This window comes from Oncorhynchus clarkii, chromosome 5, assembly GCF_045791955.1.
Source record: "Oncorhynchus clarkii lewisi isolate Uvic-CL-2024 chromosome 5, UVic_Ocla_1.0, whole genome shotgun sequence".
NCBI classification, from domain to species: domain Eukaryota; kingdom Metazoa; phylum Chordata; class Actinopteri; order Salmoniformes; family Salmonidae; genus Oncorhynchus; species Oncorhynchus clarkii.
Window position 1 is genome coordinate 55,810,770 of NC_092151.1, and position 144,179 is coordinate 55,954,948.

At 42.7% G+C, this 144,179-nt stretch overlaps 7 protein-coding genes across 12 annotated transcripts; 4 read left to right on the plus strand and 3 right to left on the minus strand.

The window, feature by feature from the left end:
• Positions 1 to 4,995: 4,995 nt before the first annotated feature.
• LOC139409030 (immediate early response gene 5 protein-like) lies at positions 4,996 to 6,801 on the minus strand. The gene has a single exon (XM_071153682.1). It carries the CDS (start codon positions 6,470 to 6,472, stop codon positions 5,561 to 5,563), a length of 912 nt encoding a protein of 303 aa, XP_071009783.1. The 5' UTR covers positions 6,473 to 6,801; the 3' UTR covers positions 4,996 to 5,560.
• A 5,422-nt stretch (positions 6,802 to 12,223) lies between these two features.
• LOC139409031 (syntaxin-6-like) lies at positions 12,224 to 19,752 on the plus strand. Its single transcript, XM_071153683.1, has 8 exons — positions 12,224 to 12,426; positions 13,690 to 13,858; positions 14,071 to 14,166; positions 14,437 to 14,499; positions 14,809 to 14,937; positions 15,133 to 15,239; positions 15,520 to 15,614; positions 16,801 to 19,752. Exons 1-8 carry the CDS (start codon positions 12,392 to 12,394, stop codon positions 16,875 to 16,877), a joined length of 771 nt encoding a protein of 256 aa, XP_071009784.1. The 5' UTR covers positions 12,224 to 12,391; the 3' UTR covers positions 16,878 to 19,752.
• A 6,283-nt stretch (positions 19,753 to 26,035) lies between these two features.
• LOC139409032 (KIAA1614 ortholog) lies at positions 26,036 to 54,403 on the minus strand. 4 transcript variants are annotated; one of them, XM_071153687.1, is made up of 10 exons: positions 54,336 to 54,403; positions 43,061 to 44,113; positions 41,808 to 41,877; positions 40,773 to 40,913; positions 36,653 to 38,040; positions 34,272 to 34,422; positions 30,918 to 31,179; positions 30,484 to 30,602; positions 29,055 to 29,230; positions 26,036 to 28,450 (listed from the first exon to the last, which is right to left on the minus strand). In XM_071153687.1, exons 2-10 carry the CDS (start codon positions 44,079 to 44,081, stop codon positions 28,251 to 28,253), a joined length of 3,528 nt encoding a protein of 1,175 aa, XP_071009788.1. In that variant the 5' UTR covers positions 44,082 to 44,113; positions 54,336 to 54,403; the 3' UTR covers positions 26,036 to 28,250. The 4 variants fall into 4 exon arrangements, with proteins under 4 accessions (XP_071009788.1, XP_071009787.1, XP_071009789.1 ...); XM_071153686.1 differs by lacking the exon at positions 54,336 to 54,403 and adding an exon at positions 52,279 to 52,388; XM_071153688.1 differs by lacking the exon at positions 54,336 to 54,403 and adding an exon at positions 52,011 to 52,216 and having other exon boundaries at positions 29,055 to 29,227.
• A 1,627-nt stretch (positions 54,404 to 56,030) lies between these two features.
• LOC139410097 (STIL centriolar assembly protein) lies at positions 56,031 to 68,588 on the plus strand. Its single transcript, XM_071155540.1, has 16 exons — positions 56,031 to 56,182; positions 56,315 to 56,422; positions 56,696 to 56,811; positions 57,008 to 57,195; positions 58,873 to 59,129; positions 59,238 to 59,321; positions 59,544 to 59,630; positions 61,410 to 61,566; positions 62,151 to 62,260; positions 62,530 to 62,650; positions 62,791 to 63,774; positions 63,883 to 64,012; positions 64,842 to 65,079; positions 65,454 to 65,607; positions 65,892 to 66,211; positions 67,315 to 68,588. Exons 1-16 carry the CDS (start codon positions 56,031 to 56,033, stop codon positions 67,997 to 67,999), a joined length of 3,891 nt encoding a protein of 1,296 aa, XP_071011641.1. The 3' UTR covers positions 68,000 to 68,588.
• A 16,706-nt stretch (positions 68,589 to 85,294) lies between these two features.
• Positions 85,295 to 103,393, plus strand: LOC139409033 (roquin-1-like). Of its 3 annotated transcripts, XM_071153689.1 has the most exons (18): positions 85,295 to 85,529; positions 86,405 to 86,846; positions 94,244 to 94,364; positions 95,888 to 96,124; positions 96,286 to 96,461; positions 96,667 to 96,867; positions 96,971 to 97,103; positions 97,418 to 97,536; positions 97,882 to 97,994; positions 98,207 to 98,473; positions 98,544 to 98,728; positions 98,896 to 99,281; positions 99,806 to 99,967; positions 100,096 to 100,242; positions 100,604 to 100,811; positions 100,901 to 101,172; positions 101,498 to 101,589; positions 102,659 to 103,393. In XM_071153689.1, the coding sequence occupies exons 2-18, from the start codon at positions 86,616 to 86,618 to the stop codon at positions 102,822 to 102,824; spliced, it is 3,216 nt and encodes a 1,071-aa protein (XP_071009790.1). In that variant the 5' UTR covers positions 85,295 to 85,529; positions 86,405 to 86,615; the 3' UTR covers positions 102,825 to 103,393. The 3 variants fall into 3 exon arrangements, with proteins under 3 accessions (XP_071009790.1, XP_071009791.1, XP_071009792.1); XM_071153690.1 differs by lacking the exon at positions 85,295 to 85,529 and having other exon boundaries at positions 86,409 to 86,846; positions 100,102 to 100,242; XM_071153691.1 differs by lacking the exons at positions 85,295 to 85,529; positions 101,498 to 101,589 and having other exon boundaries at positions 86,409 to 86,846; positions 102,659 to 102,868.
• Positions 103,394 to 118,123: 14,730 nt separating this feature from the next.
• On the plus strand, positions 118,124 to 123,908 carry LOC139409034 (antithrombin-III-like). Its single transcript, XM_071153692.1, has 8 exons — positions 118,124 to 118,410; positions 119,369 to 119,421; positions 120,040 to 120,409; positions 121,800 to 122,015; positions 122,514 to 122,651; positions 122,795 to 123,013; positions 123,180 to 123,419; positions 123,636 to 123,908. Exons 1-8 carry the CDS (start codon positions 118,342 to 118,344, stop codon positions 123,810 to 123,812), a joined length of 1,482 nt encoding a protein of 493 aa, XP_071009793.1. The 5' UTR covers positions 118,124 to 118,341; the 3' UTR covers positions 123,813 to 123,908.
• A 6,529-nt stretch (positions 123,909 to 130,437) lies between these two features.
• On the minus strand, positions 130,438 to 133,101 carry LOC139410098 (zinc finger and BTB domain containing 37). The gene is made up of 4 exons (XM_071155541.1): positions 132,597 to 133,101; positions 131,467 to 132,508; positions 131,094 to 131,193; positions 130,438 to 130,993 (listed from the first exon to the last, which is right to left on the minus strand). Exons 2-4 carry the CDS (start codon positions 132,477 to 132,479, stop codon positions 130,478 to 130,480), a joined length of 1,629 nt encoding a protein of 542 aa, XP_071011642.1. The 5' UTR covers positions 132,480 to 132,508; positions 132,597 to 133,101; the 3' UTR covers positions 130,438 to 130,477.
• Positions 133,102 to 144,179: the final 11,078 nt, after the last annotated feature.

Genomic DNA, 144,179 nt, shown 5'->3' on the forward strand with positions numbered 1-144,179 from the left:
TTTGGCTGCTGCTCTGGAGATCTTTCAGATGAACTAGAGAGAAGTAGGCCATAGAGGGACAGTGACCTCTAACCTTACATGTCAGGGGTCAAAACACCTTGGTCAAAACCCATCTATCTTCTTATGGCATGGCTTATCTACAGGTAAGTTGCGAACATCAAGGAAACATGAGTAAATGAGGGATACAAAATACATGGAAGCAGGCTCTTACACACAGGTGTGGTTCCTGAATTAATTAAGCAATTGACATCCCATCATTCTTAGGGTTATGTATGAAAAAGCCTAGTTGCCCATTATTTTGATTACCCTGGCTAGAAGAAGAGATCTCTGTGACTTTGAAAGAGGGGTCTCAAAGGAGCAAAGGTGGTTTGAAGTGTGTGTGTTTGTCTCAGCCACTAGATCTCAACCCTAATGAACACTTACGGGAGATTCAGGAGCGGTGCCTGAGACAGTGTTTTCCACCACCATGAACAAAACACCAAATTATGGAACTTTTCGTGGAAGAATGGTGTCACATCCCTCCAATCGAGTTCCAGACACTCGTAGAAGATATGCCAAGGCGCATTGAAGCTGTTCTGCCGGCTTGTGGTGCTCCAACACCCTATTAAGACACTATGTTGGTGTTTCCTTTATGTTGGCAGTTACCTGTATGTTGTAGCCTGTAAATATTTGGTTACTTTGCAGTCAATATCGAAAGGGAAGTTAAAATACTTTGTTTGTTCAGTTACAGTATGTGTATATTTCTAGTACAAAGCCTTTGTAAAAGGAGGTATTACAGTACCATATATTTTCATAAATAATATGTTGGCTATTCTCATTGTAAGAATGTAGAGGGTACACTTTGTGCAGTCCTTTTTCACTGGCCCTCACACCCTAAAAGCTTGGTCACAGAGCCTGCGTGTTGGCATTGGGCCAACTGTGGCTTCAGCTTAGTATCTCAACGAGTACATTTAATCAAACCAATATTTCCCTTAAATTCCTCATGTTTAGCCTATACATTCCATTCTCTCTTTCTTTCTCACACCCACACACAGTGGCTCAGCAGGAAATGGTTTCGCAACTCACTTCTCTCCTCTCTCTCCCTTTCTCTCGCTCTGTCTTTTTTCCAGGAATCTGGAATTCTGGAAGAGGGGCCAACAGTTTCGGAGGGTGATGGGATGGACAGCTGCATGCGTTTAGCTCGGAAGGAGCCAGGCATCTACAGGGCCTTCAGAAAGTATTCACATCCCTTGATTTATTTCTGCATTTTGTTGTGTTACAGCCTGAATTGAACATTTATTAAATGTAGATTTTTGTTGTTGTCACTGACCGACACACAATACCTCATGATGTCAATGTGGAATTATGTTTTTCAACATTTTTACAAATTGATTCAAAATGAAAAGCTGAAACGTCTTGAGTCAATGAGTATTCAACCCTTTTGTTATGGCGAGCCAAAAATAAGTTCAGGAGTACAAATGTGCTTAACAAGTCACATAATAAGTTGCATGGATTCCCTCTGTGTGCAATAATAGTGATAATGTGATTTTTGAATGACTACCTCATTTCTGTACCCCACACATCTGTAAGGTCCCTCAGTCAAGCACTGAATTTCAAACATAGATTCAACCACAAAGACCAGGGAGGTTTTCCATTGCAGCGCAAAGAAAGGTACCTATTTGTAGATAGAAGCAAAAAAACAAAAAGCCATTGAATATCCCTTTGAGCATGGTGAAGTTATTAATCCCTTACTCAGTTGCCAGAGAGGAAGGAAACTGGGCAGTGATTTCACCATGAGGCCAATGGAGACTTTAAAACAGTTACAGAGTTTAATGGCTGTGATAGGAGAAAACTGAGGAGGGATGAACAACATTGTAGTTACTCCACAAATACTAATCTAAATGACAGAGTGAAAAGAAGGAAGCCTGTACAGAATAAAACATATTCCAAAACATGCATCCTGTTGGCAACAAAGCACTAAAGTAATACTGCAACAAATGTGGCAAAGCAATAAAAAAAATTGTCCTGAATATAAAGTGTGGGAGATTAATTCACCTTTCAGCAGGACAATAATGTAAAACACAAGGCCTAATAATACACTGGACTTGCTTCCCAAGAAGTCAGTCCTGAGTGGCCCGAGTCACAGTTTTGACTTAAATCTACTTGAAAATCTATGGCAAGACCTGAAAATGGTTGTTTAGCAATGATCAACAACCAACTCGAGCTTGAAGAATTTAGAAAAGAATAATGGGCAAATGTTGCACTATCTAGGTGTGGCAAGCTCTTAGAGACGTACCCAGAAAGATGAACAGCTGAAATTGCTGCCAAAGGTGCTTCTACAAAGTATTGACTCAGGGGTGTGAATACTTATGTAAATTAGATATTTCTGTATTTCATTTTCAATAAATGTACACACATTTCTAAAAGCATGTTTTCACCAAACAATATATTTTATCAATTTTGATATCAGGCTGTAACACAACCAAATGTGGAATAAGTCAAGGGGTATGAATACTTTCTGAAGGCACTGTACTCTCATGTGTGCAGCCTTCCGTCTGTCCCAATACTGGGAGTGGAGAGAGGATGGGCGCTTAGTAATTGCATCACATGCAGATTAGTCATGCAACATAAAACATGATCAGACAATAAAACCATTCCCACACCTGTAGAGATCCTTTAAACCCAGTCACTCTCCCCGTCCCTCTCTCTGTCTCTCTCATGCATGCAAGCATGCATACACTTGCACTACTTTTCATGAGAATAAGGTGATACGTATAATACCTAACCCTGTCCATAAATTCCTACCATCTTATTAAGCAAATATAACCAAGCCAATGTATGCCTTTAGAAAAAGGACCACACATTATAAAACAAGCTCCCCTCCAGTGTTCTTCAAACCTAGCCATTGGGATCTACAGGGTGTGCAAGGTTTCGTTCCAACCCTGCAATAAGACCTGATTCAACTGATCAAGGGCTTGATGATAAGTTGAGTCCGGTGGGGTACAGTAGCAACTGGCTCTAATCAAATCCTGCACATCCTGTGCATCCCCATGAACCAGGATTCAAGTACACTGCTCTCCTCCTCCATTTTCTCTCTCTCTGTTTGTGTTCTGCTGGTGAGAGCGCTTGTCCTGGGACCGTCGTGACCCACATTCTGTGTGTCAGCCTGCCTAGCCGGGATCCAGACGGCTTTAGCTGCGCCTTCTGCTGCATCTCCAGGGAGCGCCGGCTATTAATACCCAGCTGTGACCGTGTGAAGACATGTGGCCATGCAGGACACAGCAGGCTAAATCCCATTTAAGCCCACGCTGCATTGCCTGCATAGCCGCATTGGACCAATTTGGTGTTGGAAATATGTTCGGATGGTGCAAAGACATCCAATGAATTACATTAGGGTTGTATACACTGAGTATACTTAACATTAGGAACGCCTTCCTAACATTGAGTTGCACTAACAGCCTCAATTTGTAGGTCATGGACTCTACGAGTCAAAAGCGTTCTGTCAAGTTGGCTGGATGTCCTTTGGGAGGTGGACCATTCTTTATACACACGGAATACTGTTGAGTGAAAAACGCAGCACGTTGCAGTTTTTGGCATGAACCGGTGCGCCTGGCACTTACTACCATACCCCGTTCAAAGGCACTTAAATCTTTTGTCTTGCCTATTCGCCCTCTGAATGGCACATGACACAATCCATATCTCAATTGTCTCAAGGCTTAAACATCCTTCTTTTAACCTGTCTACTCCCCTTCGTCTACACTGACAGAAGTGGATTTAACAAGTGACATCAATAAGGGATCATAGCTTTCACCTGGATTCACCTGTTCAGTCTATGTCATGGAAAGAGCATGTGTCCTTAATGTTTTGTATACATAGCATATGTATGTAGTATCAATTGCACGCCTACACCCTGTTTTTTTTATTTAGTACCATTTAGTAATAGTATTGAGATGTTACATGGATGTTGCACATTTTTAGACTGAGTCTGTTTACTTCCCCAAGTGTACAGTACTATAGTGGGTCTATGGAAACCGTTTTCCTGTAGATTGGTTTCTTGACTTGGGCTTCCCTATGAAAAGAAGGAGGTTGTTACCTCACTGACATAGAAGTGCAAATATGTGTTAAGGTTGAACAAGCAATGGCATGGTTTAGATAGTTCAAGTTGGTAAGAGAATGGTTCAGGTGACACTAGAATTACCAAATGTATAATTAGCCCGTAAGTCCATTAGGTTAAAAGCACCAGGTTATTGTAGCACAGCTCGTACCTATTAGCCTACATGTCGAACAGTGCAAACCAGGGTTAGCTTCAACATAGCAGAGGCTAGAGTAGAAACCTGAGGCTGCATGGTGGACATGCCTGTAGGCACAATGAAAATGGTTCAGAGAGTAGGAAAAATAAACTGGTTCGAGGCCTGACAAGTTTCCCGACTATCTGGAATGGTGAATGGGCTATAAATAATTCCTGAAAACAGTTCCTCTTTCCTCATTGAGCAATAAAAAGTTGTGGTGGAAGTTGCAAAATGATTGGACCAGAGAAACATGCTGGTTGTCACTGGCATGGCGTCTTCTGTACACAGCCACACGACGCAAAGCAACAGCTGCTCTATCAAGGTAAAAAAATAAAAAAAAATAAAAAAATGTACTGGTCTTTAGAAACATTAGGCCAAGATTAGCATTTAGCGTTAACACGATAATTGATGTAAGAATAGGCACAATGGAACAAGCCTGAATTGACTGAGGATTATTAGGGGCGACAAGTTGCAACATATTGTATTTGCTTGAAGAAAGAATATCCCTTTAACGGAGAACATAAGGTGTGATGATTAGAATTACTAAGTGTCATACCATACACCTATATTTTAATTTAACATTGCATTTTTGCTGTGAAGTTAGCTACTGTGCAAATGGTGTCCTACTTACCACATCTGCCAACCACCCCTACCAGGTGACACCGTCGCAGCACTTAGTGCATTATGTACAAACCAACCAAATGAAAAAAAGGAGAGCAAAGAAAAGTGAATTGTTAAACAAAATGTTTTAATACGTGAGCATCACGCAATCATAATCCATGGCAGATACCAAAATACATAGATTCAGAATAGGACATGGGAAAACAGTATTTACAGGCACAATATTACAAATGTACAAGTCTTTATAAAACAAAGACGTTAGAAAACAGTGACTGACAGATGGATGTCAGATGACGTCAGCATTGAGCGGTCACATTCAGTCCTGTAACATTACCCTTGTTAAGGATACATTTTAATAAGTGATACTAAGCTTTTGGAATACTGTAGCTGACTTGTGTCGGAGCAGGTTACAGCGTTAACTGTCATAAGCCACTGGTTACATTAGTATTACTCGTCTAAATGCCACCTTGCTCACATCCTTTCAACAGAAATTCCATTTAAATAGCTACAACAGTGGGCCTACTTTCATTGTGATCTTTTGGGGAATTCCAATTTACTACTGTCTTCCACGTTCCACCACGTGGGGTTAGAACTGCAAATGTCGATGAAACCTCCTGTTCTATCCCTATTAAAATCCCCCAAGTAGGATATCAAAATCACAGTTTCAAAGTTTAAAAAGCAACAATTGCAGTACTCCAAGGGTTGAGGTTTTTGAGCATTTGATCACAACAGATTTGCCCAGAGTCACTGTCCTCTGCCTCGGAGTCAGGCTGCTCTCCCTCTTTGTTACTCAGGAGTCCAGAAAAACTGGAACCGAATATTGTTATCAAATTCGATACATTGCTAGTGTCCATTTCTTCAGTTTCCCCTTTATTCTCGTCGTTTGTAGAAGGTAGAGATGTGGAAGTTAGTTTCGTTCTTTTCGTTGGTGAGTCTGTGAGTTCAGAGTCATCGGCAGTCCGTTTCCTGTTAGTGTAAGCCTGGGGAGCTTTGGGCTCGTACGAATGTTTCTCCGCTGATTCACTGTTGTCCGTCTGGCAGTCTGTCGGCGTCTCCGTTTCCTCTTTTGGATCACTCGGAGAGGGAGCACTGATACAGTTGGATGAGATGGCAGTCACAACACTGGCGACCTCACAGGTCTGAGTAGCCTCTGGACTCTCTTCCGGGGTTTTGATGTCGCTACATCCTGAATCCGAAACTCCATTTTCGGCGCTGTCTTGCTCACCACTCGCTTGAGTTTCTACGTGGAGTCCCGCCGGGGATTCGACCACATCTCTGGGCTCCTGCTTGTCCACCGCCACTTCGCTTTGCTCGTCCGATTCAGACAGGCTCTCTGTCGAACCGGGGACCAATTTGCCTTGTTTTGAAGCCATGTACTCCCCCTCACACCACTCTCTTGCTTGCTGGGCGCTCAGGCATATGCCGCCGTAGTAGTCACTCAGGTATACTTGCCGGGCACTCCGTAGAACGAGGGAGACCAGTAGATTTTTGTGTAGTTTGATACCACCACGTTGCACTCGGGAATTATAAATCTTCCCAAGTGAAATACTCATAATCCGATGCGCCTCAACTTTAAACTCCATGATTAAAAACTATTAGCTTGGTAAGCAAAAGCACCCACGGTCTTAATTGTGCTTCAGTCCACGTCGAAACAACTGGTTAGAAAGGTAATCCTAAAATCCCGGGTGTGAATGTAGGCTATCGACTGCACGCGATTCGCTTACAAATCGCACTGAATTCAACAGTGACGTAAATGTATATTTTTTATTTATTTTAGAAACTGGCATTTGATGAATGCAAGATGTGTTTCATCGTTCTCCTGAGCAGAATCAAATTGGTGCATGGGTGAAGAAATTAAAGGCTTTCATTAAATTCTTACACCTTTCGCTTCAATCAACAGCTGAGCATTAAGAGGAATGGGGCTGTATCTATTTTTAACACAGCTTTATACCCTAACGTAACAACCAGGCCAGCCAATGAAAATACGTGTCGTCTTTACAATCACTACGAATACTGCCCCGCCAAATCCATATGGACCAATGGGCGTGCGCTAAAAAGATAAATCAGATTTAAATACAAACCTGAGAGAGTGTTTTAAAGGGATAAACGCATTTTTAAGCAGTTGGAAATAGCCTTGTAAAAATATATATAATAACACACATAATAAAGTATAACACCCAAGACATAGGCTATAGCTTATTATATTGTAGGTTCTAATGTGATTTCACATTATGAATGAGCTTATTTGATAATTTTAGATTTAAAAAAAATACATTTTATCCATTTATTTGTGCTATTTTACATTAGTCCAAAATGTTTCTGATAATCATACTTGTAATATCAGAAATGTTTAGATTTCCCCTTACTGTTATCTTCCGAACCAAAATGTTAGTCTAGTCTTTTCGGTAGAACAACAACACTAATAAATAAATACAGCTCTTTTCTGCTGCCATGCTGTGTCCCCTTTTAGAGTACGGTATATTTTCTATTTGATTGCTGACTTCCTGAGCTGATGTAATGCCTTGACTGTTTTCAGCCAGGTCACATGATGCTTTTGTGCCGTGTCCTGGCAAAGGCAAATTCTAGTGAATGAACAGTTAGGAGGGGGAGGGGTAGTGGTGTTTCGTTTCAGGAGACTGTCATGCTGCATTCATAACCAAGTGGGAAGGTGCTATTACCACATATGACTGAGAATACCACTTGAACGCCCCTACAACTGGTGGGAAATTCGTCTATCATCTCTGAGCTCCAACTTCTCCCACGTGCAAACCCATGGAAAATACCTCAATACCACCTTTTTCGGCAACAACAAAACATTATTTATAACAATAAATATATATATTTTTTAAGACTAATTTGTTTACAAGCGTGATAGGTGTACTTTTAGTTAGGTTGACGCAGCCATTAGCCAATCAACATTTCTCAACAAGTTAAAAGCACATGAATGCATTTTACAACTTCACAACTGGTAATTACCTTCTTCCCACTTGGCTATGAACGCAGCATTAGGTATGCATTAGTTATGTGGGTGGAGGGTGTGTTGAAATGTACTCTAATCTTAATGGAACATACGTGTCTCTTGAGCCTATAACTGTGGTGATTTGTCAAGTCATTGTCTGGACATGTGTGGGTCATAATTTGCATGATTTTTGTGATTTAAAAAAACATGCCTATAACACTTACCCCAATTTTTGGTAACAAGATAAACAGTTTTTGGGTCCATATATCACATATTTAAATACCCTATTATAGGCATATGGTATTATGCTCATAGGGTTCAATTCAATCCAAAAATATATTTATAATATCGTAGAAACACAATCCAATTCTTAACCTGAAGGTAGTCCTTGGATTACACTAAAATCCAATCCATGTATGCGCTAAAAAAGGGATGTGACCTGGCTGACCATCAAACGCTCGCAGGTTGAATAATTATCTAATTGATTGAGGATTGTTTATTTGCATTAATGCTTTTTAATTTATCACAAATATTGAACATAAAGGACCCTGTTAAGACCGTGTAGATCGGCTACTGCAGTGGGCAAATTGACTGATCCATAAATTATAATGAGTAGTGATTAGGATGCAAGGTCAATAACGGCACCGGAGGAGATGGCTGCAATTGTACAGGCTCCTAACCAATAGTGTTATTTTGTGTGTTTTTTCTGCATTATTTGTGATTTATTTTGTACATAATGTTTCTGCCACTGTCTCTTATGACCGAAAAGAGCTTCTGGATATCAGAACAGCGATTACTCACCTCGAACTGGACGAAAACATTTTCTTTAATGAGTTAGTCGCAAAGGATTTACTCCAGATACCCGACAAGGCACAAATCGGCATCATTCGCGTGAAGAGAAGACGCAGGGTACACAGGTCCGGGTTCCTTGTGAGAACTCGTTGGCAAGGTGAGAATAACCCGTCTCTGCCATCCGTCCTATTGGCCAATGTGCAATCATTGGAGAATAAACTGGATGAGTTTCGTTCAAGACCATACTACCAACGGGACATTAAAAATTGTAATATCTTATGTTTCACCGAGTCGTGGCTGAACGACGACATTGATAATATACAGTTGGCCGGTTTTTCCGTGCATTGGCAAGACAGAACAGCTGCCTCCGGTAAGACAAGGGGTGGCGGTCTGTGTCTATTTGTCAATAACAGCTGGTTCGCAAAATCAAAAATGAAGGAAGTCTCAAGATTTTTCTAGCCTGAGGTAGAGTATCTCATGATAAGCTGTAGACCACACTATTTATCATGAGCGCTTTCATCTATATTTTTTGTAGCTGTCTATTTACCACCACAAACTGATGCTGGCACTAAAACGAAACTCTCACTCAACGAGCTGTATAAAGCCATAAGCAAACAAGAAAATGCTCATCCAGAGCCGGTGCTCCTATTGGCCGGAGACTTTAATGCAGGGAAACTGTTTTGCCTCATTTCTACCAGCATGTTACATGTGCAACAAGAGGAAGAAAAACTATAGACCACCTTTACCCCACACACAGAGACACATACAAAGCTCTCCCCCACACTCCATTTGGCAAATCTGACCATAATTCTATCCTCCTTATTCCTGCTTACAACTAAACACTAAAACAGGAAGTACCAGCGGCTCACTCAATACGGAAGTGGTCAGATAATGCAGATGCTAAGCTAGAGGATTGTTTTGCTAGCACAGACTGGAATATGTTCCGGGACTCATCCGATGGCATTGAGGAGTATACCAGATCAGTCACCGGCTTCATCAATAAGTGCATCGATGACGTTGGCCCCAGTGACCGTACGTACAGTTCCAGTCAAAAGTTTGGACACACATTTTTCTTTATTTTTACTATTTTCTACATTGTAGAATAATAGTGAAGACATCCAAACTATGAAATAACACATATGGAATCATGTAGCAACCAAAAAAGCGTTCAACATATCAAAATATATGTTGTATTTAAGCCTTGATGGAAGCTTTGCACACTCATGGCATTCTCTCAACCAGCTTCATGAGGTAGTCACCTGGAATGCATTTCAATTAACAGGTGTGCCTTGTTAAAAGTTCATTTGTGGAATTTCTTTCCTTCTTGAAGCGTTTGAGCCAATCAGTTGTGTTGTGACAAGGTAGAGGTGGTATAAAGAAGATAGCCCTATTTGGTAAAAGACCAAGTCTATTTATGGCAAGAATAATGTCCAGTGTAATGAGTAATTTGATAGCTAGGCTTTAAAGATAAATACTTCTAGCTAACATTAACATTACATATCTAAATATTTCAGTTGCCAGTCCCTTACAAACTAACACTGTGAAGTCAGCTCACAACAAAAGTAACACAGCCCAGGCTAGATTAAAGGTAGACTCAGTTAAATGACATTCCTACGAGCAGCACCGTGTTTTATGGGTACATTTTGACTGACTGACTGATCTACAAATAATATTGAGAAGTGATTTATGCTGCAAGGTGATTCTAGATCAGTCAGTCTCGACTCGCCGATAAAGCCAGCTGCAATGTCGAACGTGCCCACTGAGATGAGCAAGATGCAACACTCTCACACAGTCACACACAGTATCTGCACATATGCATGGGTTCGCTTCACACTGTTATAGCATGGTAGCCAGGGGCACAAAAACAGTGGAGAAGTTGAGCCCTTAAGACATCAGCATGCTTCGGTTTGCTTCGGTTTGGCTGGCGCCTTCCCGAACCCGAAAGAGTGTGCTTGCATACTCTCTTAAGACCTTCACTTGAAAATTAGAAAAAAAAAAAAATTGGTCATTAATTTTGATGTTTTTGCCAAGAAGAACTTTGTCACGCAATTGTACATCTAACTAAGATGTTTGATGCTGTATATCTCAAGTGAAAAAATGTGCATGAAAACTATTCATCTCTCCTTGAATGACAACAAACACTTAATTGAAGGATCCCTACTGTTGACCAATCCCCGACAAAGGGGCATAGACTTCAACTACCAACTTCGGCTTGCCTCTAGAAAATGTTTTGTATGCACAAACAGCCAAAATAACATTGTCTAATATTGCCTATCAAAACTAACAAAAACTTCACAAAATGTTCTCATAATATATGCACAAACTGTTCCAAACTGTTTTCGGATTGGAAGCATGTTTATAGTTGTTGAGGACATTTACTCATGTTGTTGACTTTCTGCATATAAGTCATAATGCTGATTCTACCTTTAAACTATGGAGTAATGACTAGGAATAATTTAAAGGAGAGAGCTACAACTCCCGTACGGGCTCGGGAGAGACGAAGGTTGAAAGTCATGCGTCCTCCGATACACAACCCAACCAAGCCGCACTGCTTCTTAACACAGCACGCATCCAACCCGGAAGCCAGCCGCACCAATGCGCCGGAGGAAACACTGTGCACCTGGCCACCTTGGCTAGCTGCAGTACAGCGCCCTTAACCACTGCGCCACCCGGGAGGCCCTCATATATAAATATTTTGTCATAAAACAAATTTAAAAAGGACAGACGTGACTGAGGCGAGGGAGACGAATTAATTAATAAAGTATTTGGCAATGGAAAACATATACAAAATAAAACACAATTAAATAAAAACAAAATAGAATTAGCATGATTCAGTGTTTTCACATGTAAAGGTGATTGCTTTTGATAAAAACGCTTTATCTGTCTTCCAAAAGAAAATACGAAAACGTATTTTATGGAAAAGCGATGTATGTTTCACTATACTGCACTGTTGACATGACCAAGTGGCGCAGATTTGGGGCGCGTTCGAGTGCATAACTTTCGTCAAATCGCCTTTCAAAGTGTATTGCATTATGGGGATAAAAGTTGTCCGATTTGCGCCTTACATGTCGACTGCATGAACTTTACAACAACCATATGATTAAAGGTCATGAAGTTTAATCTGCAATTTTCTGTAGTTGTTCCTCACCAGCTGCAACCTGCGGCCATCGCCTGCATTGTGGAAAAATGAAGCAATATTGCCACAACTCAAATGTACAAATTAAGGTAATATGAGTCTCTCTCTCGCCAATTGCTAGTACACACATACTGTATATTTACAGTTTGTGGGTGTGTGATATGGGGTTTGGATAAACAAAATATTTCGACATTTCAAACTATGGAAACACTGCCATGTTGCACTGAGTCTTGCTGTTGGAAAACCACATCAGTGTCTGACTTTCGGCTGTAGCTGATGCAAATCCCCCGACTTCACTCCTCCACTTTCGTCTGCAGTTGGTTGGTTGCTTTGCTTTAGCCTTACCACTAAAGCCATAGCTAGGATTGTTCGATTTGAGAATGGCGCTCCTCCCTCGCCGCTTTTGCCCGTCACGGGCCATAAACCGGTGCACCACGGCTCAGGTCAATAGAACTCCCTCACTTGCAGTCAGATTGCCCGCATGTAAACATGGCTTTAACGCCTATGTAAACAGAGCACAGGGCTCCTCGTTTTGGACAGTCAACAAGTCAGGCATGTCTCTCGAAGGTGTATAGGAGTTTTAGACATTAGTAGTGCAGTAAATTATTTAGCAATATGTCTATGGAAGATCCGTTCTTCGTCGTCAAAGGGTAAGTAGCCAAGGCTTCACCAGATAACGTCAGCTTGTTACTAGTATCAAGTTTGCCATCAAGTCTGGCTTTAGCAAGGATGGCTAACGTTAGCTTGGAACAAAGGGGAATTGTAGTAGTTAGCTTTGTCGCTAGCAAGCTTAGCTATCTGTTTAGTCAGTTAGCAAATTACGTTCGTGTTTCACAGCCCAGCTGTCACAATGGCGAGAGGCATGGATAGCAATTTGCATTTTTGTGGCGCTTGTTGTTTATTGTCACGTTTAACTAACGTTTAACTTGCCCGACTCACTGAGGTAACGTTAGCTAGTTAACGTTACAATGTTAGATGATTCATATAAGATCGACAGCTATGGCAAATATTCTAATTTACTTTAAAAAAATATATATATATATATGAGTTGATGTAATGGTGTGGTTATATTAATATGCCTTTGTGACTAACGTTATGTCAACTTCAATGTCTTGCCAGCTACTGCTTAGCTATCCCGCCTTGATCATGAATCTCAGTTCCAATACATTACACATACAGTAGCCAAATTAGCTAACTTACTTAAGTCATTGGACGAAAACGTTTAGTTCTGTAAGTACTGTATTTTGTTAAGAGCCATGACGCGTGGTCTTAACATTAAAACAGATCGATTGCGCTACAGGTTTGGAAGCATAAGGACCTTATCTTTCATATCGGTGATAATAAAATAAAACTGTTAAATTGATACACACCTTCCTAAGGTTAGTGTTCCCACATGGCCATATCGCCACGTGTTTACGGAAAACAGACGGAAGACATATTACTACTTAACCTGTGCTAATTAACTATCTGCGTCTCCTGTGTGTAAACGGAACACCTGTGTGTAAACGGAAGATGGACGCCACTAACGTTGTCACTGAAAAATACTGTCGGCTGCAACTGTGTTAAAACAGTGTATAGTAACTGTATATTTTGCATTTGTTACATTAAAGTAAAGGCCTTTATATTTCTAGAACCTTACCGCAATTCTGAATAGGCCGTCATTGTAAATAACAATTTGTTCTTAAAACTGACTTGCCTAGTTAAATAAAAAATAAAGATGGGTGTATTTGGCTATTTTGTCTGCCCAAGCAAATTTGCTTCTAAACAGACCATGTCAGGTCCTTGGACTATAAGGAATAACGTTAGGTTCCTTTAGTCCAATATTGGGCTACCTCTTAGTATTGCATTTCTATGTGCTTTAGGTAGCTCAATACTGTTTTATTATAGACTTTTTCTATTCAACAAATCTCCAGTGAGGTCCAGAAGGCGGTGAACACTGCTCAAGAGCTGTACCATAGATGGAGTGAGCTGCTGCTGGATCCCAGTGGTGCTTCCAAGGAGGAGGTGGATTGGACCACCAATGAGTTGAGAAACAGTCTGCGGTCCATCGACTGGGACCTGGAAGATCTCGATGAGACCATCAATATCCTTTCAACAAAATAACTCTTAGTTTAACTTGCATAAATACTGGTTTATCAAAACATTGTGATCCGTGCTTCATCTGTGAATAGAATACAGTACTTTAAAGAGTACAGCATGCTGCAAGTGAAGTAGTTTAATCTTCATAGAGAGTAAAACGATTTGATTATCTATCATGTCTTTGTTGAATCGGCTATTCCTTAACAGTAAATGCAAGTATTGTTGAATCGAACCCTAAGAAGTTCAATCTGGACACAGTGGAGCTGTCCAAACGGAAAGGCTTCATCACAAGCACCAGACAAACTGTTAAGGTGAGTCAGGCCTAAGGCACACAGGCCTGAAGGATTCTAGTTTAACTTGCACTAGCCATCACACACACATAGTTTGAAGCAGCAGTAACCCTATCAAAAAGAATAGGGTTCCTGAACCTTCAGTGCTAGGACCCCTAATAATTAGAGATGTTGTATTTTCTTTATAGCCATTATCAGCCAATCTGGATATGATGGCTGGTGCATGCCTTTATTATTACATCCTGTTATTGAACATACTGTGTTTAATCTCAATGCTGTGTTCTATTTCAGGAAATGAAAGACCACATGTCCAGTCCGACAGCCTTAGCCATGTCCGACAAGAAAAACAGACAGGTGTGTAGCTCTATGTAACTATTGGGCTAAGATCTTACTGAAGCTATATATTTTTACTGTTTGTTACTCTGCATGTAATGATGCAGTATAACGGAATGCACTTCTCAAACGTGTAGCACGTTTTAGATCAGCAGGTTGCGTACTGCTTTATCTGATCATTGACACTGCAAACAGCCTCCGTTAGTGTTTGTCAGAGAGTAAGTGCAATTGGTATTGGCAGGATCCTCCTCACCATTTCAGTTGAGTGACCATGTCCACATACTTCAGCAGATCTCCTATGTAGTCATTGCTGCGCCACTTCTCCCTCAGGCTCTGTTAGGGGACAGTGGGTCTCAAGGCCCAATCTGGCAACCGGGACTCGACAAATATACCCGCCTGGACCAGGAGCTACAGACGGCCAACTCCCAGTTCATCGAGGAGCAGCAAACCCAGCAGCAGGTATAGCTAATAAAAATGTTTCATGCCTATGTACACACCCCTGTTGATTGCTGTACTTACTAGGTGCCGTATTTTACATTATTTTGAGAAGGAATAATTGTATTTATATTTTTACAGTTGTATCAGTTGCAACATACTTTGTGAAATGAATAATGTGACATAAGTCAGCGACGTTGATGTGTGTGTGTGTGTCAGCTCATGGCAGAGCAGCAGGATGACCAGCTGGAGCTGGTGTCTGGGTCCATCGGGGTGCTGAAGAACATGTCTGAGAGGATTGGCATGGAGTTGGATGAACAGACAGTGTATGTAAATATCCACTGATACACAACCACAGCAACATTAATCAATGACATGAGTATTAGAGTTTCAGGTCTACACAGATCATCAGGTGCCATATGTATCAAGCGTCTCAGACTAGGAGTGCTGATTTAGGCTCAGTTTAGACTTGTGGAAGATAATGAATAAGATTATATGGACAGGGGTACCTGATCCTAGATCAGCATTCCTACTCTGAGACACTTTATCAATACGGGTTTATATCTTTCCTGGTATCTACAAAGCACCATGTCTTCTCTCTTGTAGTATGCTGGATGACTTCTCCCATGAGATGGAAAGTACCCACTCCAGACTGGACAACGTCATGAAGAAGCTGGCCAAGGTCTCCAACATGACCACTGGTAAGTAACGCAGCATAGCCTCTTTATTCACCACCTTTCTACCTTGGTTAAAAATACACTTCAAAATTCAGGAACCATCTCCACTAATGCAAGTTATCAAAGTCTGCAACTTTTGGAGATGTGAGTTACAGAGGTTACTTAAGTGTGGTATTGTTGTGGATGTCTTTTGATGTTCCCTAATATGCCAGGCCACTTATATATGGGTGGTCATTAAAGATGATATATGCTTGAATTGAGAGAGAAGGCCCAGTCATTAGCTTCCTGTTTAAGGGAATGTCTGTGCAAGACAACTTGGAGTCAGCCAGGATCAGCAGCTGAAGAGGAAGGATAGGACCCCCCCCCCACCCACCTCCAAAAAATGGTGGCACCTCTTTATAAGGAAACCTTTTCAGGAAGCTTCCAACAGGAAGAACTCAGGAGACAAGGAGTCAAATGAAATCGGGTCATTTTTTTTAATGTCAGGATATCCAGTCGGTACTTTTCCCTGGCCCCTAGACTCCGGTCCTCAAGTACCCCCAACAGCACACATTCATGTTGTGGCCCCGGACAAAAACACCTGATTCAACTTGTCAAGGGCTTGATGATTAGTTGACAAGTAGAATTAGGTGTGCTTGTCCGGGCCACAACAAAAATATTAACTGTTGGGGGTCCTCGAGGGCATAGAGTTAGGAAACACTGCCCTAGACAATGTAATAAAAAATTTTAAAAAATTAACCTTTAACTAGGCAAGTCGGTTAAGAACAAATTCTTATTTACAATGACAGCCTAGGAACAGTGGGTTTAACTGCCTTGTTCAAGGGCAGAACGACAGATTTTTCCCTTGTTAGCTCAGGGATTTGATCTAGCAACCTTTCGGTTACTGGCCCAACGCACTAACCACTAGGCTACCTTCCGCCCCACTAGCGCTACCTGCGCTTAGGGTTTTATATTTGTACTTTATTGTATTATTTTTTTCCTGCTGCTTTTTGCTAGTTTTCTTTGCAATCTTCAAGTTGCAACTTTGAAGTTTAATATTTCAGGTCGAAAGACATGGTATTCTCCATAGAACATGAATTCCTAGTAGTTGGACCTCTCATGTCTGAACATGTCTGAAAGCAAGAAAAAGGTCAATTGCTCCTCTCATTGTTTGATACAGTTCACCCGCATTCTTTTCCGCTCGCTCTGTTTTTCTCTCTTTCTCTTGCAGACCGGCGACAGTGGTGTGCTATTGGTATTCTACTGGCCATTCTGTTTGTGGTCGTCATTCTCTTCTTCATCCTGTGATGACCAGACCGTCCACCACGACACACTCCCACTGACCCCCCTCACCCCTGTCTCCGTTTGACCATAGGGATGGACTTTACATGGTGTTGGGGAAACCATCCAAGGTTTCCATTGACATAGGGAGATGGCTATCTAACTCCGACCCCCTTTTTACTTCATACGCTGTATATACAGTGATGCTTCTGTGGCTGCTGCAGTTTCCTCTCAAGCAACGTTCTCAATCGTCGTTTCAGATACCTGCATTCAACTTAAACCTCCCTTGGCGTGAAATATTTAGTTTCTGTGCATGCACAATTTTAGGTAGGATGTGAATACTAATCCTGAAAATGTTTTACAGAAACCTGTTTGAGGTAAACCAGGGTAGTTCAAACTCCTTGTGGCATTTTAGTGTTAATATTCCGAATATTATGTATGAAGAAGACTAATCATTAGTGTATTTAGAGGGCCTTGTCTGTCGTTTCTCACTGAAAACCCCTACGGCTACCATGGTCATAGTTTTTAAAAATATATTTTGTTTTGTCGTGCACTGACTGTGTAACAGGTTTATACAAGTATATTAAACTTTATATATATAATCGTAGTTGGTCATAGTTAAAACAAAACACTGACGTAACAAGGAATATGATATATTGCTAAGCGGGTAGACGTATCACTAACCACACTAAAATGGATGAACTTAATGTTATTGTTTTTAATTCATTTATGTTCTCTCATTTTGTACTTAATGTATTTTTGGTATTTGCTTATACACTATCAACAGGTGTTTAACACCCGCCTGTGAAATCAAGTCACTTCCTGCAATACTGAATGGAAAGGAGCAAAACCATATACTTTTGTATCTCGAACCGGGCTCAAGCTTGATTTTAATGTCTCAATGTGAGCACTCTAATTTTGTGCGAAAATGTTTTCCTCAAGATGTCCTTTGCGTGCATGTCTTCATATGTCTGGTGTCTTTTAGCCAGTGTTTCAGCCCTTCTAAAGACTTCATAACATGCTTATAATCAGTATATGATACGCCCCCAGGCACTTCATAAATACTTGGTACAATTCAATTGGCAAGCTAGTGTCAACAGACCTTAAGTTGTTTATCTAAGCTACTAAGCGTCATGCATTTGTTTTTGAATGTGTTATGCAGTTTTTACAAGACCCTTATACCAAAGTGTTAAGTGTTCAACTGAAATGCTAATTGAGAAGCCTGACCTGCTTTCCCCCTGCCAGGAATTAGTGTTAAGGTTTATCAGTGTTACATGATGTTGGAATAAGGGGAAGGGACTGACTGAGTCACACCTGGGCTGTATTAATTAGGGCACACCGTAACAAAACATTTTGCAAAAAAATAGTGTTTCTTATTGGAGATGTTCAAGGTAGTCCCTGTTTAAGTCAGTTTTCTGTTTGTTGCGTAATGAATATGGCCCTGGTAGTTGCTGTGCTCTGCATAGCCAGTGCCTTAGGCTGATACTGTATGTATGTTATGCTGGGTCTAGAATGGTTCATTTTGGTCTCGCTTCCCAGTTCCTGCCCCCTACCTTGAAATTACATTTCAAAACGGTAACCAGAGTTCCAGGATGAGTCGTAAGTCAATGGTTGACTGAATATGCAGGCATGTTTTTTTTCTTCTGTTTTCAGTGTGTTCCTATACAGTTCAAGGAGAATGATACTGTTGTGTTAGCCTGGTTACCAGTCTGTTTAGCTAACGTTCCACTCCTTGTACTCTGTGTCATATGCCAAAGATGTATGTTTAGCATGACAGGAGTGGAAAAATGACCAAACAGACTGGTGTTATGTTAATTATCGTAGAAACCTGGTTACAGACTTTGATTCAATAGGTCTCCACTCGTTTGAGGACTTAATGTGAACATAACACATTAATTCACTATTTTAGGTTGAATGTCATATCAATCCACAGACCCTGAAGTCTTTATGGGAAATCAAGACCGTAAAACCATACATAAGAGGAATAAGGGTATTGTGATTGTACTACTGTATGAAATATAATGGACACTAGTGATCAAGGTTTTCTCTATGGCATTCTAATTCTGATCGTTTTTCACGAATCGGTCTTGACTGATCAGATGATTTTTGGAAAAGGATCTAATGTGAGTGGTCAAAGACCAATTGGTAGAGCAAAAAATCTTAACTGGACTGCCTGTGTAAACGCAACCTGTGAGTCTCAAAAGTTCTGAAAACACTCCTTTCAAAGGTCTTATAAAGTTAGCAAAATATATTGTATGTCTTTGTCTTTTATGAGTTAACACTACACGTTCACTGTACGAGAAATACAGTATTTCATTAGTGTGTCATTAGAGGTAGAAAACATTTTAACAATTTGTTTCTCAGTTTACTTAAATGTTTTCATTTTTTCACTTATCGGAAGTGTTATGTCTGGTAGGAAGAGTTTGACTTGGAGTTTACAATATTTGCATTTATTTCAGATTATGGACAATTTGAAGCATGATGGTGACCTAGACAATTATGTACCATCTCAAAATCACTTGTTTGTCACAAAAACAAAGTGTGTGTAAACTTTGTGAATCCTTTTGCAATGCTGTATTACGATACAAAGTACCTTGAGCATTAAATACTGTACTTATTGCGCAACCAAGTCCCTGGTGACAGTGATGGGTGACAGGTGGACGAGATGTTTGTGGAGAATGGGTACAGTCCATGGCGTTGTAAGTTATGGTGTGTTTTTGTTTGTGTGAAACTGTGTGTTCATGCTCCTGGAGTGTGTGAAAATACTTTTTACCCTTGAACTGTTCCCCTTGACCTCCATGTCATCATGGCTGAGCATATGTAGCTGAAGAGTCCTGAAAATAAAAGGATGCTGCAAAGATTCACTCTGTTTCAGCTCATTCCAATAAAATGATGTGATCAATTTGCTTGATTTGACTTTTTTTAAGGGTATATACAGTGCTGCAAAATAGTATTTAGTCAGCCACCAAGTGTGCAAGTTCTCCCACTTAAAAAGATGAGAGAGGCCTGTAATTTTCATCATAGGTACACTTCAACTATGACAGACAAAATGAGAAGAAAAGAAATCCAGAAAATCACATTGTAGGATTTTTTATGAATTTATTTGCAAATTATGGTGGAAAATAAGTATTTGGTCACCTACAAACAAGCAAGATTTCTGGCTCTCACAGACCTGTAACTTCTTTAACCTCTCTGTCCTCCACTCGTTACCTGTATTAATGGCACCTGTTTGAACTTGTTATCAGTATAAAAGACACCTGTCCACAACCTCAAACAGTCACTCTCCAAACTCCACTATGGTCAAGACCAAAGAGCTGTCAAAGGACACCAGAAACAAAATTTAGACCTGTACCAGGCTGGAAAGACTGAATCTGCAATAGGTAAGCAGCTTGGTTTGAAGAAATCAACTGTGGGAGCAATTATTAGGAAATGGAAGACATACAAGACCACTGATAATCTCCCTCGATCTGGGGCTCCACGCAAGGTCCCCCCCCCGTGGGGTCAAAATTATCACAAGAACGGTGAGCAAAAATCCCAGAACCACACGGGGGGACCTAGTGAATGACCTGCAGAGAGCTGGGACCAAAGTAACAAAGCCTACCATCAGCAAGGGCATTGAAGATGAAACGTGGCTGGGTCTTTCGGCATGACAATGATCCCAAACACACCCCCCGGGCAACGAAGGAGTGGCTTTGTAAGAAGCATTTCAAGGTCCTTGAGTGACCTAGCCAGTCTCCAGATCTCAACCCCATAGAAAATCTTTGGAGGGAGTTGAAAGTCCGTGTTGCCCAGCAACAGCCCCAAAACATCACTGCTCTAGAGGAGATCTGCATGGAGGAATGGGCCAAAATACCAGCAACAGTGTGTGAAAACCTTGTGAAGACTTACAGAAAACGTTTGACCTCTTGTCATTGCCAACAAAGAGTATAAACTTTTGTTATTGACCAAATACTTATTTTCCACCACAATTTGCAAATAAATTCATTAAAAATCCTACAATGTGATTTTCTGGATTATTTTTTTTCTCATTTTGTCTGTCACAGTTGAAGTGTACCTATGATGAAAATTACAAGCCTCTCTCATATTTTTAAGTGGGAGAACTTGCACAATTGGTGGCTGACTAAATACTTTTTTGCCCCACTGTAGGCCTAGCTCAAGATAGAAATTGGTACTAGTCACAGATCTAGAATCAGAATAACCTTACCTGATCTTAACCATTTAGCAGGATAATAAATGATCTGACCTTGTTTCTACTCAGGAATGTGATTCTTCCTGATGAATCAAATCCTGATTTCTAGATATACGATGGTGTCCCGATCACAACCCTTCTACTCCAAGTGGCTCCATATTTTCATGGGATATCTTGGTTGAATAGGAGGTATGTTATGGTTGTAAGAGGAAAATGAGAGCTGGGGTTAATGTCAGTGGGGCCAGCTGTCGGCCGGCAGTGGCAGTTTGAGTTTGAGACGTTGTCTATTGATTCAGACAGCCAACAGAGAGCTTCTCGTTGAACACCACTGAGCAGTGGTTGAACTCAGGTCAAATGACAGATGGCCCTTTACTCTCATGTTTCCCCTCCCTCCCTGTTTTTCCTTTGTCCGGAGAGGAAATGATTAGTCATCTACACCTGGGTACCCTACACAAACACAGCCCTCAACCCTGAATACAACACTCAGTATCTTTTGGAAAGACAATGGTTTTCATGAAGCCAGACAAGTATAATATAACGCTGACGCCATGTTTTTCCTCCTGACATTGTGATGTTTACACCCCCATGTTCCACTAAGGGCAGGAGCTTCATAGGATCCAGGAAGGGATCGAGACTGCTATGAGGGGATGTTTAGAAGTCACTAATATGTGCAAATCTCCATGTAAAAAGAGGGAAATTGCTGAATGTGTGTGTGTGCATTCATATGTGCCTGGCTATGTGAACTTGTGTTTGTACAGTAGGAGCCAGAGGTGTGGACCAGAGTCACAAATTTGATGACTTGATAGAAAATAAAACAACTTGAGACTTGCCTTGGACTTGGAGCCTCAAGACTCGATTTAGACTTGAGACTGATGACTTCAATTATCTGGCCAGATATTGTAACATTTTGCCACTGGACAACAGAATAGCTAGTAAAACGCACTCTGGCCTTTACTTGGACCAGCAAACTGTCAATCAAAACAGGTCAGTTTACCTACAGTAGTGCAGTGAGAAAGTTTTGGGTGGGTCACCCGAGTGTCAAACTGAATGGGAAAAAATACATTTAAAAAAACTCATAACTTCTCAATTAGCGAAAAAAAAAGTAATGCATATTTTAATTGGCTAGATATAGCCTACCATCTGTATTTTATATTTATACTTTTGTTTATTCGATCAGGTTACTGACACAGGCCTATTGTCATCAGCATTGGCGCGCAAAGGCGTGCGCACGTGTCCAGATTCGTGATCAAAAAGCACTTGTTTAATTTTCTCCTGTTTTTCCTGGCAAAAACAGAGTAACATACCTACGTTAATATTATCAATATAACATTCAGTGTGGCAATCTGCAACGGACACATCTTGTCTCCGCGTTCTACGGACAATTCCTTCGACCTCACGGCTTGGTTTTTGCTCTGCACTGCACCGTCCACTGTGGGACCTTATATAGACAGCCTTTCCAAATCATGTCCAATCATTTGAATTTACCACAGGTGGACTCCAATCAAGTTGTCGAAACATCAAGAATGAACCTGAGCTCAATTTCGAGTCTGAATACTTAGGTAAATAAGGGATTTCTATTATTTATTTATTTTTTAAATGGGCAAAAAATGTCTAAAAACCTATTTTTCTTTGTCATCATGGGGAATGGTGTGTAGATTGATTAAGGAAAAAAAATATGTAATCTATTTTAAAATAAGACTAACGTAACAAAATGTGGGAAAGGTCAAAGGGTCTGAATACTTTCCGAAAGCACTGTATGCAAAAATAGTTTGGTGATCAAGAATAAGAAACTGTTTATTTTGCATGCTCACCAGCAATGGGGCATCACGCAACAATTACTAGCATAGGCTTACTGGTCTTTTGGAAGTTGATAATGGAGTTATAAAGCTTGCATTTGGAATTTGTTGTCAAAATAAATTATTACATAATCAACATGTGTGGTAGACAAAATAATGAAAGGGTCTGTCTGGTAGACTCAATAAATATACACATTTCAGATTTTGGGACCTTGAGACTATAAGGCTCTATCTGCACTAAGCATAGTTCTGAGATATAGAACATCAGTTTTCACATCCCAGATCTCAGAACTGTTTTGTAGTGAATTGTTTGTTCATAACCCATTAAGGTCCTCAGCTTAAAGGTACCTGTGCTTCCAATCTTGAGACATTTGTAAATTCGTTTTTTAAGGGGGTGCAATTGCAGATAGAACCGTATGGCTCTGAAATGTCAATCTAGGTTCAGTCATAGGGTTTTATTTGGCTCTTCTCAATTAGACATGTTCAGTTTTTAAGAAGACTGTAGCTATTTGAATACATACATGATAGAATAACACTATTTTACCAAAATAGAGTCAGAACACATGATCAAAGACATTAAGAAATGGATGATGGTCATTATGGTCATGTCATCACTGAACAACAATGTGACATCATTTACTTTAAGATTTCTGACAGTGTTTTTTGTTGTTGCTTGCCTGCCATTATTGCTGGCTAGACTAGCCTAGACCATACTTAGAGGGAGATGGCAAAGACGTGTTCTGATTGGGCCGTCTGTATTTGTTCAGGCTTGTGATTGGATTACAGATAGAACCTTATAGTGCCAAGTTCAAATGGGTTTATGCAGATAGAACTTTATAGTTGTTCAATTTTTGTACTTAAAATGTACTTTTTCAAAAATATTACTTTACAGACATATGAAGAACCATCTAAAGATACATGTGACTAACTCATTTTTGACTAAAATGTCAGATATAACCTTCTAGTCCCAAGGTCTCGATTTGTAGTTGAACAAGTCATTTTATGTATAGATTTTTTTATTTTATTGACTTGACTTGCTCTAAGAATGCACGACTTGGACTTGACTCAAGACTAGACCCGTTTGTTCTACTTTGGAGTCGACTTGAACCTTGTAACTTGAGACTCGAACCTTGTGACTTGAGACTCGAACCTTGTGACTTGAGACTTGGACCTTGTGACTTGAGACTTGAAACTTGTGACTTGAGACTTGGACCTTGTGACTTGAGACTTGCTTGTGACTCGAAAAATTGTTACCTGGTCCCACTTCTGGTAGGAGCACACAGGTAGGGGGTGTCCAAAAGACTGGAGGGGGTTGGTGTATTTGGTGGAGCGCAGGTGCATGGTGCAGGATCCCTGCTCCTCTGTCTTGTTCACCAAAAGATGGAGATAGGGGCCAGCTGAGCACACACTCCCATAGAGAGGAGAAGGAGGAGGGGTTTCACCCAGCTCCTCTAGACAGCTGGTGTCAGTAGCTTTGCAAAGCAGCCTGGGGGCTCGGACATTGTGAATATTGACATACAAGAGAGAGGCAGTCGAGTTGTTTCCTTTGCTGAATTCTAAATGGACAAATCCAATGAGTCACAATAAGTCAGCATTCTATTTACACTGTATATACAGAAGTATGTGGACACCCTTTCAAATTAGTGGATTCGGCTATTTCAGCCTTACCCGTTGCTGATAGGTGTATAATTTAGAGCACACAGCCATGCAATCTCCATAGACAAACACTGGCAGTAGAGTGGCTTTACTGAAGAGCTCAGCTACTTTCAACGTGGCACCGTCATAGGATACCACCTTTCCAACAAGTTAGTTAATCAAATTTCTGCCCTGAAATCTCTGGAGTAATGAATCACACTTCACCATCTGGCAGTCCAACGGATGCCAGAAGAACGCTACCTGCACAAATGCATAGTGCCAACTGTACAGTTTGGTGGAGGAGGACTAATGATCTTAGGCTGTTTTTCATGGTTTGGACTAGGCCCCTTAGTTCCAGTGAAGGGAAATCTTAACACAATAGCATACAACATTCTAGACAATTCTGTGTTTCCAACTTTGTGGCAACAGTTTAGGGAAGGCCCTTTCCTGTTTCAGTATGACAATGCCCGCGTGCACAAAGCAAGGTCCATACAGAAATGGTTTGTCGAGATCGGCGTGGAAGAACTTGAGTGGCCTGCACAGAGCCCTGACCTCAACCCCATCGAACACCTTTGGGATGAATTGGAACGCTGACTGCGAGCCGCGCCTAATCATCCAAAATCAGTACTTTACCTCACGAATGCTCTTGTGGCTGAATGGAATCAAGTCCCCGCAGCAATGTTCCAACATCTAGTGGAAAGCCGTCCCAGAAGAGTGGAGGCTGTTAGAGAAGCAAATTATTTTGGAACGAGATGTTTGATGAGCAGGTGTCCACATACTTTAGGTCATATAGTGTATATATATATACTATATGACCTAAAGTATGTGGACACCTGCTCATCAAACATCTCGTGTTTGAGCATTCGTGAGGTAACACAAGAGCATTCGTGAGGTAAATTCTATCTACTTGACGGTTAGAGGTCTGACAGGGTGAGAGTGGTGGTGGTGATATACTAACTCCATGTTATCAGAGGGATTTTGGGGGCAAGGTATTGACCACTCTAACACCTTTCTTCAGACCACATGAAGCCCTGGCTACTGTACACACCTGTCTCCTCTTCCTTCATTCATCCCTCTTTCACCTCTCTTTCACCTCTCTTTCTAAAAGGCAAAGAGGCCACTGACTCAAGCGGCGAAACCTATACGGTCGTGAGATCTAAACAGTCATGAGATTTGTAGATGCTGTGAAGATGCTCCTGAGTGGCGCAGCGGTCTAAGGCACTGCATCTCAGCACAAGAGGTGTCACTACAGACACCCTGGTTCAAATCCAGGCCGGCCGTGATTGGGAAGCCCATAGGGCAGTGCACAATTGGGCCAGTGTCGTCCGGGTTTGGATGGTGGCCGTCATTGTAAATGAGAATTTGTTCTTAACTGACTTGCCTAGTTAATAAATAAAGGTTAAAAAAAAATGCTGCTTGTTCTTGAACTGAAGCTGATGTCATTTACATCGAGGAGGACACTTCATGTCAGACCATGCTGATATATCAGATTGTGTGTAATTTGAATAGGGCAATATTAAATGAGAAGTGATTGTATGTTCCGATTCAAGGCATGAAAGAACGCGGGTAGTTCACATTCTTTTATTTGAACCATAGATATAAATAAATAAGAAAATACATATATTGAATGACAGTGAAAAGTCTCTGTTCTGTGCACACTTTAATACTGATGAAGGATGTGGAATGACTCCTCAAATGTCGATGCTTTCCTATCGTCACGGTCACACGCGTGTAATGACCTCTAGGACCACGTGTTTGCTGTTGAAAGGTCCAAATAATTTACTACACATTTTCCCGAATGTGTCTGTCTAAATTCTCATCAACTTCTCGGATCTACTTTCTCATCGTTTACAACCCAATGGTTTGACAATGTCTTTCTTTAGACAATCAACCAAATACTTTGGCAGTTATTGCTTTGTGTACAATGCATTCTTGTAATGACATTAACAACAAAAAAACTATCAGCAGCATTGGAAAGGTCTTTGTCCATTGACGGACAAATCCTAAATTCAGAACCCTGACTGACAACATCAGGGTGTCTGAAAACCAACCAGGAATGACCTAAAAAAAAAAGGACTGATGATAAGATAGCCTGGTCCCAGATCAGGCATGACAATGACCGTATGAGTTGGCAAGACGGTATTAACAGATCTTGGACCAGGCTCCTGATAAAAGTGGATGCTTTTCAGTCACAACCGTGACCTTCTGAGTGATAGAACTTAAATCCTATTTGGGTACTGCGCATTTATATGGTAAAGTGTAAACAAATATTGATTCTACTTTGTTTGGCAAACACACACAAGCAGAGAGGAAAGTGGATGATCCTTCGGTACAATCAAGACGGCATGGATAGTGTTGTTGATCCACTAGGACCGAGGAAGACAAACAAAATGTACGTTTGAGGCCATGCGTGTTGGGTTTTGAAACGCTGCCATTTTCAAGTTCGTTATTACTGAGACAATTGACCAAATGTAGATAGTTGTGACACCTTATTCTCATCCCATTCTTTGGAGTAAGTCGTACCTTTTTAGCCTGCGTGCCTGACTTTTTCTGCATTCAACAACACAAACATGGTCAAAGACAAGTTGGTTAAAGCACAACTAGACTGGCACCCGGGCTAGTTCCTTGTAACTATTGCAGTAAACAGGACACACCATTGGAAGATACTATAGAGAAATGTGACTTATTCTTGACTTAGACTTCCGAACTCAAGACATCGACTCCTTCATTTCTTGTCAGACTTCATCTACTCTGTGCTATCCAGAGTACTTCATCTACTCTGTGCTATCCAGAGTACTTCATCTACTCTGTGCTATCCAGAGTACTTCATCTACTCTGTGCTATCCAGAGTACTTCATCTACTCTGTGCTATCCAGAGTACTTCATCTACTCTGTGCTATCCAGAGTACTTCATCTCCATAGTGCTTCAGTTCATATCCAAGACATACGTTTATTATTAGTCCAAGACTGAAAAACGCAAGTCTTCTTTTTCAGTTAGGATTATGTCCCATAGTTCCATTCACTCCACAAGGCTGGCTAGGCAAAATTAGCATCTTGGACTCGAAGAGACTGCAAACTGCTAGGTTTGTTTAAATGGTATGACTTTTGAGATGTTTCATGTCATCTCTGTTGCTAACCCACACAAATCCAGATCTGGTTTCTGACTAAACCAATAAAAACATGATTCAATTGCATAAAGATGCATGGAACAATACTGTAGGAGATTGTTAAATACCTCATAACAGAGGATCTCCTACCAGACTGTATTATTGATGTGTGAGCTGCTGAAACCTTTGTGCATTACCTGTAATGATAAAAAATAAAAAATAAAAATTGTTTTGTACTGCTGTGTTTTAAAAAGAGGTACAGTAAGGAGCACCTGACACCAAAGAACTCAAGGAAAAATACACAACAGGACATGAGGAAACATAACAGGACATGAGACAGCTACTGCTCATATAGCAACTCCATGTGACCCATATAGGAGAGCAAATCGTGTCAAACATCTTGATGTGTCTTCAGAAGAATAATGCTCTATTTAGAGAGAAGACATTATTACTGCTGTCAAAGCAAGCAGGCATAGAAATAGCCACAGTCATAAAGCCGATCACACACACTGTCCCTCTGTCATACCCCCAACACCCCAGGTTTCCATGGGGTTTGTGGTTTCTGTGGCGTTGATGGTTGCCATGGCGTCTGTGGTTGCCATGACATTGCCGGTTTCCATGGCATTGCCGGTTTCCATGGTGTCTCCACTGTAACCGGCGGTCCTCAGGTTGCCTAGCGAGGAGGGGGGAGTCTCCTGTGTCGGAGCACGCGGATAGAGGCTATGTTGTCCTGGGTCATTAGGCAAGTCACCAGGTCCAGACTGAGACCAGCCACCTTCTCACCGTTCACCTCCAGCAGCTCGTCTCCCACTCCCAACAGCCCCGCATACAGCTTCTCTGTGCTGCTGTCGCCCATCTCCTCCACGTACACACCTACAAGACAGACAGGATAAAGTACAGGAGCGTGTTGCTGGTAAGGCCACACAAACATTTTCACACCTTATTTATAACACACGGACAGGCAATAGTGATACCACAGGAGAGGAGTATCACTACCAACACATACACCTTACTGGTTACACACATTTACACCGGTAGGATCATAGGGGAGGAGCACACACACACACGGCTAATATAAAATACAACCTTAGGACACAGGAGAGGAAATCATGACCTAACACACACACACACACACACACACACACACAGGGCACATACATTACTAACACACAAACAGCAAAGGAATACAACACTAAACACACATTCAACTGCAGGACAGGAGAGAAGTAAGAAGATGAACAACACCTCGAGCACACAGAAGGGGGACATTCTAATAAACAGCACATGATTACAGAGCACGACATTAGAAAAGACAACCAAAACAACAGGGCAAATCCTAGCCTGGTACCAAACTGTTTCTGTTCATGGCCTAGCCTGGTCCAGACCAATGGCGAGACAATGACCATAGAAGTTGGTAACAGCACAAACAGATCTGAGGTCAGGCCAGGCAGAGCCAAGCTCTCCTGTCCTTATGTACCCGAGTCTGGTCGTCCTTTGCCCCGGGAGATGAGGAAGCCGAATGGGCCGTCGGGGGGTCTGCTAAGCTCCAGCAGAAGGGTCCCATCAGGGAAGGCTTGGGCCACCCTCCCCACAGAGCGCACCCCGCTAGGGCAGCCCACATCCTCCACACTCAGAGCCCTCTGAAATCCCCTACTGGAAAGACAGGACAGCAGAGTTGCAGTGACACATATGGGGCACCATTTGTAGCATGCAATAAATATTCATTCGTTATCACAAAATCCAAACATTGCAGTCTTTGACACAGGCTCAGATGTCACCATGCAGAGTTTGGAGAATGGACATAGCAATCTATGCTCCCAGGTGGTGTCCTGAATAATAGGTCGACCCTTAGATCTTTATTAAGATTTATTTGACCTAATACCACCTCTGCAATACTACTGGATGTGCGCATGTAATCTTGTTGTATAGATTAATCCCGCTCAGTATGGCCATTAGGGTTTCAAACGAGGTATACTGACGCATTTCCACATTACGTCATCCTATAGAAAATGCTATTTTATTTCAAATCAAATTTTATTTGTCACATACACATGGTTAGCAGATGTTAATGCGAGTGTAGCGAAATGCTTGTGTAATAAGTAATAAGCAATGAAGGTCAATGGAGAGACAAAGAAAAAAGTGTGCTGCCTCGTGCCATTTCCCGTTTTATAACGTACATAATGAAGTCATTGCATGTGGGGGGGGGGGGGGGGGGGGGTATGGGGGTGGTCTGCTCCCTACATTAAGGTCTTTATGGCAGAAGCCCCTCCCCAGCCCACTTCCCAGAGAGCCACGTAGCTCGGTCCATATATAGCAAGGCTGTCATGTCCCTAGCCGATCAGGTTTCTGACTGCCTCTCGAGGACGGCTATCTAAGCGCAAGGCTGGAGCAGGAATGCCCTCGTCTCTGGTCTCTCCTGGATCAGCTACCGGTCCACTCATGTAGACATACACATGCACGCACGCACAGGCAGTGTCAACAACATCACCCGAACAGTCCGTGTTCAATTTCACCCCTGCTCCCACCTTTCCAAGTCCATAATGATGTGATGTTGCGATAGTCTACTGGGTTCCATGTCTTTTTTGTTGTTGTAGGCAGCACATTGACTCGGACACCCCCTCAGACCCAGTAAATGGAAACTATTCGGTTACACAACACATTCGGCAGCCGTCCATGCATACCAGAGATATGAGATCAACGGAGACTTGAGCACATGCCAGCATTGTAATCTCCTATCAGGAAGGATCGACGTTGACTTCATTCATAATATTAAATCAGTGTGCAAGTTTTAAACCGTGACAGATAGTTGGATGTTAGATAACCTTACATTACTGTAACAGTTGCCTATGTGTATGTTGCTGATGCCATAGCTCTAATGTGTGTGTGCATGTCTGTTAATGTTGTACCTGAGAGCAGGGCTGCTGGGTTTGTCTCCAGATGTGTACGCACTGGAGCGATCTTTCTTCTTTGACGACTGTAAATTCTGGACTGATGACGATTTCCTCAGCTGCATAAAGGGTGACCCCTGGTGGTAAGAAATTAACATGACAGTAACCCTGTCAGCTTCCACAATATTGGTGCATTTAGATTTCTTCATAAAGCATAATGTTACCAAATATACTCTTTATAGCATAGTTGTGTGAAATCATGTATATTTATACTTCTATTACACACTTTTCTATTCATCATGTTCCAGTCAACTAAACTCAATATTCTTATAGATTAAGCAGAGTTTGACAGACAAAGTGGCACTCTCAGACTACAAGCACGGTTCAAATCCATAGAATTCCCTATAATTCAAGAGATACGTTTGACATGACAAAGGAAGGTATTCTGTCACCATGCGTAGGGATTGGAGCGAAGGTGCTTTCCTCAGCTGGCTGGGGTCTGGGCACTTGGGGGTGCCGAGGCTGGGACCGGGGTTGGAGGTGGGGCCAGGAGAGGCCGGGGGGAGGCCACGGGGCTGGAAGCTAAGCTGCTCCATGCTACTGGAGCGCCCTTTACCCAGCTTCCCCACTCCATTTAGGCCGATGGCGGAGAAGAAACGACGCAGAGAGAGCTTGGATCTGCCCTCCCGCTGCTCTGTCTCCACCCTTACCCTCCTGTGAAAAGAAAGAGAGATGAGCAACGCCACAAAAAAACAAAAAGGCAGAGGCTGTGGATCTGAATGCAACCACCCTGTTCCGGCCCCATCCCTTCCCCTGGAACCATCTTCCCCAGAGCTAAAGGTCCATATCACATTCTACACATGTTTCTTTCCCCCTACAGACACATTTTACAGACATGTGGTCACCCTCACTGTCAATCGTGAAAGTAAATTCAGTTCAAGTTTTACCGGTGAAACATCCATGCAGCATCTGCATGTTAACCGTTCTCAATCAGTTTCATGGGAATATATTTATTTACACAGAGTAACCCACAATATCAAAGTGAAGAAGAAAAAAAAAGTGTCTGAAAATGAACTACAATTAAAACCCCCTATCTGGATAAGTGAACATCCTGAGTTAATACTCGGTGGAACCACCTTTTGCTTGAATTACAGCCATGAGTTTCTTTGAATACTTCTCTACGAACTTTGCACACCTAGACAGTGCAATATTTGCCCATTCTTCCTTGCAGAATTCTTCAAGCTCAGTCAAATTGCTTGGTGACCGCTCATGGACTGCACTCTAAGTCATTCCACAGATTCTCGATGGGATTTAGGTCGGGGCTCTGACTAGGCCACTCAAAGACATTAACCTTCTTGTCTTTCAGACACTGTACAGTTGCTTTGCTTTGGGCCATTGTCATGTTGAAACGTGAACCATCATCCCGTTTTCAACTTCCTGGCAGAGGGCTGCAGGTTCTCCTCAAGAATCAGTCGGTATTTTGCACTGTCCATTTTCCCTTCTATCCTGATAAGTGCTCCAGTCCCTGCTGCAGAGAAACCCCCCCACAACAGAATGCTGCCACTGCCGGGCTTTACTGTAGGCATGATGTTCTTTGGGTGGGAAGATGTAAAGTGCCCCCCCTTGCCACCCTCCCATAGAAGCCAGATTTGTGGACCGCTTGTGATATTGTGGTCGCACACATTGTCTTTGCCATAAAGGCTTGAAGCTCCTTCAAAGTCGTCATTGGCTTCTTGGTAGCCTCTCTGATCAGTCTCTTCCTTTCCCGATCATCCAGCTTGGAGGGACGGCCTGATCTATGCAGGGTCTGGGTGGTGCCATACGATTTAACCACTTCTTAATAATGGTATTAACTGTGCTCCGAGGGATAGACAAAGCCTTTGCAATCTTTTTATATCCATCCCCTGACTTTGTGCCTTTCCACATCTTTCCATAGTGGACTATTTGCTTTGAATTGCAGTACTAAATAGTAGAGTCCTTGATGAACGACTGCTTTTATTCTGAACCAATCAAAGTCACGACAATTGATCACAGATGGAAGCCAATTAGCTTGATTTGTGAACTGGAAGATGGTTGGTTATATCTCAGAAGGTTTGCGATTCTAAGGCGGGGTGTTCAGTTATCCAAATACGGTATTTTACTGTTTTACTTGTAATTCATTTTCAGAGCTTTAAAAAAATTATTATAATAATCTCACTAGGATATTGTGGGTTACTCTGTGTAAATAAAGCCGGAATGGTCTAATTCCATGCGTTTTCATTTCAGGCTGTAAAGAAACAAAAAGGTGAACGTTCTGAAAGGGGGCAGTGACTTTCTATACCCACTGTAGATCTTCTTAGTTATGTAGTGTTGTTTTGAATTATGTACAGTGAGTGAATTTTAGAGCAGAGGGTGTTAGCAAACTGTAGCCTACCAGTGTTTTGATGAAAAAATTTGACCATTCGCCCAATCATCCTAAAATCTCATAATAAATGAGGCGGTGTTTGCCTTACATTAACCTTATACCATGCTATTATATTTGGTTCTGTTATGTAGAATACTATCATTATGTGATCTTGCAGACATTGGAATGAGCACCATTCTCCATTCACCACCAAAATACTGTAGCCTGTTCTCTGGGCAGCCGAACGAGTAGAGCAGAGACTGTGCGTAAAGTAGAGAATCTCAGAAGATGCTCAGAACCTTCAGCCCTTTAGCTATTGGCAAGAGGGTTCCAGAAAATTCACACCCGCAGTGAGTCCGTAAACAAAAGAAAGGTGCAACCTGGACACCATCAAAGCACTCTGGTTAGGTCAAAGCTTGGTTCATTTCCGTGATACTTTTCCATTATAAATACTTAATTTAATTTGATTGGAAAAACCTTTTAGAAATTCTGTCCGAATCAAATCATTCAGGAAAATGGAAAGAACTCATTCTTAACGCCTCTGACACAGGAGCCATTTATGAGCAATATGTATCCATTCACTTACTACTATTTGGTCAGAGGAGGTCAGTGTTGAGTCTTTTAAAAAGGCTTCAACTGAGGAAGTGCTCTATTTATGTCTGCACCACCACTCTAAAACCACCTTGTTTGACCTAGTTTCTATAAAAACAGTCTGTGGAAGACTAATAATGGCTATGGGCTAAGGCTGGCAGGCAGGCAGGCTGGCTGGCAAGCAAGCAGGCAGGCAGACAGGCTGGCTGGCTGGCAAGCAAGCAGGCAGGCAGACAGGCTGGCAGGCTGGCAGGCAGGCTGGCTGGCTGGCAAGCAAGCAGGCAGGCAGACAGGCTGGCAGGCTGGCAGGCAGGCAGGCAGGCAGGCAGGCAGAGCTCCAATTAGATGATAGCTTGGTAAAATGGTCAAATGGAACATAATCTGGGGAATCTAAAACTAGCTTTCTTCAACATCTCTCTCGGAAAGGTATTAGGGAGAGGGACAGATGTTCATTTTGGGTCAAACCTTCACCTAGGGCAGGTGTGGGCAACTCTTAAGAGTGTGCTTTGTTCCAGCCAAACACGTCTACAGTAACTCAACTAATCAAGGTACTGTGATGAGCAGGCCTGGAGGGCTTTCATGCCAAATTCTGCCATATACAAACAGTGATATTAGTGACTCAGCTATGAGTTCTAGCCCAGCTCCGAACTCTCGATTTAACCTTGATCTGAAAGAACTAAAGATGGGAGAAATAATGCTCAAAGAATTCCACCAAGCCTACCAGAGGGCAAGGCAATCCTTTACGATCTACATGAAGAACGTAATCATACAGGCTTCGGGTCAGTTTAGAACTAAGCATAAGAGTGTGGTGGAGAGAGGTACCAATACTCACTGAGTTGGACTAGGGCTGTCCTCCCTTTGATGCTCTGCTCTCATTGGTCCCCTGACCCATACATCACCCCCAGAGCGGTACGGGGGCGGGGTAATGATGCTGGTTCCTTCAGGACAGAGCTCTTCCATCCCTGGATGATGCTGCTCCACTTCTAGAGGAGCGAGTGAAGAGACTTCAATATTAGGAAGGTGTTCCTAATGCTTGGCATAGTCAGTGTACATTTCTAGTTTTTCCACTCTGTCATTTGCTTACAGTCAGCGAAAGGAAAGCTGACAGTCAGGGAGCATCGGAAATTCCAAAAGCGATGGATAGAGCACTATATAATTGACACCGAGAAAATATAATGAATTTCAAGTGCAGCCCTCCAGACCTCAAGGAAGACCGAATGCGGCCTGCGGATCAAAATGAGTTTGACACTCCTGAGTTAGAGCCTTGTTAGGACTGAGGCATTTGCATGTGATATGATACATTTTTGTAGAATGTTGTTTGTGAAACATGAATTTCTAGCCACATATATTTTTTTGTGGGGTGGAATGTTGAGTATTTCTCATGCATAGAGACAGAGAGAGAATTAGAGACAGGAGGGGAGGAAGCGTCAGAGAGATACAGAGAAAGACAGAGAGACAAAGAGAGAGACATAGACAGAGACAGGGAGAGTGAGAGAGACAGAGGCCACAGTGGGAACAATCAGATGCTTCACATATCCAATCATCCAGCCTGTGGAAACGGAGCGAACAGGCCTCGGTGGGATTACAGGGCTGGGGCTAGGGGATGTGTGTATGTGCTGACTGCAAAATCCCTGCTGGGACCTGGGTGCAGCACACACACACACACACACACACACACACACACACACACACACACACACACACACACACGTATGGATGCACGCTGACACATCACTGACACAAGCAGCATGGACTTAATTACCCTTGAGGCCATGCATTTACCAATGGCCACTAGGGAACTAGAGTAAGACTGAAAACATATTCAATTGGAGATTTTTTTTTAAATGTAATTTTCCTCTGAGATGCCCGTACCTTATACTGTTTAGACTATTTGAGTCAATGGTGACTGTGATCAGAGTCTGTGTCAGTAGTCAGGTACAGTTCAGGTCTAATATTTATTTTTAAAGGAATACTTTGAGATTTCGGCACAGAGGCCCTTTATATACCTCCCCAGAGTCAGATGAACTCGTGGACACAATTTTATTTATCCCTTTAACAACTGTTCTTAAAGGTTGTCTGACGGTAGTGAATAATTCGACTGCATTGGAATTTGCCTCCTGTAATCACTGCTCCCGGACCATGATATTAGGATTGAGATTGGGGAGGTGTATAAGGCATTACCATCACCGCCCATCGATATGTAGATCATGCCGTCACCTTTGACTTCTGCCATTCAGATGAGCTGTGAATATTAGCAACCCATGTCGTTCTCACCAATCCACTGTCCCACACACTGAGGTGCAGTATATAAAGGTACAGTATATTAGGGCTCCCGAGTGGCACAGTGGTCTAAGGCACTGCATCTCAGTGCTAGAGGTGTCACTACAGACCCTGGTTCGATTCCAGGCTGCATCACAACCTGCCGTGATTTGGAGTCCCATAGGGCGGCGGACAATTGGCCCAGCGTCATCCGGGTTTGGCCGAGGTAGGCCGTCATCGTAAATAAGAATTTGTTGTTTAACTGACTTTTCTAGTTAAATTACGGTAAAAAAAAAAGATATGAACTATGCCTGTATGACTCAGTTGGTTGAGCATGGCGCTTGCCCGCCAGAGTGGTTGGTTCGATTCCCGGCACCACTATCATTCAGGCATGACTGTAAATCGCTTTAGACAAAAGCAGCTTCTAAATGCAATAGATATTATTATTTATAATTTAACTAGAGACAGCATCCAAGATGGACGCCCGTTGTTTTCAACGTAATCTACTCAAGTTTGCATACGGCTGTTTTGTGGTTGTTGCCATCTTTCTATATCCGGTTTTACTACGCCTGCACTCTAGCACTCAGTGCACACTGGAGAGACAGCAGTATCGCGCGAGGCCTGCGATGCAGTGCCCTAGACCACTGCGCCACCCGGGAGAAGGGCTCTCTACTTTATAGTGTGTGTGTGTGTGTGTGTGTGTGTGTGTGTGTGTGTGTGTGTGTGTGTGTGTGTGTGTGTGTGTGTGTGTGTGTGTGTGTGTGTGTGTGTGTGTGCATTGCAATGGACGTGTTTAACTATACTTATGGGGACTTCAAGTAAACCAAAAATGTTGACCAACTGGGGACATTTTGTTATAGTCTCCACAAGGATAAACGTTATTTCTAGGGGATTTAGGGTGAAGGGTAGAATTAGTGTTAGGTATGTCTGTGTGCATGTGTATTTGAAGCTGACCTGGTGACGCAGGGTCCCCCATCTTCTCTACTGCTGTCCTAGCTGGCGATGGGGAGGTCTTCAGCAGGGAGGCAGGCCTGATACAGGGCATCATTGTGTCGGTGCTGTAAGTCAGCCCCAAAGAGGAGCCATACTCCATGAAGTTCGCGCCGACAGAGTGCTTGTTCTGGGGGCTAGGTGCTGCCTCTTTCCCTTGGTCCACCAAGGAGTTCTGGGGCAAAAGGCGATACTGTGGTGAAGGCATGAGTTTGACCACTCGCTGGCCATTGGGTCGGCTCTTGGGTCCTGATTTCAGAGCTGATTTGATGGGCGTTGGGGAAGGGGGAAAGGGGGTGCCCTTGAGGCACGGGGGACTGTTTGTGGGTTCATCTGGGGGCGCAGGGGAGTGAGTGGGAAAACCCACCACCTTTGACTCTGGTTGCTCAATGGGGTACGGGTTGGGTGGCACCACCACAATACCATTGGTTGAGCTCATCGGCGCCAAGCTGTGATTGGGCCTGGGTGCTGGTGGTGTTGGTGGCATCGTGATGGGTGCTCCTTGCCCATTGGTGCCCAAAAGCTCACCTCTCCTACTCCTCCTCTTCACCTTCATTGTCGACACTCGAACACTCCCACCACCTCCACCACCACCACTGCTGCTGTCCGTCTCTCCGGCCGAGCCGAGGCCCATCCCTTCGCTATCTGCCACATCGCCAGGGGTTACCTTCCCAATGTATGTCTCCTTGATCAGCTCGGTATGAACTGTCCGGCTGGGCTCGCTGGGAGCCACCCAGCAAGGGATCAGCACCTTCTCCTCCCCCTCTCTGTTCACCGGGTAGTTCTGCCCTATTGGGGGTGAAGGGTTCTGATGGAGGTTCAGGTTCAGGGGTGAAAGGTTCGGATGGAGGCCTTGGTTCAGGACCCCTCCTTCAAGGAACGTCCCGCATGAGTTGCACTGCCTGTTAAGCGCCTCCTCTTGTGCCACCACAGATTTGAAATGGCTGCCACCGTTTAATTGGCCTTCCTGTGCCCTGTGGGCCTTCTTGTGCCCTCGCTCAATCACTGTTCCAGTTCCTGGATCAGTGTCCCTCCGCCCATTGACATAGGAAGAGAGATTAGGCTTGGATATAAGAAGACCCTGGGCCCTCTCACCCGCCCTCCTTCTCTGGCGGAGCCTCTCCAAGTAGCGCACCTCCGCATCTTTCTCCGACTCGTCCTCGAAGCGGACCCGCGTCGGTGATTGGCCGGGACGTCGGCGGGGGCCACAGGCCGAGTCGCTGCTGGAGGAGTCACTGAGGTTTCCCGAGAACGAGGTAACTGCAGGAACCGTCGCCGACGACACCGACTGGCTGTCCTTCCCCGCCAGCAGAGCCCGGTGCAAGGAAGCTCCAGCCGTCGCCAGCTGCTCCCTGTGGATGGATGCACACACACACACACATCCAGAAGGACACACAAACACACACTGGCACCACTGTGGTAAGGTAACACACACACACAAACCCTAACCAGAAAAAAAAGACTGAAACCCCATAAAGAAGCATTCAGCATTTTTCCTCCTAACACAGAGGATTGGTTGGATGCCTGTGGGATTCTTATCTATGTTCTGGCCCCTGTCTGTCCCAGCCGCTGCATTCCCAACTCTCGCTAAGGGGAAGGTCATCCCCAGTATGGACGTCCTCTCTGTCTGTATCCAATCACATAGCCTCTGTTACCACAATAATGGACAGCTATCTTGAGTCGTATCCAAGAGAGAGTGTATTTATTTACGCGATTGTTCATATACAACTTAATCTATAAACGTAAATGAGAAATGCATTTGGAAAAATGACCATGGAAATAAAGTGATTGACAGTTGTGAGCCCACACTGTTGGATGATGGGGAACAAGATACTGCATGGCTGGCTAAGATTCCTCTGGGGAGCTGATGGGAGTATTGTACTGTGCTTTCCTTGTATGGACTCCTCACACACTGGGTATCTACCCCTGGGATTGTGTGGTTGGTGTGTGTGTGTGTGTGTGTGTGTGTGGGGGGGGGGGGGGGGGGCTGAGGGTAACAGCTGGAAGATGTGTAGCGAAGCATTAGAGGGAATCAGTCTTACCAAGCGTCAAATCACAACCAGGAAGCTCCCTCCAAACCAGAGATATTTCCAAATTAAATCAGACCCAACACAGAAACACCAAATGAATTGTTCTATTCCAATGAATAAACAAGACAATTTATGGCACCGCAATCACATCAATCCAAATCACTTCCAATTGGAAGGATTTTGATAATAGTTGGCTGTCATTGAAGGGGGGGGGGGGGGCATGATTACATAATTTCTGTCATATCACCTGGTTGGTTGGTCGGTATCCAAAAAGTCCCATCCAATCATTCTAATCTGGAGCGAATGTTGATGCTGTCTGGTGATTGACAGCTGTATGAGGGAACATCCTGCCTTGGTCAGAGTGAATGTGCTGAGGTAATCAGTAATCACTGCTCCCGGACCATGATATTAGGATTGAGATTGGGGAGGTGTATAATTCCAGCTGGATTGCGTAATGCGTATTGTGGAAATAGACGTGTGTGTATGAGAGAGAGAGAGAGAGAGAGAGAGAGAGAGAGAGAGAGAGAGAGAGAGAGAGAGAGAGAGAGAGAGAGAGAGAGAGAGAGAGAGAGAGAGAGAGAGAGAGAGAGAGAGAGAGAGAGAGAGAGAGAGAGAGAGAGAGAGAGAGAGAGAGAGGGTAGAAGAGAGAGGAGAGAGAGAGAACCTGACATAGCAACCTAGATAACCCAATGCCCTAAACCAATTCCCCAATAGGTGGCCCGTGGGCCAAATTCTGCTCGTGGTTAAATTTATGTGCACCCCCTCATTTTCCTTTTAGAATTTATTTTATATAATTTGCTTTGTTGGACATGAGACTGTAAAATCACCAGCAAATCAGCTGTAAGTGATTTTAATTTAGGAAATCTGTTACCAATCTGTTCCCACGCATAAATAGATGTACTCAAGGCTTGAAATTATTCTGTTTTTGTCAAATACCCTATATATGTTTGGGCTTCTTGCAGTCAATTTGCAGTGTACAAATGATTTATAACTACAGCACCAGTCAAAAGTTTGGACACGCCATCTCATTCAAGGGATTTCTTTATTTTTTTTTACTATTTTCTACATTTTATAATAATAGTGAGGACATCAAAACTATCAAATAACACATATGGAATAATGTATTATTCTAAAATGTAGAAAATAGTCCAAATAAAGAGGTGTGTCCAAACTTTTGACTGGTACTGTATGTTCCGGCTCCCCGACCATCTGCTTAACAACAACAACAACAACAACAACAACAAATCAGCTCCCAGCTGAATCCGCCCGCGCCTGCCCTAAACCATCATTATTATTATTATACACTTAATTAAAAAGCCTTGAAATTAGAGCAATATAAAAGTGTCTATTTACATATTGAGGTTTACTACTATTTTAACTGTATCACCACCATAATTACTACTATAGTTTTCCGAAAACTACTATTTGAGATATAGGCCAATGCTTTACGTTAGCTAATGACATACACATGCTCTATAGCTACTTTTGCTAGAACTACTTACCCAGCTGTACATGGAAATGGCAACTACATATCGTATAGTTATAGTGTAGTTACTAGTTAGATAAATGTAAATATTACATACATAGTACTACATAATGTAGCATCTGTGTAACTAAAGTGTGACCCATAATAGATATGTGACATATCGGCATTTAAAAATGAATAGAGGGCACTGCAAATAGATTTAAAGCAGTAAATCCAATATGTGTCATATCACTACCACCTGTCGCAGCTTGCTACGCTGAACACGGTCAGTAGACAGACCTCGAGAGAGCCGCAGCACACTTTAACCGGCCAAAGACAGCCGTCCGGTTGCTCCGGCACAAAAGCCCACAGAGATTCACAGGCCCTGCTGGGCCCCACCGAACAGAAGGGAAGAAAAGGAGAGAGAAAATAACGAAAAACCGCTTTCTTCTTTGGCCTCGTTTGGTTGGCTATGATGCTACAGGTGTCTGCTACAGCTAAGCTCTGCTGGTAAACAGACACGCACACACACCGACGACCCTCAAACCCACACACATAAACACACCCACTTGCGGAGCAGCAGACTTACGGGTTGTCCCTCTGGACGGGTAGGATGGTGTGGTCGGCCTTGAGTGGGAAGGAACGGGCCTTCATACGGGCTCTCTCCAGGAGCCGCTTGGCCTGCTCATGGCGCGGACTCAGCGGCAGGTCCTCGCTGGACACAAAGGCCCTGTCGGGCCGCACACACACACACACACACACACAGGCAGGTTAGGGGGAGGAGGAGGAGAGATGGTAGAGAGGCACACGTCAGCGCCTGTGCGGGAGAGACGCTCATAGAGAAGGGGATTAGGCAGAGCAGGCAGTCACTACTAATTAGGCTGACAAGGGGTGTGTGTGAATCAATGAGCTTTTGTGTGTGTGTGTGTGTGTGTGTGTGTATCTTTTCATAAGCTATTATCTTGTTTGCCTTTGCTTGTGTTTATGTGTGTATATTTGTGAATGCGGGAACGAGGGACTGTGACCTATAGACCTATCTGTGAGCGGGGTTACATTTTCCCAACCACCAAAAACACAATTACCCACAGTGCTCAGAGCTTTAACCACACAGCTGCCCATTCAATTTCAACACGACACCTGCTTAACAGGCACTCAATGGGAAAACAAATGAGTGCGTTTCAAATACTAGGTGCCTCACCGGAAAGCCTTTCTCCTGTGTTGAGTCTGTGACTGGGTACAGAGAAGAGAGATATGATCATAATCCTCTTTGGTGAGGAGGGTGGAGCTTTTAGTAACAGCTGTTATAAACACTGTGTCCCTGTCACTAATTGCAGCTTGGGGCTCTAAAGCAGAGAGATACAAGAGCAAAGCGGTAGAGTCATTGGTGTTTGCTGGTGTCGTGAAAGCATCTGCGGTATCTTCTAGATATATTAGAGCGGCAGTATTTAGGTTTGGGTACCCAAATGACATTTGTTTGTGATACATTCATATTTAAGCTATAGTGTAGAGGAGTGGCTGGTAAACCCAGTTCCAGCTTTACTCTAACACAATAATCAGGTGTTTTAAAGCAGGGCTGGAGCAAAAGGCTACATACCCAGTAGCTCTCCAGGAGGTTCTACTGTACCTTTGGCTGTGCTCGCTGTCTTGGAGGGAGATTCCTGAATCCCAGTCACTGTCATTCAGCGCAATGGAACCTATAGGGACATAAATAGACACTGTAACCAGGCAGACATAAGTATAATTTCCCTCCAGTATTGAAATGGCGTTGATTTCCTTATTTCTCTGGAAACTACAATAAAAAATCATGAGCAAGAAATATGGAAGAACCGTATTAAGTTTAACTACTTGTTTACTTTCCCTTTGTTTATATAAAGCATGATTCATTTAGCATTGTGGATGTTTGAAGCCATGAGAGTGAGGGACAGAGCAACCCACAGGCGGGAGACAACTTCTGTTTGTGAGACAGTTGCAATTAGACAGGCATTACATTCATTAAACATCTGGCCAGCAGTCAGAAATAGCCTATTACCTCCCTACCCTCTTTTTCCTCTCAAGATTTTCTCTCTACTTTCCGTTGTCATTTTTTTTTTTTTACGTCCTCACATTATGTTGACTTTTTTTTCCCAACTCGTCACACACCTTGACCATGAGCTATGTGTTGAATGTGAACTGAGTGTTGGGGAAATGTACTCTACTCTAATATAACAGGTCCTTCTCAGGTAAACCCCTTTACATCATTGAGGATTTAAGGGGTCCACACGCTGTGATTTTACTACGGTTATCACCCTAACCCCGAGCTGCACCACCGCTAACATGTTCGCTAAAATAATCAATGGTTTTAGGTCTAGTGGGTGGCGTAGGCAAGTCAGTTTAAGAACAAATTCTTACATACAATGAAGCCTACCAAAAGGCAAAAAGGCCTCCTGCTGGGAGAGCTTCCTACTGCCTGAGCTATGTTGTTGATGTAAATTGATAAGAGCGTGGGGCCTAGGATTGAGCCTTGGGGGTACTCCCTTGGTGACAGGCAGTGGCTGAGACAGCAGATGTTCTGACTTTATACACTGAACTCTTTGAGAGAGGTAGTTAGCAAACCAGGCCAAAGACCCCTCAGAGACACGAATACTCCTTAGCCGGCCCACGAGGATGGAATGGTCTACCCTATCAAAAGCTTTGGACAAGTCAATAAAAATAGCAGAACAACATTGCTTAGAATCAAGGGCAATGGTGACATAATTTAGGACCTTTAAGGTTGCAGTGACACATCCATAACCTGAGTGGAAACCAGATTGCATACCAGAGAGAATACTATAGACATCAAGAAAGCGAGTCAGTTGATTATTGACAAGTTTTTCTCACACTTTTAGTTCTTTACTGTACCTCTCCCATTGCACTGGGTCACCTCCTCGGCCCTCTGCTCCCTCTCCAGAGAGCAGAGGGCCGAGGCTTCAGAGAGCAGAGGGCTGAGGCTCACTGGCTCTGGTCCCTGGCTCTTGTTCAGCATCTGCTTGAGGACGCCCCGATTCATCTCCACTCTCTCTGCTAGAGACATGGCACTCCCACTGCTGCACAGACTCTCCAGGCTGTCAGCCCTCCACAGGCCCCCCATTGGCCCCTGGGGACCCAGTTCGCCCATACACCGCCTCAGACCCTCCAGGCTGTCACGGCGTAGCAGCTCCCTGCCCACCCCGCCGTGGGCCCTGGCTTTCCTCTGCTGGCCCCCAGGGGCCCCGGCCAAAGACCTGTCTGGGGCCGGAGGCGCGTCTCCGTTCAGCAGTAGCGTTTCGGGCCTGGTGGCCTTCCAGAACCCCTTGGGAGAGACGCAGGGTTTAGCCGCATTAGAAGCGCTAACATTATCCGCCAGGGGACTAGAGTTGGCGTTAACATCAGACAGGTTCTCCAGGCTGGAGCCCTCATCCTGTTCATGTGGGAGCGCAAGCAGGCTGAAGTCCAACCCACCCGTCCCCACCCCCTCCATCAGGCTGTCTGGCACCACTGAGTGGAGCGTGGAACCCTGGGACTCTGCATCTTCGTCGCTACTACTTGAGCCCCAGCTCACCAGGACAGGACCGAATAGGGAAGAGGACACAGGAAAGGCCTTATTATCCATGCCTGCCTTGAAAGCCTCCCTCCCTGCAGCCTTGTTGCGTTCAGACAGGGCCTTGACCTTGGACTGCAGGGCCGACACAGCTGAGCCCGGGGGCCCGGGCTGCTGCTGGAACAGGAGCTGGCTAAGGGGGCAAGGGGAGGGCGAGGTGGGGGTAGGGGTTGAAGTGGCAGGCTCCGGTCTGGGGCTGGAGGAGGGTTGGTCTTCCATGCCAGGTTGCAGGGTCTGGGGCTTGGCTCTCTGTGGCACACAGGGCATGGGGAGAAAGGAGTCTGCCATGGCTACTTTCTCCATGGCCACATCACACCGTCAGGGGAGCGTCAGAGCTGTGAAGGGGACAAGAGAAGAGATACAAGGGATTTTGGTGTTATTTTTTTTGCTGACTTAAAAGAGGGACTAAGAATATAGCGATTGCTTTAGTGAGCAAATAAATAGTTCATGAACAATAATTGTCATTTTAAGGATGCATGAAATGGCAGTTTTTCTAAATGCCTTTCAAAATCATATCTGTACTTTCATATGACAAATAAATGTTAAATCAAGTTAGAATCCAAAAAGGCATACACCCTGAGAGGAAACTTACTTGTCCCTCAATAAAAAGGAGATTGCCACAAAGGACTTGTCTTTTTCCTGTATTTGTACAAGGTTTGTTAGAGGTTTAAGAAAGACGGGCCTTTCTGTTAAGTAACATGGTGGGCAGACGTACAACATTGCCTGGCAGCTAATTACTTTGGCAACCCTCTCTGATATTCACGTTGAGGACCCCACTTTTGTCGCAAAGGGGTAAAAACAATGGCGGCACAAAGGCTAGCTAGCATCTTTAAAGAGGTCCCCCAGCAACCAATAAAGGATGTCACAAAACAGACCGAGAGCAAAGGATAACTACCACCTAGACAACATGAACAGTGTGAATTGTGACCGCCATCCCAGAAACTGTGGAAAGGTTGTTGGGAAAAGAGAAATCAAAAAGGGTAATGTGTCGTATTGAGATAAATTATGTGGCACTCAAAGCTATAGAGAACTGCGGGAAAAAAATGTTTTACAGTACCCCTTTCCAAAAGAGATTGACAAATGTTCAACTCAACTCGAGGAGTGTTCTCTATTGGCATTCACAGCTTGTTTTTCCTCACTTACTATGCAGCCTCAAATCCACAGGAGACCTCTAACTCTAACTCAAAGCCAAACAGAATTAGATACACATCAACAAACATCTCAATCCTATTATTACTGGGTAGAGGTCAACGGTGTTGCAACCACTACATTTTTTAAAATAATTTTCTGCAGTAATATTTGATAAAACACTAGGCAGGATTTCTCAACAGTATGAGGGCCTCAATGGCTGGGGCCACTTGTACAGAACATTTCATCCTTGTGTTCTGACATCATCCTCATGGGTTCTGATAAATACAGTGTCCGTTGCTGTGTTAGCTTTTCATAACAACTCGGGTTAGTTTACCCAATGAGAAAAGGGACTGAGAGGCATGTCAAATTTTCCGGGCCCATAAATTACTTGCTACTCACCATACCCATATTCAGCTACCTTTCTCTGTAACCATATACTGAGTGTACAAAACATTAAGAACACCTTCCTAATATTGAGTTATTGAGTAGTGGATCATTCTTGATACACAGGGGAAGCTGTTGAGTGTGACAAACAGCAGCGTTGCAGTTCTTGGCACAAACCGGTGTGCCTGGCACCTACTACCAATACCCCGTTCAAAGGCACTTAAACCTATTGTCTTGCCCATTTACCCTCTGAATCGCACACATACACAATCCATGTATTAATTGTCTCAGGGCTTAATAATCCTTCTTTAACCCGTTTCCTCCCCTTCATCCTCACTGATTTAACAAGTGACATCAATGAAGGATCATATCGTTCACGTGGATTCACCTGGTCAGTCTATGTCAGGGGTGTCAAACACATTCCGTGGATGGGTCTTGTCACGCGCTGACCTTAGAGAGTCTTTTCATTTCTCTATTTGGTTAGGTCGGGGTGTGATTTGGGTGGGCATTCTAGTTTTCTATTTCTTTGTTGGTTCCCAATCTGTCTATCGTTGTCTCTGATTGGGGATCATACTTAGGCAGCCCTTTTCCCACCTTTGATTGTGGGATGTTGTTTTTGCATAGTTGCTGTCTAGCCCTGCAGAACTTTACGTTCGGTTTTGTATTTTGTTGTTTTGTCAGAGTTCAGTATTAAAAATCATGCCCACTTCCCACGCTGCGCTTTGGTCTCATTCATCTTACGACGAACGTAACAAGTCTAGTGTCTGCTGGTTTTGTTTTTTTCCTTTCAATTCAGCCTCAGACAAGGAGGTCAGGGGAGTTCCTTACTAATTAGTGTCCTTAATTAATCAATCAAGAACAAGGTAGGAACGAAAACCCGCAGACACTCAGCCCTTCATGGAATGAGTTGGACACGTGGTCTATGTCATGGAAAGAGCAGGGGTTCATAACGTTTTGTGCACTCAGTGTACAGTTTTTAGGCATTCAGTCCACAGGAGTGTTTATTACTGTTAGCAAGGTGACATCATGAAATTCAATCCAGGTTCACCAAACAAACCCTAACAGTACCGTGCTTCTCAAGATGCAGGTAGCCTGCAAACACTGACAGCTCACGAGACAGTGCGCTCACATTAGAGAAAAACACAGTTCTGTTACCTGACAAGATATACAGTGAGCTCCAAAAGTACTGGCACAGTGACTTTTTGTTGTTGTTTTTGCTCTGTACTCCAGCACTTTGGTTGTGAAATGATACAATTACTCCTCCTGTCTCAGCCTCCAGTATTTATGCTGCAATAATTTGTGTTGGGGGGCTAGGGTCAGTCTGTTATATCTGGAGTATTTCTCCTGTCTTATCCGGTGTCCTGTGTGAATTTACGTATGCTATCTCTAACTCTCTCTCCCTTTTTCTCTCTTTCTTTCTCTCGGTGGACCTGAGCCCTAGGACCATGCCTCAGGACTACCTGGCCTGATGACTCCTTGCTGTCCCCAGTCCACCTGGTTGTGCTGCTGTTCCAGTTTCAACTGTTCTGGCTGTGGCTATGGAACCCTGACCTGTTCACCGGACGTGCTACCTGTCCCAGACCTGCTGTTTTCAACTCTCTAGAGACAGCAGGAGTGGTAGAGATACTCTGAATGATCGGCTATGAAAGGCCAACTGACATTTACTCCTGAGGTGCTGACCTGTTGCACCCTCTACAACCACTGTGATTATTATTATTTGACCCTGCTGGTCATCTATAAACATTTGAACATCTTGGCCATGTACTATTATAATCTCCACCCGGCACAGCCAGAAGAAGACTGGCAAACCCTCATAGCCTGGTTCCTCTCTAGGTTTCTTCCTAGGTTCTGGCCTTTCTAGGGAGTTTTTCCTAGCCACCGTGCTTCTACACCTGCATTGCTTGCTGTTTGGGGTTTCAGGCTGGGTTTCTGTACAGCACTTTGTGACATCGGCTGATGTAAAAAAAAAAGGGCTTTATAAATACATTTGATTGATTTGATTGAATTTCTACGAGGTTAATGTGCAGACTGTCAGTTTTAATTTGAGGGTATTTTCATCCAACAATTTAGAAATTACAGCACTTTTTGTACATAGTCTGCCCATTTTAGGGGACCATAAGTAATTCACTTATACAGTATGTGTATTGAAGTAGTCAAAAGTTTATATTCCTAGCACACAGTGATTACATCAAGCTTTTGACTACAAACTTGCATATCCTGTCTTTGTGCATCTGTAACTTTCTCACTCATCATTATTCCCGATTTATTCTGGACTATCCGTAATCCTGGTAGCATCTACATTAATTTTAGAAGCGTTTAGAAACATATTATTTTCTTATTTACAATAAAAGTGACTCCAAAGCGACACAATAGATTACTTACCATTAATTACTACTGGGCACAACATAATCTGAAACAACCAAAGCAAACAGCAAAATGCATCCAACAAGTTTGCAGTCACAAGCTTTAATACTTCTTTCATACACATAAGTGAATTTGTCCCAATAATTTTCTATCATTTCAAATCCAAAGCACTGGAGAACAGAGCCCAAACAACTTTTGGAGTTCACTGTGTTGCCCCTATGACTGAGAAACCAGGTGAAGGAGGTTTACACAGATGTAAAAGGTTTCCTCGTGAGGGGCTTTGCAGAGAAAGTAATTTGATTTAAATTAGTGTGTGCTTAGTAAGGAAGGCTCCCTGCCAAGTTAACACCACCCACAAGCCTCAACTGTCAAGTACTCACAAACATCCCCATTCTTAACCACACTCACAATTATTTACCCATTTCATTTCATTTAATATAGTGTAGAGAGAGAGAGAGAGAGAGAGAGTGAGAGAGTCATCAAGGGAAAGGGAAGAATTAGGGAAGCTTGACAGAAGGACCCTACACAATGCCACAAGGCTATAATGTAGGATACCACATAGCACAGTACAACACCACCAGGAAAATATTTGTTATAGGCAATTCCACGTTAACAGATCGATGCTGACTCTGATTTTTCACAAAAGTATGCCAAACAAAAACCATTGATTGCAAAGTTATACAAACCATACAACTCTGTACAGTACAGCACAGTAGAGTATAGTTTAGTACAGTACAATAGAGTAGAGTACAGTACAATACAGTAAATTATACTATACTCTACTCTAGTGTGCTCCACTGTACTTAACTCTAATGTACCATGCTCTACTGTACGGTGCTGTCCAAACTTGTGAAACAGACGTCTATGATTGGTTCAGATTTGGACTGACCAAATTTCAACATCCATGGATATCCGGTGTCGGTTGGTGCTCAGTGGGTGAGAGGGCTGGTTACAGGAAATGGAAAGAGAGGGGGCTCATGGGTAGGTGTCAGTAAGAGCCGGGAGAGGTGATGTTAACTGGAGAGCGAGAGAAGAGAGACAGGGAGAGAGAGGGAGGGGTTGTCCAGACTGTTTAAACACTCTTGCTTTAACCACCAGACGACAGAAAGAGAAAGAAAACAGTTATGAGTTGAGCGTAACATTACGCCAGTGGAAGGGAGGAGGACAGTAGCAGGAGACCCAACTGTGGTTTGTGAATACTATAAATTCCATTGTAGCAAATTGAGTTGCAGTCATTCTGTTACAGATTTTTTTTTTGGTCCTTCTGTTACCGATTTAACAGAATGACACATTTGAATCACTTAATAAATCAGAAACCAAATTGTTATTAATAACAATATAACAACTTGGTTGGTCTACCTTTACTTGTTACTTCTGTGAACGTTGATTATCCTCGCTCCTCATGATGGAGAGAAATTCAAGGTGATACACATAGAATTTTTGTATTGTAATTTCAGAAAATGTCCATAATATATCTCCAGTAATATTGGAATGATAGTGTTTCACAATATTACTTACTTGCCAGTGTTGTGTTTGGCTGTGATATTAACCTCTTGATTTCTCCCGCCAGAGTGGCATCTGTGTTCAAAATGGGAAAGCTGTTTTGACTTTGTGGCTGTGTTATCTACTGGAAATTGGGTCAAGCAGCCAATGTAGAAGTTGCTCTGTCCTTTCATGGCTGCTGAAATTCTACACTGTTGGCTCAATTTCAGTTTATGTGAGAAAACAAACACTGAAAAGTGTAGGATATCATTGTACCATCTAAATCGATGTGAAATATATTTTCAACAACAAAAAATATAGTTTTTTTCAAGCGGTTTGAAGCTGGTCGACCTCAACCGAAAGTAAAAGGCTCAAGCGCGAGTCTTCGTCATGTTACGAGGAAAAAGGATGCAGGGGAACGGGAAATTTGTTTTGAAAGCAGCCTAGTGCTGTTGCAATTCATCTAGCTTCCACGTAGGGGAGAAATTCTAGGTGTAGTGCCTTTAAAGATATGTCGTTTTTTGGTAACAGAATAACAAGACACTAGATATTATTTATTAAAGCTGCAATTGACTGTAAAATGTGATACACGTATATATATATATCTTAAAGGTGCTAGACAGGATTTTTTGAATTTCTGTATATATCTGCAGTAATATTTCTTAAAGCGGCAATCAGCAGTAGAAACAATAACAAAGTGTTGTACCAGCCTCTGTTTCTGAACAAAGCTGAGGGATGGGACTGGAGAAATGCAACCACTCTCAAATTCAAAGACAGAGCCATTAATGCAAGGACAGACCAGCCATGATATCAAAATGATAGTTTTAACCATGTTTAGAGGGTATAGTGTTTGTTTACATGTATTGGAGTAAAACAAGCTTATATTTGGGGTTCTGCTGGGGTACGAATGTTGAACTAAGCTCATGAGGCATTTATAAGTTATATTCTTCAAGAATCAATGGGTACAAAGAAAGACGTAGCAACAGCTGATTGCCCCTTTAAAACTATACAGAAGGCCAATAATTTCTGCAAAACTAAATATAAGTGTTGATATTAGTTGTCAGGGGTCTTTGCTTCAACATTATTGTGTTTTTATGTATTTATAATACCTTTTAAGACGTTTTATGCTTGACGATTAAGAACCCCTTTCCATCTGTTTGACCAGAAATCAAGGCCTCTGCTTATTCCTATTTTTTTGGATGGAAAATGGTTGGGAAATATATATACAGTAAGCCTTAAAACCTCTTAAGGATCCACCCCTTTTTTTCTAATTTCGCCTAAAATGACATACCCCAATCTATCTGCCTGTAGCTCAGGCCCTGAAAGCAAGGACATGCATATTCTTGGTACCATTTTAATGGAAACCCTTTGAAGTTTGTGGAAATGTGAAAGGAATGTAGGAGAATATAACACAATAGATCTGGTAAAAGATAATACAAAGAAAAAACAACCGTTAGTTTGTATTTTTTTGTACCATCATCTTTGAAATGCAAGAGAAAGGCCATAATGTATTATTCCAGCCCAGGTGCAATTTAGATTGTATCCACCAGATGGCAGGAGTGTATGTGCAAAGTTTTAGACTGATCCAATGAACCATTGCATTTATGTTCAAAATGTTGTATCAAGACTGCCCAAATGTGCCTAATTTGTTTATTAATAACTTTATTAATAACTCATGTTCAAAATGGTGCACTCTCCTCAAACAATGACATGGTATTATTTCACTGTAATCACTACTGTACATTTGACAGTGCAATTAGAATAACAAGAATTTAAGCTTTCTGACAATATCAGATATGTCCATGTCCTGGGAAATATTCTTGTTACATACAACCTCATGCTAATCGCATTAGCCTACGTTAGCTCAACCGTCCCGTTGACAGGACACCGACCCCAAAGAGTGAAAAAAAAAAAATTATAGACTATATTTGACACCAAATTTGTTGTGCCCCACAAACTTCACATGTAAATGCTCATGGGGCTTATTACATGGAAATGCCCTCATGCACTTAATTAACTGGAACCTGACATAAAAAGTCACACACAGCTTTGATTGGGATTGTGTTGAAAGTCTTTAAAAAGAGTAACTTATTAAAGGTGTCTTGTCAGACCGGTCTTAAACCCCTTCAACTCTCTACTGCCACATATTGCCTCAGAGTACGAGTGCTGATCTAGAATCAGTTTTCACCTTTTGATCATAATTAATAATATTACACGGACGGACGGACGGATGGACGGACGGGACGGGACGGGGGACGCAGGGAAACTTGATCCTAGATCAGCACTCAGAGACACTTCATGAAATGGATACTACGCCGTAGGGTTTTAATCATCACAGATTCAGTCAGGAATGCAGCTGCTGTCTCCAAATTCCAGGGAGTGACTAAGGGACGCAGAGAGCATGTTAGAGGTTATAAGGCTACACTTCCACACCAACTTTGCACTTCACAACCACTGAGCTTTTGTTGAAATGCCTGCAGTCACTGAACCGCAATGCAACAAGGTCAACATGTGAGACTAAGGGGAGAAGGAAACCAATTGCTTCTGCGAGACTGGGTTTGTTCTATAAGGAGCTGTTTTAGAATACGGTAATTTATCTGAATTTCCTCTGCCGACCTCACCTCTACTGAAATGCTACTAGGTTTCTAATTCACATGCAAATATGGTGGCCACAAAGGATGTAATAGATTTTGGCCTCTCCTGCCTGTATTTGAATTCGGACAATAGATGACACCCCAGATGCCATGATCAATAAATTACATTGAATGCTTAAGTTCCAATTGTCATTGAAATAATTATAGTTGGTTTCTTCCTTTGTTTCGGTAAGAGAGAGAATAGTCCCTGAGAGTGTGAAGAGGAAAAAGTTCTTACCTCTCTCCCTCCATTTGTGTTCAGAGACTGAGGTAGCTCTGCCTGCTCTGGCCTCCTCTCCCAAATGCCATCCTAAAATCTGTGAAAGCTCAGCCCAAAATTTTCTCACTGTTATTTCAGCGACGCCTTCTATTTTGAAACAACCTTCCCCTTCCCTCCCTCCCTCTCTGTCTTTCTCCAGCTGTGTCGGGGCAGTTCAAGTGTGGGTCTCGTCTCTACTGAGCACTCACTCTCCCTTTAAGTACACAAATCTGGGAGTTTCACCAACCTTCTCCTCCCCTCAACAGTCCCTGCTGCCAAGTATCCAGTTCCTCTCCCCTCCTTCCTCTGATAAAACATCTACAGCAGGCAGTGGGCAGCAACTGACTGTAAAAGGTGATCCACATGTGTGGAAACCTCAGGGTTGCTTCAGGAGACAGTCTTGAGCAGCTGGTAGAGGATTGGACACAGACATTCTTAAACGCAACACAAGGGTAGCTCTATTGGTGGAGGGGCTGAAACTCCGCCCGCTGTGGGTGGAGTCTAGTAACTTTACCCTTGAATTTGAGAGAGAGAGCGAGAGAGAGAGAGAAAAAGAAAAAGAAAGGTAGCAAAGGAATCTTAAATGCAGAGAGCAGAGGAAATGCACGAGTCTCCAGGCTCATATTCCAGCTGGCTCAGGAATTTTCTTTGTTGATTCTCGATTTGGACTCGGTTGATTCGTCACTCTCTGCCCTCCACCTCATATGTTACTGATTGTCAGATAAAAAAATAATAAAGGAATACTTTGACATTTAAAGATATATTTTAACGTGCAAAAAGGTTCACTAGATAATAATTGCGTTCTCATGTTTATTTTTCTTTCGGGGGGAATTTTTGAATCCCCAAGGTCTCCCAGGCCTGTTTTGAAACAGGGCCATAATAATCAGAAACATTGGGGAAGATATTTAACTTCATACACTGCTAGATCCAAGTTAGTCTAACTGGAAGTCCTGCTGACTTCAGAGTCTGGAAATACTGTTTTTATGTTGTCTTTACGATGCGTTGGTTGATACCATTCCATTCACTCCATTCCAGCCATTACACTCCATTTCAGCCATTATTATGAGCTGTCCTCCCCTCAGCAGCCTCCACTGCTCAAACACTCACAGGCACATCCACACACATCCATTACAGCTGTTGGATTTTCACATCAAAACAACAAGAAGTGTTAACCCCCCCCCCCAGAGGGAAAAAAACATTTGAGAGAACCAATCAATGAGTCTGCTCAATTTCTAATCAAATATTGCATTAACAAACAACCTCCTGTCCAGATCAGTGAGTCACAGCTCTGTCCTCGCTGAGCGGTCAAGTGGGTCGCGTCAGCCATGCTAGATCCAAGTACCCAGACCTGAGAAAGTCAAGCTCGGAAACTGAGGAATGTAATCAAACTCACAGCCGTATGAAAAATGTCTCTCCTTCGCCCCCAAATAAGTTACCCTATTTTCAGAGCTGAAATGTGATTTGCTCAATCCACCCCTTCCTCCTTTTGAACAAGACCTCTATTGTGCTGTAACTCCCATTTGTAACATACACATCTAGGACCACCATGAATTGGCCCAGGACTATGTCTATGCCTCATAAGTACTGTAAGTATGGCCCAAAGACGAATCTCCACCTTGGGATAAAGCCAACATGTGTGTCTGGTGTTTGTTTACACACTGTCAGTCTGAGTACCGGACTGGTAGTGTAATGGCGACTATCTCAGTATTTTTAAAGCAACAGTTTATGCCTGTGTTTCCTGAGTTGACAGGGTTCTCTGAGTAACGCAAGACTATGAGCTCATTTCTGCCAGTGGGCTGGAGAAATAGTCCAGTTCAGCCAGAGAAAAAGTAGTCGACGGTGTCTGAAGCTTTCATGTTGAAACACTGCTTTTCAGATTGTGGGGGTTTCAAGGAAAAGCAGAATTGCAGTGCCTTGCAGAGATGATATTAAAAGCCTTGCTAGCCAGACATAACTGTATGCATCTGACAGCCTTAAAATGCCTATGGGAGTAGACAGTCGAGGATGCTCTGATATCGGAGCTTTTCATCAAGACTGAAGAAGTGATTGACCCTGAGCACAGATCTAGGATCCCCTTACATTGTTACAAACCTGACCTCTCAAATCCTTACTTTTTCATTACACATTGATGACAACAGGTGTTCTGGATCCCAACAATCATCAACTATACTCTTTATACTCACTGAGCAATTTAGGCCAAATTCTAGACAAAAATATCAAAGTGAAATATAAAATAGTTATAAAAAAGGATGAGGCAATACATACTGCACATCCAGTTAATAATGTGAAAAAGTGAGAAGTTACCTATTTATGCATTTCTTCAGTGTGCTGATTTCCCTGATGAGATGCAGGTTCAAATCCTCAGGCTCCATGACTGTCTAAATTCCCCAAATATCTCACTAAACAGAATGGGGTACCTCAATCATCTTCACATGTGAAATTCCTCACAGTACTCCTTCCTGTCCCCCGCTCTCTGTCACACAGTCTCTCTCTGCATATCAACAATTGGTTTGGATTGTTAATCTCCTCTGAACTGAAATGGATTAGGGCAAAATGAATCCATGACGGCCAGCCATTGGCTAGACGCTGTTGCAATCACTTCAACCTGGAACCCATTGGTCTCAGCCAGCATGAGTGAATGAGGCATGGACGGACTAGAGATTATTTCTATCAGGGTCAAAATGAGTTCTACTGAGTCAAATGTGTGATGATGTCATGTCAAACCCCTTGCTGATCCCAGCTGATGTTTGGGTGTACAGGGGAGCAGGATTACTTACGGCCAATTCTGTAATAGCCTAAATTCTGTCAGACCAAGCTCTTGTGCAAAGTCAATATTACATTGCTCTTTCCTGAATACTGTCATGACAACCCTTCAAGCGGGATGGAGCATCACTGTGCATCTGTGAATGGTGGTCATGTTGGAAAAGCCCTTCTGTGACTTGTACTATCTACAAATTAAAAGCATCATGTGAAAGATTAGGTTTGGAAATGATACTGATGTTTGTGGTTGATTTGATGTGGCATAGTAATTTTGTTTGCCTGCCGTGCTTCTGTCAATAAAGATGGGATGTCTGTGGCATTGCAAAATGCCTGTGTGTATTACTGTAAAACCTGGTATAATTGCGCCCCCTTGTGTTTTTGTTTTTGTTTAATTCAAATGGCTGTCAGTATCAAAAACGTAGCTCATCGTTGCAAGACTTGATGTACGGTGTAGCATATAGCATTATCGCTATTTCATATTCTTTGCGACCTCAACAAGACTCGTGTACTGCATCGCCATTACGATAAAAGGACTGGATGGGCTGAGCGGGTGATATTGTCAGTTCCTCTGATTGGAGCCATGGCAGCCATGAAACGGAGCTTTCTATTGGCTGGATTTCATGCCCCGCCATTGGAACCTGGAAACAGCGCCATAATCAATTACGTTTGATTTATCGCAAAGGACGTTTGTGTTCTGCGTTTAGCTAGCAATGCGGAAAGGGATTCATTCGATGCGACGCTAGGTCGCTGCCAGGTGAAGTATTTTTTTTTTTAACGAAACAAGACCGAGAAAGTGTGGATTTACCGCGGATATGACTGCTTTGATGTTGTCGCGGAGGAAGTCTTAGTTGAGGGACAGCGGCTTGAAGACAGTTCTCCGAACATTTCAGGCAGCCATCACGACTCGGTGGCACGCCAACCCATAAGATCGCTAGTTAGTTAACTGGCTACGTTTGGTGAAGAATATTACTGTATGTGCTATGGTCACAAATTGGACTGACATAGGTAACGGGGTGTTTGAGCTAACGTTAGCTAGGTAGTTACAGCAACGTTAGCTAGCTGTGCCACTTTAACATTAAACTTGCCAGGTGGCTAAAGTCCTTTTAACTAGCTAACTGCAGTAGCTAGCTAATGTTACGTTGCCAGCTAGTATTTTGGTGTCAGTGAATTGCTTGAAAATGTGCATGGTGTCATGCACACACATTTAGATTTTACCCGGTGTTTGGCCTTGACATAACGATGTCAAAGTGTTGGCCTCAGAGTCATAGCCAGTTCTTGTTGGCAGAACGCCTTTCCTGTCCACAGACGAGTGTTCAGGTGAATTTGAAAGGCTTGCCATCTCACGTCTTGGACAATGTTTACAAACCAGATAATCTGAAGATGGCAACAAGGTATGTACATGTTTCCTTTGCATATATCAAACCTGGTACATTTCTCATTTATTTCGTAATTGTATTGGAATTATTAGATTTCCCACTGGGAAGTTTGTCTGACAGTATTTGACATTGTTAACCATACCACAGGTCACCAGAGAATGCGCTTGCTGCCCTCACCTTCCCCAAATCCAAAGTAGCCCTATGGGACCCCACACCTAATGGGGATGTGGTTAGCCTCCACCTCTCCTATTACAGGTAGTCTACTGGGTTCTCTTTGACAGTGACTACTTAGAATGCAGCACAGTAGTACACAGTGGCTTTCTCATCTCCAGCCCATCGTCTGTACTGATTTGAGAAATCTTGGCCGGATGTAAAGCAATATGTCGGGCTTGCTTTCATCTGCTTAATTCTCTCCAATCAGTTCAGTTGAAAGAAAGGATACAAGGGAGACTATTGAAACACAACCTGTGATTGTTATTTGGTCATGTTCTGCCTTCACTACTTGAAAACCTGTTTTCTATTGAACAGAAATCCCCGGCTACTTCTTGTGGAGAAAACTCTTCGCTTGGCCCACCGCCATGCTCGACAGAGTAACATGCCTGAGTTCAGCTGTTACTTGCTGGGGACTATTGCTGTGGATTCTGGTGAGAAGTATTCATTTTTTTCATGACAAATTTTGAAAAAATTTGAGAGGAAAGAGCAAACATGTTTTTAGATGGAAAATAATTATTTTATACTCATGATAATGATTGCTTGGATATGCTTGCTAAGTAAGTAATCTAAGTTTGAATATTTTATATTTAAACTGCCCCTCTGTTCTCTCTCCACTCTTTCTCCAAGATGAAGAGGGTGTGACTTTAACACTGGACCGGTTCGACCCAGGCCGGGGGCAGCCTGGCTCCTCTGGAAAGGTGCCCACTGCCCTGATGCCTGGGGACGTCCTGGTGCCCTGTGTGCTGGAAACACAGGGGGTCTCTGCTACAGACACCATGGTTCACTCGGCAGAAGTCTTCCACATTTCTTTTAAGGTAACATGAATATGTTAATGTCTGCACTGAAAGTAAATGTCCTCATCACTCATATAACACTGTGCAACTATGTATTGTGTGATTAGAATGATGAAGTTGGTTTTATGAGGATGTTATGAAATGAAGGTTATGCTTACCAGAATACGAGCAATAACCATACACTTAAAAAAAAAAAAACTTTTAACTAGGCAAGTCAGTTAAGAAAAAATTCTTATTTACAATGACGGCCTAGTGGGTTAGCTACCTTGTTCAGGGGCAGAACGACAGATTTTTACCTTGTCAGCTCGGGGATTCAATCTAGCAACCTTTGGTTACTGGCCCAACGCTCTAACCACTCGTTACCGTATTTTCTTACAATGCTGTGTTTTCTAACTGGAATTTACATTGGTCCCAACTGTAGGTTAATTTCAACCCACCCTCTTAACTGCCTAACGAGATGGCCCACCTCTTCTGTTGCCTGGATAACAGAAGGAGCATACTCCCTCTACTCCTAAGTTGGCAGTTATTGCAACCTGTCAGCAACAGGTGTTGCTAATTACTGAACCCAGGGCTCCAGCCGGTGACCATTTAGTCACGTTTAGCTTTTAATTGGTCAAATTGGTGAAAGCTGCACTTTCTACCTGGTCACCTCAATCAAAACAACCTATTTTTGGGGGCAGATAAAGCCATGTTTTGGTCAAACCGTGAAGTGCATTATTCCACAGATGATCCATTCTATTGAAAAGATACTCCAGTGCAGGGGTATTCAACTTACCCTACGAGGATTAGATGGACAATTTCTGGGATCTTTTATTTTAGCTCATGAAACATGGGCCCAACCCTTTACATGTTACGTTTTTATATTTTTGTTCAGTGTATTTAAGTTGGTTTCCTCTCTCCTTGCTATTCTTAGACAATTAAAGCAAGGGCTGTTTTCTCATCTCCTAACTCCACTGCTGCCTCTGCCACATTGTTCTCAACACCAATATGCTGGGTAACTTTGCTATTATGCACATAGCAACATGGTCTAGGAAAACGCGGCAATTCAACAATGCGCTGATGTTTCAGAACTGTGGACAGAGACCACTATTCAACGCGGGAGAAAGTGCATTTGTTATAAAATATCATTTTGACTAGTGTTCTTATGTAGTATAACCATGTACAATTTCAGTAGCACATGTTTTAGTGATGGACTGTGCCATCCCCATGTGCGAATCAGACCGGCAAATTCGCCTCTATTGAACAAAAAATAATATTCTGTAGCCCTATTTTGACAGTAAAGTACAACAATATTAGCCTAATTGACATGAATTTGGTTGACAATCACTGGATTAGGTTGCATATCAAAATATCTTGAATCGTGCGTTCCTGTTTGGACATTGTATTCAATAAAGTTATTACTTCTAACATCAGCGTAATCTATTACACTTTTTAATAAAGCATTGTGTATGACTTTATAAGATCACTACTCATTTTCCTATTCCGTGGTGCCACCAAATATATATATGTATATATTTATTTATTTTTATGCGACCAAATCATGGGCTGGTGCCACCAATATAACTGAAAAGGTTAGTGGCACCAGTGCCACCAGGGGAAACCTTTAATCCAGTGCCCTGGAACTGCGACCGTGGAATGTGCTCAACTTAAACAGCCCTAAACCATGTCGCCATCCTCCCTCCCACCCTACCTGTTCAGATGCTCCAGCACTGCTGCAGCAGCCGGGAGTCCCTGGACCTGTCTAAGCTGCTGGCCCTACGAGCCCACCTCAGCTGCTTCCAACAAGGTGACAGCCTGGGCTTCTGCCTGCGCTGGGCCGCCACCGCCCCCGGCAACACGCTGGACGCTGTGCCCATCCGGCCTGTGCCCATCATCCCCACTGCCTTGGCCAGGAACCTGAGCAGCACGGCCAGCCTCACCCAGCCGCTACACAGCAGCGCCAGCCGCAAACAAGGGTAAGGATTAAGGCCATAACATGGAATAACATATTAAACAAGTCATGCCAATCATTTATTTTTATCGCTGTGTTATTAATTAATCCCTCTGGTCTACATTTTGTTCAGCTTTCTGACCATGGATCAAACCCGGAAACTGCTGCTACTACTGGAGTCTGACCCGAAGGCCTACACTCTTCCACTGGTCGGAGTGTGAGAATGCCCTCCATTGACATTATATTTTTCGGCAAACATATGTTATTATTTTGGATGTGCGGGCTTGGGGGGACTTCATTCATTGGAGATAATCTGATCCACAAAAGGATTTATCCTTCCTTATAGTACTCAAGCTGTTGGGGGGCGGGTGTGTGTGTGCCACCTCATTAGCAGTAGTGTACAGTTTGGTTGACGTGCTTGTGGTGTTGTCTGTGGCAGATGGTTGAGTGGGGTCACCCACATCTACAACCCCCAGGTGTGGGCGTGGTGTCTGAGGTACCTGTTCAGCTCCTCCCTCCATGACAAGTGAGTGGGATGCCCATCTGTTCACATATTGCAAATAGCACCCTGACTGTCATTTCTCACTTGGCTGAAGGTAGTCTGGCTCCATACTCTGTGCTGTAGCCAACTGTTTTATGGTTGTTATCCCAAACATACAGCAACAAACACAGACGTTGGTTGAATCACAACTGATGTGGGCCTGCAGGCTAGGCACTTTGTAATAACGTTCATGAATAAGCATGAATAAATTATTTCAAGTGTTTCTAAATTATTATAAATGTTTATGAATTATGGTTTCTATGCTTAAGATGTTTTTGTTTTTTTACCAAATCATGAAATATTTTTAGTCCATTGGTGCTTATTGAAGGTTAGCTTTAGCTGTACAGTGCAGTCGGAAGTTTTCAGACCCCTTGACATTTTCCACGTTTTGTTACATTACAGCCTTATTCTAAAATGGATTATATAATTTTCTTTACTCATCAATCTACACACAATTCCCCATAATGACACATTTATTACAAATAAATAATGGATACCTTATCCAAGGAATTGTCCGTAGAGCTCCGAGACAGGTTTGTGTTGAGGCACAAGACTCTTCCTAAAGCTGGCTGCCCGGCAAAATTGCGCAATCGGGAGAGAAGGGCCTTGGTCAGGGAGGTGACCAAGAACCTTATAGTCACTCTGAAAGAGCTCCACAGTTCCTTTGTGGAGATGGGAGAACCTTCCAGAAGGACAACCATTTCTGCAGCACTCTACCAATCAGGCCTTTATGGTAGAGTCCAGACGGAAGCCACTCCTCAGTAAAAGGCACAACAGCCTGCTTGGAGTTTCCCTAAAGGCACCTAAATTACTCTGACTGAGAGAAACCAGATTCTCTGGTCTGATGAAACCAAGATTGAACTCTTTGGCCTGAATGCCAAGCGTCTCAGCTGGAGGAAACCTGACCCCATCCCTATGGTGAAGCATGGTGGCAGCATCATCATGCTGTGGAGATGTTTTTCAGCGGCAGGGATTGGGAGACTAGTCAGGATTGAGGGGAAAGATGAACGGAGCAAACTACAGAAAGATCCTGGATGAAAACCTGCTCCAGAGCGCTCAGGTCCTCTGACTGGGGTGACGGTTCACTTTCCAACAGGACAACGACCCTAAGCACACAGCCAAGATCACACAGGAGTGGCTTTGGGACAAGTCTCTGAATGTCCGTCAATGGTCCAGCCAGAGTCCGGACTTGAACCCGATCAAACACCTCTGGAGAGACCTGAGAACAGCTGTGCAGCAATGCTCCCCATCCAACCGAACACCTTGAGAGGATCTGCAGAGAAGAATGGGAGAAACTCCTCAAATACAAGTGTACCAAGCTTGTAGTGTCATACCCAAGAAGACTCGAGGCTGTAATCTCTGCCAAAGGGGTAGTAAGGTACTATGTAAAGGGTCTGAATACTTATGAAATGTGATGTCTGTGTTTTTTATACATTTGCAAACAATTCTAAACGTGCTTTTGCTTTGTCGTTATCGGGTATTGTGTGTGTATATATTGTGTGTGTCCCATCAATGTAATCCATTTTAGAATAAGGCTGTAACGTAACAAAATGTGGAAAAAGTCAAGGGGTCTGAATACTTTCCGAATGCACTGTACATGTGTAGAATAGAGATTTGTCAGACAGCTCTATTCATGAGATTTCTATCTGCAACGTTACACAACATTTTCACACCGTTACATCAATCAGTGTTCTTATTGGTTCAGTTGGGCAACCTTCTCGCTTCAAAATGTTTTAATGAACACACCCCATATTTATTGTTGTGTTCCAGGGTGATGTCTGAGGGCGGTGCGTTCCTTGTGGTGCTGTACTCACTGACCCACAGGGAGCCAGAGTTCTACCAGGTTCAGCCTTGTAGTGGGCAGCAGCAGGACATGACCTTTCAACTGCTCACCAGCACCGAGTCACTCACTCTCTACCAGGTAGGCACACTTATGCCTGACTCAATCTATCGCTCCAACCTGAACCATGCTCGGACATTTCCCTTTCACATTGAGCTTACCAACATGGTTCCAACAACTATTGTCGATGCATAAGGAGGTCGGTTCAGCTTGTTTTGGCTCAGTTTAGTAGTATGAAAAGTCCTCTAGTGGCCTTTACCCGCTATTACAACAATCATTTATTGGCCTCCTGAGTGGTGCAGCGGTCTAAGGCAATGCTAGAAGCGTTACCACAGACCCGGGTTCATTCCCGGGCCATGCCACAACCGGCCGTGGCAGGAACTCCCATAGGACGGCGCACAATTGGCCCACCATCGTACGTACAGGTTAGGGGAGGGTTTGGACAGGGGGGCTTTATTTGGCTCATCGCGCCCTAGCGACTCCTTGTGGCGGGCCTGGTGCCTGCAGGCTGTCGCCAGTTTAACGATGTTTCCTCCGACACGTTGGTGCAGCTGGCTTCCGGGTTAAGCTGGCAGGTGTTAAGGATGGCAATTACATAATTTATACAAGGTGGATAATCCACGTCAAAATGAGACTTCATTTTCTTTTGTTCCTTGTCTGTGCAGAATGTAGAGATGTCCGAGGGCTGTACTCTGAAGTTTGAGCTCAGTGCCGAGACCCAGAACCGTGAGGCTGAGTTCTTCAGGGAACTGGTGTCCCGTGTCTCCTTAACAAGGTATACAAGCTCTTCTCTCAAGCATCTGCTGTAACAATATTACCTCGACTGGAGCAGTGGATTGTGACTCGATGCCGTCTCAGTGTGTGGTGGCTTTTTGTCTGTGTGTTGGGTGACAAGAATCATTAGTCTTTTGTTATTAACTACTAACTAAACTCATGAGAACGATCCTCTAACAGCATTTTATGACTTCACAGGAATTGCTGTGTGTTAGATTAGACAATGGGCTCACCAGTGTTTGACGGTGTCTGTCCTCTTCTCTCCCTCAGCCCTGCGTCAGTGGCAGCCTCTCCGCAGGACAGGCTGTCAATCAGCGACCATGACTCTGGAGTGGAGGATGAGGACCTCTCCCCCAGGCCCTCCCCAAACCCACACCCTCTCACCCAGCAGGTCAGTGCTCTCTCTCTCTCTTTTGGTGTCTGTCAATTTATTTTTCTTGCTGTAACCAGAGGAGGTTGCTCTATTTTTCATTTGAAGCAGTTTATTTATACTTTATGGTCTGTTGTAAATGTTATACCTTTTTGTTTCAGACCAAGCAGGTCCACCCCTCTGTGCCGGAGCTCTCTCTAGTGATGGACGGCAGTTTCCTGGATGGAAAGACCATGGGTCGCCCTCATCCTCCCCTCCCAGCTCTGCAGCACAGAGGAAGTGCCCCTCCCTCCCACCAGCTCCACCCCTGGGCTGCCAGACCCCCAGACCAGGGTCCCACCATCCTCGGGGGCCCCCCTCCCATTAGAAGGCCCCTGACCCCTGCCATGGCCTCCCAGGGCAAAGGCAGCAGAAGAGCTTCCCTCACCCCCGGGCAGCAGCCACCACCTCTCTGGCCCCCCTCCTCCAGCAGGAAATCAGCCCCTCCGCAGTTTGGGAAGAGGTCGTCTGCCTCTACTTCATCCTCCTCCTCTCCAAAGACTGGCTCCTCTCCTAATGGATCAGTCCATCAGGCCAGGCAGTTCCACCAAACCCCAGGTCGCCCCTCTCACAGAGGGGCCTCCCCTGTCGGAAACTCGCCACAACCCATCCCCAGGCACAGCCCCGGTCCCCCCCCAACCCCAGCCCTCATGCCCACTCACCAACAGCCCCCAGTCCATACCAAGCACTTCCACAGCACCCCCAATCCCAACTTGAACCAGCCTTGCGGGTGCTGCTCCTTCCAACAACATGACCATACCCCCTTGTACCACCCCAACCACTGGCAGGGGGCCTCAGGGACCCCGGGTGGGCACTTCTGCTCCAACTCTGAAAGTAACCCCCCCACCTCTTGCCAAACAAACCTTCACTACAGCCCAGCGTGCCTCACCGGGGGCCCCCCCACCACACACCACTTCCCCTCTCAGGGGCCCTGCTCTCCCAGGGGCCATTTGGAGCTTCAAGCCCCCGCCTGTCAGAACCAGTGTTGCCATGCCCAGACAACCCCCTCTCTCTCTCCCCTGGACGGGCCTATGAACCTCCTAGCCTCTGACGCCTATAGAATCCTGGTGGACCAAGACCGGCAGCTCAAGTTACTGCAGGCCCAGGTCAGGTTCTCCACGGTGTCATTGTGGATATCAGACACTGTATCAAATGACACAATCTTAAAGCTTTAGAACAGGGGTTCTCAATCTTTCTTAACCTGTTGATTTCAGATCCAGAAGCTACTTGAGGCCCAAGGGAAAAGGGGGAGCTCATCTCCATCCACTGAGCAGGCAGTCATCCAGACACAGACCTCCCCTGGACAACAGACCAAGAGAAGTGTTAGCATCGCTGTAGGCACAGGTACTAGAGTCATTCATCACTGCTTATACATGGTGGATAGTCATAGTTTGTCTATCCACTGCATTTTGATCCAGTACTACGTCTGTCACTCTTTTGCGAGACTGTGACGCTCTAGTCTCCAGAAACACTGTGAAAATCGTATTTCCCACTTATGGTTCATTTGAGATCTGCTGAGAACATGGCCTTTTCTTTTCTCTCCAAGTCTCCTGAATAGAAAAGGTGAATTTGGACTACTCGGTATCAATACACCTATGATTACTCTTTTGTTGTGTAACTGTTTTTGGAGTTTTTTTGTTTGTTTGCTATACCATATAAATGGTATATTTACTATACCACCAGAGTGTTTGTAAATTCACTCTGGTGTGCGTTCTGGGCGTTCGTAAATTCAGTGTTGTCAGATTGTCCGTTCGTAAATGAGGTGTTTCGCGTTTGGTGTGCCCACTGGACGCTCTGGCCGAGGAGTAGGGTTGATCAGAGCATTCCTCACAACGGCACCCAAGCTAACTGGCTAATGTTGGCTAGCTACTTCCAGACACAAATGAGAGAAACTCACTCTGACCATTTTACTTGCCCTAGCAGAGCTGGTTATCTAGAGCGTTAGTGACTAACTGTGCTGCTGGCAACGATTGAATTACTTTTTTTATTTATTTTTATTTTACCAACGTTTACTGACCCCGGTAATATTCAGCCGGTGTTGCGCGTTTGTAAATTCATTATTCTGCCCTCTGGCACACTCAGACGAGAGTGCTCTGAAATTGGACGAGATAGCCAGAGTGAATTTACGGACACACCCTTAGTTGACTAACTTCATCTCTTCCCTCCTCTTCAGGTGCCAGTCTCTTCTGGGGCGTCCCAGTCCATGCCCCCGCTCGCGATGACGAGGAGTGCCCACGGCCAGAGTGGCACAGAGGGCCTGGTGCTCCTGATGGCAGCAGGGCCTCCTCTAGTCGGAGTTCTGGCAGTGCCAAACTTACCCACAGCAGGCACATAGGTGGCTCGGAAGAAGAGAGCGGGGTCCGGGAGGGACGGGTGCCAGGCTCACCAGCCAATCAGTCAACGCACCAGAGGTAAGCAAACGGTTGGCTGCATTTCAAACTGAGCACTTGTTTTTTTTACATTGGCCCAGCCCTCAATTTGAATTGACTGGAAGAATGCAAGAAAGTAATGGTCGTAGTTGACACCATTTTACTCCCTTCATTTCACAAGAATGAGGCTTGAATGATTAAAAGGAATAGTTTCAATCTGAAACCCAGCCACGAAGAACATGGGCGACGTGAAAATATCCACGATAGGGTGAGCCCTCACAACTGGCATCAGACGTGTGATCCCACCAACTGTGACGGCTCACCATCTGAACACTGGTGCCACCTCGTGGCCATTTCAGTGAATTTATTTCTACCGGACTATGAACCGCATTGTGTTTATTGTGCATTTCCTGCAGGACTCAGTCAGCATTTGGAGACTGTTCTTTCCAGAGTCCAGTGTTGGGGGAGAGTGCCAGCATGTACTACCAGTCCCAGTCTCCCCAGAGAGACGACACCAAGAGTGAGGAGTCCAGGGCGATGGACGATCAGCGGTTTTATCAGGATCTACTGGTAAGAGTCATCTTTATAGGCTCTTTCTCCATGAAACACTTATGAGCACGGCCCCAAGTGATTAGTCTGTGTGTTTGTATTTGCACCGTCTTTCATTCTGGTATTCTTTATTTTGGAGCAATGTTTCAGCAGAATCTAGTATTGCAGTGAAACGCTTAATCCAACATGTTATGTGGCCCGCCGCCGCCCTGTGAGATCCCTTTTTTGACTATCTGTCGCTTGGAACTAAACGTACGAGAAGCGCTTTTACCAATAAAGATCTGACGTTCTTCATCCTTCCACAGGGCCAAGTGAACAGCCGCCTCCAGGGATCAGTGAACGAGGAGGTCGATGAGGAAGAAGACCAAAGGACCTCGTACCCACGGCGGGAGAGCCACAGCTTGTCCCCTAGACAAGTGTCCCACTGTCAGTCCCAGCAGTCGTCCCCTAGCCCTGTTCCCGTCAGCTCCCGGAGGCCGGAGCCCAAAGGAGGGGAGCAGCCAAAAGGAAGGGACCAGGTGCTCCACGCCACGCTGCGCCAGCTGCAGCAGCTAGGGGTCAACGTGGACCTGGACTCTGCTGACCCCGGGGGAAAGACCAGGTGCAGCTCTGTCGAGAGTGCCAGGTATGTTTGCCTTGACGTTTCAGGTTTACTTGACTATCTTTGCTCATAGGTCATAGATGTAGTAGTCTTATGGTGTAACAATGGTGCCACCTAGCAGTAGGACTGGGAAGGAAGTGTCAGTCACGGAACATGGACCTGTTAGTATCAGTGGTGTAAAGTACTTAAGTAAAAATACTTTCTTAACTAGGCCAGTTAAGAACATTCGTATTTACAGTGACGACCTGCCAAAAGGCCTCCTTCGGGGGCTGGGATTAAAAATGAATAAAATAATAAAGTATAGGACACGACCAGAGACTCCAACACTACATAGAGACAGACCTAAGACGACAACATGGCAAGTCAGCAGAATATGACAACACAGCATGGTAGCAACACATGGCTGCAGCACAACGTGGCACAAACATTATTGGGCACAGACAACAGCACAAAGGGCAAGACGGTAGAGACAACAATACATCACACAAAGTAGCCACAACTGTCAGTGAGAGTGTCCATGATTGAGTCTTTGAATGAAGATTGAGATAAAACTGTCCAGTTTGCATTCCTAAAGAAAATAATACATTTTTTACGCTACACCGTTACATTTTGAATGCTTGGCAGGACAGGAAAATGGTCCAATTATTGAGAGAGAATCCCTGGCGGCTCACTAAACACCTGCTTCGTTTGTAAATGATGTCTGAGTGTTGGAGTGTGCTCCTGGCTTTCTGTAAAGAAAAAAATGTTAAACAAGAAAATGACACCATCTGGTTTGCCTAATGTAAGGAATTTGAAATAATTTTTATTATATTTTAGCAATTACATTTACTTTTGATACTTAAGTATATTTACAACTAAGTACTTCAACTTTTACTCAAGTAGTATTTTACTGGGTGACTTACTTGTCATTTTCTATTTAGGTATCTTTTACTCAAGTATGACAATTGGGTACTTTTTCCATCCTTGATTATGGTTACAGCCATTCTAACATTACAATAGGGGCTATTACAATGGCCGATTCTCCTACTTTCTGGCTCATTCTCATGTAAGTTCGACATCATTCCCTTATGCAGAAGGTGTTCCTGTAGCTTTGATTGTAAATGCAGCTCCCGTTTCCTTCTCCCCAGTACTCTGGCCGGCATCAACCCGGAGGCGGTCATCAGCAGACTGACCCTCCCAGAGTCGACGGCGACCAGCATGTGGGGCGGCAGCGTGGATCTCAGCCTGGAGGCCAACGCCATCGCCCTGCGATACCTGAGCGACCAGCAGCTCTCCAGGCTCTCTGTAGGGGGAGGGCAACAGCCCCCCAAGGCCCTTCCCAGGCTCAGCCCCTGCACACTGCTCTCAGAGAACCCCCCAACGGAGAAGAGCGCCATGGGACTGAGCAGTATTCTGTCTCCGAACAACATGTCCTTTGCCACCCGCAAGTACATGAAGAGGTACGGGCTGATAGAGGGGAGCGGGAGTGAGGAGGAGCTATCGGAGATGGGATACACTGTACAGTTCCATGTTCAACAGGAACAAGAAGGGCAAAGAGTGAGGGTTCTGAAGAACATCACCAATGAGTTGCCCCACTCCGACCCTGTCAACCCCCAGGCGCTGCATGCAGACTCTCAAAGTCAGCTACTCAGAGACTTGCGTCCTAAAATGCAGCTTTTGGCCCGCGGCGCCAAACACAGTCTGGAGAAAGAGAATGGCGCCAAATGGCGGCCATCTTTAGGAGAAATGCAGAGGGAGTGTCCTCAACCAGAAGGGTCGATGGGAAATTTCTTGGACCTAAGTAGACTTCGACAGCTGCCGAAACTCTTCTAAAGGACCACGGCAACTAATGTAAAGAACTCAAAATGACAGATGAAATGTATTGTCGAAATCCATTGGGATTTGTCAGTTTGCTTGTTTTCTTAGTAAGAGGTTTTTTAATGCTTCCATACATTTTTGTTTACACATTTCGTTTTTTTATTGCCTCTATTTTAATCTTCATGGTGCTCATTGTAATGGATACATTTGTTTGTGACCACTGATGTACAGAGACTGTTAGCGAATCACGACAGTGCTCTTGGTCTTATGAGCTAAATTCTTGTCCTTCTTCTACTACCACTTGGGTGTAGTGTTATGATTTAGCTCTTCAATGGTGGCAGCCAGGTCCTTTTCTCTATTTTAATTTAAAGGGCTTTTGATTTTCAACATGCAATGGATGCCAATTGTTTGAACCATTTGTTGAAGCTATTTAATTTACGTTTTGGCCGTTTATTGATAACCACTATACCCAATCTCCTGGTAATTGATGTATACCTATTTATTTAGTCAATGTTGGGATTTTTTAAAAGTCTGATTACATGGTGAAACAGACTAAATTCATGCCAAATTTTTCCTTTTCCTTTTTTATGTTGTAAATATCTAAGTTTCCTTCATGCTATATTGTTTTACTTGTTTGTACATGAAATGTCTTGAGCATTATTTCAAGTGTCTCAACTTGAACTTTCTATTTAAAATTGCCTCAATAAATATGTACCTGATTCATTAAGTTTTGTACTTTTTCTACAGATGGTTTTCTTTCTTTTGTGAATTTACATTTTAGTGTTCTATTTAGTTAGCCCTCTACTGTCCCTCCCCAACCCAGACTTCTATCCCTGAAGTCATTTCACACCCCTCTGACAGACTTCCCACTGTTAACCTCGCCTCACCGCTCTTCAAAAAATCTGCCATGTCACACATCAGGCATATCTAGAATAAACAGACAAATACTAGTGATTTCAATTGTGAAATGTTGCTAATCTGTGCTAGAGCTGGGCTCTGGAAAATGTGGTTAATCACATGCAAACAGCATGTCGGCACAGAGTAAGAGTAGCTCAGATATAGTCATCCTATACCTGCACCTGTCACATTTCTTTCTCCACGTCTGCTTACCAGATCTACGTTTTGCTCTTCCTTTTTGTAATGCATGTTGGAGGGATTAAAGAAGAGAAGGAATGCAAGAATAGTCTTTTAATGTGTTCACACACTTATGAATCGTAAAATGAAGATAATTGTTCACCCAACAGGCTAGTCTTTCATGTGTGGGTTCACCAGTTGTCATCGTTCTGCAGCCAGGTGCCCTCGTCTAGCACAATGCCGCTCGTCCCGGTAATTTCCCACTTGGCCTTATAGCGCTGGTCCCCTGCGCCCTCACCGAGGTCCCACACCTCCATAAACAGCATCTCCTCAGGCACCTCCATGAGATCAGAGGTCAGGCCCAGTTTCTGGAGGTCAAAGATCATCGGTGTGGTGGTGGAGTCCAGATACTGGCTCAGGGCGGGGCTGAGGTGATTGGCTGGTGATGTCGGATGAGGCTGGCGTTGCACACTGCTGCCCCACAGGCCTGTCAGGTTTTTCACAACCTCCAGACAAGGTTCTTCCGCTCTATAGGATACACACAACATGACATAACACCCTGTTCCTGGTTTGGTTCCAAACTATGTGCTGTAGCTAACTCTTCTGTCATTGCACAGTATGGACCTTGCTTCTAGTCATCAAGGCAAATCAGAACTATTGGATTCTGTTGGGTCATTAAATGAAAAGATCATACAAGTACCATAATGCAGTATTAGCTGTAATGATATTTACCTAATGTCTGAAGTGTTCCAGTCATCTCCCATGGACTGACCAGGCTGGAGCAGAGCGAGATCTCCAAATATCTCGGTCATGGTTGTTTTTTGCTCCAGGGGTGGTGGGGGCAGGAGGTTTGGAGGGAAGTATGGCCAATGATCAGCTGTGCAATCTAGCAATGGACCAGACTGGAGAATAAGTGGGTTCTCCTTTTGCGGAGAATGGTTGGTTGGGTAAAAAGGCTGGGCCTTACAGTCCTTAACAGAAAGGTGACCAGGTGTCTCTTTGTTCAAGGTATTATTTGAGATCTTGCTGCTTGTTGATGTTGGAGTGTCATTTTTCAATGTTTCAGGTGCTTCCTTCTTTGATGTGCCAGATCGTTTGCATGATCCATTGACCGAAGTGTTTTTCCCAAGGTCTGTCAATTCAATAAATTCAGTCTCTTTGTTCTTTCGTTGTTTTCTTACATTTCTTGTCCTGGTTTTGGTCTCGTTGGTGCTACAGCAGCACACAAAGCAAAAAAAACACCAACCTCGAAACCATTTTTTAATTTCCTTCTTCATTTTCAAAAAGGATAATGAGAATTTTACATAAAAAAATGTAGAATTGGAGCTAACAAACAGGTTTGCACGGTAACGGTAAACATTCCAAATCATTTAACCTTTGTGACATCGATATGATAAGAATTAGAATTATATGTTGACATTAAGTTCTAATCAAAGAATTCTCCTCTTTCAGTTTTGTTTGAATATTGTACCACTGAATTCAGACCCCAAAGGTGATACCCCACATCTGATGTCGAGGCATAATTGACATCATGACATAATCAACATCACTAGGGCACCCCTCGCTTAATGGTGTTAAAGAATTGTCAATTAATAATTCCTGCAAATCAAAAAGGTTATCTGTTCAGCTTTTTGGTCTCTGGATATGCCTCTAATATTCTCAACTCCGGGACACTTTAAAAAAAACATAATTTGTCAGCATATTGTGGAAATACAGAAAATACATTGTTTGTTTTTTTAAATCATCAACCGGTACTGTTTTCATCTCATTTCAACCAGCTTTGTAAAACTTTGAAGTTAGGATAAAACTTAACTTAATTACATTGATTTAACCTGACTAACATGCAGTGGTGTAAAGTACTTAAGAAAAATTACTTTAAAGTACTACTTAAATATATTTTTGGGGTATCTGTACTTTACTATTTATATTTTTGACAAATTTTACTTCGCTACATTCCTAAAAACAATACTGTACTTTTTACTCCATACATTTTAACTGGCACCCAAAACTACTCGTTACATTTTGAATGCTTAGCAGGACAGGAAAAGGGTCCAATTCACACACTTATCGAGACAACACATGGTCATCCCTTCTCCCTCTGATCTGGCGGACTCACTGAGCACAAATGCATCTTTTGTAAATGATGTCTGAATGTTGGAGTGTGCCCCTGGCTATTGATACATTTTAAAAACAAGAAAATGGTGCCGCCTGCTTTGCTTAATAGAATGAATTTTAAATGATTCATACTTTTACTTTGATACTTAAGTATATTTTAGCAATTGCATTTACTTTTGATACTTAAGTACATTTTGAACCAAATACTTTTAGACTTTTATTCAAGTAGTATTTTACTGGGTGACTGTACTTGAGTAACTTTCTATTAAGGTATCTATACTTTTACTCAAGTATGACAATTGGGTACTTATTCCATCACTGCTCACAGGTTGTTACATCAATCAAATTTCCACATAATCAACTATGTATATGTTGAAATTCCAAATAGAATTGTGGGAAACATCCCCACAACATGATGTTGCCACCACCATGCTTCACCGTAGGAATGGTGCCACTTGACATTCAGGCCAACGAGTTCAGTCTTGGTTTCATCAGACCAGATCATCTCTATGGCTTGGTTTTTGCGCTGACATGCACTGTCAACTGTGGGACCTTATACAGAAGTGTGTGCCTTTCCAAAACATGTCCAATCAATTGAATTTACCACAGGTGGACTCCAATTCAAGTTGTAGAAACATCTCAAGGATTATCAATGGAAACAGGCTGCACCTGGACTCAATTTTGAGTCTCATAGCAATGGTTCTGAATACTTATGTAGATAAGGTATTCTTGTTTTTTATTTGTAATACATTTGCAAACATTTCTAAAATCCTGTTTTCGCTTTGTCATTATGGGGTATTGTGTGGCTGTAACGTAACAAAATGTGGAAAAACACTAGGGGTCTGAATACTTTTCTATTCCACTGTATATATATATATATATATATATATATATGTACTTCAGTCACAACAAGTCTACCATCCAGATGCCTACATCTGGAAACTAACTGTTCTTGTACAAGCTGTATGTGAAAGTAAATTCAAAGTAAGGTTGGGATTATGTAGGCTACATTGACATCTGATTTGCCCAAAGGACACCATCCTTTCAACATGATGCATGGTTGATTGGATCTTTGGTAGTTTAGAAGTAGTTACCACTAGCCATATAATTAGGATGCCAAATTAATTTTGTTAATAATAAACTTTAACGTTTGGATATATGTTATTCATAAAATTGAGTAGATATACTATCCAAGCAGTTTGTTTACAAATATATTATTGATAGGTTGGATTCACAGCTCTCAAACAAAAATCAAAAATCCAAGTTAAAGAATAGGACTAAATCAAATCAAACTTTAAATGCACTTTAAATAAAGTTTGATTTGATTTAGTCCTATTCTTCAACTTAGATTTTTGGTTGAGATGCAGATGTGAATCCAACATATTAATAACTTGTAGATTACATTTGAAATCAGCTAACCATCCTTCATATACAAGACAATATCCAAAGATAAACGTGTATTATTAATATAATGGATTTAGCATCCTATTTATAAGACTAATGGTAACTATTTCTAAACTTCCAATGATCCAGTCAACCATGGATGAACGATAGTATACCTAGCTACACGTTTAAATGATGGTGTCCTTTGTCGGGCAAATCAGATGTTTTTATAGCCTTCATCAAACCAACCTTACTATGAATTTACTTTCACATACAGCTTGTGTAAGACTTACTTTCAACTATTCAATGTTATTTAGGTAGTCTACGCAAATGAGTATTGAAGCTGATCAATGTCTAAATGCGTTGTTATGATAGGTCGGCTGAAAAGAACACAGCTTCTTTTCAGTGGTAAGCAGGTTACATCAAAGTAGGCATTTGGATGGTAGAAGTGTTCTCACTGTAATGCACAACCCCTCATATACCAGTAGGTGTCACTATTTAGGCAGCTCCTAGAACGGGACCGCCAAGTGCTGAAGCATGTAAAAATTGTCTGTTCTCGGTTGCAACACTGACTACCAAGTTCCAAACGTCAGCACAAGAACTGTTCATTGGGAGCTTCATGAAATGGGTTTCCATGGCCGAGCAGCCACACACAAGCTTAAGATCACCATGCGCAATGCCAAGCGTCAGCTGGAGTGGTGTAAAGCTCACCACCATTGGACCCTGGAGCAGTGGAAACACGTTCTCTGTAGTGATGAATTACGCTTCATCATCTGGCACTCCAAAGGATAAATCTGGGTTTGGCAGATGCCAGGTGTAAGCTACCTGCCCCAATGCATAGTGCCAACTGTAAAGTTTGGTGGAGGATAACTAATGAACTGGGGCTCTTTTTCATAGTTTGGGCTAGGCCCCTTAGTTCCAGCGAAGGGAAATCTTAACTCTACAGCATACAATGACATTCTAGATGATTCTATGATTCCAACTTTGTGGTAACAATTTGGGGAAGGCTCTTCCCTGTTTCAGCATGACTATGCCCCCAGCACAAAACGTCCATACAGAAATGGTTTGTCGAGATCGGAATGAAAGAACTTGACTGGCCTGCACAGAGCCCTGACCTCAACCCAATTGAACACCTTTGGGATGAATTTGAATGCCGACTGAGAGCAAAGCCCAATCGCCCAACATCAGTGCCTGACCTCACTAATGATGTTGGGGCTGAATGGAAGCAAGTCCCTGCAGCAATGTTCCAACATCTAGTGCAAAGCCTTCCCAGAATAGTGGAGGCTGTTTTAGCAGCAAAGGGGGTCCATATTAATGCCCATGATTTTGGAATGAGATGTTCGACGAGCAGCTGTCCGCATACTATTGGTCATGTAGTGTATAAATGTCTGTGTCCAGTTGCAGATGGTTCTACAAAAAAAAACAGATAAAACTTTGATAAAATAAATCCATGATTCATGTCACAATGAAATTGAATTGTTCAAATTAAATCCAAAATGGCTAATTGAAAATTGGAAACGGTAAACGGAAATTCTAAATGAAAATGATAAATGGTAAACAGAAAATGGCAAATGGTTGACAGAAAATGGTCAATGCAATGTGTAAAGTGTTATGGAAAGTGACTGCTTTAATTTTCCAACTGCCCAATTTAGCATTTTCTATTTTCGCTTTTCATTTCCATTTTCAAAGTATATGCAAATAGTTTCCTGGAGGCGTGAACCTGAAGAAAAAAAACCACCAACATGCAGTGTTACATCATAGTCATATCACACTCTCTATACCTTGATTTTAGACAATTTTTACACATGGGGTTCTTACCTGGTGTCCTGCACACCAGAATAACATTTTAGCCTGCTAAGCAACATAGGCAATTACATTTTTCTCTTTTCAGGCAAAGTTACTCAACACTAGATAATGTTACTCATCACATGCACCGAAGAACTAGTTACACTAGTCTAAAATCAATGTACAGAGAGTCTGACATACTGGGGTGTGGTGTTGCTCTCGTGGTTCACACATCCAAGAAGCAATTTGCATACACTTAGAAAATGGAAATGGAAATTGAAAAAAGACAATTCTTGATTGGGTAGTTGGAAAACAAAAAGCGTCACTTTCAATTTGATTTTGCACATTGCATTTACAGATTTTCTGTTTACCATTTGGCTTTTTTGGTTTACCATTTATAATTTTTACTTAGAATTTCTGTTTACCATTGGTAATTTTCAATTATCCATTTTCTAATAGAATTTTAACTGATGTGAAAAGAAAAATGCAAATATAATTTTCACATTCCTTTTTAACATTTAAGCATTGCACTTTCGATCTGTCATTGATCACCCCTCATATTTTACCAGCCAAATCTATCTATCTATCTATCTATCTATCTATCTATCTATCTATCAATCTATCTATGCTATCTGCCTGCCTGCCTGCCTGCCTGCCTGCCTGCCTGCCTTCCTTCCTTCCTTGCTTCCTTTTTTTTTATTTTTTTTTTTTTATTTTTTTTTTTACCTTTCATGAAGTGGAGACAACGGCTTCAGAGAATAGAGCATCATCTGAGCTGGATGGCCTTCAAGAAACAAGAGAACTTGCTGAGGAATTGGAGACCCAGATGGCAATACCTAGTGTTAGGCCTACCAGATTATCACACAGTGTCATTCTGTTTACAATATTGAAATGTATTGTTCCTCTATATCTCAGAGAGTAAAGACAAAAAGCAGCCATCAAGGAGCAAACGAGACCTAAATGGGAATTGGATTCCTGAATTTGTCAGAAGATCGCGTTTAGCCACTGGTTGGTTTTTACGCTTTCAAGGAACGCATGCATGACAAGTCAAATATCATTTTATGTCACATGCGACGAATACAACAGGTGTTGACTTTACAGTGAAATGCTTACTTACAAGCCCTTAACCAACAATGCAGTTTTAAGAAAATACCCCCAAAAAGTATGTGATGAAAGTACCGGGTGTACCGGTGAAGAGTCAATGTGCACAGTTTTAACTAAACTCTAAGTGCAATTGTCACAACTGTTTTATGGGACATCACAACCATCCCCTGCAATGATCGCCTGTGATGTCCTCACAAGCAGCATTCATGGCATCTAACAGAGACATCTGATCTTGTGGACCATGCCATATACTTTCCACCTCCATGCTGAAAAAAACTATTCTTTCCGATTCAGGAATGGGGAGGATGGTGGAAGGAAGTCCATTGTTATCCTTTCAAGCGTAGCAAACCATTCCCCAACAATGTTGGTTCGGTGGAAGCTTACATTATCCCACACAGTTACATAATTTGGCAAATCTGATCTAACTAAACCTCTTTCGTGTTCTGGTGTTAGGTCTCTGTAAAGTGTATTTAGGAAGGCCAGGAGAAATTGGGTGTTATAGGGCCCAATGTGTGGAATATGTGTGCTCACAGCATTCTCAGAAATGGCAGCACACATTGTAATATTGCCCCCACGTTGGCCTGGTGTGCCAATTGTGGCTCGGAGTCCAATGAGATTGCGGCCACGTCTCCTGCAATTTGGCCCGATTGAACCCAGTCTCTTCCGCACAAAAAAAAAAGAATGTGGACCATTTCATGTCCTTCCAGCTCCATTATTATCTATATAGTAACACAGAAACAACATACAAAGTTAGTTTTACATAGCCTATTCTAGAATCAGACAGTTTAGTAAAGTAGAAATGTTTTGTGTTCTTATGGGTATCTACAACTTCAAGAAGTATATACAGGCATCATTGAAGTACAGTAAACACACCAATGGTTTACCTGGACATACTGGTAAAGCAGCCCCTTCACTCTGTCACAATTCCTTTCAAATGGCACCTTCACTCTGTCTACAGTGGAAATGCTGACAGAATTTATATTTGTGAAAATATTGTTGTCACTTATGATTGCACTTTGTATCTCTCTTAGCCTGATGGAATTGTTGGCTGTGACCATGTTGCAAATGTCTTGATCTTGCTGATGGCTGAATACTGCTGCTCTGCCCCCAGCATGAGGTCGTTGTGCAGTCCTATATATGACATGTAGAATTCACAAATAGACCATGTTGCAGATAGTACATTGTATTCAAATTGTGCTGTATTACTGTATTACTCTATTACTGTATATTCCGCATACATATCTTCCGGTACATTGTCATTTTCAGACTTGCATTTACCTTTACAATAGTTGACGTATTGTTGTGAATGAAATTCTGTAACAAAATTAAAGGACGAGTATATGTTTACCTGTTTTCCCTGCAAAATGGTTGCACAATTGATGACGCTGTGGACCTGTTTACATTAGGCTGTACTCTCCGACCATCCCTCTTCCATCGTAAGACCGTGGTTTATGACACTGTGGACCTGTTTACATTAGGCTGTACTCTCCGACCACCCCTCTTCCATCATAAGACCGTGGTTTATGACACTGTGGACCTGTTTACATTAGGCTGTACTCTCCGACCATCCCTCTTCCATCATAAGACCGTGGTTTATGACACTGTGGACCTGTTTACATTAGGCTGTACTTTCCGACCATCCCTCTTCCATCGTAAGACCGTGGTTTATGACATGGTCCACAATTATGGCTCTGATTTCATCAGGGACTCTTATTATTTGCCTTCTGCCTCTTCCTCTATTGTGTCTTCCCCTAATACCACCACCACGCATCCTTACACATCTTCTTATTTCTATTCCACAAGCATGTAGCTGCTGTTCAGGGTTGTGATGTTCCTCCATGTTGAAAAAATTGTAGTGACTGTGCTGTGGGCAAGCTCCATATATATGCTTCCAAACTTGATTGGTTGATTGGTAAGATTGTGATTCCTATTTCATTACTATGTCACCTGGCAGGTCATTTGCCAATTTAGCAGACATCACAACCATTCCATGTCATAGATATATATGGCATATACATGTATGTCTGACTGATTTTGATAATTGAATGGATCATTTTGCATGTGACGGCTCACATGATGAAAGGAATGGTTATGCTCTTGTTATTTCAGTAGCTCCACAGACCAGTTATTCACAAATATGTGACCTCACGCACCAGGTGGATGCGGAGCCCCGAGAAGCCTCAAGTCTTGGGAGCTGTATTTAATTCAAGCTGCCAAAACTTAGCAGACAATTTCCCTAATCACTATTCACATTTATTTTTCTAATCATTTTGTAAATCTAGTCATTCATTCAACATAGAACTGGACCTACTGTCAAACCGTATTGCCAATCACACCTCTTTCAGTAAAATTGAAAGGGAAGTGTTGTTGAGGATATCAGAATCACCTTTATTCACCAAGTAAATTTACACATACTCAGAATTCTACTTCACGCAGTCTCCCATGAACAGTTGATGTTGAGATGTGTCTGTCACTTGAACTCTGTGAAGCATTTATTTGGGCTGCGATTTCTGAGGCTGGTAACTCTCATGAACTTGTCCTCTGCAGCAGAGGTAACTCTGGGTCTTCCTTTCCTGTGGCGATCCTCATGAGAGCAGGTTTCATCATGGTGCTTGATGGTTTTTGTGCCTGCACTTGAAGAAACGTTCAAAGTTCTTGAAATGTTCTGGATTGACTGACCTTCATATCTTAAAGTAATGATGGACTGTCCTTTCTCTTTGCTTATTTGAGCTGTTCTTGACATAATATGGACTTGGTATTTTACCAAATAGTGCTATCTTCTGTATACCACCCCTACCATGTCACAACACAACAGATTGGCTCAAACGCATTAAAAAGGAAAGAAATTCCACAAATTAACTTTTAACAAGGCACACCTGTTAATTGAAATGCATTCCAGGTGACTACCTCAAGAAGCTGGTTGAGAGAATGCCAAGAGTGTGCAAAGCTGTCATCAAGGCAAAGGGTGGCTACTTTGAAGAATCTCAAATATAAATTATATTTTGATTTGTTTTAACACTTTTTTGTTTACTACATGATTCCATATGTGTTATTTCCTAGTTTTGATGTCTTCCCTATTATTCTACAATGTAGAATGAATAGGTGTGTCCAATCCTTTGACTGGCACTGTATATATATATACATAGTGCATTCGAAATGTTTCAGACCCCTTGACTTTTTCTTCATTTTGTTACGTTACAGCCTTATTCTAAAATGAATTGAAAACACATTTTCCTCATCAAACTACACACAACACCCCATAATGACAAAGCGAGAAAAAAAACAGAAATACCTTATTTACAGAAGTATTCAGACCCTTTGCTATGAGAATTGAAATTGAGCTCAGGTGCATGATTGATCATCCTTGAGATGTTTCTACAACTTGATTGGAGTCCACCTGTGGTAAATTCGATTGATTGGACATGATTTGGAAAGGCACACACGTCTACATCAGGTCCCACAGGATTGTGTCGAGGCACAGATCTGGGGAAGGGTAACAAAAAATTTCTGCAGCATTGAAGGTACCCAAGAACACAGTGGCCTCCATTCTTAAATTGAAGAAGTATGGAACCACCAAAACTCTTCCTAGAGCTGCCGTACATCCAAACTGAGCAATCGTGGGAGAAGGGCCTAGGTCAGGGAGGTGACCAAGAACCCGATGGTCCCTCTCACAGAACTCCAGACTTCCTCTGTGGAGATGGGAGAACCTTCCAGAAGGACAACCATCTCTGCAGCATTCCACCAATCAGGCCTTTATGGGTAGACTGGCCAGACGGAAGCCACCCATCAGTAAAAGGCACATGACAGCCCGCTTGGCATTAGCCAAAAGGCATCTAAAGGACTCTCATACCATGAGTAACAAGATTCTCTGGTCTGATGAAACCAAGATTGAACTCTTTGGCCTGAATGCCAAGCGTCACGTCTGGACGAAACCTGGCACCATCCCTACAGTGAGGCTTGGTCAAATCAATGTTTTTCAGTGGCAGGGGCTGGGAGAGTTCACCTCCAAACAGGACAACGACCCTAAGCACACAGCCAAGACCACACAGAAGTGGCTTCGGGACAAGTCTCTGAATGTCCCTTGAGTGGCCCAGCCAGAGCCCGGACTTGAACCCGATCTAACATCTCTGGAGAAAATAGCTGTGCAGCGATGCTCCCCATCCAACCTGACAGAGCTTGACAGGATCTGCAGAGAAGAATGGGAGAAACTCCCAAAAATATGGGTGTGCCAACACTGTAGCGTCATACCCAAGAAAGACTTGAGTCTGTAATGACTCGCAAAAAGGTGCTTCAAAAAAGTACTGAGAAAATCGTCTAAATACTCATGCAAATGTGTTAATTTGTTCTTGTTTTTTTGTTGTGAAAATAAATGAAAAAACTGTTTTTGCTTTGTCTTTATGGGGTATTGTGTGTAGATTGAGGGAAAATATTTTTTTCATCCATTGAAGAATAAGGTTAAAGTAACATTGTGTAAAAAGTCAAGGGGTCTGAATACGTTCCGAATGCACTGTGTATATTGAAAAAATATATTTTGACTGGGCAAGTCAGTAATTTAGGAACAAAATCTTATTTACAACGACAGCCTACCCTTGCCAAACCCTCCCTAACCCGGATTTTAAAGTATTCAATGTAGTCCACTAGTTGGGGCTCCTATGGGTTGTAGCCTCAATGGTGCTGCCCATGCTGTCACAGATGCTATATGGCACAGATATAAAGATGAGTCCTCTATCTATCTTTATGGTCAACACTGCAATAGTCTTGAGGCAGTTGTTTGATGTCTTGAATGACATTCCTCCCAGTTGTCAAATCAGATAAAATTGTAATTGTCACGTGCCCGAAAACAACAGACCTTACAGTGAAACGCTTACTTACAAGCCCTTAACCAACAATGCAGTTTTAAGAAAAAAAGTGTTAAGAAAGTATTTACTAAAATAAAATAAATAAAAAATAGAAAAATAACAAGTAATTAAGGAGCAACAATAAAATAACAGTAGCTGTTGTGTGTGCTGCAGATGGTCAACATAAACAGGGTAGGCCTATGCACAAAGCAAGTTCTCTCCAATTGGTTAAACAGTCAAATCATTGTATTTGATACATTTTAATAACTTTGAGCATGTAACAGTGCAGTCTAACAGTCATATGACTATGCTTTGTGGAGGCTGGGATGGACTGACTATACATGGCTCGTTCAATAACCAATCAGTGCACCTTCCAGCAAAATATTCTGTTCAACAAGTGATATGCTTTGTGGAGGCTGGGATGGACTATACATGGCTCTTTCAATAACCAATCAGTGCAACTTCCAGCAAAACATTCTGTACAACAAAAGTGATATTTATGTGCAAATTTTTTTCTTATGTAAATTACAGTAAAGCATATTTGCAACCTTTTCCTTTTAGAAATTGTGTTATAGTAACCTGCCTATGTGTTACAATTTTTTTTCTCAGGTCTTGCACCTTTCCTTACTGTTTTGGGTGCTGTCTGACACACACCCTACCTAAAAGATAGTAACTCGCTTGCTCGTTACTGCCAGGCTCCAGCTACACCGAGGAAATACAACAATATTATCATAGAAACAGCTGAAGATTGATGGCATTTTATTGGAAATTGTAAGTATATTCTGCCGGCGGGACTACATTAGCTATAAACAGCTAACGTTGGCTAGCTAAGATTTATGTTCGACATGTTTTATTTTTGCGGCAAATTTACGTCTAGCTATGCTAGCAGCTAAGCTAACGTTAGCTAATTAACCGGGCTAGCCGTCCAATCTAGCTGTCGAGCTAGATATTGTTAATGGTTTATTGAGGACCTTAGGTGCATGAAGTAGATTAAAAAAGATTCATGTGTATTTGTGATTACTAGCTAGCTACTTAACTGGTTGGCCGTGTCAATACGTTAACGTTAGCTTGCTCGTAACTTAGCTACGTTAGTTAGCTATCCTAGCTAACGTTTACATGTGTCCACTGAATTTGCATTACTACTTTACCATTATAGCAAGTTCTCTGTAGCTAGTATTTCTGCTAAAGCTAACTAGATCGAACGGGCTAGATAGACACAGCGTTATAACTAGTCAAATAGTTAGGTTATATGGGCTTTTGCCAAATGTTGCGATGGGTACCTTTTTTAGCTAGCTAGTAACGTTAACTAGCCTAATTTGAAGTAACTCAGTAGCTAGCTAGCTACTCTTGCATTGTTTCCATTGCACCGTAGTGATATATTTGCTTGCTATGTTTAAATGCTTTTAACTAATACATTTTCAGAGGCCTAACAACTTAAAAACATTTGATCTTACTGCTGTGAAAGTGGAAAACAGAGGAAGTGCCCATGCTATTCAAACTGAGTTCCCAGGTTGTAGTATTCATATATCCAACAGCATAACCAGAGTGAACAGTGAAACAAAACAAAAATGCAACTACTTGTTACTTATAGTGCTTTTTACATATTCAGGAAAAATGGTGGCTTTGATGATAAAATTGTAAAATGCATCACAGATACTGGTCTGGATTGAATTGATTTAGTGTAGGGTAATTAATAGGCCTGTGAGTAGTGGTTGTGTAAGACTATATGCAGTTCCTTATTGTTAGCTATTATGAGTCATGGTAAAAAAAAATGGTTTGGTAGCTGTGAGTGTTTGCATCTGCATCCTCATCATGACTGTATGTCTGCAGTGGCCACAGTTTCCACTATGATTTAGGCCTAGGCCTTACTTGACTTTGTTTGGGACTGATAGAATACAGTCAGCCGGATAGCAAATCACAGATTTCTACACCGGTAGCCTGTCTAGTTGAAATTGGCTATAAAGGGAACGTTATAAAGGGACCAGCAATTAGGATAGCTAGTGAACATTAATCTGACAGTGTCACATCATGATTTATATGGCATTTGTAACATGCACAATTGCGTAAGTTAGATGTGCGTAAAAGGGTCTGGCCTAAATACTGTGTGAAATGTAACCACACAGTATGTAGGCCAGGCTATAACAGCCAGACGGTCAGGGGGAGTTGGGTGTAAATTTAGTCATGTAATTGTAACCTCACTTTGGTGAAGGAGTCATAGCTAAGACAGAGGCTGTATTTTGTCTAGGCTAGAAGTCACTGCAGGATGTGTCGCATCAGTCTGCGATGAGGGTGAAAGATAAAAACGTAGACCTCCAATCTCTGATTTGAGTTCCAAGTAATTCAAACTATTGTGCCTTGTCTTACAGTAACCATATTTCCAATGTCCAGTTATTATGTGAGTAAAGTCATACCAACAACAACAAAATCACGCTCATGGTGATGGAATCAGGAAGTGCCGATGCAATTTTATAAATGTTGACAGACAATTTGTTCGTTCGACATGGTGGGATCTTTTTGTGTCGGTAAACTGAATTATGTGACAAATTGCGGTGGAAGTGATTTTCTGCGCAATTGTTGATAGAATAACCATGTTGAGGTAAATTTGCAGTCACGCAGTGCTATGTTGTGTGGCCCTCCCACTACGACTTGAAAAAGCATGTCCAGTTTATTAGGCTACAGATGCTACAAATAATAATGAACTTCACAGGGTGGTGAAAGTGCACGGTGATGAGCTTGATGCTCTTTTCCAATAAATATCCAGGGTGTTAATTTGTATGCTAGTAACATGATGATCAGTGCTTAGCTGCCAATTAACAAATACACATGATCTTTCTCTTTTCCAACTCATCATATAACCTAACCTATCCAGTGTCCACTTTATCAGCAAACTGTTGTCTAGAGGGCATACGTGAAAACCAGATTGGACAAGTTTGCCATTTATTGCAACAGTTTGTGTGACAAAACCATCGATATAGTGAAAAATGCTATAGAAACGCATTGAATTTGTTTTTTAATTTGTTTTTTTAATGTGTACTAACTTTATGTCATCACACACAGCCTTGTATCCGCAGCAAGTCAGCTTGGTGGAAACAAACTTCTTGTGGGAAAACGTGCATATTAAAAAAACAAAGTGGACTTTTATAATATTTGCATGATAATCTGTTGCATATAGGATGGAAACCTGACTATTGATGTCAATGGAAGATTTGTGTGGAAGTTAACCTCGGAAGGGCGGCAGGTAGCCGAGCGGTTAAGAGCGTTGGGCCAGTAACCGAAAGGTCATTGTTTTGAATCCCTAAGCCGGAAAGGTGGACATCTGCCGTTCTGCACTTGAGCATGGCAGTTGACCCCCAACAACAACTGCTCCCTGTGCGCCGATGATGTCGATTTAAGCCAGCCCCCCCACACCTCTCTGATTCAGGTTGGGTTAAATGCAGAAGACACCTTTTGTTTGAATGGATTCAGTTGTGCAACTGACTAGGTATCCCCTCTCCCTCAATTGCCCTATTTCAAGTAGTTGTAGTTTATGGACAGGGCTGCACTGCATTCACTTATCTATTTGGTATTGTGTTGTTAGATCACATGCAGACATAGCCTACCTATTACACCATTTTGTTTTGTCCAGAAGTATAAAAGGAAATGACAGATGGCCTTCTGCTACTGCATTTTGAGTGGAACCAGAGCAGTCCCAGGCAGTGACCGCAATGTCTATCAGCCTTCCCAGAAACACATAGGAATATTTCTCTTCTTGGTGTAGATTAGTATATAGTTGAATTTATAAGAGGGTACTTTCCCGCTGTCTGTCAAACACTGACTGAGGAAAAGCCCCTGTTGTTCCATTGTCACCTGTTACAGCCAATTCCCAGGCTTAAAACACACTCATATCCTGGGCCATTCAAATCAAATTTATTTATATAGCCCTTCGTACATCAGCTGATATCTCAAAGTGCTGTACAGAAACCCAGCCTAAAACCCCAAACAGCAAGCAATGCAGGTGTAGAAGCATGGTGGAAAGGAAAAACTCCCTAGAAAGGCCGAAACCTAGAGAGGAACCAGGCTATGTGGGGTGGCCAGTCTTCTGGCTGTGCCGGGTGGAGATTATAACAGAACATGGCCAAGATATTCAAATGTTCATAATTGACCAGCATGGCCAAATAATAATAATCACAGGCAGAACAGTTGAAACTGGAGCAGCAGCACGACCAGGTAGACTGGGGACAGCAAGGAGTCATCATGCCCGGTAGTCCTGAGGCATGGTCCTAGGGCTCAGGTCCTCCGAGAGAGAGAAAGAGAGAATTAGAGAGAGAGAAAGAGAGAATTAGAGAGATCATACTTAAATTCACACAGGACACCGGATAGGACAGGAGAAGTACTCCAGATATAACAAACTGACCCTAGCCCCCCAACACATAAACTACTGCAGCATAAATACTAGAGGCTGAGACAGGAGGGGTCAGGAGACACTGTGGCCCCATCCGATGACACCTCCCGGACAGGGCCAAACAGGAAGGATATAACCCCACCTGCTTTGCCAAAGCACAGCCCCCACACCACTAGAGGGATATCTTCAACCACCAACTTACCACCCTGAGACAAGGCCGAGTATAGCCCACAAAGATCTCCGCCACGGCACAACCCAAGGGGGGGGCACCAACCCAGAGATTGCAACACTGTGAGGTTGTTTCCTGCTCCTATTTCATGTGGTGTATGTTGCTACAATCGCCACAGCCCTACTCTGATCGGTAACTCACCCACTGAGTACACCCCTCTGGCTATTTTCATCCTGTGAAATCCTTGTTCAGGTCGAAGACATCGGTTGTGACTTTTTTGACACTGGCCACAAGACCAAATGATGCCTTAGTGACGGGCCGGTGGTGGCACGGGCACGTATGTGAACAAAATATATAATTTGAATGTTACACATGTCCATCTTGAATCAGATACAAGGATACGTGCAGATTTTAGGCAAATTCGAATGACTATTTTGTTAGGTTTGTTTTTGCTTCCGGGAGCATAAATCAACTGAGAACCTCTTCCTCATTGTTTTCACATGTCAGGTGAGAAAGTGGCAACACTAGGCGCACAGTGTTTCTATCTCTGCAGACTAGCTAACCAGTACCAGCATCATGGAGTAGACTATCTTATACTCTGGAAATCCACAACAAACTAAGAAGTGATTAGCCTCTCTGTCTGTCCACTCATGTTGCAACAGATGCATTTCCATCATATCATCCATACTTCTTGTGGTGAGTCTTTTTTTATTGTTGTTTGGGTTGTCTTGTTTCGGTGCGTTTGAGAGCACTGCTTGTATAAGAGAGGTTTACACAGCAGACTTTTGTATTGGCATCTATCTTGATATTCAAATAATTTATAATGGAAAAGAGGAGTTGATACGCACTAATGGGTCACAGCAACATAGCAGCAGAAGTGTTTTTTTTGTCTACAGGCTCAGACATGCTTGTGAAGTGAATCATAGTTCGCCACGTGATTACATAAAGACAATGATTTATTGGAGTGAACCATTTGGTTGTTTCCTGATAGTCATGCTCACGTTGCATAAGGTTTGCCTAATATTAATCATGTGAAACTCCCTTTGGTATGTGATGAGACAGTCGAAATTATGTTTCTTTCCACTCGTTACGCATCAATAATGGAATAACATCTAGCCCAGGGTTTCACTTTTGCAGCTGAAATGTGTCTATTCACTTACGGTAGGTAACCTGTTCGTACACAGCAACAAGAAGCAGTCTCTCCCCATTGAAGCCCCAAACTTCCTGTTTTCAGATGATCGCTTTTTATTGGACAGAGGAAGGGTCTTAAAATAGCCACTAAGTAACTCATCAGCCTGCTGGCATTTAGTGAACACGACTGCTGCTGGGGTATATCCCAACGCTCCCAGACCTCAGTGAAGACAACAGGGGAGTCTCATTGACGTCCTGCTGGTTTTGTCCTTTACTGAAAGGGCAGACAGGTGAATCTGCTGCACCCTTGCTGCTTTTAGCTGGCCATAGCATAGTTAGGTAGTTAAAGCAAATTTGGATGTTTTTTCTTCCCACGGGATTAATCTGTTTGCTCTTTGGGTTTGGTGTATGCAGTTGACTGTTCTCTTTTGTCTTTTCAGGTCATACCACGTACTGAATGTTCATGATGTCTGAACATTTAGAAGAAAATTGATGGTCAGAAGAGTTTTTGATTCCAGTGGAATTTGTCACATCTTTTGCGTCACTTTGTTTTCGAAAAGAAAACGCACTGAAGGATCTACCTTTTTATTTGAAAGGGAAGGCGTTTTGTCGAAGCCATTGTGCTTCCCCTAGTGACCTCTGTGGGTTACAATGCCTGTACAAGCGCCGCAATGGACGGAATTCCTGCTGTGTCCCATCTGCACCCAGCTGTTCGAGGAGAGCGTCCGCAAGCCCATCAGCCTGGGCTGTGGACACACCGTCTGCAAGATGTGCCTGAACAAGCTGCACCGCAAGGCCTGCCCCTTCGACCAGACGGCCATCGCTTCCGACATCGAGCTGCTGCCTGTCAACACTGCCCTACTGCAGCTGGTGGGAGGACAGGTGAGACATAATCTAGGCTGGGTATGTGCTACTTAGATGAGATGCTAGGCAGGTACAACTCGGGTACTAATCAGGTGAGACAGGCTAGGTAGGTGCTACTCGTGTGAGAGGCTAGGTAGGTACTACTCAGATGAGATGCTAGGCTAGGTACTCACTCAATGTCACGTTCACATTCATAAGAGTATGAATATTGTTACTGTTGGGACAGGTCCAACGCAAATGTGGGGACAATTGCCCCCCTTATTCTCTCCCCTATTCTCCTAATGACAGTTTGTATCACTTGATGAGGTGAATGTAGGTTATGTTAATGTAGCGTGGGAACGGTACTCAATTGTTTATGCTCATACATGGACTGGTGATGACTGACAAACAAAATATCTGGTTTGGAAAATTGGTATTCTTTCATTTGTCTTGTTGTGTAGTAGCAGTTTACCCGATTCTGGATTGGGACAGATTTATTCTGCTAGTCAATGCAATTTTCCCATTACATTTAGAGACAGAATAACTTTCACTTGTCTTTATATTATTCTGGCTGTTGTACCTAAGTCTTAAAGGGTTCATATTTTGAGTCTTGTGGGAGAGCTACAGTGCATTCGGAAAGTATTCAGACCTTGACTTTTTCCACATTTTGTTACATTACAGCCTTATTCTAAAATGTATTAAATTGTTTTTTCCCTTCATCAATCTACACACAATACCCCATAATGACAAAGCAAAAACAGGTTTTCAGATTTTTTTGCAAAAACTGAACTGATATAACATTTACTTAAGTATTCAGACCCTTTACTCAGTACATTGAAGCAGCTTTGGCAGCCATTACAGACTTGAGTCTTGAGTATGATGCTACAAGGTTGGCACACCTGTATTTGGGGAGTTTCTCACATTCTTCCCTGCAGATCCTCTAAAGCTCTGTCAGGTTGGATGGGGAGAATCGCTGCACAGCTATTTTCAGGTCTCTCAGAGATATTAGATTGGGTTCAAGTCCGGCCTCTAGCTGGGGAAACTTAAGGACATTTAGAGACTTGTCCCAAAGCCACTCCTGCGTCGTCTTTGCTGTGTGCTTAGGGTTGTTGTCCTGTTGGAAGGTGAACCTTCGCCCCAGTCTTCGCCCCACTCTGGAGCAGATTTTCATCAAGGATCTCTCTGTACTTTGCTCCTTTCATCTTTGCATCGATCCTGACTAGTCTCCCAGTCCCTGCCGCTGAAAAACATCAACATTGTTTCTCATGGTCTGAGAGTCCTTTAGGTGCCTTTTGGCAAACTCCTAGCGGGCTGTCATGTGCCTTTTACTGAGGAGTAGCTTCCGTCTGCCCATTCTACCATAAAGGCCTGATTGATGGAGTGCTGCAGAGATGGTTGTCCTTCTGGAAGGTCCTCCCATCCCCACAGATAACTCTGGAGCTCTGTCAGTGACCATCTGGTTTTTGGTAACCTCCCTGACCAAGGCCCTTCTCCCCCGATTGCTCAGTTTGGCCGGGCCGCCAGCTCTAGGAAGAGTCTTGGTGGTTCCAGACGTGTGTGCCTTTCCAAATCATGTCCAGTCAATTGTATTTACCACAGGTGGATTCCAATCAACTTGTCGAAAAAGCTCAAGAATGATCAATGGTACCAGGATGCACCTGAGCTCAATTTCGAGTCTCATAGCAAAGGATTTGAATACTTATGTAAATTAGGTATTTCTGGGGGGTTTTGGCCAAAGTTTCTAAAAACCTGTTTTGGCTTTTTGCATTATGGACTATTATGTGTAGATTTGAGAATTAAAAAAAAATAACACAAAAAAGAGAAAAAATATAAATTTCAGAATAAGGCTATAATGTAACAAAATGTGGAAAAAGTCAAGGGGTTTGAATACCTTACGAATGCACTGTCAGTTTTTTTTCCTGTACAAATTGAAGCCGAACATTGTCAAAACCATTTATCAGTTTGCCTTTCAGGGCCACAAAAAGGTATTATCTGTCACATGCTATCTATCAGTTTCTGCATGATGATATCTGTTTGATGTATCAATATCTGTCACGCACAAACAGTCAGTGAATCCCCACTGCTCATTACAATACCACTGTGTCATATTTGTGAGATTTGATCAGAAATATGATACTAGCTTGCTGCTGGTTAGGCAAAAAAACATGTGGCTGTGTTTTCATAACTCAACCAATGTTGCACATGAGGGACAATAGCTGTTTTTTTTATTTTACCTTTATTTAACTAGGCAAGTCAGTTAAGAACAAATTCTTATTTTCAGTGACTGCCTAGGAACAGTGGTTTAACTGCCTGTTCAGGTGCAGAAGGACAGATTTGTACCTTGTCAGCTCGGGGAGTTTGAACTTGAAACCTTCCGGTTACTAGTCCAACACTCTAACCACTAGGCTACCCTACCGCCCCAACTGTCATGAGATGTTTACTGTCCCCAGCGGTTGTTTTATTTAGCTACTTTGACGCATTCGAAGGGATACAGGAAGGACTACTGTTAGTCACAAAGATGAACCTCTGAGAAGGTGAGATGGCCAGAGAGACCACAACTGAGAAGGAAGGGCAAGGAGAGAGTGCACACATGAAAGGTGGGAGGCTAACATGGATCCTGAAGCAGGATTCTGTAGCGCGTGGTCTGGGACTCAGCACACTGTGTGACAGCCATTCAGATTTTTAGATATCAGCCTGTTGAAGGAATTCTAAATTCCTCTGTATTATTTCCCAATCAGAATTTAATACTCTGTCAATGCATTCGAAGGGTTTGTAAGACCCTTAATTTATAAGAATGGACAGAGCCCCGGTCTTAAAAGTCAGGTAACAGCATTTAATTCAAGAGAGTACTGGTTACATACACATTTTTCCACAGGTTATAAACTGAAAATTACGTCAGCGTTTTCTAAATGTTCTATCTCTTCATGACACGGGTAGAGAGGCCCTATAGTTCTCGAGCCTTCCCTCCTCGCCTGAAGCCAAGGTCAGTCAGTATAAATCAGCATTCTAGACAGTCTGGAGATAGTCCGTCCCTGCCATCTGGAGATAGTTCATTCATTTGTACAAAGGAACAGACCGTCATTGTTACTAAACTCGTGACTATATTATATACAATTGGGAATGGGAGCAGGAGACAAAATTCATTATGTACAGTACATAATAGCATTTGGACTAGTCAGTCCTGATTGAAATGTATACATTATTAGTCATCATTGATAAAAAAAATTCCCTTAACACAGCCCACCGATGTTGTGGTCAGAGTTTCCTCTAGTTTTCAGTTGTCGTGCTTATGGCTGTAGCTGTCATGACAATTGATCATCCGGGAATTGTCATGCAAAAAAAACTGACGGTCTCATGGTAATTGACCGTTAAATGCTAAACGTGTTTATTTTAATTAAGAGCTTCCCAGCACAGCCTACAAGCCACTGATGCGGACCTTTTGGAACATTTTACATTCTAAAAAGTATAATGAATCCATTTAATATAGCCTACACCATCACAATAAATACATTATTTATGTTAGGCAGGTCTAAAGAAACATTATGATGTAAAGAAAATGTAGCCTATTTCAGAAGAACCGAATAGCAAATTCTGAGTCGTCCTTAAGTTAGGCCCTGATCTGGCTATGCCATATGTCTTTGGGCTGCACTAGTTCATTTAACAGACCAATATTTGCTTATAATTCCTGTGGCATTATTTTATCTGTTTTTATAGTAAGAAGAATATAATTGAACATAGCTGAATAAAATTGAAAGTTTTTTTCCCCCCAAACAATTTCCAAAGGAATGCGCACATGCGGCTATTCTGTGTTGAGCAGTTAACAAAGTGATCATTTGAAACATGTCCTCCCATATGCTTAATTTAGAGTTATTCATGCAACTTTAGTTGTGATACAAACCTTCGGCTCTATGTTTCTATCTCTAAAACATTTTAAGGCTACATGATGCGACTAATGATTTTTAAAAAGTTCCATGAAAGGCATGCACTCTGCTCTGTTTCTTGTGCAGGCTGCACACAGTTCATCACTCTCATTCACAATTTGACAAGCACTTGGTAATATATTCTTAATTTAATCTGGTCTTTTACACACGGCCTACACACGGCCTACATACAGTTGAAGTCGGGTTGCGTGAGCATTGCGGATGCTATATAGATATGCGGTGTTCATGCCTACAAAGTTCTGATTGGCCTATTAGGAGTGGTTGAATAAGGTTTCTGCAAATATAGGACACAATCCAATAGTGAGATGTCGACTGAAAGAGAACACTTTTGTACGTGTCGTGCGCACACACACACACACACACACTGACCCAAACACACGCTAAAAAGTATTACCCTTCAACCAAAACAAATACACAGGAAGTCTTACACCCTCAGCAGTTAACTGGAAAAAGTTTTACCCCTTCCCCTTTTAACGCACATTTAGCCTTTTAGAATGGGAGTGTGTGTGTGCATGAAACTGCACTCGTTTGCAGAGAAACTGAAAGCAAACCTTTGAGCTCCAGTTCGAAGGCTGTTTGTTTGGGGTCCAGTTACTTTTCAAAAAGAGATGTCGCTAAAAAAAAATACGTAACCTCTGGTAAAAGGGTGTGCCACCATGTTTCATAAATCAACCACCATGCTAGTTGGCCTCACTTCCTCATCGGTTGATAAGTTCCCATAGGGTGTTTAAATGAAGTGCTGGTTTGCCCTGTGTTGAAGGCACTCAGCATACTATCTCCATGTGACAAGGAAAAATACTGTGTTATTATGGCCCAAATAACTTTGGCAGAGGTAGTATGTGACAGATGTTATGTAACACAGAAAACACTGCCTTTACTGCCAACTCCTTGCCTTTGCTACTCTCCACAGTCCTCAGTCCTCAGTCCAGATCCTGCTCTTTGTACTCATGGGATATGAATGAATTCACAAAAAGTAGGCCTAAACAATGTGTACACATTAATAGATATCTATAAATAGAAGGGGGGCTTTTGGTTTTCAAAATGGGAGCAGGCACAGCCAGCAACTGCGGCTGGTTAAGGGTTTGCTGAAATTATGATCTAGAACTTTCCTGCAGCTGGGAGTGCTTGGTGGAGACCTGCATGTCATGTTGGGAGGGATGACGCACGTGTGTGTGTGTCAGAGTTCCTCTTCCTTGGCAAACCCAATGACTCAGCAAACACTGATACTCATTTGCTCCCTCGGCACTACTCCTTTTACAGCTGCCAAACATCAGAGGTCTGATGGATTGAGGGGAGGGAGAAAGGGAGCGGGAGAGAGGGAAAGGGTGGGTGTGTGCCACACTGGCAAGTCCCGAGTCATGACCATCATTAGTAGCCGACCAAACTTGCTAACGGACGGTCACTAATGGCCTGGTACTCAGCACTCTATTGTCCCTCTTATCACTCTGACAGCAATGCAAATGCGATCAAATCAAATCCTATAAGCCCATGTTGCACAACATTTCTATAGGTAATGTGATGCAATTGTGTGATGAAACAAATTTGATGGCCTCTATTAAATAGAAGATTCCATCAGCTTTCTATTGGCTACGCCTACTATATTTATTTGAAAACTTTCCTAATACTAAGCACATTGCTTACAACTGGAGTAGCCTACCTGGCTGGCATGAAAACGACCCGCGGGAAAAGCGTTCTCCAAGTGCATACAGATTACATGTCTTTTTCCCCCCTGCCCCTGTTCTGACAGGTGCATGATAATGGCCCGTTCTAAATCAAGACAAATTTCACACATAATATTTAGTATATTTTATAGACTAGATTAAATTGAGAATGGTCTGATGGGTGAGAATATTATAATTGATGCCCAATGTGTGGTAAGAAACAGCGTGTGCTGTTTAAATAGTTGAATGCATCACGTAGCCTAGCCCATACGCCTAGATGTTTTGATAAGGTTCGTATCCCAACTAAAGTGTCCAAATAACTCTAAGCATAGCCTATAGGCCTAGAACTCCTGGGACAGAGTTGGAGAGCCCAACGCCTACAGAGCCTAGTGAAACGTGTTCTTACAAGCCCAGTCATTGCACAATCGCGTTAGAAACCAGTTTGACTGGCCACAGTTTAAAAGAGGTCTCGTGCAGCTATTGATTGCTCAGTTCTTAAATTTAAGCACATTAATCCGCTTTACAACCGGTGTAGCCTACCAGGCATATTCGGAAATTTCACCGCACGTACCCTCCATTTGCTATTCGAGAGCAAGCTACGGATTTTGTTTTTTGGCAGGGCCATTCTGAATCAATAAATAATTCCACACATAGAGTTGAAGTCAGAAGTTTACATTCACCTTAGCCAAATACATTTAAACACAGTTTTTCACAATTCCTGACATTTTTAATCCTAGTAGATATTCCCTGTCTTAGGTCAGTTAGGATGACCACTTTATTTTAAGAATGTGAAATGTTTCATTCAGCTTTTATTTCTTTCATCACATTCCCAGTGGGTCAGAAATTTACATGAACTCAATTAGTATTTGGTAGCATAGCCTTTAAATTATTTAACTTGGGTCAAATGTTTCGGGTAGCCTTCCCCAAGCTTCCCACAATACGTTGGGTGAATTTTGGCTCATTCCTCCTGACAGAGCTGGTGTAACTGAGTCAGGTTTGTAGGCCTCCTTGCTCGCACACGCTTTTTCAGTTCTGCCCACAAATTTTCTATAGGACTGAGGTCAGGGCTTTGTGATGGCCGCTCCAATACCTTGACTTTGTTGTCCTTATCTTCTTATGGCTGCATCCCTTGTTCTCAATTTCTGCCTGGAGACACCCTAATCTAACTGCCTGTAGCTCAGCCCCAGAGGCAAGGATATGCATATTCTTGGTATCATTTTAATGGAAACATTCTGAAGTTTGTGGAAATGTTAATTGAATGTAAGAGAATATAACAATAGATCTGATAGAAAGAAAGAGCATATGTTTTCTGTCTTGTTGTTGTAGCATCTTTCTAGAATAGGATGCTGGGGATAATTTTGATGGATAACACGAGGGCAAGTGTAGTTGTGCAAAGTTTCAGACTGATAACTTCAGGAATGGGTGAGCTACATGACATTTAGCATGAAGTCACAGAGGTGTCCCACACAAGTTGCCCAAATGTACCCAAGTGGCCGAATTGGTGAAATGATATAACTATATACAACAGTGCAAATAACTATATACAACATATCAAAAAGCAATTCTAACACACAAATGTTTTTATAAAAATGTTTTAAAAAATGTTTTTAAAAAAACGGGGGTAGACCCTTTGGAAGACCCTCAGTCCTCTACACAATATTTTGCTGCTGGTGCCATGTCCCATAGCAGTCTCTTTCTGCTGTATAATTTTTTTTGTCCCTTAAATTCAGTCCGTTTATATGCAGTGTGTCTCTCTCACACACACACAATGGAAATAGAAACTATATTTAAACGTGTGTGTTGTGACCATGGTGTGTCTGTTTTGTCTCCCCAGGTGCCCAAACGGCAGCCTACCACCTTGCTGACGGGGCCAGAGGACATAGCCCACTATGAGGAAGCCAGTGATTGTGTGGAGGAGCTGGCTCTGTACCTGAAACCACTGAGCAACAGCAGAGGTCAGTCAGACACCACCTCATCCTGCTCACCGTCACAACCATGGCTCATTAATTATGGGAAAAGCTTCTATTCACCCTGCATTAATTTCTCAACATATCATATTTAATAGCATCCGATTCAGACACTCTCCCTTTGTATCATGACAATCCACATTCTATTCTAGTGCACTAGTTTTCAGTGCCTGTGAAGAAGTATTTGCCTCCTTTCTGATTCTCTATTTTTGCTTGCTTTTGATACTATCAGATCTTCAACCAAAACCTAACATTTGATAAAGGGAACCTGAGTTTACAAATAACAGAAAAATGGATACTTCAAAGTTATGCAACACCCAATCCCCCTGTGTGGAAAAAGTCATTTCCCCCGTTACACTCTAACTGGTTATGCCACATGTATCTACAATGACTGCAACCAAATATTTCCGGTAGTTGTTGATCAGTCTGCACCTGTACATAGCCCATCTATAATTTAGCCCAAACAACTACCTCTTTCCCTACTTTATTTATTTATTTAGCTCCTTTGCACCCCATTATTTCTATCTCTACTTTGCACATTCTTCCACTGCAAATCAACCATTCCAGTGTTTTACTTGCTATATTGTATTTACTTTGCCACCATGGCCTTTTTTTTTTTACCTTTACCTCCCTTATCTCACCTCACATGCTCACATTGTATATAGACTTGTTTTTCTATTGTATTATTGACTGTATGTTTGTTTTACTCCATGTGTAACTGTGTTGTTGTATGTGTCGAACTGCTTTGCTTTATCTCGGCCAGGTCGCAATTGTAAATGAGAACTTGTTCTCAACTGGCCTACCTGGTTAAATAAATACATAAATAAAGTCTCTCACATCGCTGTGGAGAAATTAAGGCCCACTCTTGCATGCAGAACCGCCTCGTCAAAGTCCAGACCTAATCCCAATTGAGATGTTGTGGCAGGACTTGAAACGAGCAGTTCATGCTTGAAAACCCACAAATGTCACTGAGTTAAAGCAGTTCTGCATGGAAGTGATGTGAGAGCCTGATTAACAACTACAGGAAGCGTTTGGTTGGGGTCATTGCAGCTAAAGGTGGCACAGCCAGTTATTGAGTGTAAGGGGGCAGTTACTTGTTCACACAGGGGAATTGGGTGTTGCATTGCTTTTGTTTATGAAATAAATCAAATAAGTATATAATTGTTATTTGTTCCCTTTATCTAATATTAGGTTTTGGTTGAAGATCTGATTGCATTCAGTATAAAAAATATTTTTAAAAATATGCAAAACTAGAGAATTATTTTTCACAGCACTGTATTTCGGGAATAGCTTGGCATACGGTATAAACAGTGTATTGAATGGTGCTTCTTCTCTCTCCCCCTCCTCACAGCCTCACACTTTCCTCTCATCCTTATCCATTTGCTTTGATCCTTGTGTATTTAGTTGTTTCGCAATTCCTCCCTTACTGTTGCACTGGTTGTAAGTTGCTATGGATACAACCACAGCCTCTCTCTCACACTCCACCCCCCTTCTTCTCTCTCCGGGTGTAGGGTTGAGCACCAGCGGTGCACAAAGCTCTCTGAGCCGGCCCATGCAGAGGAAGCTGGTGACCCTGGTGCACTGTCAGCTGGTGGAGGAGGAGGGCCGGGTGAGGGCCACGCGGGCGGCCAGGTCCCTAGGGGAGCGCACCGTCACTGAGCTCATTCTGCAGCACCAGAACCCACAGCAGCTCTCCTCCAACCTGTGGGCTGCAGTCAGAGCAAGAGGCTGCCAATTCCTCGGCCCAGGTAACATACAAATGGACTGAAGCGCAAGCACAGGCGGGCAAAATAGCGAGCAAGCCACTCATACACATACACACACGGCCCAAATGACAAATGTTTCAATTACGACTGAGAAAATGAATGCTATCGGAAGCATGTGAAAATATTATGTGTTGTTGTTGTAGCGATGCAGGAGGAGGCTCTGAAGCTGGTGCTGTTGGCTCTAGAGGACGGCTCCGCTCTGTCCAGGAAGGTCTTGGTGCTGTTTGTGGTCCAAAGGTTAGAGCCACGCTTCCCCCAGGCCTCTAAGACCAGCATAGGCCACGTGGTGCAGCTCCTCTACAGGGCTTCCTGCTTTAAGGTAGGTCTGACTACCTACAAACATACACCTAAACACGGTTCTAAGACCAACATAGGCCATGTGGTGCAGCTCCTCTACAGGGCCTACTGCTTTAGGGCACACAACTGAAACCGTAAAAAAAAAAAAATTCCCTTTCAGTGCATGTTCTTCATATTGGTGCCTAATGAACACAACCGTGATGTCCTGTCTGTCACCTTGTCTTCAGGTGACCAAGCGAGACGAGGACTCGTCCCTGATGCAGCTGAAGGAGGAGTTCCGGACATACGAGGCACTGCGGCGCGAACATGACTCCCAGATTGTCCAGATCGCCATGGAGGGTGGCCTCCGCATCGCCCCTGACCAGTGGTCCTCTCTGCTCTATGGGGACCAGTCGCACAAGTCTCACATGCAGTCCATCATCGACAAGGTATGTAGGAGGTGTGTGTGTATTTTGATGTAACTTAAATGTGAGCCCTAGTGGTGTTGCTGTGTATTTGAACAGAGATTTTGTGTGTGTGTGTGTGTGTCAGTTGCAGACGCCAGCGTCGTTTGCTCAGAGCGTTCAGGAGCTGACCATCGCCCTGCAGAGGACAGGCGACCCGGCAAACCTGAACCGTCTGCGACCACACCTGGAGCTGCTTGCCAACATCGACCCCAGCCCAGGTTGGTCCATTCACAGTACATCAATACCCTTTTCAAACTATCGTTCCGACCCGTACTAAACTGTGGTGGCCCGGATGTTTTCTGTACACACTGTCCACTCTTGGCTCGGCAGTGCGAAAAGCCCTCAACGCGCTCACTTTAAAAGTTATGTATCAGTAAAAGGAATCCAAATTGTATGCGTTTTTTTAAATTTAAGCGACACTGCCGTGCAAGTCGCCATTACTTTCACAGGGCCTATTAGACCGGGTCCCCAGTGCTCTTCCAAGTATAATGCATTTGACCCCAAAAAATACCCGTCTTGTCCTCCATCTTAGACTCCCCTCCCCCCACGTGGGAGCTGCTGGACACGGGCTTGGTGGCGGTGAAAACGGTGGTGCACGGCCTGGTGGACTTCATCCAGAACCACAGCAAGAAGGGGAGCGACACGCAACAGGTCTGATTCTAGATACTCAATCCCCCAAAGCATATCAGTGGAATAGGGCTGAAATTATTGATAATCCCAGGGTCGTGTTCATTAGGGCAACGCAACTGAAAATGTTTTGCGACATAAAATGTAAGGAGTGTTTTTCTTATTAGACAAGTCCAGGTTGTCCCTTCCTGTTTGTCCGTTTCTTTTTCTTCTGTTTGGTGCCTAATGCATATGACCAAAGTTTGAATCTTGATTGATACTTGTTAAAGCTAATAATGTCAATGACTGTCTGCTGGTTCGTGATCTTAACAGTAAAACACCTTTTGTATTTTCCATTATTAACATGCCCTTGTGGTGGCTCCTCCCCAGCCTCCCCAGCACAGTAAATACAAGACGTACATGTGTCGGGACATGAAGCAGAAGGGGGGCTGTCCTCGAGGAGCCAGCTGCACCTTCGCCCACTCTCAGGACGAGCTAGAGAAGTGAGTATTCCACCGTGAGCCACTCCCAATGGGGATCGTTGGGCATATTCCCAACTTTACTTAACAGTGAATGTTTTGTTTTATGTTTTGATGTCAATGAGACGTTGACTGTTCATTGCACAGATCCGCTCTGATAATGTGACAACAATCATTAGGCCAGACAGAGGTGTCAACCTCTTTCACTAACCACGTATTTCTCCTCCTTTCTGAAGGTATCGTAAGATGAACAAGCGTCTGGCCGCCCGACGGCCCCTCAGTCTATCCTTGACGCAGCTCAACGAGGTGGGCCTATTGCCCGAGGAGGTGGGGATGATGGAGGGGCTGGCCCACAAGGGCCTGACCAATGGCATGGTGGCATCAGTCACAGGCTCCGCCCTGCCCCAGCTCATCTCCCGCGGTGCCGACCCCTCTTATGAGCCCATTATGCGGAAGCCCCAGTCCCAGGGAAGCCACAGTGCCCCCGGCTCTCCCCCTGACTTGTGAGTAGATGGACACACACAGCGTCTGTTACACGTACTCACACACACACTGAAATTCTGTCTTTTCCAGACTGGATCCCATGCCCAATCGGTCCATGGCCCACCCCAGGATGGCAGTGGACCCCCTGGCCATGCATAAGCCAGTGCCCAGGGGGCCCCCCATGTACCCCTCACAGCAGGGTGAACATTTCTACCCCCCTGAGCCCAGGGCACCACCATCAGCCATGCAGTACGAGTCCACCCAGTACCCCCCAGGTAAGGCAGAACAGACCACTCTTTTTCCCGTGATCTCCTATGTATTGTCTGCTGACGAAAGGAAGTGTTTCTCTCTGGGAGCAATTAGTCTTGTAAATCTCCCAGTGTGGTTCTATTATGCTTATCTAATACCAATCCTGTTGCCACGCTCTTCTATGTCCTCTCAGGTAACCCCCCCTACCCCTACCAGTCCTCCCAGTACCTTCCCCAGCCCCGCTACGTTCGGAACCTCCCTCCCCCTAACGACCTGGCCACGCCTGCCTACCCGGAGTCCCCCTACCCCGGGACCTACCCACAGGAGCATGAGTGTCCCCCTCCCCCACAGCCCTCGGGTCCCCACTTCTCCAACGCCAACCCCCATGGGTACCCACCTCCCCCTCATTACGACGGCCGTCGACACCCCTCCTACCCGCCGCCACCACCACAAACCTATCCCCACCGGGAGGAACTCTCCTCCATGCCTGCGGACGAGGCCTCCAGAGAAAGATACCCTCCCGAGGGTTACCAGCCCGCTGGCCCCCACCCCGGCCACATGAGGCCCTACTCCACACGGGTAAGCACACGTCTGCAGTACTAGGCTCTTTATAAATCACAATATCCATAGCTCTAAACACCTATGCAATTACTTTTTAGGAGTTTAGTCATCAGCGTTATCCAGATTGAGTAGTGACATTACTCAGCCGATTGGCGTGCATACAGTCTTGCGTGCATAATAAAAACACATATTTATATATTTTACATATCGGGAAGTGTCAAGAATGTATAATTTTTTAAATTTTATTTAACCAGGAAAGGGCTCATTGAGATTAAAATCTATTTTTTCAAGAGCGCCCTGGCCAAGCACCAAGTCATTACATAAAAATGACAGACAGACAACATGAACAACTACAAGTAATCTAGTAAAAACCATTGAATTCACAAGAGTATAAAACAGCTAATAAAAAACATTGACCGGTCAGGGAATCAGCCTCAAAATCCTCATAAGACTTTCCAGGATAAATCCACTGCAAAAAAATGTATTTCCAACGCTGCAAGAAGTGCACTACAGTAAAGGTGTCCACATGTCCTGTTGTACAGGAGGATTACAGTCGGCCCCAGCCCCCTCCCACTCTGGACTACCTGCACCGCCGACGCCAGGAGATCATGGCCCAGTTGGAGGACAGGAAGCAGGTGACTCCCCCACCCTTTGCCCCCTCGCCCACGCTGCCACACACCTACGAGTCCAACTACACACAGGAGGTAAGAGGCAACACTCGTCTAGTGTTTCTATGGTAGTACGCAGTGGCATCTCGCCCCACGTACTACCGCAGCAGTTAGTCACTTAAAGGAAGAGTTAGCTAATAATAATGTGTGTTTGTGTGTGTCAGCAACAGCAGTACATGGAGAACTCCCAAGTGTTTGCAAAGTACCGTGAGCCAGACTACGCAAGCCAGTACTCTCCTTGGTCATGTGACACCATTGGCTCCTACATTGGCAGCAAGGAGGGGAAGTCTAAAGACACCATGGAGAGGATGGTGAGTCATCAATCAATCATTCTATGTTCTGTTGGTGTAAAGCTTGACCACTTAATGAAGTTCTAAATCTGAATATCTAAAGCTCGGCCAAGCTCAAAACAGTTTTCAAAAGCTCATCTCTTGTAATAAGGCCAAAATGTCATGTTTAATTTTTGTTGTTGGACAAGATGGTTATCTTGCATTTACTATTCTATTGGTTGTCCTCGTTGACTGATCAAAGGTCACTTATAGAAGAAGTGCTGTGACTTATTCAGAACACGGTTAAGCTCACAAAAGTCTTTCAACTACAGTTTTCCTAGTTTCAGTGGAGTGGCTCTGTACATCTTATAATGGTACCATAATAACTCTCTGGGTGTTGTAGAACACTGAGGGGAAAGGTGCGGAGGGCCAGCGCAGGTCGGCCGAGGCCAGAGACGACGACCCTATCATCCCCTTCGGCTCCCTGCCCACTGTGTCGCGCTTCGGGGTGATCTCCCGCACCCCCAAGACGGGCTACCAGATGGCCGGGCCAGGGCAGGCCGTGACCCCCCCACAGGGGACCAACAGCCCCAAACACACCGCTGCAACAGGTACAGGGAGAACACACACACCTTTTAGGGTTTTTGCTCTGTTTACTCCATTTTGTCAGAGTCTGACCTGCTCTTGTTGTCCACCACAGCGGACTACCCCTATGGGAACGGTGCAGGGTGGGGTGTTGCCCCGTACACCCAGCCCCCTCAGGCCCACCTCAGTGAAAGGCCAGTCCAGGAGAGGGAGCAGCTGACGATGGAGCTCCAGCAGGTCAATCGGCAGATCAACAAGCAGACTGCCCAGGCGGCCCAACCCAGCCCGGGGGAGTGGTCGTCGGGGAGCGTCTCCAGCCAACAGCTGAGCCTGGAGCTCCACCATGTGGAGAGGGAGATTGGCAAGAGGACCCGCCAGATAGCCCTGGTGAGAGAGAGAGAAGGGGGCACAGAAATGGCCAAATGTAGATAGAAAGAGCGACAGACTGAAGCAGGAGAGGGAGACACACAGCTTGCTTTGATATCTAAAAAAAGCTTTGCGAACAGGAGCAGGGCAGAAGGAGCCCTGGGCTAATGTCACCTACTGCTATCCCACTTATAAGACAAAGAGTGAAACACAAGCGAGCCGAACAGGTGCAGCCTGAAAGCTTTTCTACCAAGACAATATTGATGTAGACTCCAAAACATACAAGCTTTCAGTCTCCCAGTCACTATTGTGGTGAACTGACAGTGGTGCCATTGTCCCCTTGCAGGAGAACCATGTGTCTCATGATGGGAGCGGGGCATACAAGCTGAAGCCCACTGAGAACAAAATGCAGAGAGAGGAGCACTCGTTGGTTCTCAGGTAAAACCGCACATTTGGGAGACTATAGTCATTTATTTCAACTGCTGTGCCATAAGGAACCGTTTAGTGTGCCCCATAAATCTCCCTTAACCCCCTAGAGTTGATTTCCGGGGCCCAACTGAAATCTACTTAGCATAATAAATCAAAAAATCCCCATAAAAATCCGTCAGTTTCAGCTAGAACCAGTTTTTTGCATTGGATGTGTCAATCCATCGCATCCGCCAATGTCGCACTTCCACATCTGCAGTGAAAGGTGGCAGAGCTAGAGCGGTGTCTGTCGGATCATGAGACATCCCAAAAGTCTGTCTTCTCACAACGACGTCTGTAGCATCTGAACGGTTTGGCCTAGAAACTATTATGACCAATCTGTGGAAAGGTGAGACTCTCACAAACACAATGCTGTTCTCTGCCGGTCTGCCAACTTCTGTCTGTAGCGTCGGAAACAATTTGGGCTACACACGAATATATGACACGTACAGTACATGTCGGTTGTTTTGCTCTAGGACTCCCACAAGTCTCGTCTGAAGGTCCCTGTTGTCAAAAATGAATGGAAGTATACAGTGCATTCAGAAAGTATTCAGACCCCTTGATTTTTTTCCCTGCTCATTTTGTTAGGTTACAGCATTATTCTAAAATGGACACACAATACCCCATAATGACAAGGCAAAAAATGTTTTTATTTGGGGTATGACAAGTTTGGCACACCTGTATTTGGGGAGTTTCTCCCATTCTTCTCTGCAGATCCTCTCAAGCTCTGTCAGGTTGGGGAGCTTTGCTGCACAGACACTGCCAGTCAAAAGTTTTAGCCTACTCATTCAAGGGTTTTTCTTTATTATATAAAATATATTTTGATTTGTTTAATACTTTTTTGGTTACTACATGATTCCATATGTGTTATTTCATGATTTTGATGTCTTCGCTATTATTCTACAATATAGAAAATAGTAACAAATAAATTAAAACCTTTTGAATGAGTAGGTGTGTCCAAACGTTTGACTGATACTTTACAATAATTACAAAATGTTTTGTTCATAATGTTGTCTCTCTCTGACCTTTTTATTCCCTGCAGTGAGGGCTATAACGGTTCCAGTTGTGTTCTGCTGGATGGCAGTGCGGCCGGCAGCATTTTGTCCTGCCTGACCAGCAAGACCTCGTCCCTCAGCCTGTCCTCAGACCTCCCCACCACCGGGGGAACTGACCGACAGGAGAACATCGCGGTCCACCCGTGTTCCTAGCCACACAACTGGAGTCTGGTACTACAACCACTGCTACAACCAACCAGTCAGTTAACAGAGCCTTGGGGAACCCCTCATCCTCTGAACGCTTAAACCTTTCCACCATTTAGAGTGGAACACACAACCAGGTCCTCCAAACTGTCTGGTATGCCCTACCTAAATCCACATTTGCAAGATCTGGTTGAAGCCACTAAGAGCATTTTAACTCCCATCACAAAACATGTGGAGAGAGGCGCAGTCTCTCTCCTCGCTTACAATGGTGAGAGACCGTTCTAGGTTTCTTACAGGGATTTGGGATATAAGGGCTATTAATATCTTAAGTAACTGAAAAAGCCACTGATATGCAAATGTGGACGTAGTGCCTGCATAGACAACGGCGCCTCATTTGATACAACACAAATTGCACACTCGCAACTTTAGTTTGTCTACAACTAAGCAGTATCTGCCGTGAATTTTATATTTTTTTCATTTGTTCATTTTTGTTATTCTGTGGATGAATGTTTTGTCATATACAATCTCTCACTGCCTTGGAAACCAAGGGTTTTGAGATTTATGCTCCGTGAACCCAATACTGATTAGAAGAAGAATATAAAGACGAGGCCAGTTCCTTGGTTTCAAATAGACACGGCCCCCATAATCGCATTGACATAACATCTGTCGTTAGCTTCACAATGTGCTACATTTTTAGTAGCATCCCTAACAACAATCTTCGTGCTTAGCGTATATACAAGTTCTAAAATGCAGACTTTCTATTTGGAATTAATTGTAAGTTCTTGTAGCTGAGTTGCAATGTTATTCGCAGACAAAACATGTAGAGCGTTTCGTTAAGTTTCACTCTTTTGCCACTTGAGGATTTCATACTTGGTGCTCTGTTGAAGGAGCACTTTCACATCTGGTCAAAAGCTCTCCATTTCATAGAAACAATACTTGTTGACAACTGGCTGTGAATAAGTTTTATAAAGCCAAGACGCTACAAATTGAAGATATTGAGTTATCACTTTTCAACTGGGAAGTATTGAGATTTTGTTGAAACTGTAACAAACTAGACGAGGCAAAGGTGTCCCTGCATCCAGTTGTTAGTTCAGTGGCCTGGACCTCTTTTGGTATCCACCCCCCCCCCCACCACCACAACCGCCTTCAGACTCTGGAAAAGGAGATTTACTACAGCCTCTGCCATCCATGCTTTGGGATGAGGCTGATGTGAAACAGGGAAAAGGATATGCGCTGAGTACACAAACATTAAGAACACCTGCTCTTTCCATGACATGATCATGACAAGCCATGATCCCTTATTGATGTCACTTCTTAAATCCACTTCAATCAGTTTAGCTGAAGGGGAGGAGACAGGTTAAATAAGGGTTTTTAAGCCTTGAGACAATTGAGACATGGATTGTGTATGTGTGGCATTGAGGGTGAATGGGCAAAACAAATTATGTGCCTTTGAACAGGGTATGGTAGTAGGTGCCAGGCGCACCGGTTTGTGTTAAAAAACTGCACCTCTGCTGGGTTTTTCACGCTCAACATTTTCCAGTGTGTATCAAGAATGGTCCAACACCCAAAGGACATCCAGCCAACTTGACACAACTGTGGGAAGCATTGGAGTCGACATGGGTCAGCATCCCTGTGGAACGCTTTTGACACCTTGTAGAGTCCGTCCCCGGACAAATTGAAGGTGTTCTGAGGGCTTAACCGGTTGCAACTCAATATCAGGAAGCTGTTCCTAATGTTTGGTATACTCAGTGTACATTTAGGCTTGGCATTCAAGCGGTTTTCCTTTTCTTTTTGGGGGGGTAATTTAAATGCAGCGAGGGATTGGGTGGGAGGGAGTCACGTGTCACGCATTCGTCTGCTGTTGATTGGGTGGCCAGAGATGGGAAGATGGAGTAAAAAGAAACAGAGGAATGAAGCCAGACATTAACCATGGCTAGAATTTGAGACATTGATCTACAAAGCGTATTTTTTGCACTTTCATAGCTTTAAGGATTGTTTGTACTGAGGATATGTATTTATTCATATGTATTTTCATCCTGAGGATGGATATAACATTGAAAGGTAAAACTTACAACCCGCATTCTGTTTTAAGAATGTGTAGTCGAAGATAGGGAGCAGCCATGGCTAAGGCGATAAGAGTTGATCATGTACAGAGCAGGGTTAAAACAGCCACTGTTTTTATTCATCAATCTACTGTATACTTCCTAGTTAAAAAATATATAATTGGGTAGAGGTTCACCTCCACCAATGTGTCACGGTATGCTATATCACATACCCATAACACGGTGAATGACAGGAAAGGCCAATTCCTATTTCAGTTCCTCAACTCCACTCCTCTGATCACCTTTTTCACCAACCGCAGCGGACATTTGTGTCGTTTTTATTTTAACTTCCAAGAAGTTGCTCTAGTGAAAGGGTTTCTGTTATTTTCCTGTAGGGGTTAATCATTTCTGGATGGGGGGTCAGTGCGTAGGTGGGGACAGGCCACTGAACTGGGCTATGGCAAAGCTAGAGTTAGCTAAGCAGTTCGTATCACTGGATCAACAACCGCAGAACCACCTCAGCAGGGTGGGAGGAGACAAAGTGGCATTTTGTCGCTGCCAAATAAGTGTTATTTTTTTCTAAATATGAACAAATTCAACGTGCAGCAAGTTTTGCAGTTGGATAATGTGCATTATGATGCACCCCTTGCATTGATGTTGCAATTTGAATTGATATTTCGAAATATTTAACTATTTGGAATAGTGCAGTCACGTTTGACACTAGCGTCACCTTTTTGTGTTGTCGGTTACACCTCTCTTACCTATTCCTATTTCGCCAGTAGAAATATTAAATAGTACTAACCAGTTATTGCATTTATTTCAAGTAAGTCAACATCTTTAGTTAACTACCTGGTACTGAATGGTATTCACCGCTTATGTATCCCTAAAAAATGAAACTTAACAATAAATAAAAGTCATGCGAATAATGTTACTGTCAGATACACGCAGACTATGGAATTAAGAACAACAAGTTTGCTTGCCTTCTAGGTAAAAATTAATTCACAGAATGTATTTAAGTTTCATTATGAAATGATGGCTGGGCTATTCCATTTGAATTCACAAGATATCCAACGACTGGTATAGTCACACTTGTTTTAATCAAGTCTTTGTCTTCATGGAAATATTTAAGTATGTTATACATGTTTTTAGTTACATCTCACTTTTTGAGGTTTTTATTTGAGATGTGAAACAGCTTACACTGTATGTGCACAACCTATACTGTGTTGGCTTTTTGCAAAGCCAGACAATGACATTGACTTCAGTCCATTTTTCTCCTATAGACGTTCTGTGCACATGACATTGAAATATTCATTGGACCTCAATGGTTGCTATCTTTTTGAGCATTCACTCGTTTAACCGTTTTCTGTACTCATTTCAGAGCATTAGATTTGTTTGTTAGCATTCTAGCTAGCAATATTACGGAAAATGACTGTTAATCAGACCATAATGTAGATTACTCAATGCGGTATGTGTTACTCTTTATGCTAACCATAACCAATGATCCCTTCATACCTCATCGTATTTTTTTATAAATTAAAACAGATTTTCAAGGATATGATGACACAATCCCTTTGTGAATCATTATGATAAATTGGCATGGCATCATGCATGTTTGTTATCAATGACTACGTTATCTCGCTTTAGTCACCTCTGTATCATTGGGTTTTTGGCACGAATGTGACTTCAAACTATTGTCATAGTGGGAAATGAATTGCGTTGTAGTGTAGAGCCATTGTGGTGGTGGTTGTAGTAGTTATAGAAGTTCATAGGAAAAGAGAAAGTATGTATCATTGTGGAAAATGTGCACCTGTAGTTTGGGGGCTGAAAAGAACTGCAGTCAACTATGCTGTGTACATACACATACACAAATATTTAAATGTCTGGGGAAATTGTGGTCAGTGACAACCATTGGCGTAATCACAAGACTATTATATATGTTTCATGCAGTGTTTCCCCTATGTTAATTTAATACGGCATAAGCCATGGCAAAATGTGTAGAATTGCAGGAAATTTGCGTAAAAAAATAATTAAAAGGTATCTTTTATCTCTGTGACCAAGAGGACGGCCTCAACATTTGGTCGGAGACCGTCCCATACCATCGCCTCCCCCTCCCAACTTTGGCACAACTGCGCAAAAAAAAATCACAGGGGAAACACGGATCATGTACGTGTTTAGTTGGGTCTAAATCACACTGACCTGTTTGACCTCTGTGGCTTTGACAGCCCTGAGACGTACCAAGAATACACTGGGTACCACCAAGCCTGCATTAATGCCAGGAGCGTCACTTCTGTTATCTGAAGAGCAGTGCTTACAAATATCTGTCAAACCATTCAGTAAAATTCAACTCCAACAATCCTTCCAATTGCATTTGGACGTACGGTTGTATCAGACGGCTTGATGTATTGGGACATGCTGTATGTTCCTCCCATCAGCGTCATCATCAAGGTAACATGTCTCCTCATAAAAGGCTGAGTCATTGCTCTCTGAATGTGGATTAATAATGCACTCTTTTTTTTCTTGAAGGTGTGCAGACACCTTTTTACAGAGAACTTTAAAGTCCTCTGAGGACCTGGTTGAGAGTTGTCTGTGTGTTAGCCGCTAGGGGATGCTAATTTACCAACTTGTGGGATCACTCTGAACGTGGGTCAACGTACATCTTTACCGTGACTTGACTCCCTATTGAGGAATTGGACTAATAATGTACGTTCTTTGTACATTTATTCAGTTATTCACCTCTTATTTGATGTGATTGTTACTATTTTGTAGACCAATATAAACTGGTCTCTCGAGACATCTTAAAAACACCAATTTTGGTGGGACCTTTTTTTTTTATGTGTAATCGCTATGTAACATTATACTATTGTTGATTTTTGGTGTTACTATTTCTTGGGAAAGCGCTATTGACATTTGAACAATCGTAAAGATTGGATACAAAACCCTTGCTGTAATGCATTGTAGAGACAGAATTTGTGGAAGGTTCAAAAGAATGTAATGGTTTGTTATATTGCCATGCTTCATGGGTTAGGCTACTTCTTAAAGGGCAATTCCGCCACTTTTTTTTCTTTTTTTTAACCTCATTGATCATTACCAAACCAGTGTCTACATATGTGTAAACAGCACGTTTCTATGACCTGTGGTTAAAATGACAAAGGTCCTTTAAAAAATGATTCTCTGGGACATCAGAGTAGGATTAAAAGTTTTTTTTTCTTCTTTTTTTTACAACAACAAAATAAACAGATTTTTAAAACCGGCAATGAGTTTATAGCCCAAGGGAGGATATTTTCATGGTCCCTGTGTCACCGCGACTCGCATAGTGTTTGAAAATCACTTTTTAAAATGTAGCTTTTGATATCATTTGATGTAACTTTTAAAAAATAAAAAATAATGTAGAAATGCACCATTTACACATATGTTGACAATGGTATTGTGCTGGAGATAATGAAAATGAGGTAGAAAAGTGGTGGAGGTTGTCCATTTAACATGCTGTGGTTTCTAAGAACTGCTTTCGATCCGAGGTATTAACCAGAAGGAACTGCCATTGCCCGCACTGGGAAAGTGAATTACCTCTTAAGTTAACTACTGTGGTTCAAAGCCCTGTCTGTTGCTCAATGATTTTTTCATATTTAAGTGTTTAAAAAAAGGTGAACATTTTTCACCAGTGCAAATTAATATAATATTAAAACTTAAACATGTATGTTTAAATATGTCCTTATAAATGTACGTTTTTTTAAGTATTCGCTTCTTTCGAAAAACAAATTGGTGGGAAAATGTATCCTTTTAATGTGTCTGAATGGGAATTCTCTTCACTCCATACCTTCACTGCTATCTTTTGAATACTGTCCGTTCTCAGTCGTTCTATTGTTGAGCGCACTGATTGAGGCTTAAGAAATGTGACGAGCTTTCCAGCAGGTTGACTATTTCAACGTTTAAGATGCAAACCTACAGGCTTGTCTATACAGTACATCAACTTCCCGCTGTTAATTAAACTCCTTCAAGAGTCAGCATTTATATTAAATGGTCTCTACATATCAGCTGTGCAAAGATGAGTCAATCAGCTGATTGCAAATGCAGAGCCGAGGAACCGCTTATCCTTTGAGACAAAGGAGTTCAGTGCCAGAATCTACACTTGTAAAACTGCAACGCAAGTTAATATTTAAGATCCATTGATACCGGAAAACTCACCTGTTTGTTTACATAGCCATTTTGTGTCTTTCATACAAACCAAGAAAATAGTTTGGGCTGTCGTAGCATTGTCTGGTCTGTGTTTGATTAGAGGAAAGACATCTGCCGTTTCCAAGGGGCTTTTATTTTTCCAACCCTTCTAGAAGGTTGTCTGTTTTTTGAAGTTGTGGAGAGAAGATCCCGGTAGTCTTTTTTTATTTTATGCTTCCTAATTTAAATTAAGTGTGTGTGTGTGTGTGTGATGATTGACTCGTATTGGGTAAACGCAGTAACATTTTGATAGTAGGATAGCCATACACCAAGACAACGTGAGTAACTTAATTATTTTCCAAGAATGTTACTTTCTTGTCCAGGAAATGTCTTCAGTTATTCATTGAGTTTTTACTAAATACTGCAGAATGAATTACTTCTTTGGATTTAGTTGTCCTTATTAGCAAATCCTATCAGTGTTCCCCCTATATTCATTACAAAGCGGTGGCCCACCTCTGCTTAATTGTTGCCACCTCTGCAAACAAGTAGCACAGGATCACTTCACTTTTAAGTGGATATGAAATGTAACATTAACCCACATTGTAACACCTCACACACTGACAGGCAATGGGTATTATTGGGAGTTGATTTCCATGTGAGCGGCCATGTCCCAATGGGAGAGACCGCTTTTCTTTTTCTCTTGTTCACGCTGAACACACTCATTGGTTTGGGAACTGTAATTGGGACATGTAATTGCTTTGGGAAATGTAATTGCTTTTGATTACTACGACCCAAGTTGTCTTGTAAGAATTTGCTTAATTAAGTGAAGGTACATGTTTAACTTCAACATGATGAAGACAATGTTTGTTTTTATATTCTACTCCCTTAAGGAATGTTTAGAATATTTTTCCAATGTGGATGTAGCTGTTATACCATTTCTCTTTTGTTAAAGAATTCACTGTGTGAAAATTGGATTGCATTTTTGTATAATACAATTGCTTTGGGGGGGGGGTAAACTAACTGGAAGTTTGAAGTAAATGTAACTTATGTGCAACAGTGATTCTTTACTGGCAGGGACTGTAATTAAATAATATTGTGAAACTGATGCTTTTTTTTAGCTGTCATTTGATTTGTATTTCTACAAACACACAACTAATGGGCAGCATTACCGCTAAAATGGAAGAGGGAAACCGTAAGGAACTTGTCTGTTGGCCCTGCATTCGTTTTTTGCGATTGCTTACACACTTGATGCGGAATTTGTCTCACTGTGTTAACTCTACACACAAGCCAAATAAGACGCAACACTTGGACAATAACATCTCACTTCTATGTCAAAATGAAACGGTTCCTCTCAAATGGAACCCTGTACAGCTGCTTCATCGTAAGTTGGTGTTGACCCAAGATGCGGCAGTGTCGACATACTGACATGGTTGATATTATGGAATGTTGTGGGATCGGTAATGATTTACCCTCGTAGTTGATGTAGGCGGATGGTGTTGTTCGCCAACACTAGATTGACAATGGCCAGTTCCTGTTCATGGGTGAACAGATGTTGCCGTTCACCCACAGGAGGTCGTCTGGCAGTTCTGTAGAAAATACAAGAATATGCCGTCATTGGTTAGGTTATTTTTTTTACATGCTGTACTGTCATACTGTACACAGTAACATCAAAACTGTATTACATGTACTTCACAGCACAATACTTTTTAAAAACATTCTGTACTGTCATACTGTACACAGTAACATCCAAACTATATTGCATTTACTTCACAGCACAATATATGTTTTTTTGTTCACTGAGGATCATAGACCTAATATTGTAGGACTACATTGTATTGTACTGTGATGCAGAATGATGTGCAACAATTACATATGTACAGTCTAGTGTAGAAAGTTGAAGACATACCTGTTCTCCAGTCTAAATGTCCGTATTCTGGATGCTACCGTGTAGCGACTCAGGTTGGGCTGGACTCTGCCCAGCCTCCCTTATCGTCAGGCCGTGATTTATGACATGGTCCACCAAAGTGGCCCTAATGTCGTCGGAAATATGTCTCCGGCTATTGCTCTCACTCTCACTGCCTCCATGTTTGCAAAGATCTCACCAAAGAGGTGGGCTTACCTGAGGTCTATTTGTAGTGCTACGGCTCAGACTAATTGGTGTTTTTGTGTGTGGGTGTTGCCAATTTCAGGTATGTTTTTCATGTTTTCCCAATGTTTGCAAGAGATTTCATTCTTGAACGAAGTGTCGAATGTAAGAAAGTGTTTTGCTTAATTGCAAACAAAGTGCAAAGCAGAAAATGTGTTTGTACTTTAGGTGCCTTTTTGTTTACGGCATGGTTACAAAAGTTAAGGTTTTGATGCTTTTGTCAAAGCATTCAGTTCCAGTGTGTAAGCAATCGGCAAAAACTGTAAAGACCAAAATTGGTTAAAGACAATTGTAACGATTCCATGGCAGATGGTTTATGAACTGATACACAAAACGACACCGTATTCAAAACTTAGAATTTTTCAATTAAAATTATTATACAAAATTCTTGCAACCAATATGTCCCATACATAAAGTGGGGAGAACAAGTATTTGATACACTGCCTATTTTGCAGGTTTTCCTACTTACAAAGCATGTAGAGGTCTGTAATTTTTATCATAGGTACACTTCAACTGTGAGAGACGGAATCTAAAACAAAAATCCAGAAAATCACATTGTATGATTTAAGTCATTCATTAGCATTTTATTGCATGACAAGTATTTGATCACCTACCAACCAGTAAGAATTCCAGCTCTCACAGACCTGTTAGATTTTCTAAGAGAAGCCCTCCTGTTCTCCACTCATTACCGGTATTAACTGCGCCTGTTTGAACTCGTTACCTGTATAAAAGACACCTGTCCACACACTCAATCAAACAGACTCCAACCTCTCCACAATGGCCAATACCAGAGAGCTGTGTAAGGACATCAGGGATAAAATTGTAGACCTGCACAAGGATGGGATGGGCTACAGGACAATAGGTAAGCAGCTTGGTGAGAAGGCAACAACTGTTGGCGCAATTATAAAAAAATGGAAGAAGTTCAAGATGATGGTCAATCACCCTCGGTCTGGGGCTCCATGCAAGATCTCACCTTGTGGGGCATCAATGATCATGAGGAAGGTGAGGGATCACCCCAGAACTACACGGCAGGACCTGGTCAATGACCTGAAGAGAGCTGGGACCACAGTCTCAAAGAAAACCATTAGTAGCACTGCGCCGTCATGGATTAAAATCCTGCAGCGCACGCAAGGTCCCCCTGCTCAAGCCAGCGCATGTCCAGGCCCGTCTGAAGTTTGCCAATGACCATCTGGATGATCCAGAGGAGGAATGGGAGAAGGTCATGTGGTCTGATGAGACAAAAATAGAGCTTTTTGGTCTAAACTCCACTTGCCGTGTTTGGAGGAAGAAGAAGGATGAGTACAACCCCAAGAACACTATCCCAACCGTGAAGCATGGAGGTGGGAACATCCTTCTTTGGGGATGCTTTTCTGCAAAGGGGACAGGATGACTGCACCGTATTGAAGGGAGGATGGATGGGGCCATGTATCGCGAGATCTTGGCCAACAACCTCCTTCCCTCAGTAAGAGCATTGAAGATGGGTCGTGGCTGAGTCTTCCAGCATGACAATGACCCGAAACACACAGCCAGGGCAACTAAGGAGTGGCTCCGTAAGAAGCATCTCAAGGTCCTGGAGTAGCCTAGCCAGTCTCCAGACCTGAACCCAATAGAAAATCTTTGGAGGGAGCTGAAAGTCCGTATTGCCCAGTGACAGCCCCGAAACCTGAAGGATCTGGAGAAGGTCTGTATGGAGGAGTGGGCCAAAATCCCTGCTGCAGTCTGTGCAAACCTGGTCAAGAACTACAGGAAATGTATGATCTCTGTAATTGCAAACAAAGGTTTCTGTACCAAATATTAATGATGTATCAAATACTTATGTCTTGCAATAAAATGCTAATTAATTACTTAAAAATCGTACAATGCGATTTTCTGGATTTTTGTTTTAGATTCAGTCTCTCAGTTGAAGTGTACCTATGATAAAAATTAGACCTCTACATGCTTTGTATGTAGGAAACACTGCCAATTTTGCAGGTTATCAAATACTTGTTCTCCCCACTGCATATCAGCAAAAAAAGAAACGTCCCTTTTTCACGACCCTGTCTTTCAAAGATAATTTGTAAAAATCCATATAACTTCACAGATCTTCATTGTAAAGGGTTTAAAACACTGTTTCCCATGCTTGTTCAATGAACCATAAACAATTGATGAACATGCACCTGTGGAACGTTTGTTAACAGCTTACAGATGGTAGGCAATTAAGTTCACAGTTTTGAAAACTTAGGACACTAAAGAGGCCTTTCTTCTGACTCTGGAAAAACACCAAAAGAAAGATGCCCAGGGTCCCTACTCATCTGCGTGAACGAGCCTTAGGCTTGCTGCAAGGAGGCATGAGGACTGCAGATGTGGCCAGGGCAATAAATTGCAATTTCCGTACTGGGAGATGCCTAAGACAGGGAGACAGGACGGACAGCTGATCGTCCTCGCAGTGGCAGACAATGTGTTACAACACCTGCACAGGATCGGTACATCCGAACATCACACCTGCGGGACAGGTACAGGATGGCAACAACTGCCCGAGTTACACCAGGAACACACAATTCCTCCATCAGTGCTCAGACTGTCCACAATAGGCTGAGAGAGGCTGGACTGAGGGCTTCTAGGTCTGTTGTAAGGCAGGTTCTCACCAGACATCACCGGCAACAACGTCGCCTATGGGCACAAACCCACCGTCGCTGGACCAGACATGCCTGGCAAAATGTGCTCTTCACTGACGAGTCACGGTTTTATCTCACCAAGGGTGATGGTCAGATTCGCATTTATTGTCAAAGGAATGAGCGTTACACCGAGGCCTGTACTCTGGAGCGGGATTGATTTGGAGGTGGAGGGTCTGGGGCGGTGTGTCACAACATCATCGGACTGAGCTTGTTGTCATTGCAGGCAATCTCAACGCTGTGCGTTACAGGGAAGACATCCTCCTCCCTCATGTGGTACCCTTCCTGCAGGCTCATCCTGACATGACCCTCCAGCATGACAATGCCACCAGCCATACTGCTCGTTCTGTGCGTGATTTCCTGCAAGACAGGAATGTCAGTGTTCTGCCATGGCCAGCAAAGAGCCCGGATCTCAATTCCAGTCCATGAGGAGATGCAGCTGGTGGCTACACCAGATACTGACTGTTACTTTTGATTTTGACCCCTACCCCTTTGTTCAGGGACACATTATTCAATTTCTGTTAGTTACATGTCTGAGTTGTTGAATCTTATGTTCATACAAATATTTATACATGTTAAGTTTGAAAATAAATGTAGTTGACATCGAGAGGACATTTCTTTTTTTGCTGAGTTTATATAGGGATAGAACCATCTCAGCAGATTTTGCTACGAAGAGACAGAATCATTAGATCATTTGTTTTGGTACTGTCCATATGTAGCTGGTTTTTGGTTGCAGGTTCAGGAATGGCTGAAGAATTACAACATTCACATGGAGCTAACTCTGCCGATAGCAGTGCTGGGTGATTTGAAAAGTAATAGTCAATCGATCAATAATCTAATATTTTAGCAAAAAAAAAATTATCTTTAATTAACAATCTGTAGAAAGTATGAGAATAGAAAGGTTCAGAATTTGTGTGAAACATCACAGCTGAAAAATATGGCAAATGGAAATCAAAACTGGATGGTGCTAAGAGATAAAGACGGGTTGAGTGGAGCTGAGGGGTGGGACTAAAAACAACAAGATAACTAATGTCAAATGTACTGTGTCTGTAAAATGTACAGTAGGTTCAGAACTTTTGTGAAACAGCACAGTTAAAAAAATGTCAAATAGAAACTGTACAGTCTTCAGAGAATTACCTGGATTTCTGCATAAATTAGTAATAAAATGTGATCGGATCTTCATCTAAGTCACAGCAAAAGACAAACACAGTCTGCTTGAACTAATAACACACATTATTGTATTTTTCTTGTCTATGTTGAATATAGCATTTAAACATTCACAATGTAGGTTGGAAAAAGTATGTGAACCCCGAGGCTAATCACTTCTCCAAAAGCTTATTGGAGTCAGGAGTCAGCTAACCTGGAGTCCAATCAATGAGACGAGATTGGAGATGTTGGTTAAAGCTGCCCAGTCAAGAGTCCTGGCCTCAATCTGATTGAGATGCTATGACATGACCTCAAGAGTGGTTCACACCAGACATTCCAAGAATATTGCTGAACTGAAACAGTTTTGTAAAGGGGAATGGTCCAAAATTCCTCCTGACCATTGTGCAGTTCTGATCCGCAACTACATAAAATGTTTGGTTGAGGTTATTGCTGCCAAAGGAGGGTCAACCAGTTATTAAATCCAAGGGTTCACATACTTTCCCCACCCTGCACTGTGAATATTTACACAGTGTGTTCAATGAAGACATGAAAACGTATAATTGTGTGTGTTATTAGTTTAAGCAGACTGTCTATTGTTTTGACTTACATGAAGATCAGATCAAATTGTATGACCAATTTATGCAGAAATCCAGGTAATTCCAAAGGGTTCACATACTTTGTCTTGCAACTAGATGGGAGGGGTTGAGGGTAGTTGAAGGATGAAAAAAATAAAATAAGGAAAGACAACTTGTAGAATACATTGTGTCCGTAAAATGTATATATAGTGCATTCGGGAAAGTATACAGACCCCTTTTTCCACATTTTGTTACGTTACAGCCTTACTCTAAAATTGATTAAATAAAACATCATCAGTCTACACACAATACCCCATTATGAAAGCGAAAACAGGTTTTTAGAAATTTTTGCAAATGTATTAAAATGTAAAAACATCTTGTTTACATACACTACCGGTCAACAGTTTAAGAACACCTACTTATTCCAGGGGTTTTCTTTATTTTTACTATTTTCTACATTGCAGAATAATGAAGACATCAAAATAACACATGGAATCATGTAGTAACCAAAAAAGTGTTAAAATCAAAATATAATTTATATTTGAGATTCTTTGTGCAAAGCGGTCATCAAGGCAATCTTGGCATTCTCTCAACCAGCTTCATGAGGTAGTCACTTGGAATGCATTTCAATTAACAGGTGTGCCTTCTTAAAAGTTAATTTGTGGAATGTATTTCCTTCTTGATGCGTTTGGGCCAATCAGTTGAGTTGTGACAAGTTAGGTGTGTTACACAGAGGTAAGCCCCATTTGGTGAAAGACCAAGTCCATATTATGGCAAGAACAGCTCAAATAAGCAAAGAGAAATGACAGTCCATCAATACTTTAAGACATGTAGGTCAGTCAATATGGAACATTTCAAGAACTTTGAAAGGTTCTTCAATTGCAGTCACAAAAAACATCAAGCGCTATGATGAAACTGACTCTCATGAGGACCGCCACTGGAATGGAAGACCCAGAGTTACCTCTGCTGCAGAAGATAAGTTCAGTAGAGTTACCAGCCTCAGAAATTGCAGCCCAAATAAATGCTACACAGATTTTAACAGACACATCTCAACATCAACTGTTCAGAGGAGACTGTGTGAATCAGGCCTTCATGGTCAATTTGCTGCAAAGAAGCCACAACTAAAATACACCAATAATAAGAAGAGACTTGCTTGGGCCAAGAAACACGAGCAATGGACATTAGACCGGTGAAAATGTGTCATTTGGTCTGGTGTCCAAATTTGAGATTTTTGGATCCAACCGCCGTGTCTTTGTGAGACGCGGTGTGGGTGAATGGATTATCTCCGCCTGTGTATTTCCCATCGTAAAGCATGGAGGAGGTGTTATGGTGTGGGGGTGCTTTGCTGGTGACACTGTCAGTGATTTATTTAGAATTCAAGGTACACTTAAACAGCATGGCTACAACAGAATTCTGCAGCGATACACCAAGCCATCTGGTTTGGGCTTAGTGGGACTATCATTTGTTTTTCAACGGGACAATGACCCAACACATCTCCAGGCTGTGTAAGGGCTATTTTACCAAGAAGGAGAGTGATGGAGTGCTGCATCAGATGACCTGGCCTCCACAATCCCCTGACCTCAACCAAATTAAGATGGTTTGGGATGAGTCAGACCGCAGAGTGAAGGAAAAGCAGCCAACAAGTGCTCAGCATATGTGGAAAATCCTTCAAGACTGTTGGAAAAGCATTCCAGGTGAAGCTGGTTGAGAGAATGCCAAGAGTGTGCAAAGCTGTCATCGAGGCAAAGGGTGGCTACTTTGAAGAATCTCAAATCTAAAATATATTTTCATTTGTTTAACACTTTTTGGTTACTACATGATTCCATATGTGTTATTTCATAGTTTTGATATGTTTGCTATTATTCTGCAATGTAGAAAATAGTAAAAATAAAGAAAAACCCTTGAATGAGTAGGTGTCCAAACTTTTGACTGGTACTGTATATTTACAATGCTTTTAATGGGAGATTGGAAATGATGCAGACAATTACATCGATGGAAGCTACAATCTGCAATATTAAAGCTGATCTAAAAATAACAACACAGACAGCTGTTAATGTGATGTAGAGCAACATCTTTCTCTTAGATGTACTAACTTTAAGCATCAGCTATCTGAGCAGCTTACTGATCGCTGCAGCTGTACACAGCCCATCTGTAAATAGCCCATCCAACTACCTACCTCATCCCCATATTGTTTTATTAACTTTTTTTGCACACCAGTATTTCTACTTGCACATCATCATCTGCACATCTATCACTCCAGTGTTCATTTGCTAAATTGTAATTACTTTGCTACTATTGGCCTATTTATTGCCTTACCTCCTTACTCCATTTGCACACGCTGTATATAGATTTTTCTATTGTGTTATTGACTGTACTTTTGTTTATTCCATGTGTAACTCTGTGTTGTTTTTTGTCGCACTGCTTTGCTTTTTCTTGGCCAGGTCCCAGTTGTAAATGAGAACTCGTTCTCAACTGGCCTACCTGGTTAAATGAAGGTGAAATAAATAAATACAAATCCTTCTCATTATCAATATTGCACCATGTATGTTGTATTTCTGTACAATTGTACAAATGAGGCTGTACTTATTTATTCTTCACTGTGACCATTCTCTGTGTATTGGCATGATGCATTATTTCATCTAAACACATTTTTAATAGTATTTGTTTATAACATTGGATCAATCAACATGTGGGACCAACTCAACTGAATCGATCAATACTTCAAAGTCAAAACTTCAAAGTTTGAGCTGAGTAAATCTTCCTTTCTCCAGCCCCCCACTTGCGCTACAGGACACTGACCCCTATGAGGGACTCATGAGCTCAACTCGCAGCCGATACTTAGGTTCCACACACACAGTCATTTACAAGGAAAATATACCTCAGGTAAGGCATTGTCAATTCATAATATTGTTACATAGGGTTTAGTTTGGTTGAAAGAGGCGATGCTATGTTCAAAGAAGGCACGTATTTAGCAACAGGTATTTGTCAATGGCTCGCTGAATAAACAGACGGGTAAATTCAAAGCTTCTCAACAGAAATGGTTCTATTGTAAGTCTTCGAACTTAAAACATAATATTTTCTTTTAGCATTATGTTGTTCCTAGTTGCTATTTTAATCCCTTTCATATCCAGTGGGATTCAAAGTTCTTGACACCCTTGATAAAGATGATCAATAATGGCTGTATTACATCATTCAAATATTGAGCTATGTTCTATCCTAAAATAATTGGCAAATTATTTTATACTGATACAATTGCGCCGGGAAAGATTGTGTGTCACAAGTAATACTTTTCTTTCTATAAAAGCTAGGGGTCAAAATTGACACCCCTAAAGGTTCATATTAAGTAGTCAAAGGTTTTGTATTTGGTCCCATATTCCTAGCACGCAATGACTACATCAAGCTTGTGACTCTACAAACTTGTTGGATGCATTTGCAGTTCATTTTGGTTGTGTTTCTGATTATTTTGTGCCCAAAAGAAATGAATGGTAAATAATGTATTTTCATTTTGCAGTCACTTTAATTGTAAATAAGAATAGAATATGTTTATAAAAATGTGGATGCTACCATGATTAAGTATCATCCTGAATGAATCATGAATAATGAGTGAGAAAGATACAGATTACCAATTACGAGAGGTTAGCATGTACAGTATTAGTATAAAATAATACAATTTCAAAACTGTTAGCATACAATATAGCTAAGTATTTTATTGCTTATATTAATCAAGGGTGTCAATCATTTTGGACCCCACTGTACATACTTAGATGGCCACTCTTGAGTTATGAATTCCATTAAAGTAGAGGTTTTACTTGCATCCAATGTTTTTTGTTGTTTTTTTCAGGTGCTGAATAAAACGACTAACTACTTTAAAGAAAAAAAGGTGCTTCTAATAAGGTGATAACATACCCTAAGCTTTATTCAAATATCACGTATTCGGAGAGCAAACTGAGTGGAAACTAAAATTATTAATTTCCCCATTGAGATAACAAAGCACACACCGGGCTATTTTTTGTGTTTCCCTACATTACAATGGCCTCCCACTAGGCAAAGAGACAGTTGAACTTTGGAAGTTACTTTGAGTGGTGTTATGTTGGTTAGAATGTGTGCTGTAGTGGCATCTGGTGACTTAAAAAAGTAAGGGAGATAGGTTGAAAGTTATTTTGAATATGTTCTAGTTAAGGAAATGGTTTGGCTTAATGTAGGACATCCTAAAAAAAATGAGGACATCCCTCTCCTCCCTGAAGGAGCCTCCTTTGGTTTGTACCAGTATTTCAAGGTAGCTTAAAACAATAGATGTGTATACAGTACCATACTGCAGCCTATACCAACGCTAGTCCTTGTGAGCGGCAGTGTCTGCTAGTTTCCCCTTCCCCCGGTGCTTCATTGATCCTTACATGCCATCAGTTGGCCAGAGACAGCTGGTTTCCCAAGTCTAAATTAGCCTGTGACCAATGACCAAAGGGATTGAATAAGCCTCATATAACCTGACCCAGACCCATCTCTCCCCCTCAGGATGAGGTTGTCCGAGTTTGTGTGGATTATGGGGCTGCTCCTCGCCTTGCTATCAACCTCCCAGGCGTTCAAAGACTTCTGCCATATCAAGCCCAAAGACGTGCCCCTGGAGCCCAAGTGTGTCTACCGCAGCCCCGAGGATGAAGACTTGACAGCGGATGCTAAACCAGAGAAAGTCCCTGAGAACACCAATCCCCGGGTGTGGGAGCTGTCCAAGGCGAACAGTCGCTTCGCCTTGTCCCTGTTCAAGCAGCTATCCCAGGGTAAACCCAGCGAGGCCAACATCTTCATGTCCCCGATCAGCATATCCACAGCCTTCGCCATGACCAAACTAGGCGCCTGCAACAACACGCTCAAACAGATTATGAACGTAAGAGGTCTGAAGCGAAATGTTGGTGTCTCGTGTGTTCTCACGTGGCAAGCTTTTGTACATTCACTTCTGCCAAAACACTACACTCACTCACCCTTTTAGATAACTTGAAATAGTCGAACCAGGTCTAGTGTCTTGACGTTGCCTAGGCTAGGTAGTGCTAGCCAATTAGCTTCAGCCGGCTGGTGTGAGACCGTGGAAAAATAGGCTATCCGATGTCAAACCCATCTCTGGGGCTATTTAGGGACCATCAATAAATTACACAATGTAAATGGGACAATATTTTCATGTTGCACATCTTTTATTTGTCTCATTAAATACTTTCAATATTTGTATATGAATTTTGACAATATATATATATAGTTGATTTGAGGTTTGTAAGTCATTGAAATTTGGAGCTATTGACCTTTTAAAATATTGTGTACAAATTTACCATGGGCATTACGATCGGGTCGTGTGCAGCTGCACTCCAAATGGATGATTATTTGGGTGCTTCCAGCTGTGGGCGGGATTGAAATAAACCCAACCCAAGGAAAACTGTTAAGGTACCCTTCATTCCATGACAATGATTTTTCCTATCATCTCGCAACTCTGTTTTGGACTAGACTGACTTTATGACAAAATTCTCCTTTTTATACTTTGTGGACACTAGAATAAATGTGTCTGACTCATATCATTGCCACATAGTCCGCTTTCAAAATGAGAAGTTGGTTTTTAGGGGCAGTCGCTCTTTAAATGGTCTTGGTAACCCGCATTAAAAGGCCAAAATATAGTGTACGAAACATTAAGAACACCTTCCTAATATTTTGTTGCACCCCCTTTTGGCTGGATGTGCTTTGAGTGGTCGACCATTCATAATACAAACGGGAAACTGTTGTGTGAAAAACCCAGCAGTGTTGCAGTTCTTGACACACTCAAACCTGTGTGCCCAGCACCTACTGCCATACCCCGTTCAAAGGCACTTAAATATTTTGTCTTGCCCATTCAGCCTCTGAATGGCACACATACAATCCATGTCATCCGTCTTTAACCTGTCTCCTCCCTTCACTGATTGAAGTGGATTTAACAAGTGACCTCAATAAGGGATCATAGCTTTCACCTGGTCAGTCTATGTCATGGAAAGAGCAAGTGTTTCTACACTCCGTGTATAAAACCATCAAGATTGAGACTGTTACTATACATTTACAACTACATGCATGACCCACTCAGCATTTGTTTCATACACATTAGGCAGGAGGAACTTATAAATGTGGGTTTGATGTCAGTTAATATGTTGACTCAGTCTGTCTTGCTCTTCTTCAGTGATTTTTATTCATTTATTTATTTTTAGCCACAACCAATAACAGCTCAGGCCTCCCAATGTCTGACCTCTGTCTCAATCTCAATTCAGGTGTTTGAGTTTGACACGATCAAAGAGAAGACGTCGGACCAAGTGCATTTCTTCTTCGCCAAGCTAAACTGTCGCCTGTACCGCAAGAAAGACAAGACGACAGAGCTGATCTCAGCCAACCGTCTTTTCGGAGAAAAGTCTCTGGCATTCAGTGAGAATTACCAGAATATCAGTGAGCTGGTGTATGGCGCCAAACTCATGCCACTCAATTTCAAGGTCATTCCCTCTTGCATTTTTCATAGCCTACTGCTTAATTTGGCCTTTTCACACATCACAAATTGCATGTGTTATTATGCACTCTTTAATAACAATTACTGTGTGTACAAGAGTTAATTAAGTCACTTGTTACTATTATGGACCAGAGTTAAGTAATCAATTAGAGAAGTGGTTCCTAACTCCAGTCCTTGAGCACCCCCAACAACACACATTGTTGTCGTTGCCTCAGACAAATCTGATTCAACTCATTGAGGGCCTGATGATTAGTTGACAAGTTGAATCAGGTGTGCATGTCCAGGGGTACAATACAAATGTGTACTGTTGGGGTAGTCAAGGACCAGAGGTGGGAACAACTGAATTAGATGTACTGAGGTATTACTACATGTTATTTATCTGAAGTTACTGCAAAGTGTTGAGTAATTCAATTCCAGAGTTTCCAAAGTAGTTCAAGGCATGTGACATGGTAGAAGTGCAATTCTGTGAACATGGGTGTTTTAGGAGAAGCCAGAGCTGTCCCGGGTGACCATCAACGATTGGATCTCAAACAAGACGGAAAAAAGGATTCAGAACACTTTGCCGGAGGGATCACTGAACTCCAACACTGTGCTGGTCCTGGTCAACACCATCTATTTCAAGGTGTGTTGAGTATATGTTTCTCACACATTTTGTGTCCTGCACTGCCTATGGATGGACAGGCCAAAACAAGTCTCATTTTGGCCACCACCCAGGAACCCATTGCCTTTCATTCAACTGTCGCCTTATTTTTTGCTGTCTCCCAGGGTCAGTGGAAAAGCCAATTCGACAAAGACAAAGTCTTCAAGGCCGACTTCTACGTGAGTAAGTCCAAGACATGCCCAGTGTCCATGATGTACCAGGAGACCAAGTTTCGCTACGGCAGGTTCACTGAAGATAAGGTGCAGCTGCTGGAGCTGCCGTACCGCGGAGAGGGCATCACCATGGTGCTGATCCTACCACTGAAAGGAACACCCTTGTCTGAGGTGGGTCCTGGGTGCCTACTGTCGTCAGTTACACGGTTCACTGACAATTATATTGTACTCCCAAGGTTATTCATGTTTTAGTAATTTGCTATTCATGACACATTTAGATAATTTCAACTCATCCTCCATACCACCAATCACACTGAACATCTGCTGTTGTTGTAAGGTGGAGGAGAACCTGGACTTGAAAAAGCTGACTGGCTGGCTGGATAACATGAGGGAGACCGCGGTGTCGGTGCATCTGCCACGCTTCCGCATCGAAGACAGCTTCAGTCTGAAGGAGCAACTTCAGGCCATGGGGCTCGAGGACCTCTTCAGCCCCAGGGACGCCAGCCTCTCAGGCATCCTGGAAGACGAGGCAAATAATCTGTACATTTCAGATGCATTCCATAAAGCATTCATAGAGGTATGTACAGGATCCATAAGAATAATATGAAATCCATTAGGATCATCACTTAAAGTAGCTGGGGAAAAATGACTTGCTAACAGATCAAATGTGCATCAGGTGGGGCACTAGGCCTAATTGAACAATTAACAAGCATAAAATATAGTTGTTTAACTTCATTAAATCAATTATCATAAACTTTCAAAACTATTTTTAACAAATAAACAAATGTTGCAGGTGAATGAGGAAGGCAGTGAGGTGGTTGCTGCCACAGCTGTGGTGGCCATCGGCCGCTCCATCAACTTAAACCAGGAGGTGTTTATGGCCAACCGGCCCTTCCTCCTGCTCATCCGAGAGTCCACCATCAACACCATGGTGTTCACCGGCCGGGTGGCTGACCCCTGTGACCCCTGATCACACACACACCAACCTCGGATTTGTCATTCATGTCATGTAACAGCCAATTTCTGATCTCTGTATCAATGTAAAATAAACCAAATCGGATGGACAGTGGACCACTTTTTTTTTAAGAGTGAGTACTTTTTTATGTAAATCTGTCAAATGAGTAATTGATTAAGTATCTGTAGATTGGTGAAAGGACCATCCTTAAAATGACACTTTTAAACAAACACTCAAAAGGTACAGGTAGAGGTCGACCGATTAATCGGAATGGCCGATTAATTAGGGCCGATTTCAAGTTTTCATAACAATCGGAAATCGGTCATTTTGGACGCAAATTTCTTTCTTTACACCTGTATTTAACTAGGCAAGTCAGTTAAGAACACATTCTTATTTTCAATGATGGCCTAGGAACGGTGGGTTAACTGCCTTGTTCAGGGACAGAACGACAGATTTTTACCTTGTCAGCACAGGGATTCAATCTTGCAACCTTACGGTTAACTAGTCCAAAGCTCTAACCACCTGCCTCACGAGGAGCCAGCCTGTTACGCGAATGTAGTAAGAAGCCAAGGTAAGTTGCTAGCTAGCATTAAACTTAATCACTCATAATCACTAGTTACACATGGTTAATGATATTACTAGTTTATCTAGCGTGTCCTGCGTTGCATATAATCGATGCAGTGCGCATTCGCGAAAAAGGACTGTCGTTGCTCCAACGTGTACCTAACCATAAACACCAATGCCTTTCTTAAAATCAATACACAGAAGTATATATTTTTAACCTGCATATTTAGCTAAAATAAATCTAGGTTAGCAGGCGATATTAACCAGGTGAAATTGTGTCACTTCACTTGCGTTCATTGCACGCAGTATATGTATAAAGTTTAGGCCGCCTGGCTCATTACGAACTAATTTGCCAGAATCTTACGTAATCAGTCTGACTGAGCGATGGTGGGCACCAGGCTCATAAGCATTCATTCAAACAGCACTTTCGTGCATTTTGCCAGCAGCTCTGCTTTTTATGAATTCAAGCCTATCAACTCCCGAGATTAGGCTGGTGTAACAATGTGATGTGAAATGGCTAGCAAGTTAGCGGGGTGCGCGCTAATAGCGTTTCTAACGTCACTCGCTCTGAGACTTGGAGTAGTTGTTCCCCTTGCTCTGCATGGGTAACGCTGCTTCGAGGGTGGCTGTTGTCGATGTGTTCCTGGTTCGAGCCCAGGTAGGAGCGAGGAGAGGGACGGAAGCTATACTGTTACACTGGCAATACTAAAGTGCCTATAAGAACATCCAATAGTCAAAGGTATATGAAATACAAATGGTATAGAGAGAAATTGTCCTATAATTCCTATAATAACTGCAACCTGAAACTTCTTACCTGGGAATATTGAAGACTCATGTTAAAAGGAACCACCAGCTTTCATATGATCTCATGATCTGAGCAAGGAACTTAAACCTTAGCTTTCTTACATGGCACATATTGCACTTTTACTTTCTTCTCCAACACTTTGTTTTTGCATTATTTAAACCAAATTGAACATGTTTCATTATTTATTTGAGGCTAAATTGATTTTATTGATGTATTATTTTAGGTTAAAATAAGTGTTCATTCAGTATTGTTGCAATTGTCATTATTACAAATACATTTTTAAAATCTTCCGATTAATCGGTATCGGCTTTTTTTGTCCTCCAATAATCGGTATCGGCGTTGAAAAATCATAATCGGTCGACCTCTACATACAGGTACACATCCATTCACACATGTACTCATCCTGTCACATGTAAGCAAACTGCTAAATCTGACCTTACTAAAAATAAAACCAGCCAATCACAGTAACACTTAAAGTGCTTTATTTCCTTTGAAGAGAATGTACTTTAATAATGAAAATGATATAGTGGTTATTGTGAAGTAACCCTTTTTCACATTATCAAAAGCAATTAACAAATCAACCTTTGGCCTTGCAAATGACCCCAAGCGATAAACCAAACCCCCTTCATACCACCAACCCAAAGCATTACCCTTTACAGTATAATCAAGACATTTTTCTTTTTCAGGAACAGGACCATGCAAAAAATAAAATAAAAAGGGAACTTCACATATAACCTGCAAGATCTTGCAAGACCACAGCTGGTTTTGTACATTTCTTGATAGTGAAAATGTAAAATATTGTCATTTAATATATTCCATTTCCTTTGAGATATTCTTTGTTTATGAATATATTTTTTACGTCAAATAATATTTTGCCTTAAGTATTAAATATTTTTGCCAATTAATTACATAGCCTAATAATTAGTTGGAGTAAGCATTTTGCAGTCAAAATCATATTGGATATACTGCATGTATGCATTTGTGTATAGACATTTCACACAAGACAATTGTAAAAAATTAAAATAAAAAAAAACAATGAATCAAGACAATGGATCAGCAAGACCAAGACATAATAGCACAAAATGTAGAATATATTAAATGTCACCTAATAACATTATTTGGCATGTTTTGGAGCAAATATATTGATAAAGAAACTTTCCCAAGTTTGGCATTGAAAACCTATGACAAAGATGGCATGCATTGATGCTAAATAGGGCCTCAGCTTGACAATTCATTCAAGTAACTGAAATGTTTGGATTCCTGATTTTGACATCTTAACATTTTTAGCTAGATGTTGTTTTTCACAGTTGGATAGATGGGTCAAAACAGAACTTTCCAGAGCAGTACTTAAATCAACTATATATGCATTATTGACACCCTCGCACTAGCTTAGTAAGAATCTTCACACGACATACCGAGGTAAGTGGAGACGACATAGATCTGTTTGCTGAAACTGGAGAGGCTACACGAGATGGCTTGTTCCTGTCATTGATCCACATTCAGCAGTAACAATACACATACAAGGGTTCAATAATCATATTTACACTGCAAATACACATGTCCTCTGCACAGTTAAAGCTTATTAAAAAAGTAACAAAAGCCATTTGAATTATAAGCAATAGACAAAGAAAACAGCATGACAATCAATCTTGGTCGAATCCCCAAAAAGGCCTGGGAGTACTATTCAAACTAAATTGAAATCCGCCAAACCTGGTACCTGCTGGGGGAAAAATCTTGGAAAACCAAACATTAAGTTTTGTTATTTTTTCATATAGTAATTGTTTAAAAATCAAATTGTTTTTTTTAACACATAATGCAGGAACACTTTCCTATCTGGATTCCAGGTTTTCCGGCATCAAGGTTTGTAAATGTAATGTAATCTCTAAGATGATTGAAATCTAATGTATCTGAAAATCAACTGTCAATTCAAATGATTCCGCTTTAGTTCTACTTTGGAATGCTATGTACGCACTGGAATGTTTTAATTCGAAGTCGGCACACCTTGTAGCTCTCCAGGACCAAGGTTGGTGACCACTGGCTTAGAGGCATGATCTGTGAGCGTGACACATTTAAAAAAAAAAATGTTAGCTGAAGCCATCTCATTGTTAAGAATCTTCATGCTGCAAGCATAATATTGAGTATTAAAATACTTATATCATGCATCCCTAATTGAAACATATCTGACTTCAAATCAGTGTAGGACAAATATGGCTGAAAAAAACAATATTCTGTACCAATATTATATGGTGTTAAATCTGAGCTAAAATAAAATGACAGGGTGCACTGTTCACCTTGTATAACTCCCAACACCCGGGGATTGGTGTTCTCTAGGTGAAACTATATTGGACCTTTACAAAAAATGGTATTTTATCAATTATGAAAAAGTCCTTTTGATAAATAGCTAGTTGTTGACACAATTTATGTAATACCATTTTTCCCATGATAGCTGATACAGAAATTATATCAGTCATCATGGACAAAAAGATATTGGTTACTGACCAAGATTTCCCCCCTAGCCTTTTGGGGGCCTTAAGCAACATTTTGTTGGGAGCCCCCCCCCCCCCCCCCCCACCTCACCTCACAGGAGAAAAATATTTTAGTGGACCCCTCTTGATGGCGTAGAGAAAAAAATTATGTTTTGAGTGAATTTCCTGCAATACATTTTTGTTTTTGCCATTGGGCGCAGAGAAAATATTGCAGTTTTAAAGCAAGTTTGCTACAATTCTACACATTTTGCCATGGTGCAGAGAGAAGACTGCGATTTTATTTAATTTCAACGCTATTCCACTCATTTTGCCATCGGGTGGAGATTTCCTTCTTCCTTTTTACACCATATTTCCTGCAATTCTACAGACTTTGCCATGACTTACGCCACATTAATATGATATCTGAGGGAGAGTGACTGGCAAAATCAATGGGAGGCCCCTGGGCATGTGCCCTTCGTGCACGCTCAATAATTGACTGACATAAGAGAAAAAACTGCTGATGCTCAACTAAATTTCAAAACCGTAAGTTGAGACCCCAACAGAGTTCCTTAAAAACTCTAACGGCTTGGGCCCTAAGCAACCGGTTTCATTTCCACATTTGTGCATCCCTAGTTTCGACGTAAGATAATAGCTGCATTGCTACTGCCATAATGGCATTTTCATTTACACAATAAAATATTTTATTCATTTTATTAAAACATGTATATTTAAGCTTTGCACACTTGCTAAATAAAGCTTGCTGTAAGATATCACTGCAGTTAGCCCAAGCATGTTTTTTTAAAACTCCATAATATTAAACGTAACTTACAAAGAGAGTAAACTTAAAAACAGTAAACAAAAATACCTGATATTTGTTGTAACAAATGTTGACCTGTTTTTGTCTGACGAATCTAGACTGAGGTGTACTGTGGTGATGTGTAATGCATTCTCAATCCGGATAAGAAATAACCAGTGGACAAATCAGTAGCTGTTTTTCACTTGCATACACCCATTCATAAAAACTCCTGTCACAACCACAAATGATTCACAGCTCTGTAAAACAAAAAGGGGGGGAGAACAGCCAATCCACTATGCTACCATTATATCTGCGTTCAAAATCATAGCAAGTTTAGGTTCTCTTTACTCTTATATAGCAACAAATGTGTTTAAATATGCATATGCGATATATACCTTTTACATAATTTTTAAATGCTATCCTTTCAAACCCCTCCTTTAAGTGCTTGGCATAGTAATGTTGGCCTCCATGCGAGGGGGGGGGAATAAGTTCCTTGGCTTATCCTCTCAATTCCATTGGTTGCCAGGATGCCTCTTACGGATTGCCAAAGGAGCACATTCTACTGTAGCAAGCACGCAGGCTGCGTGTCTATCCTCTGGTGACAGGCCATCCGTGGCAGTCAGTGACCTCCTGCTTTCTCTTGGGTGGTACTACAGTACAGCCGCAAGGTCTTATTAGTCTCCCATCCTGCTCCTCCTTAGGACTCCCCCGATAGGGATACGAGTGTCCCCCATTACAATCTCGTCTCGTCTCTACGTCCTCCAGATACATTGTCAGAGCTAGATACAAAAATGTTCCGAAAGACATGAGATCTATGCGGGGGGAAAAATCTTGTCACTTAAAAAAAAATCATTAAAAAAGTAGTTAACGTTAACCACAACATATAAAAATGAGAAAACAATTACATACGGTAAATTCTGCTGAGTGTATCGACCAATCTGCTTGGAGTAGACCTGTATTGCGTAGTGATGTGTGAGAGGTAACTGAGTTTTATTGTAGCTTATCGGAGGTTGAAGACCATTGAGTTTCCTGTGTTTTGCATTCCTGTATATAAGTATGCATTCAGCAGCTAGTTGAAGAATGTAGAGATATGAGGTTTTAACCGGCAAATTACAGATGGATCAAGAGTCCTCTTTCACAATACATCTGTAAAATTGTTGTACTGATTAAATAATGTTACACTTTCGAAAGCATTTAGCCATGTTGACCCTTCGGTCTTCTTGACATCTGTCAAGAAGGTTGTGTTATTTTCATCATTGCACTTATTACTACCAAATTAACAGTTTTTTTTTGTTCACTGGGCCATGTCTACTATTCATGTGCAATTGCATTTTTTTTAAGCCATTCTGGCACTTAAAATGAGCATATATGAAGAGTCTGATTATCTATCATTGACCCCCAACTGCTCAAGATTGTCTCAAGGCAAAAGGAAAAAAATGGAGTATGTATGTATGTAGTTATTATACTGGCACAGTGTTTTGGCAATATTAATACAATATGACCAAACTGTGACCAGTTCAGCCTGTTATTTTTCTGCATTCTGAACCTGTAAACCGGTAATACAAAAGTATAAAACTGTAACATGGGAAAATAGACAGTCAAATAAAAACTACGGGCATTCAGTGTTGTATGAAGTTATTAGAGTGTGGCATTTCTTCATGTGTTCGATTTATCTGTTCAGTTTGTGTTATGAAGGTAGATGTGGTTTAAAGCGGACATATCACTTATAAATAACTATATAATACAAAGTGCCCTATCAAACTACTCTTTTGCATCATTCTGGAACTCCCGTCCCTGCTGTTTAGTTGAAGGGATTTGAAAAATGATTATAAAAATAACACCCTGGATGGACTCGAAACCCTCTGAAATCACCTACTCCCTTTTCATCCTTTCCTTTGAAGCAACTTCAAGATATATATTTTTTCCTTCGCCTGGCAGGAGAGCACAAAATGACAGCTTAATTGCCTGCCCCCCCCCCCCCCCCCCCCCCCAAAAAACCTAATACCCTGTTCTCCCATACCCCAACCATCTCCCTCCATGGTCCACTGAGTCAATCAGGCCCAGTGGTGGAGACCGAGGCCTGGGCACCCTCTCCAAAAGAGGCCCCTCCTCCATTGCTACCCCCTTCTGGCTCCTCCTGGCTGGGCGACTCCTCCTCGTTCTGGCCCCCCCGGGAGGAGACGGTGGTGGTCTCTGGGGAGGCACTGTGGGCCACCTCCTGAGGGGCGCAGCCCGGGTGGTTCTTGCGGAAGTGCTGGTTGAGGATGGCCTGGAAGGGGAAGCTTTTGCCACAGACGTGGCAATGGAAGGGCTTGTTTCCTGTGTGCTTGCGAATGTGGTACTCCAGCTGGTCCTTGCGGGTGTACTTCTTGCCGCAGATGCGACAAACGAAAGGTGTGATGCCCATGTGCAGCCGCATGTGGCGGTCCAGGCTGCCCTTCTGGTTGAAGGACTTGCAGCAGTAGATGCAGGTGAGCCGAGGGTTGTAGCGGAACCAGCGGTCACCCACCTGCTCACGCAGGTACTCCTCGTAACCACCCATGTCGAACACGGCCTGCTCCTCCCCCTGGCAAACAAACCACAGGACTAGCGATGTATGGTGGACTTTGGGAATGCATAGTGCTGACCACCAGGGTAGAATACCAGTCGATGAGGGTGACACATACCTGTGAGCTGGTGTGGCGCTGGTTGTCCGCTCTGCTGGGTGACTCACTTTTGGCTCTCTGTCTCTCGGCCATCACCACCACACTGCCAGTAGGACTAAACCTAACAGGATAGAGATACTGGATCCATAAACCTCAGTTCGGTGAGTAGCTCCACCTTGCCATTTACCTTAGCACTCCATCTTCCATTAGTAATACATATAGTAGGCTACTTTGTATTGAATTTTCACTCAACTTTAAATATTACCCAAAGTGCTTTTCTGAGGTACTTTGTACTGAATTTGACTGCAGTTCAAAACTTGCATGCACACTCTCCCGTTATATAAAGGCATAGATGAAACCATGAAGGGCCTGCTTCCCTGGAACTTGTACCCACCTCTCTGTCTCACTGAAGCTGCTGGAGGGCTGAGAGCTTTTGGTCCCCGTGACAAAACCCTCCTGCACCAATGAGCTGCGCCCGGACGTGTCGATCATCATGGCTGCTCCCTCCTCCGCCCCGCTCCCTTCCTCTTGGGTATCGGCCCCCATCCACTCCTCCAACCTCTCAGTCTTTATCCTCAACCCGTCCACCACCCGCACTGACTCCCCCTCTTCACCACCACTCCCTCTCTCTGACTCAGCCTCCACGTACCACTGGCCAGCCCGATTGATGCGCAGTATGGGCTCCTTCCCCAGCCTGCTGCCCACTACCACCCCCCTAGCCAGCCCCTCTGGGCCCAGCCCGCTGTGCTCCACCATCTGGGGGCTCATGGACTCCCCCGCTGGGCTCCCCACCTCCCGGATATCCAAGGCCCCTCCAGCACTGCTTCCCCGAAGGCCCAGAACCCTGGGGCTGCTGTGGCGCGGGCTAAGGGAGCGCGAGCCCCCTGATGTTCCTAACCCCCCTCCTCCTCTTCTGGCCTCCAAGCTCCCAGCCCCCCTGTGCCTCACTCCGGCCCCCAGCTCCTCCTCCACATCCGCCAGGCTGATCTTCAGATGGATGCCCTCCAGGATCTGGGTGCAGCGGTCGATGATGTGCTGCATCTGCAGGAAGCTGGCAGCTGTCAGGTAGCTGATGATGTCCGCCAGCTGCATGCACAGCCTCCCGGTGTAGCAGAAGGAGAGGAGCTGCTCGAACACAGAGGGATTGCGGATGACTGACAGGGATACGGTGCTCATCTGGCTCAGCGACATGTGGTCTCGGAAGTAAGGGGAACTGGCAGCCAGCACCACCTTGTGAGCACGGAAGCTCTGGCCCTGCACGTTCACCACAATGTCGCACAGCCGCCCCTGCATACGCAGCTGGTTCAGGTGGGACAGCACAGAGTTGCTGAAGTCAGGGATGTCCAGTTGGATGCTGCCAGCTCGCTCCATGGTGTCTCCTCGCTCCATGGTGTCTCCTCGCTCCATGCTGCCTTGTATGATCCCCAAGTTGGAAACTAGTGGACAGATATCTTGGAGATTAACTGTTTGATAACCTAACCAAGAAACTTTGCTTACTTAGCAAAAGAGGACAACTTTTCTTACCTTTTCGGGAATACAACGGCAGCACTGTACCACGGGCACTGAAACGTTACTTGCAATTAATTTCTGTACTGCACCATCATATTAACTACTGACTAAGCTGGCTGGCTAACTTGCATAGAATATGGAATTAATTATAGCTTGCAAAGGGTTGTGCATTTTTGACCAATGGTTTGAACCGACGCTGTTTTTGCACAGCGGTAACGCTCAAATGCTATAACCGAGCCCTGGCCCTCTTTTTAGCCACTGTAACATACTGCAGTACGGTGATGAGCCGAAGCCTAAACGAAGATATCCACCCCGGCGTTGCTCGCGACAGGGAGGTGGCTAACGTTAGCCAGCTAGTTCAACGTCCATGTAGCTAACAACAAAAACGAAGAAAGACAGAACACCGTACAACTTCTATGTCATAACGAACCGTCGTAATACAACTGCGGTACTGTTCCATATTTAATGTGTCTATGTGCACGTTAACTTATGTTCAATTTCATCTGCCTGGTTACTCCTTTCTCAGCTCTCATTTTCCCATTTCGTGATACGGCAGACGGGACAATTTCGAGGGAAAAAGTACATTTGCATGATGGGAATTGGTGTTCTCTTCTCATTGACAAGCCCTCAGAGAACAGAGAAGACGCTCGATAAAATAACATCTGTTCCCAGAATGCATTACTTTGAAGTCAAACAGATGTTTATGGTGCTTGTAGTTCCTGATGTATTTATTTACTTATAGTAGCAAAAATGAGAAAAAAAAGTGCAGTAGACTATCTCCTCTTGCTTGTTAGTTTGTAAGTTGATTGATTGAAAGTTGAGGATGTTGAAAAGATCACTTTCATAACTTGACTTTCTGATATAATAAAAATGGGGGGGGGGGGGGTTAGACAAATAATCCTCTAAGGAAGAATTTATGGAATTTAGTTTATAGTTCATAATCATGCAACTACGGGCAGAAAAATGGGTTTCTTGGGTGTAAATGTAATTTAAAACACTGCTCTTTCTTTCCCCTCACCATCTGCTTCCCCATCCATGTCTTTTATATTAATGTTGCCCTCGATTGCCTGTTCAGTCTGATGTGCTTTCTGGACTTCAGGAGTCAGCATAGAAGACTGAAACTCTCCACCACCTTCATTAAGTACACACTTTCAAACTACTCCACAGATCAAACAAAAAATCCAACATGTCCTTTGTTTGTTTGTCTTTTTAATTGGTATACTACAGTGCCTTGCGAAAGTATTCGGCCCCCTTGAACTTTGCGACCTTTTGCCACATTTCAGGCTTCAAACATAAAGATATAAAACTGTATTTTTTTGTGAAGAATCAACAACAAGTGGGACACAATCATGAAGTGGAACGACATTTATTGGATATTTCAAACTTTTTTAACAAATCAAAAACTGAAAAATTGGGCGTGCAAAATTATTCAGCCCCTTTACTTTCAGTGCAGTAAACTCTCTCCAGAAGTTCAGTGAGGATCTCTGAATGATCCAATGTTGACCTAAATGACTAATGATGATAAATACAATCCACCTGTGTGTAATCAAGTCTCCGTATAAATGCACCTGCACTGTGATAGTCTCAGAGGTCCGTTAAAAGCGCAGAGAGCATCATGAAGAACAAGGAACACACCAGGCAGGTCCGAGATACTGTTGTGAAGAAGTTTAAAGCCGGATTTGGATACAAAAAGATTTCCCAAGCTTTAAACATCCCAAGGAGCACTGTGCAAGCGATAATATTGAAATGGAAGGAGTATCAGACCACTGCAAATCTACCAAGACCTGGCCGTCCCTCTAAACTTTCAGCTCATACAAGGAGAAGACTGATCAGAGATGCAGCCAAGAGGCCCATGATCACTCTGGATGAACTGCAGAGATCTACAGCTGAGGTGGGAGACTCTGTCCATAGGACAACAATCAGTCGTATATTGCACAAATCTGGCCTTTATGGAAGAGTGGCAAGAAGAAAGCCATTTCTTAAAGATATCCATAAAAAGTGTTGTTTAAAGTTTGCCACAAGCCACCTGGGAGACACACCAAACATGTGGAAGAAGGTGCTCTGGTCAGATGAAACCAAAATTGAACTTTTTGGCAACAATGCAATGGCGTAAAAGCAACACAGCTCATCACCTTGAACACACCATCCCCACTGTCAAACATGGTGGTGGCAGCATCATGGTTTGGACCTGCTTTTCTTCAGCAGGGACAGGGAAGATGGTTAAAATTGATGGGAAGATGGATGGAGCCAAATACAGGACCATTCTGGAAGAAAACCTGATGGAGTCTGCAAAAGACCTGAGACTGGGACGGAGATTTGTCTTCCAACAAGACAATGATCCAAAACATAAAGCAAAATCTACAATGGAATGGTTCAAAAATAAACATATCCAGGTGTTAGAATGGCCAAGTCAAAATCCAGACCTGAATCCAATCGAGAATCTGTGGAAAGAACTGAAAACTGCTGTTCACAAATGCTCTCCATCCAACCTCACTGAGCTCGAGCTGTTTTGCAAGGAGGAATGGGAAAAACTTTCAGTCTCTCGATGTGCAAAACTGATAGAGACATACCCCAAACGACTTACAGCTGTAATCGCAGCAAAAGGTGGCGCTACAAAGAATTAACTTAAGGGGGCTGAATAATTTTGCACGCCCAATTTTTCAGTTTTTGATTTGTTAAAAAAGTTTGAAATGTCCAATAAATGTCGTTCCACTTCATGATTGTGTCCCACTTGTTGTTGATTCTTCACAAAAAAAATACAGTTTTATATCTTTATGTTTGAAGCCTGAAATGTGGCAAAAGGTCGCAAAGTTCAAGGGGGCCGAATACTTTCGCAAGGCACTGTAAATATAATTTTCCACAGTATAACTTTTTATGCCACTTTACTTGACAAACAACCCAACAGTTAAGGTATGTACAAATCTGATTGGCAATACTGCTGCTGTTGATGGCCTCAGCAATCATTTTCCTTTCCTGTCCCAGACTGAGAGGCATTGGCTGTCTGCAGTAGTGGCATTAAAGTACTGCGCAGTAAATGGAACTGTTGAGTGGTCCTTTGCATGGGGTGATGTACGTTTCCCTTAACAATCAGTCTTCCAGATAGATGACACAGACACAGGAACCTTGGTATAAAACTCTTTAGTAATAAAATGCAATTAGAGACAGAGATTAGATACAAAGTATGTCAAATGAGAAAGACATGTCTAGACTGTGGTTTCTCACTCTACTATCTCCGCCTTGAGGCTGCGTGACTATCAGCAGGTGCAGACAATTCTCAGAACTAAAGCAGTACATCTCAATTTTCCATCATTGCGCATTGCAAGCATACAAAGGTTATCACATATATGCAGTAATCATGACATTGGTGTAGCCCCACACCTGACTCCCAAGGTAACCCCCAAAATTCCCCCCTTTGAGACTACCTAGTCTCATATAACCATGTACAGAAATCGACGTTAGACATCTGGAACCATTCACATATAGGTAGTATAGTAATAATCCTCTGGGTCAGTTGGGCAAGCGAGAGGGTCATAGTTGGGGTCAACACCAGTGGATTCATAGTGTTCATCATATGAGGCAGGTAAAGCCAATACTGTTAAACCAGGCATGGTCTTCTTCACTGCCCATTTACCAAGACAACAAAAAATCAAAACACAGCAAAAGCCTATCAACACAGGAACTACAAATGAAAAGATACCCATTCAAATCTGGAACATAACATTTCCAAATTTCCCAGTGAACCATTACGCTGGCTCTGCTTTTATTTTGCCCTCCTCATAAAATACAACATTCCACAGGCCTGGTCTGTCTCTGCCATTGGTCTACTCATTGAACCAAACAACTCTCTCATGGATTTGGGTTTAGACAACATTAACACCACAGTCCCGTTTGGGGACACTTTTCTACCTAAGTCTCGAACAAACTTTACCCACGTGTTGACAGGTACGGCATCACCCACACAAACAAGTAGTGTGGATAGAGCCAACACAGTCAACCACCAACAACCACATGTTGTTGTCTTCCCTCTCTTATACCCCCCAAGGGTTTTCAACATACACTTGCTGATCATGTAAAACAGTTGGTTCTTCATGGCTTTGGTCTTGCCCTTCATCTTTCTCAAGTCTTTGGTCTCGACTCACATCTGCTTCTGCCTCTTATTTTAGGCTGTGTCTGGCTCCATCATCTCCTGTGGGGTGAACACCTTCTGGCAGGTGGGCCAGTCAGACCTTTCCTGAACTCTGACTGTGGTTGGTGTTGCCATGGTTACCTTGAATGGCCCCATCCATCTTGGTTGGTTCCATTTTCTCTTGTGGACCCGGATTTTGACCCCGTCTCCAACCTCCACAGGCAGATAGTCGGGGTCCTCACCTGGTACCTCCTCCTGAGCTTTCCTAGTGTGAGAGTGGAGAGATCTGACAATAGTACTTAGCTCTTTCATGTACTCCTTCAGCTAGAGTGAGGTCTATATGTCTGTCAGTCATGGGTCTGTGTGCGGAAACATTCATGGATATCCTGTCAAAAATGAATTTGGTGTACACCCCAGGTCTTTATTAACATAGCTGCACATTTTCATTAACACCATTGGTAAACAATCCAACCAAGATTTCTTGGTGGAGTGGCATGCCTTAGCTAACCCTTGTTTTAGCTCTCTCGGTAACCCCATTACTCTGGGGGTGGTAGATGGACACAAATTTCTGGTCCACTCCCATCATTATGGCTACCAGCTTCCCTACATCACAAGTGAAGTGGGTACCATTGTCTGCAGATAAACCCCAGGAACACCAAATCTAGGTATAATCTCCCTCACTGATAGCTTTGCTACTGTCTTAGCATCACAGTGTGTTGTGGGAAAGGCCTCCACCCACCTTGGTGAACCTGTCAATAAGGACTAAACAGTACCTTGTCCTTTCTTTTCTTTCTGCAAGATCTATAAAATCCATGGCAAGATGGACAAATGGTCCTCTTGGCGTAGGGAAATGACCCCGCTGTTGTCATACCAAATGAGAACCAGCATCCAAAGCCTGTTAAGATGCCAAATCATCAGTGTCTTTCCCAACAGTAGCAGAGAAGAACATGGAGTGGCTATGACACTTGGAGGCAGCCAATTTAGCAGCCTCATCTGCCATGGCGTTACCCATACTCACAACATTTCCCCCCCAGTGTGAGCAGCAACCTTCACAATAGCCAAAGCAGAGGGCAGCATCATAGCCTCCAAGAGATCTAAAACCATAGTTCTATTCCGAATAGGACTTCCACTAGCATTGTGGAAACCCCTGCTCCTCCAGACACCACACCAGGAGGGACAAACACCTATTGCATATGCAGAATCAGAGAAAATTGTAACCCTTTTCCCTTCTCCCATTTTACAGGCAGTGGTTAGTGTCAAAAGTTCAGCCTGTTGAGCTGAGAAAGTATCTGGTAATGGTTCTTGTATGTGAGTGGTTCTATCAATTGACACTGTACCAAACCCTGCAAGTTTCTTCCCTGTAGTTTGATCCATATAGGCAGAACCGTCAACGAAAAGCTCCAAGTCAGCATCAGTCAGGCCAGTGTCAGAGGTCAGGCTCACCCTTCATTGGTGTGGGATCCACTGTCTCTGCACTGCCTTTGGTTGAATCTGTCATGGTGCCCCGTGATTTTGTTTTAATCAGGTTCTATGTAATGTGGACTGAGTGACTTATCTGTATGGTACTGTAGAAAAACCCAGTTCTATCCCTGTATACGGGTAGTAGACCATAACATAGGATGATATACCGAACGCAGTTCTATTTCCTCTAACCCCTCTTCTTCTTTAGTTTCACTACATTTATTCACTAACCACACTACTGTAAATGGTTACACATATGTGTGGTAAATAACCACAATTGGCTTCAATTGTATTTTAACTTCAGTACGGGGGTCTCCCTCTCTCCTCTCTTGTGGATGTAATGGAAGAGTAAACTCACAACATGTCTTTCTCAATATGCAATCCGCAAATGTATCCCTTCTTGTACTAGTCTTAAAGATTTGTTGTCTATACCAGTCTAGATTTTTTTCAGTACATAGAAATTCTTGATATTGACTAGCATATGTCCATTCACTGTTATCAAATACACTCAACTCATACAACAATTGTTCCACACCAAATCTATAATGACACCAATTATACATATATCAAAACAAAACCAATAGCTTCCCTCAGGTAAGAACACCATACATAAAACCAGTGTCTTCCCTCAGGTAAGAACACCATACATAAAACCAGTGTCTTCCCTCAGGTAAGAACACCATACATAAAACCAGTGTCTTCCCTCAGTTAAGAACACCAGACATAAAACCAGTGTCTTCCCTCAGGTAAGAACACCATACATAAAACCAGTGTCTTCCCTCAGGTAGGAACACCATACATAAAACCAGTGTCTTCCCTCAGGTAAGAACACCATACATAAAACCAGTGTCTTCCCTCAGGTAAGAACACCATACATAAAACCAGTGTCTTCCCTCAGGTAAGAACACCATACATAAAACCAGTGTCTTCCCTCAGGTAAGAACACCATACATAAAACCAGTGTCTTCCCTCAGGTAAGAAGACCATACATAAAACCAGTGTCTTCCCTCAGGTAAGAACACCATACATAAAACCAGTGTCTTCCCTCAGGTAAGAACACCATACATAAAACCAGTGTCTTCCCTCAGGTAAGAACACCATACATAAAACCAGTGTCTTCCCTCAGGTAAGAACACCATGCATAAAACCAGTGTCTTCCCTCAGGTAAGAACACCATACATAAAACCAGTGTCTTCCCTCAGGTAAGAAGACCATACATAAAACCAGTGTCTTCCCTCAGGTAAGAACACCATGCATAAAACCAGTGTCTTCCCTCAGGTAAGAACACCATACATAAAACCAGTGTCTTCCCTCAGGTAAGAACACCATACATAAAACCAGTGTCTTCCCTCAGGTAAGAACACCATACATAAAACCAGTGTCTTCCCTCAGGTAAGAACACCATGCGCATATAATACTTTCAATCACTTGTCACCCAGTACCTCAGTACTGACTTGGTTCATCCTAATCTATAACCAAGTTCCTGACACAATGTTCCATTAGACCCTCAGGAATTTCTAACTATTACACCTGGGATTCTGTGTCATTTATCACATATACATCCTATTACGGGTTTGTACATACATTTAGGTATCGACTGTTCCTGTAATTATCAACCCCATGAGTGAGGTGCCACTTACATACTGGAAAGAGTCATCAACCACACAGTGCTTTTTCTAATTTCAGACTTCTGGTTTAATAGGCGTCTGCTTACCTTATCATTTGATGCGCTGCACATTGGGAACAAGATCATCCAGACGCAGTAGTCACTCTCTCCTGGCAAGCTCGCCAAATGTTGGGTGGTCCTTTGCATGGGGTGATGTAAGTTTCCTTTAACAATCAGTCTTCCTGATAGATGACACAGACACAGGAACCTTGGTATAAAACTCTTTAGAAATAAAATGCAATTAGAGATGTCTAGACTGTGGTTTCTCACTCTACTATCTCTGCCTTGAGGCTGCGTGACTATCAGCAGGTGCAGACAATTCTCAGCCTGAGAACTTAAACAGCACATCTCCGGGTGTACTTCTCGCCGCAGATGCGACAAACCGAAGGTGTGATGCCCATGTGCAGCCGCATGTGGCGGTCCAGGCTGCCCTTCTGATTGAAGGACTTGCAGCAGTAGATGCAGGTGAGGCGAGGGAAACTGCATCACCGTTTGGTATGGAAACTGTCTCATCCTCGTCGGTGATCAGGCTTACCACCGTTGTGTTGTCAGCAAACTCAATGGTTTTGGAGTCGTGCACGGCCACTCAGTCGTGGGTGAACAGGGAGTACAGGAGGGGGCTAAGCACACACCCTTGAGGGGGCCCCTGTAGGCATAATTGGCATAATTTAAGCAACTTAAGATTGAAAATAGTGGTCCCTATAAACCAGGATGAATATAACCATAGTAGACATCATAGGCACCTCCCCTCAAACCACCACTGTACGTTTGTCCTTGGACACAGGCAGCCTCATAGTCACACCTCAAGGTTGTCCGTGTCCCTACAGGGCTCTCTCCCAGCAGCTCTTGTGAGGACATGAGGAACTCATATGTGTAACCATTGGTTTGCAGCAACTTTTTCCTACCTCTATAAAGACAACAGTGTAGTCAATGGCAACTCCACACATAACTCCCAATGAATCTCCCTCCAGAATGTCAGATGAATTCACATTGATCCATGTTACTTTTATCTGTAAAGGGGGTTGTTTGTTAGAACATGGTGAAACATTCAGTCCTCAAGCAGAATATGGCATTGCCGTCTTACCACTCCATGTTGACCTTGTGACTACCATGCCGCCTGCAGTGCAAAGGAAAGCATGTCAGCACAGTGTAACAGAGTTAGGAACGTGCCATACCTCACTCCACAGGAAGCTTGGATTGTTGCTGAGGGAGTTATCCAGTTGATACATTTTGTATAGCTCAAATGGTTTGCATGTTGTCTCGCGGGCAGTCACTTGTGTTGGCGAGACAGAGGACCCAGGTTCAAACCCATGTCGGTTACATGTCACTTCATTGAAGATTTTTCGATGTCTAGCTGTCTTCTGGACTGCTTTGAGTTCAGCGACAGACACACCTCAGAGAACTTGGCAGAGTGGCCAGAGAATGGCAAGTAGATGGAAAAGTGGTCTGTTGTGTTAGTGACAATGCAGCTAACATGAAAGATTTCAAATGGACCCATCGTCCATGTCTTGCCCACACAATCAACCTGATTGTAAGAGATGCTCTGAAGGTGATGAAGCCCACAAAGTGAAAGCAGCTGTGGAATACTTCCACATGAGCACAGTAGGTGCTGAAAAACTAAAGTCTACACAACGCCAGATGGGGATGCCTGAGCTGAGGCCTAAACAAGACTGCACTAAACGGTAGAATTCAACATTTTATATGTTGAAGCGGTTTCTTGAGTCAAAGGATGCCATCATCTCTACCCTGGCCATTGTCAATGCACCTGTTGATGCTCTGACCCAAGAGGAATGGGAGGTGGTGGAGGAGGTGTGCAGAGTCCTGGAACCCTTTGAGCAGGTCACTGTGGAGATCAGTGGAGAGAGGTAGAGCAAGCAGTTATGACTACATCATTATTTAATCCAGTATTTTATATATTTATGAGCAGTAGATGAGAATGTAGTATCAGTAGACAAAACATTAACCTGAAGTAATAAGTTACTGTTCTCTCTTTTCAGCTATGTGACAGCCTCAAAAACGATACTCCTGTGTAAGGGTCTGCAGCGAATCACAGCCAGCCGCCAGAGAGGAGCAAATGTAACCACAGGACATGTGACAGAGTCGATGGACACCCTATGTTCATCAATGGACAGAAAGTTCCACAGAATGGAATATAATCACGTGCTATCCAAAACCGCTGCACTTGACCTCAGGTGTAAGAAGTTAGCCTTCAGTGATGCCAGAGCGTTTGATGAGGCTCTTCAAAGAATAAACTCAGCAGCAGGGAGGGACAACCCCAGCAGTCATCTGGCTCAGGCACCAGGTCAACAGGAAGAAGAGGGATCAGATGGAGCAGAAGCAGCAGCAGTAGTGCCACAAACGTCTGCTGTTTGGATGCTGTTTGACAAGAGAACAACTGGGGATGCAGCACAAAGGAATCCCTCAGCAGATGCCATAATGGAGGTCCGATCCTATTTGGAGGAGCAGATCCTCTGAGCTGGCGGAGGAACAAGGCCTCTGTCTACCCACGGCTTACTAAAGGCATGACAGGGAGACTCTGCATAGTGGCCACATCCGTTCCCTTTGAGAGGATCTTCTCGAAAACGGAACAAATAATTAATGAGATAAGAAACCGCACCAGCCACTCGAAAGTGAGGCAGCTTGCATTTCTGAATGCAAATCCCCCATAAAAGCAAAATATGGTCAGCATTGCTGTGTGCTGCTGGTTATAACATGGCAATAAAGAAGAGAGAGAAAAGAGGGACCAGTTTAATGTTTTAAGTGGGATGCTGCAGTTTTGCACATTGTTATTAATTTTTCTTTGATATGGGGCAATATTCTATTATTATGTTGTTCAGATTGTATTCGATTTGAATTGTTACATTTATATGCACTTTGTTTATATACATTAAAAAGTTATATTTTAAATGCACATGTGTAATAGCATCCTTGTTTACATTTATTTCAATTTGTGGGATGCTGCAGTTTTGCAAATTGTTATTTATTTTTCTTTGATATGGTGCAATATTCTATTATGCTGTTCAGATTGTATTCGATTTGAATGTTTAGATTTATATGCACTTTGTTCATATACATTAAAATGTTATACTTTATATGCACATGTTTAATAGCATTCTTTTTCATAACAAACCAATGCATTTTTAAATACATTGTGGTTAAGATAGAATATGATTTCATTCAATAATTTAATTAGAATCATAGTCAAACTATTGCAAACTGTTTGACTTGAAAAAATCCCCAAACTGTTTTTTTTTAAAGTGCCGTTTGGGAGCCAAAAGAGCTGGCTCTTTTTGGTGAGCTGAGCCAAACAGCTCACTGAAAAGAGCCGGAATGCCCATCGCTACAATGAAGTCAGTTTCATTTGATCACGTGAGGTATGGGATCGAATGCCAGTGGTGGCACACTATTTAGATTTTTTTTTAAATAATTGAAACCACACTTTCTGCACATTTTTGTTCAAATAATTATTTTAATTTAGTATAGTATACGCTTCTGTCTCACTAACCAAGTTTCCATTCAACCTTTTTTTGCAAGTAAAGTACATGTAATGTCCTGATGGAAACAGAAAATGTTTCAGTAAACTTTTCAAATGTCAACAAAACAAAGTAGGCTCGACATGGTGGGATCTTTTTGTGTTGGTAAAATTTATTATTAAAGAAATGTTGGTGGAAACGCTTTTGTGAGCATATACTGATATAACAATCATATCGAAGTAAATTTGGCGTTATGAGTGTGTGATCTTCCCAATACGACTCGTCAGGCAATCATGTAGTTTATTAGGCTAAAGATGAAATAAATGATGATGAACTTCACTGGGTGGTGAAAGTGCAAGGTGATGAGCTTGATGCTCATTTCCAATACATTTTTAGGGTTTTATTCTGGTGACATGATAATCAATCAATCAAATGTATTTATACATCAGCCGATGTCACAAAGTTCTGTACAGAAACCCAGCTTAAAACCCCAAACAGCAAGCAATGCAGATGTAGAAGCACGGTGGCTAGGAAAAACTCCCTAGAAAGGCCGGAACCTAGGAAGAAACCTAGAGAGGAACCAGGCTCTGAGGGGTGGCCAGTCCTCTTCTGGCTGTGCCGGGTGGAGATTATAACAGTACATGGCCAAGATGTTCAAAAGGTCATAGATGACCAGCAGGGTCAGATAATAATAATCACAGTGGTTGTAGAGGGTGCAACAGGTCAGCACCTCAGGAGTTAATGTCAGTTGGCTTTTCATAGCCGATCACTCAGAGTTGGAGAGAGCAGTTGTGGTAGAGAGAGAGTCGAAAACAGCAGGTCCGGGACAAGGTAGCACGTCTGGTGAACAGGTCAGGGTTTCATAGCTGCTG

Bases quoted from the DNA above. Each gene is read 5' to 3' on its own strand.
- LOC139409032 (XM_071153687.1), bottom strand. From the start codon at position 44,081: ATGGAGAAAGTAGCCATGGCAGACTCCTTTCTCCCCATGCCCTGTGTG. The intron at 31,180-34,271 runs GTGAGTATTGGT...TTCTTTTCACAG, and splicing joins GACAGCCCTAGTCCAACTCA to GAGGGTAAGGGTGGAGACAG. The intron at 28,451-29,054 runs GTACATAAGGAC...TCTGTCTTGTAG, and splicing joins CAAAGGACGACCAGACTCGG to GTGTGTACGTGGAGGAGATG.
- LOC139410098 (XM_071155541.1), bottom strand. From the start codon at position 132,479: ATGGAGCGAGGAGACACCATGGAGCGAGGAGACACCATGGAGCGAGCT. The intron at 131,194-131,466 runs GTGGGTACAAGT...CTATCCTGTTAG, and splicing joins AGCTTCAGTGAGACAGAGAG to GTTTAGTCCTACTGGCAGTG. The intron at 130,994-131,093 runs GTATGTGTCACC...TTTGTTTGCCAG, and splicing joins AGCGCCACACCAGCTCACAG to GGGGAGGAGCAGGCCGTGTT.
- LOC139410097 (XM_071155540.1), top strand. From the start codon at position 56,031: ATGTCAAAGTGTTGGCCTCAGAGTCATAGCCAGTTCTTGTTGGCAGAA. The intron at 56,183-56,314 runs GTATGTACATGT...ACCATACCACAG, and splicing joins AATCTGAAGATGGCAACAAG to GTCACCAGAGAATGCGCTTG. The intron at 65,080-65,453 runs GTAAGCAAACGG...CATTTCCTGCAG, and splicing joins AATCAGTCAACGCACCAGAG to GACTCAGTCAGCATTTGGAG.
- LOC139409034 (XM_071153692.1), top strand. From the start codon at position 118,342: ATGAGCTCAACTCGCAGCCGATACTTAGGTTCCACACACACAGTCATT. The intron at 118,411-119,368 runs GTAAGGCATTGT...TGTTTTTTTCAG, and splicing joins ACAAGGAAAATATACCTCAG to GTGCTGAATAAAACGACTAA. The intron at 119,422-120,039 runs GTGATAACATAC...TCTCCCCCTCAG, and splicing joins AAAAAGGTGCTTCTAATAAG to GATGAGGTTGTCCGAGTTTG.
- LOC139409031 (XM_071153683.1), top strand. From the start codon at position 12,392: ATGTCTATGGAAGATCCGTTCTTCGTCGTCAAAGG. The intron at 12,427-13,689 runs GTAAGTAGCCAA...ACAAATCTCCAG, and splicing joins CCGTTCTTCGTCGTCAAAGG to TGAGGTCCAGAAGGCGGTGA. The intron at 15,615-16,800 runs GTAAGTAACGCA...TTTCTCTTGCAG, and splicing joins GGTCTCCAACATGACCACTG to ACCGGCGACAGTGGTGTGCT.
- LOC139409030 (XM_071153682.1), bottom strand. From the start codon at position 6,472: ATGGAGTTTAAAGTTGAGGCGCATCGGATTATGAGTATTTCACTTGGG.
- LOC139409033 (XM_071153689.1), top strand. From the start codon at position 86,616: ATGCCTGTACAAGCGCCGCAATGGACGGAATTCCTGCTGTGTCCCATC. The intron at 96,868-96,970 runs GTATGTAGGAGG...TGTGTGTGTCAG, and splicing joins TGCAGTCCATCATCGACAAG to TTGCAGACGCCAGCGTCGTT. The intron at 97,995-98,206 runs GTGAGTATTCCA...TCCTTTCTGAAG, and splicing joins TCTCAGGACGAGCTAGAGAA to GTATCGTAAGATGAACAAGC.